Here is a 140,806-nt window from a genome sequence, read left to right on the forward strand (position 1 = left end):
GGTGTGATATGAGTTAACTGTTTTGCTGGAGGAGGAGGAGGAGGGGGTATGCGGGGGTGGGGAACCCTGAACATCTTTCATCTCTGCTTTGTACAGATGCAGAGAGACGAGTTGTACAGCACCCTGCAAAGTCACCAGAGTGAAAGATGGGCTGACTCAACAGGTCATTTTTCTTCATCTCTCTCTCTCTCTCTCTCTCTCTCTCTCTCTCTCTCTCTCTCCTTCTGCTGAACTATTAGCCTTTTAAATCATCTCGATCGCTTGCCATTTCTGAGATGGTCGTTGCTTTTTCCCCTGCCGAACGGGAGGCTGAATTTCGATGGAATACTGTATCTTCCTCTTGCTTTCTCCCAAGGAATCAGGAGACGGAGAATCTGCCCCACTGTTGAACAGTAGCTGCTGGCCACACTTCAGAAGGCATGTTTGTCTTGCAACATCTTAGCTGTGATTCGTGCATTGCTGGAGGTTCGGCTAAATGGCCCTTCTAACTGTTCTGGAGACAATGGAGTGTGCCTCCGAGGGTGAAGCCCAATTGCTGCATTTGAAGCACCAAAGTGCTTGGGGTGCAAGCCTGGGCAGTGTGTCTGGCGGTCCAGGGCTGCCCAGGTGACAAGACCCCCCTCTTGGCCTCACTGATGGGGGTCCAAAGGAAATCAGAGCAAAACAATTGGTGCCAGCTTGACTGCAGGAGTTGCTGGAAGGAGGTGTGCAAGACGCCACCCAACCGCCTTAGGGACTGCACTCCAGATTTGTGTAGCTTTACTCCAGGGGTCAGCAAACTTTTTCAGCAGGGGGCCGGTCCAATGTCCCTCAGACCTTGTAGGGGGCCAGACTATATTTTTTGGGGTGTGTGTGAACGAATTCCTATGCCACACAAATAACCCAGAGATGCATTTTAAATAAAAGGACACATTCTACTCATGTAAAAACACACTGATTCTACTCATGTAAAAACACGCTGACAAGACCCCCCTCTTGGCCTCACTGATGGGGGTCCAAAGGAAATCAGATCAAGACATTTGGCACCAGCTTGACTGCAGGAGTTGCTGGAAGGAGGCGGACAAGACGCCATCCAACCGCCTTAGGGACTGCACTCCAGATTTGTGTAGGCTTTACTCCAGGGGTCAGCAAACTTTTTCAGCAGGGGGCCGGTCCAATGTCCCTCAGAGCTTGTAGGGGGCCAGACTATATTTTTTTTGGGGGGGGGGGTGAACGAATTCCTATGCCCCACAAATAACCCAGAGATGCATTTTAAATAAAAGGACACATTCTACTCATGTAAAAACACGCTGATTCCCAGACCGTCCGTGGGCTGGATTGAGAAGGCGATTGGGCCAGATCCAGCCCCCGGGCCTTAGTTGGCCTACCCATGCTTTACTTCTTAGCCTTTTCTTCTCCCAAAGATGTCCTGCAAGGCAGCGGAAGTTTAGGGCCAGAGTTTTCCTTCATAATAATAATAATAATAATAATAATAATAATAATAATAATAATTTATTTATTTATACCCTGCCCATCTGGCTGGGCTTCCCCAACCACACTGGGCGGCTTCCAACAGAATAATAAAATACAATAATCTAGTAAACATTAAAAGCTTCCCTAAACAGGGCTGCCTTCAGATGTCTTCTAAAAGAGAGGAGATGAGTCCCATCTGCCCCTCACTTCCCTCTACAGCACAAACAGAAATCACCTTCTTGGCCACTCTTGGTCTCGTCCGCTCTGTCCACTGGAGCCTGTCTTCGCATGCAGAGAAAGCCCCTAACTCACTGAAGATTTGAGACCTATCAGCTCCCCTCACCTGGTTCAGCCGGCCAGTTAAAGCCATTCCCAAGACTGGGGCTGCTGTCACCTGCTGGCAGCTTCTAGGAGCCACAAGTGAGAGCTGGGTGCAGGTGGGAACCAAAGGTGCACAAACGACCCCAAAAGGAGCAGGCCGACAGTCCCATAATTGTATGAAATATAGAATCCTAGATTCAGGTTGAAGTGTATATGTGAAGCTTGACACCCCGCGTCACCCCGTCTCTGACCGTGCCCCCCCCCAGGGGCTGGTTCATGTTTGAATGAGTGACCTCTGCCAGGCCCCACTCGCCTGCTTTCTGGCTTACAGACAGGGAGCAGGGAGGTGCCCTTCCTGTCATCGGGGCTGGGCGAGATCTGGTTTTCAACATTGCGATGTATCAGCAGCTAAATGTCACAATATACAGTACCTTGGGTTACAGACGCTTCAGGTTACATATGCTTCAGGTTACAGACTCCGCTAACCCAGAAATATTACCTCAGGTTAAGAACTTTGCTTCAGGATGAGAACAGAAATCGTGCTCCGGTGGCACGGCAGCAGCAGGAGGCCCCGTTAGCTAAAGTGGTGCTTCAGGTTAAGAACAGTTTCAGGTTAAGAACGGACCTCTGGAACGAATTAAGTACTTAACCCGAGGTACCACTGTATTGCTCTGGGAGCCAGTGTGGTGTAGTGGTTAAGAGTGGTGGACTTATAATCTGGTGAACCGGGTTCGCGTCTCCGCTCCTCCATCTGCAGCTGCTGGCTGACCTTGGACTAGTCACACTTCTTTGAAGTCTCTCAGCCCCACTCACCTCACAGAGTGTTTGTTGTGGGGGAGGAAGGGAAAGGAGATTGTGAGCCACTTTGAGACTCCTTAAAGGTAAGGTAAAGGGACCCCTGACCATTAGGTCCAGTCGTGACCGACTCTGGGGCTGCGCCGCTCATCTCGCTTTATTGGCCAAGGGAGCCGGCATACAGCTTCCGGGTCATGTGGCCAGCAGGACTAAGCTGCTTCTGGCGAACCAGAGCAGCGCACGGAAACGCCGTTTACCTTCCCGCCTGAGCGGTACCTATTTATCTACTTGCACTTTGATGTGCTTTCAGCAACCGGAGCTCACCCCGTTGTGGGGATTTGAACCGCCGACCTTCTGATTGGCAAGTCCTAGGCTCTGTGGTTTAATCCACAGCGCCACCCCTAAGCAGCTAGTAAGCCTGATTAAAGCTGTTGCAATGGGGGGAGGGGTGCCATGTGTGCAAGCCATTATATAGACATTTTAAATTGCCCGCCCTGGAGTCCAAGACCACCCCCAGAAACATCATACATACATTACAGAAGGGGTGTGGCCCAAGACCACCCCCTTAATACATCAGAGGGTGATAACTCCTTAGGGGTGATAAAGCGGGATATCAAATCCAAACTCTTCTTCTTCTTCTTCTTCTTCTTCGTCTTTTTCTTCATCTTCTTCTTCTTCTTCATCATGATGGCTAAAACAAGGATGGAGTCAGGTAGAGGCATTGGCTGGCTCCATGGTTTCTGCCGCTCCATCGTGATTTTGCATAGCACACAAACGCACACATGGTGATATATTGCCAGGTCAAAAACTGTGAACCTGATATCATGATAAGGTCTTCAAACCGGTTTTGCATGATATATTGATATATTGCCCAGTCCTGTCATCATCTTCTTCCTCCTCCTCAGTCTCAAGTCTCCCCCCTTGTAGAAGTCAGCGGGGAGGAGAAGGAACAAAAAGAGGAGGTTGGATCCTGAGTGGTTTGGCTCTGCCCATCACTTCCTCTGGCTCTGCCCAGTTCTGGGTCTCCCCTGCCTTCTACCCCACTGGTCTCAGTTGGCAGCAGAAATGGTTGGGAACCTGTGTCCAGAGTGCATCTATTTTGATTGCCTCTCAAATTATTCTTCTACTCAGAGTAGACCCTTTGATATCAATGGGCCTAAATTAACCATGCCCCTTTTATTTCGATTAGTCTCCTCTGAGTATGACTAATAATGGATACAGTCCTTTCTAACCAGGCTGTCCTGGACAGATCGATCCTCTCCCATCGATTTTGTCTTATCCCTCCTCCTTCTAATAAGATCATTTTTAACAAGATCAAGTCTTTCTCAGTGGAGAGGAGATATATATAAAATATCAGTTGGTATCTGGATGAATTCAAAATTGTTTCTAATATGTGCAATTCTTACGTTCTACTGCAGAATACTTGGAGATGTAGGAGGAGGTTCGTAAATGAAATGGATAAAAATAAATAATGATAATTAGGAGTAATAATTGACAATTATATCTAGCTGAGCTAGGGCTTGTTTTCCACAATGAATCATTGAATTGTAGAACTGGTACCCCTGAGGGTCATCTAGTCCTACCCCCTTCAAGGCAGGAATCTCAAGGGAACCATCCACGACAGGCTCCATCTTTGGCCGGTCAGTCCTCTTGCATCCATCTTGTCTCATCCCACCTCTTAAGATTTGAGGATTCTTCCCAAGCGAAAGAAAACAGCAGCACCTCCGGATGAACGGAGCGACCATCTCTCCTCCGTCAGCAAAACTTAGCCGAGCATCTTCACTTTGCACTTTTGGGTCAGCAGCAGATGATTGACGGGGCAGAAGGAGAATAAATAGGACAGGGGAAGGAAGCTCGGGTTCTCCCCCAACATTCAATTCCTGCCGAGGGACAGCATGACTGACAGCATGAGATCTGCCAGGGAGATCTCCCGCCAGGCGTGCAAACTGGAGAGGAGCTGGCGTCTCTGCTTGGTGCTTCGCAGAGATGGAAGTGCCCCTCCCTGCCGTGTGGTCAAGGGCACAGAAATGCGGGATGCTGCCGTTCTCCTCCAATCTTTCCAGAATTGCTACTCGCCTATGGCACACTATTGTGTTATGAGAAAAAAACTGCTCCTTTTCTCTTATGGGGTACCCAAGAGCCCATATAGAGTCCTTTTGTAGGTTCTCTTTCGGTAGGAGAAAATAAGAGAGACCAACCAGAGAATATTGAGAAGCAAAGCAGTTAGTAGGCCTGATCTTTATTAAAGCTATTGCAATGGGGGGGGGGGGGACCTCGAGCCATGCGCGCAAGCCCTTATATTGTTGTTGTTGTTTAGTCGTGTCCGACTCTTTGTGACCCCCTGGACTGCTAGGTTGGCAGGAGCAGGGACCGAGTAACGGGAGCTCACCCCGTCGCGGGGATTTGAACCGCCGACCTTCTGATCGGCAAGTCCTAGGCTCTGTGGTTTAACCCACAGCGCCACCCGCGTCCCACCACATGTTAGCTACCTGTTAGTTAAAAGTTAACTCAGCAAGAGCTCAGAGTCCTTTAGGAAAACTCTTGTGGAAAACCCCTGGTGTGAGCAACACACATGGAGCCATTTTCCATTTTGAACCTTTGTTAATACATTTCTCATTTCTGTGCAAATTAAACTGTTATGCTTAACAGGCCTGAGCACACCAGTCTGTGCTGATCCTGAACTTGTACGGAAGGATAGCTCAGTGGGTTAGAGCCGGGTGCAGATAACGCCAAGGTTACAGGTTGGATCCCCAAGTGGAACAGTGGCATATTCCTGCTTTGCAGTGGGTGGGACTAGATGATCCTCAGGCTCCCTTCCAAGTCTATGATTCTATGAGTCCAGGTCAAAGGAAAAAGGAAAAGCCAGGATCCCACAAAAATTGCTGAGCTTTTTTTAGAACACCAAAAAAGTGATTTTTTTAAATTGACTTGCCTAAGATCTAGGACAAAGTGACGCCTTTTGTAAATCCCCCTGGACGTCAATTCCACCTTTGAAATCCCAGTAATGTCAGGGAAAATCCAGACATATGACAGCCCTAAAGTCAAGGGAAGCCACAATCCCACTCTTTTCTGCCTTGGTCAGACCACACCTGGAATCCTTTTTCCAATTCTGGGCACCACAATTTAAGAAGGACATTGACAAGCTGGAAGGTGTGCAGAGAAGGGCAACCAAGATGATCCAGGGTCTGGAAACCAAGCCTTATGAGGAACAGTTGAAGGAGCCGGGTAGGTTTAGCTTAGAAAAGAGGAGACTAATAGCCATCTTCAAATAGCTCAAGGGCTGACACATGAGAGAGGGAGCTAGCTTGTTTTCTCCTGCTCTGGAGGGCAGGACTCGAACCCATGACTTCAAGTTCCAGGAAAGGAGATTCCGACTAAACATCAGGAAGAGCTTTCTGACAGTGAGAGCTGTTCAGCAGTGGAATGGTCTCCTTCTGGAGGTGGTAGCCTCTCCTTCCATGGAGATTTTAAAGCGGAAGTTGGATGCACATGCACATGGATGCTTGACTTGCACTTCCTGCTTGGCAGGGGGTTGGACTAGATGACTCTTAGGGTCCCTTCCAACTCTACCATTCTACTGTGATAAGAATTTTAAAGTCTTAAATATATAATAAATTTTCATAAATGTACCAACCAAGCACGTACATTGATCAGCACAGGAAGACCGGCCTGAAACCATTTTTGATTCCCAAACTGACCAAATGTTTTCTCTGCAAGGTCAAAGGAAAATGGAAAAGCCTCCCCATCGTCTTTTCATTCACAAATCCTGTCTTAAGGGTATGTCTGTCTGTGTTTAAATAGAGTGAGCCTATGACCCGGCTCAGGAACTAAGTATTTATCATTACAAAAGACTGGCCAGGCTCCCCCAGGGTATCCAATCAAGTAAGCATTAACAGGTAACCTGTCAGACAGGAGATAAACAATGCACTCAGATTTCTGTTGTAGACCGCCCTTTCTGTGATGTAGGTATGATGTATCTGGGATGGGGGTCTTGGGTTACACCCCTTCTGTGATGTATGTATGATGTATGGAATGGTGGTCTGGAGCTTCAGGGCAGGGAATTTAAAATGTCTATATAAGGGCGAGCACACCTTGGTTCTGGGTCCTCCTCCTTTCCTGTTGCAACAGTTCAATAAAGATCAGGCTTACTAGATGCTTTGCTTCTCAATATTCTCTGGTTGGCCTCTGTTATTTTCTCCTACCAATAGGGAACCTACGTAAGGACTCTATATGGGCTCTTGGATACCCTATAAAGAGGAAAAAGGCAGATTTTTGTTTCCAAAAGTGCAGGTTGATCCAGACGGCCGACCCAAAAGGTATCTGCAGACCTTGCGCATTGGCAGCGAATCAGCCTTGGGTGACAACTTTCAGATCCCTCCCAGCTCTTAGGATTCTATGAGCACATACAACCTTGTCTGTGGGATCCTCTTGCCCCGCCGCTCCCCGCTTCCAAAAGAATTGCCGAAAGGTTTTCTGCTTATGTAAACAAATCAATGCAAGGAGCAGAAATCGACTGCCGTTTGGAGAATTAACGTGCCGGCGAGACGATGAGCTTCTTTCAATTTAGCCTTTTATCTGTAAAGTGCTCCCCAGGCGCCAAGGTGGGAATGGATGTGTCTTAGCTGGAAAGAGAGATGTGGGAGCCTGTGGCCCTCTCCGGATGTTCTCGGACTCCACTTCCAGCAGCCCTGGCCGGCCAGCAGGACCAATGGTTAGGGTTGGGAGATGGAATCGAGCAGCATCTTTAAGAGGACTTGTTCCTCATCCCTGATCAGAGGAGAAACTTTCCAGAGGTGGAGTCATGCCTCTGCTCAGAAAAGGCTTCCCTCCTGAAAGCAAAGAAGGCCTCTTCTCAGATCAGGGGATCTAGAATCATAGAATGGCAAGAGTTGGAATGGGAGACCCAAGGGTCCTCCAGTCCAACCCCCTGCAATGCTGGGATCTCAGCTAAATCATCCATGACAGATGGCCATCCAACTTCTGCTTAAAAGCCTCCAGGAAAGGAGAGCCTGTCACCTGTCAAGGGAGCCCGTTCCACTGTCAAACGACGTCTCTTACTGCCAGAAAGTTTTTTCTGAAGTTTAGTTGGAATCTCCTTTCTTGTAACTTGAAGCCATAGGTTCGAGTCCTGCCCTCCGCGGCAGGAGAAAACAAGCTTGCTCCATGTTCTACGTGACAACCCTTCAGATATTTGAATATAATAATAATAATAATAATAATAATAATAATAATAATAATAATAATAATAAAATTATTTATACCAAGCCCTCCCTAGTCAAGACCAGGCTCAGGGCTGCTAACACCAGATATAAAACAATTGATTGAAATACAACTTAAAAAACAGGATTAAAATACAACATTAAAATGCAGCTTCATTTCAGCAGAAAGTCAAAAGCTTTTTTGGGGATGAAAACGTCAAGTCTTCACCAAGGCTAACTTTCCAGACTGGTCCTACATGGGCCAGAAAAAAGCCAGGGAAGTCCCCAAAAAGGAGTTCCATCACAGAAGGAGAAAGGAAAAAGGAAGAGGGGGAGGGAATCAAACTGACTCCAAGGCAAAGGCCAGGCAGAACAACTCTGTCTTACAGGCCCTGCGGAAAGAAATCAGATCCTGCAGGGCCCTGGTCTCAGGAGACAGAGCGTTCCACCAGGCCGGGGCCATCACTGAAAAGGCCCTGGCTCTGGTTGAAGCTAATCTAACTTCCTTAGGGCCTCTAGGGTGTTGCTATTTATGGACCTTAAGGTCCTCCGTGGGGCATATGGGGAGAGGTGGTCCCATAGGAGACCTATGGCTATTGGTCTCCTCTTTTCCAGGCTAAACACCCCCAGCTCCTTCAAGCGCTCCTCATCAGACTTGGTTTCCAGACCCTTGGTCATCTTGGTCGCCCTCCTGGGCCCACACCCCAGCTTGTCAACATCCTTCTTAAAGGACTGAACCTGCAGCCTTCGGCACGATCAGCACCATGCTGTAACCAACGGAGCTACTCAAGAAGGACGAAGGACCAGCCTCTCTCTGCGAGGCTGAGAAGGCAGCAGTTTTGGCGACCGAATCCAGTGGGAGGGGAAAAGAAGAAAGATCGTCTTCTTGGAAGAATAGCACAGAGGGGGAGTTTTCCTTAACACACACAAAAAAAACCATATATTAGCAACAAGGCCAAATAAGCAATTAAGCAAATTCCCAGGATGGATAGTTTATCTGCTCAACGGCCGACAGTTAATTAACTAGATCGATGGCCAAGGCAGGTGCACGAGATACGAAGCAGGCAGGCCTGTTCCCCAAACCCCCATTCAAAAGGCTGTGGGGGGCTGTGGGGAGATGGTGTCCCAGAGGCCGGGTTTTATCTAGAATCAGAGGGGAGATGGAAGACCCAAGAGTGACCTGGCAGGAAACCCCACCGTTGGGCAAGGACCATTCCAACCCATTGCTGGCAAGCCAATATTTCAATTTCTGGTCCCCTGACAGGCTAAAGTGAGATAGATGAGGCACCTTATTCCCGAGGAGAGAAAAGGATGGAGATTGCCAGTTTGGGGTGTGGGCGGCAGCAATTCGCCAGCCACCCTGATCTAATAGTGCTGCTGCCCCCAAAATGCGCAAGCAGAGACTCTTGCTTGGGAGACAGCGTGGCACAGTGGTTAGAGTGGCTCGGGGGAGAGAACAGGGTTCAAATCCTCCCACTTGTCCAGGAGGCTCCCTAGGCGTGGCCTCGGGCCAGTCACCACCTCTTGGCATAACCGACCTCACAGGGTTGTTGTGGGGATCAAAAGAAGGAGGGAGAAGCATGTACACCATCTTGCGCTCCCTGGATAAAAGGTGGAGCATATGAACACAATAAATAAACTGTAGGAGATATTAAAATATTCAGATATTCTTCATCATCATCATCATCATCATCATCATCATCATCAAATTTTATTTATATCCCGCCCTCCCCAGCCAAAACTGTGGCTAACAACCGTAAAAATAGCAGTTTACATAAAATCACAGTCAATTACAGTGGTACCTCGGGATCGAACGGGATCCATTCCAGAGCCCTGTTTGCATCCTGAATAGAACGTAAGATGCGTCTGCGCATCTGCGCAAGCGCAGGTTGTGTTTCGCCACTTCCACGCATGCGTGTGATGTCATTTTGACCATTGCGCATGCGTGGGCAGTGAAAACCGGAAGCAACACACTCTGTTACTTCCGGGGCGCCGTGGAGCGCAACCCGAAAATACTTATCCTGAACTGTATTTATCCCGAGGTATGACTGTAATGAGGGGATGCGGGTGGCGCTGTGGGTAAAAGCCTCAGTGCCTAGGGCTTGCCAATCGAAAGGTCGACGGTTCGAATCCCCGTGCGGGGTGCGCTCCCGCTGCTCGGTCCCAGCGCCTGCCAACCTAGCAGTTCGAAAGCACCCCCGGGTGCAAGTAGATAAATAGGGACCGCTTACTAGCGGGAAGGTAAACGGCGTTTCCGTGTGCTGCGCTGGCTCGCCAGATGCAGCTTCGTCACGCTGGCCACGTGACCCGGAAGTGTCTCCGGACAGCGCTGGCCCCTGGCCTCTTGAGTGAGATGGGCGCACAACCCTAGAGTCTGTCAAGACTGGCCCGTACGGGCAGGGGTACCTTTACCTTTACCTTTACGACTGTAATTGAAATACATTCTAAAACGAGTTCAGAATCAAATTAATGGCAACCATTGGGCTAGAGTTCTATGAGGATTACCAAAGGAGGGGATCAGGCTGTGCCTTGGCCAAAGGCCTGGCGGAACAGCTCTGTCTTGCAGTCCCTGTGGAAAGATGTCAAGTCCCGCAGGGCCCTAGTCTCTTGGGACAGAGCATCCTACCAAGGCGGGGCCACAGCCAAAAAGGCCCTGGCTCTGGTTGAGGCCAGCCTAACCTCCCTGTGGCCCAGGACCTCCAAGATGTTTTTGTTTGAAGACCGTAAGGTCCTCCGTGGGACATACCAAGAGAGGCGGTCCCGTAGGTACCTACATCAGCTGTAGATACAGGGCTCAGGAGACAGCATCTGAGACCCTCCAAGTCTCCCTATTTTCCAGGTACAGACCCAGATTTTCAGAAGCCATCCTGGTTTCTGATTTGATCCCAGTAATGTCCTGCTTTCTCTTAGGACATTCCTATTTTCATCGGAGAAATGTTGGAGGGTGTGGCATTGCTGCCTCCGACCGTGGAGGCAAGAGCATCGCCGTCATGGCTAGTAGCTAAGAATAGTCTTCCCAGACACAAATTTGTCCATCAGGATGTCAGAAGTGGCTGGATCAGACCCCCAAGGGGGCCCACCCTGCACCTTGTCTTTGCAGTGGCCAAGCAGAACCTCAGTGCAACAGCATTATCTCCTTTCCTGCAATTTCCAGCAACTGCTATTTGAAAGCATCACTGCCTCCGTAGCTTGAATAGTTCGCTTGTTTTTTGTTTAAAAAATTCAGTCCGGGGTGCTCTGGGGACAGCGGAATAAACCCATCTGGCTGACGGGCCCCGTTAAAAACTCTTTAATTTGCGAGGTCGGGAACGGATCAAAATATGCATTCCTCCTGAAAACATAAAACAACCCTCAGCTCCTTGTTGGAACGAGAGGAGCAGGCATTGATTAAGCTAAAAGCACTATTATCTAAGCCTACTGGCATGCGAGATGGGCAGTCGGTCCAGTCACTCTGGGTTATTAAGCCACACTTTAAATCAAAATGGGTTCTCCCCACTTTTGGGAAGAGCCTGCTGGGTCTCCCGCTCCTGCTTTAAGAGGGGAAATGCTTTAAAAAGAGAAGAAAGAACTTAAGGAGAGCCAACAGCCCATCCTGTTCCTACAGTGGCAAAATACCAGGAAGAAGTTAGGGAGATAGACTGCCTCTGACTTGGAGGTTCCACAAGGACAGAAGAAGAACCTGATAGCTGAATCAGGCTAACAGCCCATCTAGTCCAGCATCGTCTTCTTACACTGGCCAACCAGGGGCCCCAGAGATATTCCTGCAAGCAGGATTCAAGCCCTCTCCCCTTTTCTGGTTTCCAGAAACTGGAATTCAGAAGCTGTGTGTGTGGATGAATTCAGACTCTTGCAAAAGATGCTCTTAATTTCAGGGTTGTGGGTTCGAGCCCCAAGTTGGGCAAAAGATTCCTGCATTGCAAGGGGTTGGACTAGATGACCCCCATGGCCCCTTCCGACATTACAGTTCTATAAAAAGGTAAAGGGACACCTGACCATTAGGTCCAGTCGTGACCGACTCTGGGGTTGCGGCGCTCATCTTGCTTTACTGGCCGAGGGAGCCGGGTTATGTGGCCAGCATGACTAAGCCGCTTCTGGTGAACCAGAGCAGCGCACGGAAATGCAGTTTACCTTCCCGCCGGAGCGGTGCCTATTTATCTACTTGCACTTTGACATGCTTTCAAACTGCTAGGTTGGCAGGAGCAGGGACTGAGCAACTGGAGCTCACCCCGTCCTGGGGATTCGAACCGCCGACCTGCTGATCGGCAAGTCCTAGGCTCTGTGGTTTAACCCACAGCGCCACCCGCGTCCCTACAGTTCTATAATTCTATACAATTCTATAATTCTATTTCAAACCCATCCACATTAGTGGCCCCCCCCCTGCCCCTTGTCATGGCTGTTCCTCCTTCTGGGGTAGATTGCATTGGGACATGGAGGCTCCATTAAAAACACAGTTATGGGTTATAGCAGGCAATATCATCATTATTGATTAAATTTGTATATCACCCTATACCCATAGACCTGAGGGTGGTTCACAACATAAAATCATGGTACAAAAAACAGAAAATACATAATAAAAGTAAGAGCAGAAAGGAACAAGCGACCTCCCCTTCCATAACACATTTAAATCAGCCAAAGGCCTGGCTAAAAAGGAACATTTTTGCCTGGCGTCTAAAGTTGTATAATGAAGGCCCCAGGCAAACCTCCCTGGGGGGAGAGCATTCCACAGACAGGGAGCCACTGCAGAGAAGGCCCTGCTCTTGTGTTGCCACCCTCCGGACCTCACCTGGAGGAAGCACACGAAAAAGGGCCTAAGAAGCTGATAAAACTGCTTCTGCCTCCTCCCATAGAATCATTGGAAGGGGTTTCAGGGTCATCTAGTCCAACCCCCTGCAATGCAAATCTTTTACCCCATGAACCCATGATTAAGAGCATCTTTTGCTCTTAATGTGTATCCCACATGTTAAAGTTGCCTTAAGCAAGCAGCAATCGCACCTCCTGGCAGGGAGTTCCACAGAGTAATGGTTTGCGAATAGGTCTTTTGCCTTCCCCCCCTCATTTCCTCTAGGGTTGCAAATGACGGGGCCACCACTGAATCAAGTCCGCCCCTTCCGTAGAATTAGCTTTAACTGGGTTTTGTATTATGTGTGCCATTAATCACTGATGCTTTGAATTTCATTGCGCCGTTCTCTTAGTGTGCCATGCAAACTGCGGATGCATTTTCCAGGGCAGGGAGCACGGGGGATGAGTTTATGGAACCAAGGGGGGTGGCGAAAAGTCCAGGAACAGCTGGCTTAGAGGCTGAACAGCCGGGTATAAAAATGGCAGCCTCTGCCTGGCGCCGCTGCAGAAACAACGGGGTCTTCAGGGAGGAATGACAACCAGAAAGTGATCTCTGCATCCCAAGGCGCCTATCTGCTCGAGGAAGAAGCTGCTGGTCCCACCCTGCGCTCAGAGAAGCAAAGGCCCCCCCAGGAAGCCAGGATGAGAGCACACAGCTCCAGGGTCTGAGAGACGAGATTGAATGGGACGTGCACAAGCCGCTCCCGTTGTGCAGCAGGGAAAGAAGCACCCGAGATCTGCAGATCAGCTTGCGAGGCCACATCTTCCTTGGAAGTTTCCAAGCAGAGGTTGGGTGGCCCTCTGTCATGGATGCCGTAGCTGAGATTCCAGCATTGCAGATGAGACTGCTGGGGCCCCTTTCAAACTACAATTCTAGGATTCTGTGTACTGAGCGATGCGCCCCCTGCAAAGACCCGGAGGCAAGCGGGGAAACCTCTCTGCAGAGAAATGCCAACGGCCACCAACCATGGCTGTTTGCCCTCTGCCGGAGGAGGAAGCCAATGCCTCCAAAGGCCAGTTGGGTCTGCTGGTGGGCTCCACAGAAGAGGTATCAGGGCAACAGATACATTCAGGGGTAGGCTGCCCCTGAATCTGGAGGTTCCATTTAGCTGTGATGACTAAGGGCAAGGGGAGCCTTCAGCATTCGGCTTCTTTGAATGTCATCGAGTTCTAGAGTTGTGAGGGGGAAAAACCCTTTCTCTAGTCAACTTTCTCCATGCGTAATTTTATATGCTTCTTAAGTTGCCTCTTAAGTCGCCTTCTCTCTAAACACTCCACCAAAATGCAATTTCGGAAAACAGTCCTTTATTTTAAAAAAGTACAAAGCGAAAAAACAAAACAAGAAATAAAAGGAAAAGGATTTGTCAGAGGTATTGCTTTTAAAGGAAGTAAAATGAAGAAAGACAAGGGTTGTAGGGGGAGAGAGAGGACAGGAAGGAGAAGCGGATTCACCAGAGAACAAAAAAAGCAGCTTGGGATACAGAGCTGCGTGTCCTGACCAACAAGAGGAGGGTTAAGGATACGGTCTGGCGCACCGTGCGTGACGGAGCTGCGTGAATTTTAGTGGTTCAGTTCAATGGCAGGAAGGTCTAATAAAATGTAAATAAATAAATCTCTCTCTGCATGTAAAAATGGCATGGGGGGTGCATAACCCTTGAATGGCTAGCTTTCATAAAGCAGGGAGTGCTTGGGAGATTTGTGCACGTTTTTAATGAGGCGAGAGAACCGCTGAGAAGCACAACTCACCCGGAGAGGTTTACCCAGCCCAGAATCAAATGCCTCATTTCTGCAGCCTGCGGAACGATGAAACACAGGACTCTCCCCCACTTTCAAGGGGGGGGGGGCTCTCTGTCACTCTCAAAAACACTGTGTTAAAAGGAATCAAGGTCTCTTTGCTGAAGACTTTGGACCGTTTTCCTGGACTGGCAGCCACCAGGAGATCTGCCTACCGGTTGGGGAATGCCAGAACGGCTGGTGAACCCCCAAAAGCCGCCTCCATGCCCCCTCCCCAAAGGAAGCAGGCGTACGACTGATCATCAATCCCTGGCGGCAAAGGCAGCGGTGGAGCAGCAACAGGTCGTATGGCGCAGCCCAGAATCCTTTGCAAAACGAGAGGGATGTGGAACGGGCCCGTTGGTTTGAGGAAGAGGAGCAAGAAGGGGGAACGGCCATGTCTTCTTGCAACGTCCTGTTGGAACCATCCTGACTTACACCATCTCTGCACCCCCCCCCCCTAATTTCTGGATGTGTGAAGCCTGATCCTGCCAGCGGGCAAGGGTATGAACAGCGTTCCTGCCCCTCTGACCAGGGAAGAGGTTTTGGCACCCAGGCACTGTGTGTGGCTGCCGCCAGGTTCGTGTCCCGACGGGGGAGCACTCTGCTGCCCCCAGGCTGGGCTCGGAGGAGCAGCCCCCCCCCCACTATTTGCCCTGCTTCATGATGAGCCGGCTGGAGAAGTCGAAGAGGCCTTTGTTGATCTTGCGCAAGGTGCCCACCTCTTCCTCCAGTTGCGTCACTTGGATCTTCAGCTGCTCCTGGTCGCCCATCAAGTTCTGCAAGGGAAAAAGGGGGTTGAAAACTAAATGGGGAGTGTTGAAGAAAATGTTCCATTTAACATTTGTTAAAAAACCCGAGGCATTTTTGTTGGGGATTGTAGGGAAAGACCTTCCAAAAAAGTTGAAAAACATCTTCATGTATGCGACAACGGCCGCGAGAGTTCTGGTAGCACAAGGGTGGAAGACTGAAGAATTCTCCCAACTAAAGAATCATGGCAAGAAAAACTGATGGATTATGCAGAACTGGCAAAATTGACACATAAGCTACGGGACAAGGATAACTGTGACTTTAAGGATGAATGGGAACCTTTCACAAAGTATTTGAAGACGCAACAAAGCGAACTGGACTCCTTGGCAGGTTTTGAATAAACATCCACAATTTTTTTTTACTGATAATTAGCTAAACAGTTGGAGGATCCATACAACTCTGTAACATGTAGAAAATAGCATTATTGGAGAAACCAAAGACTGGAACTGAGGGAAGTCGGGGGGTGAGGGGGTGGGTTTTGTGGGGGTGGGGGTGGGAGAGGAAAATGGGGGGGGGGGAATAAGGATATGTTTTTGGAAAATATGTTTTGTTATAACTTTGAATAAAAAAATTTTTTAAAAAAGAAAACTAAATGAGGAGTGGAACCAGGGTGGGAGGAGAAGCGGAGGAAGGATCAGAGTATTGGCTCAGGGCGCTGCATTCGCCTGTCCTGGGACCCTGAACTCAGCAGCAAAAAAGGCGGATGGCATGAGGGCCACAGCGACCTCCATCCCTGGTAAATGGTGGAGAAAACCTGTCTCCCACCAGGCAGAATTTGAGGAATGGCTCTATTCAGAAGAGGCACTCCATCCTGGGATGGCGAAACCCGCACCCATCCAGAGGGCATTGCGACTCCCGCTGCCACAAGCTTCTGCCAACACAGCTTTTGCCCATGCAAACCCTTAAGATAGCTGCATCCAATATAGAACTGGTGACTCTCTTCCCCTGCCAGAGGCTTCCCTGACCCTTTTCTCCCCTCCCGGTTTTTAAGACGAGAGAGATGAAGTCGCTTTGGAGAGTTGCGTTGGGGTCGCCACAACCAGTTTGACAGTGGAACCGTCTCCCTCGGGAGGTTGTGGCCTCTCCTTCCTTGGAGGTTTAAAGGAGAGGTTGGGTGGCCATCTGTCAGGGACACTTTAGCTGGGGGTTGGACTAGATGAACCTCAGGGGTCCCTTCCAACTCTCAAGATTCAATAGTTCCCCTCACTGCTTCCACCAGAGGCCCAATCTGATTTTTCACGGTTCTTTTTTCAAAAAGCACGTCTTGCCGCCTGGCATTAGGCTTTTATTTCTCAAGGTTTTTATTTTTCAATTTCAGCTTTTCAAGGGGAGCAAAGTGAAGGATTACCTGCCGCAGTGCACAGTGTAGGAATCACTGGCCTACTGTTAAAAAACAACGCCAAAACTTTACTGCAAAGCAAAATGCTAATGGTATTTTAGTGCGCCTTATACACCTGCCTTGTTTTTATTGTCTGTGTACGCAAATGGCACGATGGTTGACTTAACTAGCAATAAATCAGATTTGGTCAAGAAAAAATAAAGTCTGCAATGTGTCAATCAAGCCTCTCAAAACTCAAAATTCGCCTGTTGTAGGGATAGAGAGCCTCACCTTTTCTCTTGTCGCACACATCTGCGAGTACAGCCGCTCTTTCTTCTGCAGGTTGCTCTCTCCAGATCCCTGTGGGAGACAGAAGAACAGAGGGCTCAAGATACAAGCCAAGGATATTTTTGAAAATGCCATTGTGTAGAAATATTGTCAAAAGAACCAGTCTTATAGATGGTCTGAGCAGCTCAAACAGTAATTGCAACCCAATTGGAAACAGCTGACAAATCATAACATAGGGCGCTGGGCACCCACCGCTCTGGAAAATGGGAGGAAATTGTGCGTAATTTGAGATTTTGACCAGAACTCCCATGCCCTTTTTGTATGATTTGGCATTCCTTTATTACATACACAGAGAGAAGGACCATCATTTTCGAGACCCTTGGAACAAGCCTGGCAAATCTGGCATGGAATTGCAGCGTTGGAAGGGACCCTGAGGATCGACTAGTCCCACCCCCTGCAATGCAGGAATTTGCAGCTGTCCCTTGCGGGGATTGAACCTGCAACCCTGGGCCTTGTCAGCACCATGCTCCAACCAACAGAGCTACCCAGGCTGTCCCCACTAGACTTGATAACCAGGTAATGCCTATATCCTATACAGTGGACGCTCCGGTTGCGAACAAGATCCGTGCACGAGGCACGTTCGCAACCAGCAGTGTTTGCAACCCGCAGTGCTGTGTCTGTGCATGCGCAGGTTGCGATTCACGCTTCTGCGCATGTGCCGAAACCCAGAAGTAACCCATTCCGGTACTTCCGGGTTCGGCGCGGTGTGCAACCCGAAAACACACAACCTGAAGCGTCTGTAACCCGAGGTATGACTCTACTCATAGACTTCTGTTATTTCAACCAATGTGCAACTGTACCCGTTCTATGCCTATTCTATAGCTTTGTTTTCCATGTTAAAATTTTTATCTGTTGTTATGTTCTTTTTGTTATATCAAACACAAACACACTACAGCATGAAATAAAAAAACCCTTAACACCCCACCCAGAGGATACAAGAAACTGCTTTACACAAAACTAAGCATATAGCCCTCATGGTTCATACACAGCTATTTTAAATACATACGAGTCGGACTGTTAGGGCCACCTAGCTCAATATTCCCAGCATGGGCTGGCAGCAGCCCTCCAGGGAGATGCTGGGGATTGAGCCTAGGACTGAGGTGTCTCCCAGGTTTCTGCTTCGGTGGAGCTGATGCCAAAGGCAAGCTGTTGGCTTAAGAGCCACACCCTAGGAGCAAAAGCTATATTCCAGCATAATGGCGGGGAGAGAAGCCAAAGAATTTCAAGTGCTCCCTGATAAAGTTTCCGCAGCGCTTAAGGAAGAAGCTGAAGGGATAATCTCTCACAAAGAGATCCGGAGAAGCTCTGCCAGCCTTGGAATTCTTTTAAAGGATCACACCGCACCAACCGTGATAACAGGGGACAAAACGATTGCTTGAGAGGCTTCTTTTTTTGAGAAGGCATCCATCAGAGAGAGAGGGGACTGATACGATCAGCTGGCCGGCCATGAGAGAGGAGTGACAAGGCAGGCCGCTGGAGGGAGCAAGGTTTGAACATGCCTTTCGGCAGGAGAGAGCAGCAGTAAATCACACTGAGCGACTAGTAGACAAGTCTTTATTAGCAAAAACAGGATCTGCACAGGAGCGCCAGGCCCAATAAGCACAGCAAATAATCTCTGGTAGGTCTTGACCCATGATGCAGTTGCTGAGATTCAAAGTCCCTGCCTCCCCACAGCTGTCTAAGTCTCCTCCTCTCCAGGGTTTTCCCCAAGCAACCGGAGACTGGGCCTGCATGCAGCCAATCTCTCCTCCGCCCTTTTCATGCCTCTCCTGGTTCTGGGAGACCAGCGGGGAGGGGAGCTTTTTGCAGCCGGAGGGGGAGACATCTGTGACTCTCTACCAGCCAGACTTCCCCTCTGCCTCCTGGCCTCCCTCGTCTCCTGCTTCAGTTTCTGCCTCCGATTCTGGACTTCCCTCTGCCACAGATTCACCCCACTCACTAAGTCCTGTTACCTCTTCAGTTCCTGACACCTCCTCCCCCCAGGCTTCTCCCTCTGACCACTCACTCTTGTCCCACCACCACTGCCTGGGCTCTGAGCCTTCTTTCCTTGGGGTTCCCCCAGCTGGGCCCCCCTCATTCCTCTGCCTCCAACCAGTCCCAGACACCTTTGCGGTTTGAGGCAGCTTTGCCATTTGGCATGCCAAAGCTCAGCACTCTGTGCCCCGAGAGCAATTTTGGGACTCTGTGCTGCTGCACGCTGAAAGAGAAGCATCGGAATTGGGGGCAGGGACCCCTGGGTGCAGGGACCAAGGAGCGTCGCCCTCTGGCTCACAGGAGTCTCCCCAAGCAACAAAGCGCAGAAGAAATTACTAGCTACGCGAGGCCTTTCGCTACCCGGCCTGACCACACAGGGCTCCTTTCCTGACCACACCGCAACAGCCTCAGTATTGTCCACACAGACTGGCAGCGGCTTGTCAAGGTTTCAGGCCCCACCTGGCCATGACATTAGTGGGGAGCTGGACCAGGGACCTTCTGAAGGCCAAACAGGTGGTCTGTCAGAGAGCTGTGGTCCTTTCCTTCCAAATAATGCAAGATTCTGGTCCTCATGATTCCAAGCAAAGAGCTGATCTAACTAGGAAGGTGCCTTATACGGAGCTAAACCATCAAGCTGTCTAGCTCAGCCCTCTCTGGAGATTCGAACCTGGCACCTTCAGCGTGCAAGGCAGCTGCTCTGCCGCTCTGCCACCTTGCAGAAGTGCCTGAAAACCTGCCTCCCGTCACCAGTGGGAAAGGGAAAACCTCCCCCCACCACCTCGAGCCTCAGCAGCAGCTCATCGTGAACTCCAGACACGCAGCCCAAGACTCTCTGTTCTAATTTCGGAGCAGACACGCAGCCGATAATGGGAGATAGAGGAGATCTTTATCCTGCGCGCAGGACGGAGGGGATCCGCAGAGCCCGGCTCTGGCACTCTCATTCCAGCCTCCCCCCTATCATCTCTAGATTATTACTGTCTGCAAAAGGAAGACATTGTGTTATTGGGGTTTCTCTCCCTCTCTCAACGCACACAAAACACACAGCGAGAGGACCTTCACAGCAATCTCTCTATTTTATTTTATAGCAAGGGAGCAGCGTCCTTTTTCAAAGGTTACAGAAACTCTTGCTTCTCTCCCTCTGCCCCTCTAGGTCTTTCTTCACCTTCAAGGACATAATAAAGGTCAGGCCAGTGGCCCATCTAGTCACAGAATCATAGAGTTGGAAGGGACCGTGAGGGTCATCCAGCCCAACCCCCTGAAAAGCAGGAATCTCCGCTCAAGCATCCATGACAGATGGCCATCCAAGCTCTGCTTAAAAACCTCCAAGGAAGGAGAGTCCACACCTCCCGAGGGAGACCGTTCCACTGCTGAACAGCTCTTCCATCTGCCAGTCCTTTAGATATGTGATGCTGGCTCTCATATCTCCTCTGTCTCCTCTTTTCCAGACTAAACATACCTACCTCCTTCAACCATTCCTCACAAGGTCTGCTTCAGCAGCCTGTTCTCACAGCGGCCGACCAGATGACCCAATGGGAAGCCTAGTGAAAGATCCTCCTGTGGCCTGGGGGTAGGAAATTTCAGCCCCATGACCTCTGAAGTCCCCCAGACCTCAAGATGATGTAGCTATCAGTCACTCCCCGCCCCCTGCCCCAGACACCTGCCCATGTTGTCGTGAGATTTTCATTAAAGCTTTCCATACTGCAACAAGATAGGCGCTTCAAAAAATACAAATGGAATCCATAGAATGTGGAGTCCTTTCTTAAGTCCACCTGCCCAGGCTGCCTTGGACGAGGTGGGTGGCAAACATGGGAGGGTCTTTTCAGCAGTTCTCCCTACTTGTGGGTGACATGATCTCTCTCTCTCTCTCCCCTCGCCTGGTCTGACACCAATTGGTAATAGTGATTTCATTAATTACACCCCACCCATCTGGTTGGGTTGCCCCAGCCACTCTGAGCAGCTCCCAACAAAATATTAAAAACACAACAAAACACCATCTGTTTAAAACTTCCCTGCCTTCGTGTCTTTCTGATGCCAAGCAGATACGTTTCTCATTTTCCCAGGTTTTCAACCTCTGATTTATTTATTTTCTGTCAACGCTGGGTTTTGCTTTTTATTGAACTGTGCTGCTTTTTTTATTGCTGTTTTACGGTCTGTGGTAAAACCGCCCTGGAAAATGTTTCCGTCAGAGGGTGGTATTAAAAAAAAGAGCAGCTATGTTTTAAAACAAACCGGGGACAAAAACACAGCCTCAAAAACGAGCGAAAGAACCCTCAATTCAGGAGCGACAAGTGAGATGGTTCTGCACAACTGATGCCAGTGGCTTTTCAGAATGCAACCAAGGGCTCAAAAAATGCTGCATCAGAAGCAGTTAGCCCCACGAGGAGAAGCAGTGACGCTTCTGGACTCCAGCAGCTTGTGTCCTGCCTTCTGGTTTCCCATAAGCACCTGGTCGGCCACTGTGAGAACAGGATGCTGGAATTAAGGGCTCTCCTTTGGCCCCTTCACAGATGGCTCTGAAAAGAGAACTGACCAAAATTAATCCTACTAGCTACAATGGCTATGTTCTCCCTCCACTATCACACTCAGGTCCTCTTCCCAGAAGGAGGATATGGTCTGCAGTGTTAGAAACTCAAGACACACAAGCCAGGCACTAAATGACTCCTTGAACCAAGGTTGCAGTTGCCAAAACAGAACCTCTAGATGCCATTTGGGGACAAGGCGGTTCTTAAGTCTTATTTTCCAAATGAGGGACTGACTCTGATTGATTCTCAGTTAAACATCTGGCTAGTTCAGGGGACAACCTTGGGTTCCGTGGTAGAGCTAGCCATTCCGGCACCTGGAGCGGTGCACATGTCGTGCACCCGGGGGAGGCGTGATCCTTCGGCGGGGGGCCCATGGCGGTGCGGTGGCGCAACCCACCCAGGGGGGATTTTGTCACCTGCCTCTGGGATCACACCCGGGGAAGACCACCCCCACCACACACCCCTTCCTACGCCCCTGGCTGGGTTAAGAGCTTTGAGAAAGCAAAGAAGAAAAGTCACTTGATCCAGGGACAGTCTACATATGTATCGGCCCATTCCGACCTCTTTTTCTTCCTAGTGACACAGACCATTCATAACACAGGCATTCACAACTCTCAGCAGGGCAGTGGGGGGAGCGAAGACAAGTGACAACAATTCACTATAACGCTGCTCACTGCTCTTGCTCAGGCTGCACTGAAAAAGCATTTTGGCTGCTGAAATTCATCCTGATTGTGCAGATAAAATACAACAGACAGAATTCTACAGGATGGCGTGTTAGTGTGTGAAAACAGTCGAGGTCCAAGGATGCCCAGGCATGCACCTCCAGATGGTGGAGGTGTCAGGCGACACCCAGGAATCTTCACTTGGTCGCAAGTGGCCGATAGCCAGGTGCAAAATGCACCTGGAGCCGGACTAATTTCAAACACTGCTGGTTGGATACTGTGAGAAACAGAATGCTGGACTAGATGGGCCCTGACTGGCCTGACCCTGCAGGACTCTTCTTATGTGTTCTCACAAGTTTTCAGTCTCCCACCCTCCCCCAAGCAGTCATGAGGGCTAGAATCTTGTTCTGCTGTCAGGATTCTGCCAGACTCCCCAAGGGAGCTGAAGTTTCCCAAACCAATCCAACCTGAACAACCCCCTTTCCTGGTTTCCTTTTGCTGGGTGAACAAGAGACATCACACCTTGGGAGGTTTGGGGCCGCTGTCAAGGTTGCAGAGGAAAGGAGCAGGGCTGACAGCGGACGCTCCTGGGAATCTGTTACAGGAACGCTAGATGAGATACCTGGCCATAGCCTTGGGGTGGGCGGCCGGACACTCTGCCCGCCGCAGCTGAAGGAAACTCAGAAGAAGAAAAGGACAAGCTGTGTGGTGCCAGGGGAGAGGAGCAGGCACGAGGCCTCCCTTCGCAAGGAGCTAATCCATCAAAGAAGACTCGCGGGTGGAGAGAGGAAAATGACAGGCAGGAGAGATAACACATGAAAGCACCCTTTGTGTTTTGGGGGGAGAGGAGACAGGCAGGAGAGGAGAAAATGCCTCCGCAGTGAGCGATGGTTAACAGGCAAGGCGGATGAAACGCCGGCTTCCCTCATTCTCCCTCTCCTTGGAGCGGCTGCGAGAGGGCATCGGACGCAACCCCTTGCTGGGAAAATGAAATGCATTCCTGGCAAAGGGGTGCTGGCGGGTTTGAGTGGGGAGGCTGAGATTTTATGATGTTGTGGGGGACATGAGAGCAAAGCCACCTCCCGTTTCCCTGCAGTCAGATGTCCCCGGAAAGCTCACCAGCGGGTAGCGGGACCCTCTCCCTGCCCCCTGTCCACCTCTAGTGTCCCTGAAGCCACCTGGTCTCCACTCAAAGCCACCTGCATGAACCCAAGAGAAGAGTCCCAGGCAGAAAGGAGAACCTCCTGCATCGGAGCAGAGGCCCAGCTCTTGTGAAACCCAAGTCTCAAAGAGGGAAGGAGGGATGCTCAGTCGACTCTGCTCAGAGACCAGCTGCCCTTTGCTTATCCTCAGCTGTTATTCTACCAGTCGGCAGTCAAGGGGGAGAAAGGAGGCAGGGTCTTTCTGACAAGCACCAAGAGTGCCCCACTGGAAGGTCTCTGTGATCAAGGCAGGGCAGAAGGAATCGGGCAGTCCTTGAATCGGGCAGTCCTAAAAGCTGTTGACACAAGGAAGGCCCGGTTGGAAGATTCAAGACAGATAAAATAAAACCCTTCGTTAAACTGCAGAAGTCCTTCCCACAGGAAGCGGTGATGGGCAGCAACCCAGATGGCTTAAAAGTGAATTGGACAAATGAATGGTGGAGGAATGGGCTATCAAGGGGTACGAGCCGGGATGGTTACGCTCTGCCTGCACGGTCAGAGGCAGCCATGCTTCTGAATCCCAGATGCTGGAAACCACAGGAAGGAAGGGCTCTTGTGCTCAGATGGTGGGCTTCCTTTTGGCGCAACTGTTTGGCCACTGTGGGGACAGGAGGCTGAGCTGGCTGGGATCTTGCTGGCCTCCCCAACACTGGAAGTTAATTTATGCGTTACGGCCGACCTCGTCCCTCGAGATGCCAAGGTGCGGTGGAGACGTTCCAGCCTATTACTGCCTCAGTGCCCAACAACAGGATTATAATACACTCCCTCTCTCTCTCTCCTGCCAACCTGTTCCTTTCCCTGAGGGATACTTGTACCAGAACATTCAGCCCTGCCTCTGTCAGATCTGCATCGCCTCCTCCAGCAGGGAACAGCCACTTGCTCCTGCCTTCATCGGAAGGGGAAGGAGGCTTGGCACACAGGCATGCAGAGCTCAGAGGTGTGTCCCCTTCGCCCACCATGCCTGGGTCCCACTTCTGTCCCTTCTCTCTCCCCCTCTCCTGCTCTAAAACATGTCTTTATTTGGTCTGCTGTGTAATCAGAGAAAGCAATTACAAACCGCAAGGAAAAGACAAACTCAGCCCTGTAGACCTGAAGGAGCGTCTCCACCCCCATCGTTCAGCCCAGACATAGAGGTCCCAGCTCTGAGGGCAGTTCCCTCACTGCGAGAAGTGAGGTGAGAGGGAACCAGGCAGAGGTGGCACCCTCCCTGTGGAACGCCCTCCCACCAGATGTCAAGGAGATAAATAACTACACAACTTTTAGAAGACATCTGAAGGCAGCCCTGTATGTGGATGTTTTTGATGTTTGGTGTTCTATTATGTTTTTATATGTGTTGGAAGCCGCCGAGAGTGGCTGGGGCAACCTAGCCAGATGGGCTGCATATTATATTACAGTGGTACCTCGGGTTAAGTACTTAATTCATTCCAGAGGTCTGTTCTTAACATGAAACTGTTCTTAACCTGAAGCACCACCTTAGCTAATGGGGCCTCCTGCTCCCGCCGTGCCGCCGGAGCACGATTTCTGTTCTCATCCTGAAGGAAAGTTCTTAACCAGAGGTACTATTTCTGGGTTAGTGGAGTTTGTAACCTAAAGCGTATGTAACCTGAAGCGTATGTAACCCAAGGTACCACTGTATATTATTACTATTACTACTACTACTACTACTACTACTACTACTACTACTATTATTAAATGCAAGCAAGACAGAAGTCCTTTTAAGCCCCCTGCCTTGCTGGGGGTGGGGGAACAAGGCCCTCTCCATGTGCCAGTTCTCGCATAGGCTTGTGAGATCTCCCAGGACTGTCCGAGTTCCTGCGAGATCTCCTGCGATCATCTCTAGTCAAGAATCATGGGCAATCGCCATCTCTGAAGATTGAGCTGTGAGAGTGGAAGAGCAATGAATCTGCTTTTTGTTTCATCCCCCCCCCCCCTTTGTACATTCTTCTAGGGACGCGGGTGGCGCTGTGGGTAAAACCTCAGCGCCTAGGGCTTGCCGATCGCATGGTCGGCGGTTCGAATCCCCGCGGCGGGGTGAGCTCCCGTCTTTCAGTTCCAGCTCCTGCCTACCTAGCAGTTCGAAAGCACCCCTAAAGTGGAAGTAGATAAATAGGTACCGCTTTCTAGCGGGAAGGTAAACGGCGTTTCCGTGTGCTGCGCTGGTGCTGGCTCGCCAGAGCAGCTTCGTCACGCTGGCCACGTGACCTGGAAGTGTCTCCGGACAGCGCTGGCCCCCGGCCTCTTAAGTAAGATGGGCGCACAACCCTAGAGTTGGACACGACTGGCCCGTACGGGCAGGGGTACCTTTACCTTTACCTTACATTCTTCTAGTTCAGACATGTCCCGCTCTCTATTCTCCACCTGGGCAGCCAAAAGGCCATATTCTTAACTTTGACCTGTCCATCGCAGGGGATTGGACTAGACGACCCCTTGGGTCCCTTCCAACTCTTGATTCTACGACTGTGCCTTTCCAACCGAGGATCGAACACTGGGAAATAGCCTCAAATCTATTGGTCTTAGTGAGACCTTTATACCAGTGGACCTGGGGCGTTAAGCATTCCGCCATCCTTTTGCCCCCCTTCCTCAAGAGCGAAGGGGGATTTCTAGCTTGGTGGTCACTTGGCCCATGTTTGCTGGGGAAGCAGCCGAAGACCCCCCTACCTTCTGATGCATTCCCAGGCACAGCATCATCCCCTCGCTGGCAGGGCTCCCCGCGTTCTCCATGGTGTAGAGGTGGCGGCTGAACTTGGGCAGGGGGACGCGGGGCTTGCTCTCCGGGTTTAGCATGTTGGCTGGAGCCAGGGTGATGAAGGCGTTGGTGATGGGACCTGCAGGAGCAAATTGGAGGGAGGGAGAGATTTAGTGGCAAGGTATGTTTATGTCAGGGACGCAGGTGGCGCTGTGGGTTAAACCACAGAGCCTAGGGCTTGCTGATCGGAAGGTCAGCAGTTTGAATCCCCATGACGGGGTGAGCTCCTATTGCTCGGTCCCTGCTCCTGCCAACCTAGCAGTTTGAAAGCACATCAAAGAGCAAGTAGATAAATAGGTACCACTCCGGCGGGAAGGTAAACGGCGTTTCCGTGCGCTGCTCTGGTTCGCCAGAAGCGGCTTAGTCCTGCTGGCCACATGACCCGGAAGCTGTACGCCGGCTCCCTCGGCCAATAAAGCGAGATGAGCGCCGCAACCCCAGAGTCGGCCACAACTGGACCTAATGGTCAGGGGTCCCCTTTAACCTTTATGTTTATGGCAGGGAAAAGAGGCATGTGGGATGCCGTATGAGGGGCTAACTGCGGAATCATAGAAATTGGAGAGTTTGGAAGAGGCCTCTCAAGCACGGAGCTTGTGGACCCTCCCCTGAAAATGAGGCAAGATGCCAGTCCTCATGGTTCTTAATAAGTCAAAAGCAGCCTTATGCGGAGTCAGGATACCAAGCCATCCATCTCAGGACTGTGACTGCCAGCAGCTCTTTGGGCTTTCAGACGAGGAGTCAGTCCCAGCCTTTCTGCACACAGAGCATGCATCTTTCTATTTAGGAGAGAGGCCACACAGATCAGTAAGGTTTCTAGTCCTCATGAAGGAATGGGTTTCTGTGCAGTCAGTTTAAAACTGACTCAAACCCCCCTCCCCAACTCCAATAAGTGATTTAAAGGGGTACAGTGGTACCCCGCAAGACGAACGCCTCGCGAGACGAAAAACTCGCAAAACGAAAGGTTTTTTCGTTTTCGAGTTGCCTCGCAAGACGAATTTCCCTATGGGCTTGCTTCGCAAAACGAAGCTTGCCCCGGGGACAGCGGGTCTTCTCTTTTGAAGCAAGGGGCGGCGGGGAGATCGCTTCTCCCCACCGCCCCTTGCTTCAAAAGAGGTATGCCCCCGGACCTCTTTTGAAGCAAGGGGCTGCGGGGAGATCGCTTCTCCCGGTGCTCCGAAGCGGGGTGGGGGGGCGGGAACACCTGCCCCAGCCACCCCGCTTCGGAACGCTGCTCCGAAGCGGGGTGGGGGGGCGGGAACACCTGCCCCCGCCCCCGGGCTTCGTAGCGCTGCTGCGAAGCCGGGCGGGGGGCGGGAACACTTGCCCCAGCCGCCGGGCTTTGTAGCGCTGCTGCGAAGCCGGGCGGGGGGGGGGGGGCGGGAACACCTCCTGAAGGCGGGCGGGGGGCGAAAGTCTTTGTCCCCCCTGCCTGCCTTCCCAGGGGCTTTTAAATCGCCCCGGACAGCGGAGAAGTCCTCCGCTGTCCCGGGGCGATTTTAAAATGCCGCCCGCCAGCATTTTAAGATCGCCCGGACAGCGGAGAAGTCCTCCGCTGTCCCAGGGTTTTTTAAAATGCTGGGGGTGGGAAGAGCCCTTGTCCCCCCCCCCCCAGCCTTCAGAAGAGGTCCGGGGACAGTCTGTCCCCGGACCTGGTCTGAAGGCGGTTTCCCTAGGAACGCATTAATTGATTTTCAATGCATTCCTATGGGAAACCGTGCATCGCAAGACGAAAAAACCGCAAGACGAAGAGACTTGCGGAACGAATTAATTTCGTCTTGCGAGGCACCACTGTAATTCAATACACTCATAGTGATTTAAAGGGGTAATTCAACAGAGACGGAGGAAGACAGCCTTAGACGAAGCCAGACTTTGGGTTCATTTCACCCAAGATTGTCTGCAACAGTGGTTCCCAAACCTTTTCCAGCTTGGTTCATCAACTCGCCCCGTGTGCTCACTATTCTGCACCACAAAAAGCATTATTCAGAGCAGCAGCTTGCACGGCGCACTAAGGGAGATGATGACACGATAAAATTCAAAACAGCGGCAATTAATTGCCCGTTCACTCAAAGCCCAATTAAAAATTGTTCAATTAATTCAACAAAGCCGACAAACTTGATCCAGGGAGATGCCAGCTTTCCAGAGCCTGACTGTCATTTATAGGGGCTCCCTGCTGCCCCCTAGCACTTAGGTTATCGCCCCACCCAGGGGGCAGTACTATTCTCTTTGGGAACCACTGGGCTACACTGGCTGGCGGAAGTGCTCAAGGGCCTCAGGCAGGGGGTATTTTCCAAGCCCTGCCTGGGGGAATAATGGAAGGGACCCCTGGAGGTCCTCTAGTCCAACCCCTTGCAGTGCAAGCATCACAGCTGAAGCATCCAAGATGGATGGCCATCCAACCTCTGCTTGAAAACCTCTGAGGAATCACATCTCCTCTCCACCATCTTTTGGCGGTTTTGCTCTACAGAATCCAAGGCGTGTGTGTGTTTTCGTTCCTCCTTGCTGTCAGCTCCCTCGCCACCTCTCCAAGCTTCTCCTCCAATTAGCTAGGAAGGCATCTGGAGGCGACCGGAGGGAACTGTTTGGAGACCTCCCCGGGGGCGACCAGGCACAGCCCCAAGCACAGCGGCCTCTCCGTCCTCTGCCAAGCGAGCCATCCATCACCCAGGCCCCGGTGCGCTCGCAAGTTGTCTCGCGGTAATGATCTATCGCACACATCCACTCAGCGGAGTTAATGAGCGCTTTAATTACCGCATTTACCCACACGGGCTGCCGTCAGGCTCCCGACGCCTCCCTGCCACAACCTCAGCTCACCCCTCTGCACTCGCAAATTGTTGCATCCATCGCCCTGGCAAACTAAGTGGAGGAAGAAGACTTCGGAAGCAAGAGGACAGGGCCAGGAATGGCCTGCTTGGGGGGGGGGCAGGCAGGGTCCTCAGCTCATTGCTCACCAAGCCAGGCGTTAACACACACACAGTGCATCCAGCAAGTCCTTCCCCCTTCCCAACCCATCTGAGAGCAACACCCGTTGTAAACAGCAGCCGGAATAACAAAATTCGAATCCCTTGCTTGCAGCTGCCAAAGGCTCTAGGCTGGTCTTTTGACTCTTCAGATCTATTTCCAGCAGTGTCCCTGTGAGCTTTCTCTGCATCCACCCCCCCACCAAACCTGGTTCTGCCTTTGGAATTTGCATGCAAAACCAAGCGGACCTCCGCAGTGCCCGCAGCTGGAGCTCTCAGGAGCTTTTGGTTAAGTGTGCCCCCCGCCACCCCCCCATCTGCAAGGCGCTGGGGCAGAACAGGGTGCCACACCCATCCATTTCCCAGCGGCAGGGAGGCAGGTCAAAGAGGATTCGTCCATAAATAACTTTTCAAGAGCTCAGATGAGCCTCTGGTTCCATTTATTGATTGCATTTCTACCCTACCTTTCTCCAAGGAGCTGTGCGTGGTTCTCCTCCTCCCCATTTTATCCTCGCAACAGCCCTGTGAGATAGGTCAGCCTGAGAGAGGCTAGCTTCCAAGGCAACCCAAGCGAGCTTCATGGCTCAGTGGGTGGATTCGAACCCTGGCCTTTCTCCCAGGTCTTAGTCCCGATGCTCTAACCACACTGGTTCCCCCAACCGAGTGTCAGAAAGATAGTAAGTTCTGCCTCGGACTGGCCTGCGGCCCACTGGTACTGATGGAGGAGAAGGCATCGAATCATGCATTTCTTGGAGAAAGCAGAGAGCAGCTTTCCTCCTGCTGTCGTAACATTATAGCTTGCGGAAATCAAATGAAGCCGGAATCTCCAGTACAGGTAAAAGAAAATCCTTCTTCATCGAGGGAAGTAATGGTACCACTCTTTTCTGCCTTGGTCAGACCACACCTGGAGTACTGTGTCCGATTCTGGGCACCACAATTTAAGAAGGATGTTGACAAGCTGGAATGTGGGCAGAGGAGGGAGACCAAGATGATGAAGGGTCCGGAAACCAAGCCTTATGAAGAACAGTTGAAGGAGTTAGGTATGGTTCGTCTGGAGAAGAGGAGACTGAGAGAAGACAGAACCATCTTCAAATATCTCAAGGGCTGTGACATGGAAGAGGGAGCCAGCTTGTTTTCTCCTGCTCTGGAGGGCAGGACTCGAACCCATGGCTTCAAGTTACAAGAAAGGAGATTCCAACTAAACACCAGGAAGAACTTTCTGATAGTAAGAGCTGTTCGACAGTGGAATGGAATCCCTCAGGAGGTTGTGGTCTGGATGACCGAAGGGTCTGATCTGAAACAAGGCATGTGCTGATGGGAAATCTCTCTCTGCGGGGAGAGGACGGGTTGTTGTGAAAATCATATTTCACCTTGTCCGCTTCTGGCACTCCTGTTGAATCTCTGCATGAGTCACTGCCTTGGGCTTGCGCCCTAGGGAGTGGAATGGCACCTCGCACAGGAAACGGAGTGTGGGTTCATTCTCTGCCCATGTTCCCTGTGCAAATCATTACTGCACTCCCAAGGCAGCAAACCCAGGGCAACAACTCATGCAGAGGGGCAACAGGAGCCCCCTGCTTCACTACTACTACTACTACGTTTGCGTGACCAAAGAATCCTGCAGCAACCCGTGCCATTATGTGGCGGGATTAACTGGGTCCTGCCAAGGTGAGGCGGGAGCAGAGACTCATGCAGAGAAGCGGCAGGCACGCTCACGGGAAACTTTCGCTATTTCACTTGCTCATTTCTCGTGGCACAGCTCCCGGCTCAGCCATTATTGACCCAAGTGCCGCTCCTAAAGCTGGCGAATGCTTAAAACCAGCTGCAGCTCGTTACAAAACGAAGGATGGCCTCTCTCTCTCTCCTCCCGCCGCCCCGGAGCTCAGTGGAAGTGTCGGACCCGGAATGTTATTAAATTACCCGAGTTTGAGCGGCGCTCCAAAGCCTCGTTATTAGGGCTGTCTCGCCGCTTGTACCGCACAGAGGATTTACTGGCTTCTGCACCCTGAAAAGAGATCAGCTTTGAAGGGATGGAGCAGATGCGAAGAGAGGCAGGCGGCGCTGGGAAGCAGAGCAGGCAACCTGGCTCAGGGTTTAGCGGGTGGGAGGAGAGAAGCTCCGAGGCCGATGTTGAAAGGGGAGGGTTTAGAAGAAAAGAGAGACGTGTCGGGAACTGAGCTGCCAGCGGCAGCGCCTTATCAAGTGTTCTGCGCAGCTGAGATAAAGGATGTTAATGCCTCCCCCGGGGGCACCGATAACAGCAGAGAGAGTTGCCAGCGTCTGGACAGAATTCTTTTCGGAGAAGGGAGAAAAGTAATTAGACATCTGGAGGGGAGGAGGGAGGGACGAACAACGCCGTTATATAAAGGACAGGGAGAAAGGGGCTCTTTGCCCTGTTGCGAAGGGGGAAGTTCGGGGACATTCCCTGTCCTACCTGGACCTCGTGCATGCAGAGCAGGGCTAGGCCCTTCCGCTAAAAGTAAGATTCTAGTCCTCATGTTTCTGAATAATGAGCTGGTTGAATAGCAATGGAAGAAGCTGCCTTATGCAGAGCCAGGCCGTTGGGCCTATTCAACCTCAGTGTTCATAGAACTGTAGAGTTGGGAGGGACCTCCGAGGGTCATCTAGTCCAACCCCCTGCAATGCAGGAATTTCAGGCCAAGGATCCAGGACAGATGGCTATCCAAACTCTGCTTAAAAACCGCCCAGGAAGGAGACTCCACCACCTTCCGAGGGAGATTGTCAAGCAGCTCTCACTGTCAGAAAGTTTTTCCTGATGCTTAGACAGAATCTCCTTTCTTGTAACGTGAAGCCATGGGTTCGGGTCCTACCCTCCGGAGCAGGAGAAATCAAGCTTGTTCCCTCTTCCACGGGACAGCCCTTGAGGTATTTGAACATGACTATCATATCTCCTCTCAGCTCCTTCAAGCGCTCCTCACAAGGCTTAGTTTCCAGACCCTTAATCAGCCTACACACAGACTGGATAGCAGTGGCTCCTCAGGGGTTCAGGCAGGGGATGCTACCAGTTCTGCCTGCAAACTGGACCTGGAACCTTCTGCAAGCCCAGCAGAGGATTTGCCACAGAGCTATGGCCCTGGGTAGCACCCAGCTGCATCATGCCAGGCACAATCAGTAGCAGGTCTCTGAGCTCCAGGCCACTGCACTGCTCCTGAAGGAGCGTCTCCACCCCCATCGTTCTGCCCAGACACTGAGGTCCAGCACCGAGGGCCTCCTGGTGGTTCCCTCACTGCAAGAAGCCAAGTTACAGGGAACCAGGCAGAGGGCCTTCTTGGTGGTGGCACCCGCCCTGTGGAGACGATATCTGAAGGCAGCCCTGTTTAGGGAAGCTTTTAATGTTTGATGCATTAGGGTATTTTAATATTGTGTTGGAAGCCGCCCAGAGTGGCTGGGTATGTATGTATGTACAGTGGTGCCTCGCAAGACGAAATTAATTCGTTCCGCAAGTTTTTTCTTCTTGCGAGTTTTTCGTCTTGCGATGCACGGTTTCCCATAGGAATGCATTGAAAATCAATTAATGCGTTCCTAGGGAAACCACCTTCAGACCAGGTCCGGGGACAGTCTGTTCCCCGACCTCTTCTGAAGGCTGGGGGGGGGGGGGAACAAGGGCTTTTTTCCCACTGCCAGCCTTCAGAAGGCTGTTCTGAAGGCTGGCGGTGGGAAAAAAAGCCCTTCTTCCCACCTCCCGCCCCGCAAGCTCCGGGGACAGGAGGGCTTTGCTGCCGACCGCCAGCATTTTAAAAGGCCCTGCTGTCCCGGGGCGATTTTAAAATGCTGGCGGGCGGGAGCGAAGTCTCTGCTGTCCCGGGGAGATTTTAAAATGCTGGGGGGCGGGAGCGAACGCTTCGCTCCCGCCTGCCAACATTTTAAGATCGCCCGGGGCAGCAGAGACTTCTCGCCCAAAGCAAGGGGAGCTCTCCGGAGGGCTCCCCGTGCTTCGGGCGACAGGCTGCCGCCCCAAGCCTCGCGCACCCGGCGGGACCTCCTGCCGGGTGCGCGAGGCTTGCAGACACTCGCCCGAAGCAGGGGACTTCTTCTGAAGGCTGGCGGGGGGCAAAAGTCTTTGCTCCCCCCGCCTGCCTTCCCGGGACAGCGGAGACTTCTCCGCTGCCCCGGGCGATCTTAAAATGCTGGCGGGCGGGAGTGAAGGGCTCTCCGAAGGGCTCCCCGTGCTTCGGGTGACAGGCTGCCGCCCCAAGCCTCGCGCACCCGGCGGGACCTCCTGCCGGGTGCGCGAGGCTTGCAGGCACTCGCCCAAAGCAAGGGGAGCTCTCCGAAGGGCTCCCCGTGCTTCGGGCGACAGGCTGCCGCCCCAAGCCTCGCGCACCCGGCGGGACCTCCTGCCGGGTGCGCGAGGCTTGCAGACACTCGCCCGAAGCAGGGGAAGCCCTCCGAAGGGCTCCCCGTGCTTCGGGTGACAGGCTGCCGCCCCAAGCCTCGCGCACCCGGCGGGACCTCCTGCCGGGCGCGCGAGGCTTGCAGGCACTCGCCCAAAGCAAGGGGAGCTCTCCGAAGGGCTCCCCGTGCTTCGGGTGACAGGCTGCCGCCCCAAGCCTCGCGCACCCGGCGGGACCTCCTGCCGGGTGCGCGAGGCTTGCAGACACTCGCCCGAAGCAGGGGAAGCCCTCCGGAGGGCTCCCCGTGCTTCGGGTGACAGGCTGCCGCCCCAAGCCTCACGCACCCGGCGGGACCTCCTGCCGGGCGCGCGAGGCTTGCAGGCACTCGCCCGAAGCAAGGGGAGCTCTCCGAAGGGCTTCCCGTGCTTCGGGTGACAGGCTGCCGCCCCAAGCCTCGCGCACCCGGCGGGACCTCCTGCCGGGCGCGCGAGGCTTGCAGACACTCGCCCAAAGATTTTAAAATGCTGGGGGTCGGGAGCGAAGCGTTCACTCCCGCCCGCCAGCATTTTAAGATCGCCCGGGGCAGCGGAGAAGTCTCCGCTGTCCCGGGAAGGCAGGCGGGGGGAGCAAAGACTTTTGCCCCCCGCCAGCCTTCAGAAGAAGTCCAGGACCTCTTCTGAAGGCCGGCTGTGGGCGAAAGTCTTTGCTCCCGACCGCCAGCAATTTAAAACAGGTCCCCGGAGATTTCCCTATGGGCTTTCGTCTTGCGAAGCAAGCCCATAGGGAAATTCGTCTTGCGAAGCGCCTCCAAAACAGAAAACCCTTTCGTCTTGCGGGTTTTCCGTCTTGCGAGGCATTCGTCTTGCGGGGTACCACTGTATGTATGTATGAATAAATAAATAAATATTACTTCTGTGCCCAGGGAGAGACCTGGGTGGCAGAGTAAGGAGTTTTCAGGGGCATCAGGCATGTTCAGCCTGGAGAAGAGAAGGCCGAGGGATGGCATTATGGCCATCTTCAAGTACAGTCGTACCTTGGATCTCAAACCCGGAAGTGAGTGTTCCGGTTTTTGAGCTGTTCAACAGCGGAAAGGTCTCCTCGGAAGGTGTTCGGCTCTCTTTCCTCAGAGGTTTTTAAATAGGTTGGACGGTCCCCTGCCAGGGATTCTTTAGTTGTGAATCCTGTGGCAATAGGATGCTGGACTCCGTGCGCCACTGGGCTGATCCTGTGAGGTTCTTATGTTCCTTCCAGCTCTACATTTCTATGATTCCATAACTGGGACCCCGAGGGTACCCACTGGCTTAGAGGGTCAAGGGGACATGCAGCCACAGCATGGAGGAGCAGCCCTGGACACAGAGTGGCCAGCCAGATGGGCGGGGTATAAATAACAAATTATTATTATTATTATTATTATTATTACCACCACCACCTGCCCACACTGGCTGACGCATGGGCATCGGCCGGTGCCTGGAATCCTAACCACCCACGCCAGTTTTCCAAATGTTGCTGCACCACAAAAGGTCTTGCAAAACCAGGCAGTTTTATCTCCCAATACCCTTTCCTAATAAAACTTGTGCGAAAATAATTTGCCTCTCCTCTCCAGGAAGGAGTGGGTGGACAAGGGCTGCCTCCCCATTGGCCGACGCCGAACCAACACTCCCCATTGTTATATCCTGGCAGTTTTTTCTACCCAGGATTAGGGGGAAGAGGGCGCAGGCACCAAGCGCGGCTCAGCACACTGAGAAATTTACGATCCTCAAGTCAGATCGTGAGGTTTTTAAGATTCAGCCATGCAGGCTTTATGGCTCCTTTTCTCTTTGCCAGCGCAAGGCTCTGAGCATCGCTTCAAAACAAAGCAGGGCACATGCCAAACACACGCACACAGCCAGCCAGGGCTAAGAGGATTTTGCAAATTGTGTTGTGTTCTTGGGGGTGGAACAGGTTTTGCCCCTAGACAAACAGAGATAGCTAAAATGAAGATTACGTGAAGGTGACTCGATATGAGGAAATGGTGGCTCGGATAATAACACGGACACCCCTTCTCTTGTTCAGTGAGAAGAATTCCAGAGGAAAGGAACCCAAAATGGTTTGCTGAGAATGCCTAAAAACTCTGCTCTGGAGTAGAAAGTTCAGCAGCCTGGTATAAACAAAATATTTTGGGTATCTGAGCTGGGAAGGGCACCTCCCAGGAAAGGGACTCTGATCCTGAAACTCCAGGAGAGATTCTGCTAGATGCACCACGGGTCTGATTGGGCATAAGGCAAAGTCCTCCATTCCTATTTCAGCTATTTGCTCGGAAGCATAAGGACTAGCAGTGCGGCTTACTTTTATTCCCAGCATCTCCAGGCAGGGCTGGGGAAAGAAACTTGAGTTTTTAGTGTGGCCGCTGCAGCCCTCTGGAATCCCAGTTACCAGCTGAAATCAGAGCATCTTAACGTTCAGCTAAATAGCAGAAGGGGACGTGGGCGGCACTGTGGTCTAAACCACTGAGCCTCTTGTGCTTGTCAATCAGAAGGTTGGCAGTTCGAATCCCCGGGACAGGGTGAGCTCCTGTTGCTTGGTCCCAGCTCCTGCCAATCTAACAGCTCGAAAGCACGTCAAAGTGAAAGTAGATAAATAGGTACCACTCCGGCAAAGGTAAATGGCATTTCTGTGCACTGCTCTGGTTTCGCCAGAAGCGGCTTAGTCATGCTGGCCACATGACCTGGAAAAAACTGTCTGCGGACAAACGCCGGCTCCCTCGGCCAGTAAAGCGAGATGAGCACCACAACCCCAGAGTCGTTTGCAACTGAACTTAACTGTTAGGGGTCCTCTACTTTTACCTTTTTTACTCTGGGTAAAACTTGAGCTGGATGCAAGCTATTGTGCTTTGCTTAACTGAGCTTGCAATTCCCTGCCTTTTCATCTGATCTTACGTACTGCACTGGTAGCTTTTCGCAAAAGAAAGTTTGATAAACCTGCAAAACAAATATGCAGAACTGGCAAAACTAACAGGAAAATTAAGAGACTCTAACGGTGCGTGTTTTATGGAAGAATGGATGCCTTTTTTTGGATATTTAAAGAAATATTATAGCATGAACTTGTGAGCAGGATTTGAGCTATGAGCAACAGAAGGATTTGGACTATAATATTGTGGTTGTGATTCGATAGGCAGAAGAGAAGGAGAAGCAGAGGGGGAGATGCAACAATTCTGTGGAAAATGGGGTGGGAAGTCGAGAAAAACAAGAGAAAAGACAAAACTGTGTTTTGATTGTATATGTTGAAGATTGATTGTATATGTTGAAACTTAAATAATATAATTTTAAAAAACAAATGAACGAACGGACTGTAGGGAACCTGCCTCACACAGAGACTCATCTTGGTCCACTTCGCTCAGGGCTGCCTGTGCTACTTGGGAGCAAGGTCTGTCCAGGGCCCCAGGTGGGAGTTCTGCTCAAGAGATGCAGGAGAGGGTTCAAACCTGGGACCTTCTGCATGCAAGGCAGGGGCTGCGCTGCAACCCTTTGCGGAGGTGCACATAGGCACACAGCACTTGCGTACCTTTGTAATTCACCGTGCGCAGACACTGCTTGCTCTGGATGTCCCACAGCCGGACGGTTTCGTCATGCGAGCCGGACAGGAGCAGGCTTCCGTCGGTGGAGACCGAGAGACACGTCACCTGGTTCCTGGAGGGAAGACAAAGGGCCTCCAGGTTGTGTCTTGAGTGAAACTGAAGTCATCCCCGTTGATAGAGAAAGGGGCTGAGCATGTTACAGGGTGCGCCCGCAACCCAAATGTCTGGCCCCTCCCCGCCAAAGCCCCTTAGAATCTAAGGTTTATGTTGGGACGGGCAGCCCTCAGACCTGTGTGTCTCGTGTACCTTCTCCTGAGTGCTGTGGCCTGGCTGGAATTCTGCCCATCCGATAAAATGAATGAATTGTGGATTTGGAAGGGACCCAGAGGGTAATCCAATCAAACCAAAAATCACCCAAAAAAAACCCCGTCCCTGTGTTGCTGTACCCCACCTTTGCCGCAGCACTCACCGATGCCCTTTGAAGATCTTGGCAGCCTCCCTTTCTGTCTGGAAGCCCCTCTCCCTTTGCACGGGCTGAGAGAAAGAGGAGGGGGAAGTTACAAGCTATATTTTGAAGCACTGCCAGGAAAAGTGGGTAGGTGGGAACCAGGAAGCTGTCTAAGGTACTTGGGTGGGGCTGCTGGTTCACACAGCCAGGAACTCAGTTCCGGCCCCTCTCAGGTGGGCAACATGGCCATTCTAAGAGAACAAGGGAGGCGTTGGTGGTCAGTTCCAGCTCCTCTTTTTCTCAAAAAATAGCCCAGATTTATCTGCTCCAGGGGTGGCAAATCTTCTCCCCCACCCCACCATTAGTCAAGTGTTTTTTAGTGATGTTCAGTGACTGACAGATGGGCAGACCCACCCACCTGTCAATCACTGAACATCACTAAAAATCACTATGGGTGGACTCTCCGCACCCTTACTGTGGCAAAAAGACTGGTATTGATGAACTGGAAAAATAACAATGCAACTCGCTTTAATGATTGAAGGTATGTACAACTTTGCTACACATGAACAAGTTGTGTACAAACGTAGACTTGCCATGGACAAATTCAACGATATTTGGAATTCATTTTTATAAATACCTGTTAGATTAAGGTCTAGTTAACTACAGTATCAAAATTTTCCAGTCCTTTTTTTGGTAATGTACACAATATTCCCCCCCCCCTTTTGTTTTCTACATTGGTACTATTTGTTTCTTCTCTTTTTTGTGTGTCTTATCTTACTCAGTGCGCTTGTACTTTTGTACTTTTTGTTTTTCAATAAATAATATAAAACAAACAAAATCTCTTAGGCCCCGGGGTGTCTTAACCTGCCCAACACCTGACCTCCCATGTAGCTCAGTGGCACTTCAAGGTAGGGCTGGGAGAAACACCTGCCTGCCCAGGAGAGCTGCTGCCAGTCAGTGTTGACAGTATGAAGCAACACAGAACATACATACTTTGGTTCAGTATGTAAGGCAGGCGGGTTCCTTTGTTAAGTGCTACATTTCACTTTTAATTTGTATACCGCCTTTCCATATTACAGTGCACAAGGCGGTCTATAGCAACACACACACACACACACACACACACACACACAAAACCCACACCTTATATTAATCTGGTCCAATACAGAAAATAGTAATAAAACATAACTTTAAAACGGAACGACCTATTTTGAATAAAGTAACATTCAGTAATGTATTAGAGTATAATAAATAGTGCACAATAACATTAACACTCAAGACACCAGCCTATAATTATTAAACAGAAATTTGCTCTTAACAGTTACAATAAATAATTACTAAACTACGATCAATAAAAACAACTGCAAAGTCACAATGCATAAAATGCCATGTGTGGAATCGGACCTACCCAGGCGCAGAGGTCGACTTGGAAGATGGAGCCGTCCATGCCACCACAGAACATGTGGTATTCCGTGAGGTCAAGGGTCACCGACAGGATGCCCACGTCGAAGACGACGGAGAGGAGGAGGTCGCCAGAGGAGATCTCCCAAAGCTGGAAGAGAGAAGAGGAAGCATACAGATAGCTCAACTGGTACAACACGAGACCCCTTAATCTCCTTGTCGTGGGTTCGAGCCCCATGTTGGGCAAAAGACTCCCGAGTTGCAGGGGGTTGGGCTAGATGACCCTTGTGGCCCCTTCCAACTCTACAATTCTATGGATTTATTTAGGACCAAGGGTGTAGAAAGGTGGGCCAGGAATTCCTGCAGCTCAAGACGGAACGGCAGTGGAACATGGCAGAGGGGCTTGGGAATGGATGGGCAAACTCTTGCAATTGAGCATGAGATAAAACCAGGGGAGGGGGTAACATTTGTTGTCCCATCCTTCCTGACCCTTTGACAGATGGCGGGAAGCCTTTATCTAGAAGAGGCATTCCCTCCTGAGAGATCAGATCAGGGATGGAGAAGATCTGTGGCCCCCGCAAAAGTTGCTGGGCTCCAACTCCCATCTTTCTGAGAAGGAGGGGCAGGTGGCAGGCAGGAGGGGAAGCTGCAGGGGTCCCCCGCAGGATCCCGTGCTCCCCAGTATGTTTAATTTTAAAGGAATCTGTTATTTATTTGCTGCAATTCGGTCCCTCCTCTCTTTCCAAGGACCCCAAGGTGGCGTGCCTGGTTCTCCCGTTCCCCATATAATCCCCACAACAAACCACTGAGGCTGAGAGGCTGTGGCTGTCACAGGGCCACTGACGGCCGACGCCATGAACTTTTGGGCTGACTTGGCTGAATAATGTTCAGGCCACAAGAGATGTGTAGCAAAGAATGATGTTGCCGGTAAATGAATTATTATAGCTGATGCAGGCAAAACGCACAAGAGGGAGGTGTCAGCAGTCCTGGAGGAAGCCCTAATCTTCGAAGACATATAGACACACAAGCGCACACACAAATCTTTATAGAAAAAACTCCCTGAAAATGGAAGAATACCAAGCGCTCCATACTACATTTTCTTGCTGCTCCCGTTTGCATCTGTACAAAATGTCGCCGTGTGTATGTTTGTGTGTGTGTGTGTGTGTGTGTGTATGAGGCTGTGTACAGCACCCCACAACCTGAGAACCACCTGCCCCACAGCCTGCCCTGAATCAATTTGGAGGTGGGAGTTTAATGCCCAATTAGAGAGTCAGTAGTGTTCTCGAAGCCACAAACATGAGTCTGACCAAACTGCGGGAGGCAGTGGAAGACAGGAGTGCCTGGCGTGCTCTGGTCCGTGGGGTCACGAAGAGTCGGTCACGACTAAACAACTAAAACAACAATAAGTGGTTAAGGGTGTTGGATTAGGACCTGGAAGATCAGGGTTCAAATCCCCACTCAGTCATGGAGCTCGCTGGATGACCCTGTGAGTCAGTCACAGCCTCTTAACCTACCCCACAGGGTTGTTGTAGGGGTTAACTGAGAAGGGGTGGTGGTGAACAATGGACTCCTTGGATAAAAAAGGGGGGGGGGGATGAATGCAATAAATAAGCTCTTCTGCTGACTTGCTGGAGAAAGCTGGAGGGGCCAGCCAGGGACAGATGTCAGTTGCCAAACTGGCATCCAGGGATCTCCGTGTGGTTGCAATTGGACCCATGCAAGTCACAAAACGCACCTGGCTAATTTCTAACATTGGGGCTTCCCATTGGGCCATCTGGCTGGCCACTGGGGTTAAGACGCTGGACTAGAGGGGCTTGATCCAGCTGCCGCAGGGCTTCCTTGTGACAATTCTGCCCTGCTGTCAGGGCTGGAGTCAGATGCAGGTGAGCATGAAAGGCGTAGGGCTCCATGGTCAGTGAATTTAACGTATTATTCAAGGAAACGGCATACAACTTAGCAACTCTTCCCAGGTGGTCTTGCCCCTATGGAGCTGTTGCCAGGACTGAAGGTCCCTGCCTCCCACCTTAAGGCTCCTCCTCTCCCAGATGTTTCCCAAGCAGTCTCAAGCTGTGTCTGCACACCTCTAGCCTCTGTTTTGCCTTCCGTGTTATTCTGCGTGTTCTTGGAGAGAGCTTGTTGCAGCCAGAGAGGGAGACTCCTGGTTCTTCTGCAGCTTCTTGACTCCCCTCCTCTGCTGCAGCTGGGAGTCTGAACTGCTCCCTGTCACAGACTCCTCCTGCTCACGAAACCCTGTTGCCTTTTCAGTATCCAACACCACGTCCTAATCTTCCCCCTCCTCGGTGTCCCACCAGCATTCCCTGAGCTTTCCTCCTCCAGGATTTCCCTTGGGGGTTCCCTGGCTGGCACCTCCCACCACTCCTCCCTGTGCAACCAGTCCCTGTTACCTAAGGAGCAGCACTCCGCTCCCCTGGCCTGCTGGCCGCCCTTACCTTGGCCGTCTGATCTAGGGAGGCTGTGGCGGCACGGGCCATGGGGCCGCCCATGCCGCAGCAGAGGTCCGTGATGGGAAGGCTGTGTCTCGACCACACATGGCGGGGCTCCGGGCTCTGGGCGTTCTCGGCCTGCAGCACGCTGGGGAAAGGGGGGAAGGAAGAGGCCTCAGCATACAGCAAGCGGGGCAAAGAAAGTGGGGGGCCCAGGAAACGCGCATGGTGGGTGTGAGGGAACGTGGCTCAGTTCCAGATGCATTTGTCCAAATAAAAGCAATGGGGTGTCTGGAGTTGGCTCTCCTCAAGCTTTTCATGGGAGACAGTATTGATTTTCTTATAATCTGGACTCCCTGATGTTTCTATATCTAATGTATCTCTTTGTTGGAGATGTAATACGGACAATGCTTCTTTGAAACACATGCTTCTGCTATGTCGCACACTTACTAAGTTTTGGGAGAAAGTGCTGGACTATATAAACAATACTGTCAGGGAACTGACATCGGAGCTAGAGGCGAAGAGAAGGCTCTCAGATGATGCTGGAGAAGGGCCCAGCAGGGAGAGAGGCAGCTCAGTAGAGGGGGAAGCAAATCAGCACAACACCAGGGATAAAGGGGGGCAGATGGGGGAATCGGCGAGAGGGCTCCAGGACTCTTCACTGGACACCAGCGGGGAGAGCACAGGTCCTCCGCTACCCACGCCCTATCTGCGCAGAAGACTTCCGTGCAGTGAGAGGAGGAGGAGACTGGGCGTCAAACAACTTTTGTGTTGGAAGAGGTTTAAGAAACGCCCACTGACGGATTCTGCCAGCGACTGAGGCAGCCACGGAGAGAAGGGCTGTCCAGTCAGAAAGGTTTAACAAGGCAATTTAGCCTGGAGAGGCGGCAGTTTACGCACAAGCAACCCCATAAGTATTACAAATACACTACGGAAAAACTCAAGATTTTCAGAGGTGAATATGCTCTTGAATCCATTGTATGGAAACTGACAACAGGACAGCGAAAACAGATTCTACGCGCCCTAATGTTGGCCAAGGGATTGATACTGATGAATTGGAATAATGGAGGTATGATTCCCCCTAATCAATGGCTTGACAACATAAGAACAGCTTATAGACGCAGACTTTCTTTGCATAAATACAATGATATTTGGAAGTAGCTTGCACAGAATCTATTAGGTTATTGACAATTAAACGTGCATTAGGATAATAAGAATATACACAGCTGTATATTAAGGTATGGCAATGTATATTTTTCCTTTTTCATTCACATCCACTTTTTCTTTCTTTCTTTTCGCCGCTGCCCCACCCACTTTCGCCTCCGGCCCCCAGAGTGCTGCCTGGAAGACAACGCGGCCCCTTCCCCAACATGATGATGTTTTGTAGCTCCTGAAACTGAAGAGGTTAAGGGCTGTGAGATCGGGGGGGGGGGGGACTGCTGTCCTCAGAGCACCCTCTGCCATTGGATGACAGTCGACAAACAGTGGAGAGCAAAGGAGGCTAGGAACAGCGGCTGCAGGATCCAACCATGGGAGCCTCCCCTCCGGCTGGCTGTCCTTGCGGCCTCAATGGCCAAAGCAATTAAGGAAGAGATGCCGCCTGTCAAAAGCTCTGCTGGCCCAGGGGGTCAGGGATGTGCTGCCATCTCCATGCCAACTGCTGCTTTGGTGGGGAGGGAGCCAGCAAACAACACTGGCACAGTGTGCAAAGTTTTTTTTTGGGGGGGGAGGCGAGGCAGAGGCTTCCATCGTGCCATTATTTCTGTCAAAGGGAGCCCAAAGCAGCCTGGTTAATGGGAATTGTGTGCCTGCTTGCAATGGGAGGCAAACAGAAGGCGGCTTGGCTTCCTGGCAGCTCCTGTGCTACAAAACCTAAATTGTTTCAGGAGGAGGAGGCTGCCCACAGGGTCCCTGCACGAGTTGCTGTTCCACCCTTGCCTCCTTTTGATCAACTACTTGTCTGTGCAACGGGCTCGACCGCCATCATCCCACAACCCTGCCCCAGAAACTGCCTGCCGTGCCTCTGCAAGAGCTGCACCTCTGGGGCTGCGTCAAAGCCAGCCATGGTGGGAAGCTTCGGAAAACGAGCCTCCGTTTTAAGAAGAGACTCAGCCAGAGACAGACACGAGTGAGCCAAAAGGTTGCGGAATAGGAAACCTCTGCAAACGGAACAAGCAAGGTTGTCAAAGACTTTTGCCTCTTAAGAATCACCGAGCGGGGAGGGAGCCCAAGGGTCAAGTAGTCGAACCTCTAGGTTAGAAGGGATATAAAAGGAGAAGGAAAGCAACCTTGGAGAGCTGCTGCCAGTTTGTGTATGCAACACTGAACTTAATAATAATAATAATAATAATAATAATAATAATAATAATAATAATAATAATTTTATACCCTGCCCATCTGGCTGGGTTTCCCCATCCACTCTGGGCAGCTTCCAACAAAACACTAAAATACAATAACAAGATGGATCATAGAATCGTAGAGTTGGAAGATGGCTATTGTATCAGATCCCCACAGCCTTAGGAGGAACGGTTGAAGGAGCTGGGAATGCTGAGCCTCGAAAAGAGGGGACTGAGAGCAATATCTCAAGCAAAGGCTGTCCCGTGGAAGAGGGAACAAGCTTGTTTTCTCCTGCTCTGGAAGGTAGGACTCGAACCCATGGCTTCAGGTTACAAGAAAGGAAATTCTGACTCAACATCAGGAATAACTTTATGACACTAAGAGCTGTTCGACAGTGGAACAGTCTCCCTCGGGAGGTTGTGGACTCTCCTTCCTTGGAAGTTTTAAAGCAAAGGTTGGAGGGCCATCTGTCATGGATGTTTGAGCTGAGATTCCTGCATTGCAGGGGGTTGGACTAGATGACCCTTGGGGTTCCTTCCAACTCCACCATTCTATGGTCTCTCACTTGCCTCCTTCCCAGGCTAAACATACCAAGCTCCTTCAACAGTTCCTCATCAGGCTTTGCTTCCAGACTCAGGATCATCTCAGTCGCCCTCCTCGGCACACCTTCCAGCTTGTCCATCTCTTACCTGTACAGGTTCCACACTATCACAAGGCTGTCCTTCGCTCCGGAGAGGAAGTGGCTGCTGTCGTCTGTGAAGGCCACGCAGGAAAGATCCTGGTAGTGCCGGTTCAGAATGGCAAGCAGGTTCCCACTAGACACCTGCGGGAGCGACCCCAACGTATTTGGGAGGTGGGGAAGAGAAGAGAAAATCAGGAGAGATTAGGAATCAAATGACACCCTGGACCTGATTTACCAAGGGAGACTGTAAATGAAATATCAGAGTTCAACACCTAATAGCCACTTCTGACACCAGATAGATATTGTACCCCAATATTTCCCTAGCAAGACCACCTGCAAGCTCAGGACTAGCAGAGTTTCCCAAAGCTGGGTTTCCAGCTGTTTTTTTGACTATAATTTCCATCATCCCTCACCACTGGTCCTGCTAGCTCGGGATGATGGGAGTTGTAGTCCAAAAACAGCTTGAGACCAGAGTTTGGGAAACCCTGATCTACAGTGATTCAAAATGCCTCTCCAGGGGTGCAGGTGGGGGATATTCCAGCTCTGCCTGGATACAGCACTGAGGATTAAGCCTGGGACTTTCTGAATGGGAAGAGCAGGTACTCTGCTGCCGAGCTATGCCCCTTCCTCTAAAAAGAAAGCAAGCCTGTGTGAAGGCTCATTTCATAGGAACGCAGGAAACGGGCTTTTTAGAGAATCAGATGCTGGTTCACCTAGCTGGCAGTGTCAGCACTGGCTGGCAGCGGTTCTCCAGGGTTTCAGACTCAGGGGTCTTTCACAGCCCAGCAGGGAAAGACCCTGGGACCTTCTGCATGCAAAGCAGTCACACCTCTGCTGACTTAAAGTCCTTCCCCTAAACCCTAGAAATTAATAAATGGTAGGGTTTTTATTATTTGGGATGTGGAGGGAGAAATACAAGCTGCAGAGGAATTCCTGGACTAGCCTACGCAAAAGGACCTGGCCAAGCTGGGGCCACGTAGGAACAACAGAAGGCCATTGAAGATAACTGTCCTGCCTCCTTGCCCTGAGACTGGGGGTCTGGAAGGCTGCAGGGTAACTGGGTGTGAAGTGGCAGGAAAAGAGAGGGGTTTTAAGCAAGGTGTGCTGGGAAGAAGAAAGGGAGAGAAGGATGGGATCCATCTTGGGCAGGCTGGCTGCAGGCTGGCTGGGAGAGATGCCTTGGGACACCAGGGTTGCACAAGCCCCTCTTGAAATGACCATGTTGTAAGATCGGGACTCCCTCCAGGCAGACTGAAGCTGTAAATAGGGGACTAAACCATATTTCTTAAAGCTATGTCAGTCTCCGCCATGCCTCAATTCTCCAAAGGACCACAGACCCTGGGTGGGTGCCTGGAACTCCCAGAGTCTTACAGCGGGTGGGGGTGGCACCTGACTTTTGAAACAATAGGATTCTGGTCCTCATTGTTCTGATTTAGATAGGAACCCACGAAGCTATACCAAATTACCATATTTTTTGCTCCATAAGGCACACTGGACCATAAGGCGCACCTAGTTTTTAGAGGGGGAAATCAAGAAAAAAAATCTTGCTCTCCCGGCTTCAGCAAAAGGAACCCAAAGCCTGCGGAGCGCAGCAGGAACTCGTGCTGCGCTCTGAAGGCTTCAGGTGGCTATCCCTGAAGCCTGGTCGGTGTGCACTCTTGCAACGCGAAGCCTCCGGAGCGGGGAGGGAGCGCTCCCTCTGCGCTTCGCAGGCTTCGCGTTGCTATCGCTGAAGCCAAGGAGCCTGCATTCGCTCCACAGGACGCACACACATTTCCCCTTAATTTTTGGAGGGGAAAAAGTGCGTCCGATAGAGCGAAAAATACGGTACATCGTCAGACCTTCATGCTTAGGACGTCTACAATGAATCTCTGGGGTTTCAGGCTGGGGCTTGTGTGTATGATATTCCAAGCCCTACCTGGAGATGCTCAACAGCTAACCTAGGCACAAAGGCAGGAAGCAACAAAATGTTAAATGATTCTAGTCCTCATGACTAGACTGACATTCAAAGGACTGATTTAAACAGGAACCTAGGAATGCTGAGTCACGCTGCTGGCCCAGATCATAACAAAGGCGTTTCCAGATGAAGGACTGCAAGGGAAGAGAGACTTTGTGTCGGCCACCAGGCAATGGCTTTTCCACCTGCCTTGACCCACCCTTCAGCCCTGGGAGCCTTTCCCAGAACATGACTTTGAGAACAGTAGAAGCAGCCGGGAAGAGAGGAGCTCCTATATTTAAACCAATTTTATACGTTGTGTGTCCTTGTTTTCCAATTTGATCCTTTTACATGGCTTTGTATGTTTTGTTTTGTTTTATGCATTGTGACTTGCCATTATTTACCGGTATATTGATTATAGTTGAGTAATTCTTTACTGCAAACTCCTTAAAGCCTAGATAGCTCAATTGGTTATGATAACGCCAAGGTCGCAGTTTCAATCCCTGTATGGGACAGCTGCGTATTTCTGCATTGCAGGGGGTTGGACTAATGAGGAGTCCCTACGATGCTATGATTATTTGCTATTTAATTTTACTGCTTACTATTATATTCTACAAGGGACGCGGGTGGCACTGTGGGTAAAAGCCTCAGCGCCTAGGGCTTGCCGATCGAAAGGTCGGCGGTTCGAATCCCCGCGGCGGGGTGCGCTCCCGTTGCTCGGTCCCAGCGCCTGCCAACCTAGCAGTTCGAAAGCACCTTCGGGTGCAAGTAGATAAATAGGGACCGCTTACTGGCGGGAAGGTAAACGGCGTTCTGTGTGCTGCGCTGGCTCGCCAGATGCAGCTTCGTCACGCTGGCCACGTGACCCGGAAGTGTCTCCGGACAGCACTGGCCCCCGGCCTCTTGAGTGAGATGGGCGCACAACCCCAGAGTCTGTCAAGACTGGCCCGTACGGGCAGGGGTACCTTTACCTTTACCTTTATTATATTCTAATGGATTACTGAAATTTGCTTTATTTGATAGAAGTTGTTTATTATGACTTCTTTTTCTCTTGGATCAGGTTCTTATTAGAATCTGTGTGATCTTTGCTGTCTATTTTGTTGTCCCTTCAGCTCATAAACCGCCCCGTGTACAGAAAAGCGGTATACAAAAAGTGAAATGAAACCGTCCATCTAGCTTAATATTGGAGGCTCTGCAGGTCTTCAGGCAGGGAGTCTTCTGCAGCGCTACCTGGAGATGCCCCATGAGAACGAACCTGGGTCTTTCTGCATGCAAGGCAAGTGCCCCGCATGTTATTCCCAGGCACGCGTATTCAAGGCTGCAGCCCAATTGTCTACCTCTATATCCTCCTGTCTGATGACACAGTGACAAGGCAGGAGGCGTCAAGACCAAGACAGAGACAGGAGCCTCGTAGCCTCGGGGCTGCTGCTTGGGTGAACCTGTAAGGAAGTCACAAGCCACAGCCGCCTGGCGTATTATTAGCCGCATCGCGGAATGATTTGCATTACAATAAGCGGAGTTATCAGCCCTCTGGGAGTATCGCTTGAGCTGCTGATCTGGTTGGAGCGATGCCAAGGCCGCTCTCCTCTTCCAGAACCAGCACCCAAGGGATACCTGTCTGACCCCCTTCCACTGGCAGCTTCTCAAAATCAGGGCTGGAGAAAGTCATTTATCTCCAGCTGCCTTTAACTAAGAGGCCGAACTTTTAAGCTCTGTATTGTTACTGGGTTCAAATCCTCGGTTTTTGATTCCTTGCAATGCGGTTAAGTTAAACACAGATGTGATGCTGGCCTCTTGGCTGCCGTTTCCACTTGCTTTGATTTTTAAAAATTTGAATCCTGGTCTGTGTCTTAAAGGAAGCTACCCTGTGGAGGGTTTGAGTTTAAAGGCACACCAGAAATCTTTAAAAGAAATGTATTTTGCTGGACATGGCGTAGGGTTGCTGGACATGGCGTAGGGTTTCTGGTGTGCCATGGGGAGGGCGACTTGTTTGCCCTGAACTTTTCTGCACCCCTGTTTGAATTCAAAGCCAGATAGACAGCATAATAACTATAAGGCTGGAAAATAAGGTTACAGAAAAACAGAAACACAAGATTTGATTCCTGGGAGTTCAAGGAAGGAGTTCTGTATAGAGCTTGTGAGCACTTCATCTCAGGAACCAAGAGGAGGGCCTGAGAGATCTATGTTCTATATGTGCTGGAAGCTGCCTAGAGTAGATGGGGTGTAAGTAATGAAATTATTAATTATTCCTCCCTCCAGCTGCCCAATTGGTCACCTGCATAGACACTGCTGCTCGCCCTAGGCTACCAGGGTGCAAATCCTTCCACACTCAGCCTTGAAGCTCACTGGGTGTGACCTTGCAAGCCAGTTGCCGTTCCTCAGACTAAGCCAGGAGTGTGACAAGGAAGAAATGGCAGGAGGCAGAGTACCAGGTATGCTCCCTTGAGCTCCTCAGGAAGAAAGCCTCGTGCCATTGCCTATCCTCTCAATGGTCACCTGGGGGGAAGTCGTTCCACCTGACTACTTCAGAGGGAGAGAGATAGGAAGCACCAGGCACTTCCTGCCCCTGAATTGTGCTGGCTGATCGTTACAGGAACCAGTGCCTGAGTTTGGATTTTCCTCTTCCCTCCCCATTCCTTTCCCCTTGTGTGCTGTGCCATTGTAGACTGTAAGCCTGCAAGCACCAGGGGCTGTACTGTATGAAAGCCACTCTGGGAGCATTTTGGGGTGCAAACGCTCAAAACAAAATAAATAAATGTTAAATATATATATATAAAATAAACAGCCGTCAGTCCTAGCCAGGCTGATTATCAGCATCTCCCGATATTGACGCACCAAGCAGACGAGTCAGTTGATGCCAGGCTGTTCTGGGAGGGGCTCACTGGCAGATGGTCTTAGCCAGGCTGGAGAAGCCAGGGGGCGTTTGGATGTCTTGCCAGCCAGGTGGGAAGGCTCTGCTGACGGAGGCAGAGGTGGGAAGGAGGAGCTGATCCAGACTTGTTACAACTCTGTAAGAGGAGGGGGCTGCCTTGCTAACCTGCTCTGGTGCAGCCTGGTGGAAGTGCTGCTGACGGAGGCGGTTCTGAGGAACGCGGCAGATTTCGGAGCCGGTAGGCCGCAGATCATGGTTGCCGGGGTGCCGGCAGCAGGTGAAGGGTCACTGGCTGCCCCTGGGCCCTGCTTGCACAGAAGCACCTAGCTGGCCACGGAGGAAAAAGGGAATGCAGTAGCAGGTTGGGGGTGTGGAAGGAGGAAGGCAGGCAGGCTCCTTGCGTCCACACCCCCACCAGCAAAGTTTGCCTAAAGATAAAAGAAACGACTTCTTCACGCAGCACAGAGTATGGAACCCCCTCCCACGGAAAGCAGTGCTGACCACCAACTTGGGACGAGGGCAGGGCAATATATCGATATATCGCCCAAAGCAGTTTTGAAGTCCATATCATGATACCAATTTCATAGTTTTTGACCAGGCAATACATCAGGAATCATGATGTGTTAGGGCTGGGCAATATATCGTCCAAAACCATTTTGAAGTCCATATCATGATACTGGTTTCATAATTTTTGACCTGGCAATTTATGGCAAATCATAGTGTGTGTGTGTGTGTGTGTGTGTGTGTTTAAGAGAGAGATACAAAAATCTCAATGAAGGGAAAACTATGAAGCCAGCCAGTGCCTCTGCATAGCTACATCCTTATTTCAGACACTGTGATATATTGCTATATCGTCATATTAAAAAGGTAAAGGGACCCCTAGCCATTAGGTAAAGTCATGCACAACTCTGGGGTTGCAGCGCTCATCTTGCTTTACTGGCCGAGGGAGCCGGCGTCCAGCTTCCGGGTCATGTGGCCAGCAATGACTAAGCTGCTTCTGGCGAACCAGAGCAGCGCAACCCCAGAGTTTACCTTCCCGCCGTTTACCTTCCCGCCAGAGCGGTACCTATTTATCTACTTGCACTCTGACGTGCTTTCGAACTGCTAGGTTGGCAGGAGCAGGGACCGAGCAACGAGAGCTCACCCTGTCCCGGGGATTCGAACTGCCGACCTTCTGATCGGCAAGTCCGGGGAGTCTGTGGTTTAACCCACAGCGCCACCCGCGTCCCTTATCGTGATATTATCTGGTTATAAATAGCGATGCTCAAAAGCAGGTATCGCCCAACCTATAACTTGAACTTGGCAAATTTAAGGTGGAGGGGAAGGCTATCAGCGGCTACTAGCCATGATGGTTCTGCCTTCGCAGTTGGAGGCAGCAATGCATCTGAATCCCAGCTGCTGGAAACCTCAGGAGGGGAAAGGGCTCTTGCACCTGCATCCAGCTTACAGGTTTCCCCACTGAGGTCTCTGTTTGCCGCTGTGAGAACAGGATCTTGGTCTAGACGTGACACTGGTCTGATCCAGCAAGCAAGCTCTACTTATGTATTTGAAGTCACCAAAAAAGGAAACTCAAATTTGATTCCATTGCGGCTTTAAACTGTCCAAGACGGATCTAATTATTTTACAGCGCTGCCAATATTGCTGTTAAGCCACCCACCACTTTCCCTCCTTGCCGCCACCAAATGACATAAATGTGACACCTTCTGGGCTTGATGGCTGGGTGTCCTTTCGCTTCCTTCACCCCGGGGTGAAGGGTTGCTGCAGGCAAGCATCTTGGGCTGCTGCTGTGGACAACTTCAAAAGGAGAAAGTTTTAAGGGGGAAAAGAGACGCCGTCAGCAGTTCCACAAGGCTCATCTTTTGCAATATTCATCCTGCTCCTCACCACCTTGCTCAAACGTGCAGAAGAAAATGGGGCAGGGACAGGATACTGGGTTGTGAGGCAAGGAAGGAGAAGAATCTGCAGCTAAGTGGAACATAAGGACCCGAAGGTTGTATTTTTGGGAGCAGCGCTGGAGGGCAGCCAGGAGAACAGGGTATGCTGCCAGATACCTGCTCAGGCTATATGTGCTCTACCTAGTGCAGCTACTTGCCGCTTCTTCTTCCTCTCTCGTAATGCTAGAACTCGGGGCCATAGGATGCAGCTGAATGTTGGAAGCACAGCTCCCTCCATTGGCTCTGCTGCGACAGGCCAGCTCCATCCGGCCCCCTCTCCATATCCCCTCAGCCTTCTTCTTCTTCTTCTTCTTCTTCTTCTTCTTATTATTATTATTATTATCATCATTTTGAATTCACACACATTTTTTATTCCGTTGATATTAAATGGCTCAGAAACAGTAGTCTGCAAAACAGGCTTGAAAGTAGTTTTTGAGATAAAACAAACAGGTATTTTGAATGAGTGAATAGGCTTTTAAAAATAAGTCAGTTAAAAAACCATGCATGTTTCTTTCTTTCTTTAGAACAGGCATAAGAGACTGGGGAAGCCAGTATAAGTTGCAATTTCAGCTGAATTTAGGGAAACCACTCGAAGCATCCGTTGTGCTGAGCTATTTAAATTGCTTTTGTTTGATGTGTAAAGTCTGTAAATTTTGATAATACAGTGGTACCTCTGGATGCGAACAGGATCCATTCTGGAGCCCCGTTCGCATCCAGAAGCAAACGCAACCCACGTCTGCACGTGCTGCGATTTGCTGCTTCTGCACATGATGTCATTTTGACGGTCTGCGCATGCGCGAGTGGCGAAACCCGGAAGTAACATGCTCCATTACTTCCGGGTCGCCGCAGCGCGCAACCCGAAAATACTTATCCAGAAGCTACTTCAACCCGAGGTATGACTGTAAACCTGATTTGCAATGGGGGTTGAATAATTTCAATGGCAATTGTAGGACGCAGAGCTCCCTCCATCAGATCTGCTGCGACAGGCCAGCTCCATTGGGTCTCCTCTCCCCTCAACCTTCATCTGGGGGCAGCCTCAGTGGGAAAGATAGGAAGCAGGGGTCCCTCCATCAGGCACCTCCTGCCCCTGAACTGTGCCAGCTGATCGTTACAGGAAAAACTCTTTAGAAACTGGTGCCTGAGTTTCTGTTTTCCTCTTCCCTCCCAGTCCCTTTTCCTTTGTGTGTCGTGTCTTCTTTAAGATTGTAAATCTGTAGGGAAGGACTGTTTCATTCTGACTGTATGCAAGCTGCTCTGGGAGAATTTTGGTTGAAGAGCAGCGTAAAGCTGCTCTAATAAAACAATTAATTACACAGGGAGCTTCAGGCAAAAGGAAGGACTTCTTGGCATGGTGCATTTTTAAACTGTGGAGTTCGCTCCCGTAAGAGGGTGTGACGGCCATCGATTCAACGACTGCTTTAGAAGGGGATTAGACAAACTCACAGAGGTGGCTATCATTGGCCACTTGCCACAACAGCCGAGACCTGCAGGTATAGATCGGTATACTAATTTATTTATTCTTCTTTTTCTTCTTCTTCTTCATCATCATCATCTAGGTCTGCTGTTAGAGGCAGTAAATGCCTCTGAACGCCAGTTTCTTGGAATTGCAGGGGGGAAGAGATCCTGCTGCATTCAAGACCTGCTTGTGGGCTTCCCTTTGGGGCATCTTTTTGGCACTGGACTTGGGGGGGGGGGGCTCCCTTGGACTGACCCAGCCCAAGGGCCCTCCTGATGGTCTCTTCTTGCATAACACCTGGCTGGAGATCTTTAAAATGGCAGCAGGAAAAGGAACAAAGCTAACTAATTTGGGCCAGATTGAAGAACTCACTTTCCCAGCCTCGCTCCTTGCCTAGGAAACAGAATTAGCATCATGGACTAATGATGAGGTGAGGAGACAGAGTCAGCTCCTGCCCCCTTGTGGCAAGGTCTCATTCTTCACATCAATAACGCTTCCAAATATCTTTTCTTTCAGGTATGGTGGCAAAACCTGAACAGCTTATAATATTAATTTTATTATTTGCACTCCACCCATTGGATTGGGATGCCGCAGCCACTCTAGGTGGCGTCCAACGTATATAAAAACATAATAAAATACTACACGTTAAAAAGTTTCCCGATACAGGGCTGCCTTCAGATGTCTTCTAAAGGTTATCTAGTTACTCCTCTCCTTGACATCTGATGGGAGGTCATTCCACAGGGTGGGTGCCACTACCAAGAAGGCCCTCTGCCTGCACCTAGTTTGCTGTGTGGATTGAGGGGGGGGAATACAGCAGCCCATCTCCCACTGCTGCGTTCTGCCTCTTTGCTAGTGGCTCTGTATCTATAAAGTGACCTCCCTACTGGAGGTTTTTAAGCAGAGGTAGGATGGCCATCTGTCATGGATGCTTGAGCTGAGGTTCCTGCACTGTGGGGGGTTGGACTAGATGACCCTTGGGGTCCCTTCCAACTCTACCATTCTATGATTCTTTACTGAAGTGGCTTCTACAAGGGCTGAAGCATTAAGGACCAAGCGTGCAGAAGGTCCCAGGATCAATCCCTGACATCCCCAGGTAGGGTTGGGAAAAACTCATTACTTAAAACCCAAAATAAGCCAGGCATCAGGCACATTTTGCACCTGGATGTCGACCACTTGCGACCAAGTGAAGATGCATGGGTGCCAGGATGGCACCTGACGTCTCCACCATCTGGAGGCGTTTGCCTGGAGATCCTTGGATCTGGACTGTTTTCACACACTAACACCCCATCCTGTAGAATTCTATCCACTGTATTTTGTCTGCACAATCAGAATGAATTTCAGGAACCAACATGCTTTTTCTGTGCAGTCTGAGCAGGAGTGGTGAACAGCGTTATAGTGAATTGTTGTTGCTTGCCTTCGCTCCTCCCCCCACTCCTACCTTATGAATGGTCTGAGTCACCATTAAGAAAATGAGTTTGGAATCGGCCAGTATATATGCGGACTGTCCCTGGATCAAGTGACTTTCCTTCTTTTATGTTCTCAAAGCTCTTAACCTGGCTCAAGGTTGCCATCTGAACTAATCTGAACTAATGTTTAACTAAGGGGAGAGTGCTTTTGTGACCTGGTTCTGCTTGTGGGTTTTCCTGATGCAGGACTAGATGGACCATTGGCCTGATTCCACAGGCTCTCCTTGTGTTCTTATGAGGTTCTCCAATCCTGCTGAAGGCCATCAGTTCCTCCCACCCACCCACCCCCGAGTGGCCAAGAGAGATCACCCACCCACTTTTGCCACCTTCCTTACCTCCCAGAGGTAGATGCTTTCGGCGATACCTGCCAGGATGTAGAGACCGTTGGGAGCTGCAGCCAGGCAAGACACCAAGCCTGGGCAGATTATCTTCTGCTGGAGCTGATCCTGGGGACAAACAGGGGCAGAGGAGGGAAAGAGTATTATTCATTTGTCACTTATTAAAATGTTTCTGTACTGCCCCACACATCAATCTCTGGGCAGTGTACCACAATAAAACACACACACACCCTAATACCACAATAAAAACATGGGAAGATTCAGGACAGATAAGAGAAAGTACTTCTTCAATGCAGCACATAATTAAACTGTGGAACTCACTCCCACAAGAGGGTGGGGCAGCCACCAACTTGGTTGGTTTTAAGGGACAAATAAACAAATTCTTGGTGGAGAGGTCTATCAATGGCTATTCACTGTGACGATATGCTCTGCCTCCACAGTCTGGGGCAGCAATGGTTCTGAATAGCAGTTGCTGGAAACCACAGGAGGGGAGAGGGCTGTTGTGCTCAAGTCCTACTTCATAAGATCACAGGACTGTAGAGTTGGAAGGGACCCCAAGGATCCTCTAGTCCAACCCCAGGCAATGCAAGAATATGCAGCCGCCCCATTGAACCTGCAACCTTGGCATTATCAGCACCATGCTTTAATCAACTGAGCTATCCAGGTGGATGTTCTTGTTTTCCACAGGCATCTCCTTGGATAGAGTGAGAATGCTGGATGCTGGACAAATTGGGTCATTGGCCTGATTCACCAGGCTTCTTATGTCAGTGAGTAGATTAATCATTAAAAAATTAAAAAACCCATGTTGGAATGGAAAGCTGATCAGATGCTGAAAATGGATGCACCAAAAGAGTACAGTGGTACCTCAGGTTACAGATGCTTCAGGTTACAGACTCTGCTAACCCAGAAATAGTACCTCAGGTTAAGAACTTTGCTTCAGGATGAGAACAGAAATCCTGTAGTGGCGGTGCAACAGCAGCAGGAGGCCCCATTAGCTAAAGTGGTACCTCAGGGTAAGAACAATTTCAGGTTAAGACCGGACCTCTGGAACGAATTAAGTTCTTAACCCGAGTTACCACTGTATCCACTTGTGGATAGCTCAGTCAGTAGAGCATGAGGCTCTTAATCTCAGGGTCGTGGCTTTGAGCTCCATGTTGGGCAAGAGATTCCTGCATTGCAGTGGGTTGGACTAGGTCAGGGGTCTGCAACCTTTAAGACAAAAAGAGCCACTTGGACCCGTTTCCGAAGAAAAAATCAACTGGGAGCCGCAAAACCATTGCGACATTTAAAGCATGATCTGACAGCGGGTGGGAAGGTGACGTCGGGACGGTGCGTGACTAATGCACGCACCGCCCCCATGCGACGTCACAGCCAGTACAGCGCCCGCCACAGTGGGGAGTGTCGGGGCGCACGATGTGCCTCCTCCCCTCGCTAGTATCCGCCCCGGAGCCGCGGCAGAGGTGTAAAAGAGCCACATGCGGCTCCGGAGCCGCGGGTTGCAGACCCCTGGACTAGGTGATCCTCGTGGTCCCTTCCAACTTTACTTATCTAGGATTCTATCCTACATAGTAGAGCAGGGGCCTGCAAAATGTGGTCTGCAAGCTTCATTTGAAGGGTCTGCAGCGTTTCTGTGAAGACTTGATCTGGTGGAAGTCTCTTGTGTGACTGGGAGAGATACTTCTCCCTGCCTGCTCCCCAGTGTGGGGCTGCATACACGTTACAGTTTACTACAGAGCAGGTGCCACTCTTAAAACAACCTGAGTTTGATTTCTGAAATAAGATGCCTTTGTGTGCAAGTTTAAGCTACTGGGAGATGTGGCTGAACACTTCTTTTTTTAAAAGTGAGTTGGGATTTCCGTTCTAATCCATTACAGTATTTGGGAAAATGCTTAAAAACTCTGGCAGAGCACAGCTGAGAGGGGAGGAGGCTTAAGATGATAAGAGGGCTGGGAAGAAAGCAAATGAACTGTCTTGTAGCAGAGAGGGATATCAAGCTATCCAGGACAGAAGGGCTCGAGAGGAACTGCAACCCAGACAGGCATAATAGGCTTGGCTTTTATCTTTCAGCTGGAGTGACATAATGCAAGTGGAAAGACAGTTGGAAATTCTGCAGCAGCTAGAGTGAAAGATTACCCGGTTCTGAGCGTCTAACGGTTTAAAGCCCTGGCACACAGCAGAAACCACAGCCAAGCTATGCTCTGTGATACTTCTTCATGCAGATTGCAATTAACTTGGGTGGCTTTCAATGAAGACTGGGCAAACTGGCACCAGCCAGAATGGCCAATCTCTGCTTCCCTGGTCGGAGGCAGTAATGTTTCTGAATACCAGCTGCTGTAAACCACAGGAGGGGAGAGCCGCTGCTCTTGCACTGGGGTCCAGCTTTCAGGCTTCCCATTGGGGCATCTGGTTGGCCACTGTGAGACCAGAATGATGGACTAGCTGGACCCCCCTCTGGCCTGATCTGGCAGGCTCTTCTTACATTCTCTCTCAGCTCCCCTCCATCTGCAATGCTGGGTTAACAGTACAGGGCTACCTTGCAGGGCTGTTGTAAGCCTTATAATGCAATGCATGCAAAGCCCAAGATAAACTGTATCATTATCAAAAGTTTTCTCTCCTGGTCTATTTATTATGAGGAGGGGGTGATGTTTTTGAAGGGTGCTGGTCTCCCACAGCTTTTCAGGCTGTTGTGGAGGAGAGCCTTGTCTCCCCACCCAGAATGTATTGGAGTACAACTCCCAGCATCCCTGAACATGGGCCATGCTGGATACTGGAGCAGGTGAGAGCTGGAGGTCCGAAAAGCAGCTGGCTTGAAGATGTCTGGGGGCCATGATGGTGCTGGACATCTCCTCCATCAGGGGATCGTTGCATGTTTTCACACACTAATACCCCATCCTGTCAAATTCTATCCGCTATATTTTATCTGCACAATAAGGGTGAATTTCTGGAATCAAAATGTGTTGTCAGTGCCGCCTGAGCAGTAGCAGTGAACATCGTTATAGTGAATGGTTGTCACTTGTCTTTGCTTCCCCCACTGCCCTGCTCAGAGTTGGGAAGAATATTCCTACATTATGAATGGTCCATGTCACTATGAAGAAAAAGAGGTCAGAATAAGTCAAAATATACATAGACTGACCCTGGGTCAAGTGACTTTCCTTATTTTATGTTCTCAAAGCTCTTAACCTGGCTCAAGGTTGTCCTCTGAACTAGCCAGATGTTTAACTGAGAATCCATCACAGTCAGTCCATCCTTTGGAAAACAAGACTCAGTCTAGAGCAGGGGTGCCCATACTTTTTTCAGAGAGGGCCAGTTTTGATGAAGTGAACATGCGTGGGGGCCGACCATAGTTGTTGAGATTTCTTTTTACAATTTTACCCCAAAGTTGTTGGACTTTCTTTAGGATTGAAGCTGATGAGCTTACTTTAGGACATATACAGTGGTACCTCGGGTTAAGTACTTAATTCGTTCCGGAGATCCGTACTTAACCTGAAACTGTTCTTAACCTGAAGCACCACTTTAACTAATGGGGGCCTCCTTCTGCTGCTGCCGTGCCGCCGGAGCACGATTTCTGTTCTCATCCTGAAGCAAAGTTCTTAACCTGAAGCACTATTTCTGGGTTAGCGGCGTCTGTAACCTGAAGCGTATGCAACCTGAAGCGTCTGTAACTCGAGGTACCACTGTACTGCTACGTGGGGGGGGGGGGATTAGGCCCCCGAAACAGACTTTAGACATGCCTGGTCTAGAGGGAATCTGGGGGGGGGGGGGGTTCATGCCTAGAGTTGGGGTTTCCATGGGAACCCCATGGAGGGGGGGGTCACTCCCAGGGGCGGGGCTTCTTCAGGATGCGCACGCACGCGCAGCCCCCTCCCCCCCCCCCGTGGTCCTACCTTCCTCTGGAGCTCCCAGGCGCCCACACAGGCCTTGCCCAGCTGCGCCCCGAGCAGGTGCTCCCCGCCCAGCAGCGCCATCCCTCGAGCCGCGCAGCTGAACCCGCGGTATCCGGCCACCGACGCCCCGGAGCCCACTTCCCACACCGAGCAGCCGCCTCCGGACGACGAGGCCGCCTCGGCCGCCGACACCAGCGCCACCTCCACGGGGCCGCCGGCAGCCGCCATCTTGGGCCGTCACGCCTCCTCCCTGCGCGCATGCGCGGCCGCAGGAGGGAGGCGAGGGAATCTTCGCCTACTAAAGACACGCCTCCTCCGGCTCCAGGCGCCGCCCCTTGGTTGCCGGAAGTGACGAACAAAACAATAGAGGCGGAGAACCATAGAGTTTGCCCTTAGGACTACAGTTCCCAGAAGCCCTCAGCCCCCAATGGTCAGGGATAGGAGCTGTACAGCGTTTCCCAACCTTGGACCCAAAGCTCTTTTTTTTTGGACTACAACTCCCCTCATTCCTAGCTACCAAGGGGTCATGGGAATTGTGGTCTGGAAGCAGGTGGAGACCCCTGGGTGGGTCTCTGGAACTCCCTGCCTCTTGAGATCCAGCAGGCGCCTTCACAAAATCATAAATTTTGAACAGACCTCCCACATTATTCTGGCTGAGTTGTTATTAATAAAAATGCTATCATCGTTTTGATTATGGCAGTATCGTTGTATTTTGTATTAAGCATATGAATATGCGTACTATTGTTTTTGAAGCATCAAGTGGCACTTCCCACAAGCTTGTTCTAGTTTTCGGAAGGATGCCATTAATTCCTAAAAGGCGGGTTGGGAAGATGTTGGCTGAACTCCCAGCTCAGCTCCAGCAGCCAGCATGGTCAGTGGTCAGATACGATGATTTCTGGAAGCCCGGTATCATCTGAAAGACCACACGTCTCCCATCCTTGCTCTAAGGATTCCCTGTGAGAGATTGAGGGATGCCTCTATTCGAGATGAGGAATGGTGAAAGCCGCTATTCCTCCAGATATCATCGAAGGAATGCCTCTGTTTTCTCAGGAGGGAATGCCTCTCTCTTCTCAGACCAGGGATGGGGAACTTGCAGCCCATTCCAAATATTGTTGGAAATCAAATTCCCACAAGCAACAGCCAGCACAGCCAGGTGGTCACAAATCCTTCATCCCTGTGCTAAAACTATATTATTGTGGCGATCTTGTAGTTGTCTGTCCCAAGAGGCAATGGAGTGTGCCTCTGGGGGCAAAGTCAAATCGCTGCGTGAGTAGCACCAAAATGACCTCCCTGGCTGAAAAAGCTTCCGTGCCCCATGAAAGCCAATCAATAAAACCAACAAATAACAGCTCACAAACACCAGATCTATCAATTAATGCAACTCTTTTATTGGTTATTACCTCATTAATCTCTGTAAACTTGTAGCAGTACAAAAATATTATTCTTTGAATTACAATGCATTTCAGGAATTTTTTATTATTATTTACGGTGGAGAAAGGAAGCAGCTTGCCCAAACCTTTACTCAACAAATCTAGCCATTACCCGAGTTCCGGCGAAGGGAACCATAATACAGACCGTTGTGTGGGATGGGCGCTTAAAAACTGAACACTAGAGACACAGACACTTGTCAGTAAAACAGTAACTGAAGGTGTCATGGAAGGGGGGCAGGGATCAGGGTTAAACCCAACAAAATTCTACTCAGGAGTAGACCCACTGAAATCAATGGATGTGACTACCGATTTCAGTGGGTCAGTGCTGAGTAGGTTGAATATTGAGCACAATCCAGTACTGGGATGCAACTGAACACTTAGGGTAGCTCAACAGCTTTTAACTTTTCTGCCCTCTTCTAAATTTGTTTTTGGGGTTTCCCCCAACCCACTCGATTTGGGGGGCAGGCAGGCAAATAGAGGAGTTGGGGAAGTTTCACTGGACAGGTAAAAGCTGTTGTGCTGGCGTTAACTGTTTATACACTGGATACCTCTAGGAAAAAGTACCTAACAGGATGATTATACCAGATGTTAAGAAGGGGGTGGAAGCAGTGGGCAACCTCTGCTTAAGACGGGCAGCACATAGTGGGCTAGGAGAGCTGAAACTAATGCCAATATATTTTGTACGTGGCAACCAGCACGCCCCTTGGGCTTCGGATGGAACATGGGTAGACAAGTCTGAAAACCCCTGGACGCAAATTTCCATACCCTCTAGCAGCCGTGGTGACTCATTTACCAGAAGAAATGTAATCAGAGTCAACTCTGGAAGTGTATGCTCAATTCTGACCAAACTAAGAGTCCTGTTGTATATTTTGCTCCAGGAGTCTACAGGAGTCAGAATCGAGCCTACACTTCTAGAGTTAATGCTAAAGACATTACTTCTGGTCAATGAGCCACCATAGCAGTTATAAATCTGAAACCCAAGGGGCGCTTTGGTTGCCAGGAACAAAAAAAATTCCAGCTCTTCTTCGCCACTAACAAGGCAAGCACATACACTCTCTTGTGTCAGATATAAGGTGCATCATTGGACGATGGGAAAAGTAGCGCAGGACATACTTTTAAAGGAGAGTTAAGAGGAATCCGCGATGGAGGCTGCTGTGTGCTCCAACCCTCACTGAGTCAGCAAGAAAACCAGGAGAGGGGAGCAGATCTGCACTTCTTTGGAGCGGCACAATGCAGCTAACACCACAGGCCCATGCATGAACAGAGTGCGGGCAGGAAAACACGGCTCAAGGAACAAGGAGCGCCCCAAGTGGTGGAGGAACTGAGCTCCGCTATCGACACTCGTGCCCGGCAAAATGGAATCGGGGATGAACCCCAAATTGTTTCTTCTCACTAGGAACGCTACCACCACCACTGTAAAAAATGTCCTTGTGTGGATTCAGGGTATATAGCCAGTGCAGAGGGCTGCGTTGAAGAAAGCTCCTCTTGGGGCAGACCCCTTGAAATTCATGGCCCCACGTTCATGTTGATTCATTTCAAGCAGTTCTCCGAAGAAGTTTGGATAGAACCGAGTGCTTCTTGCATGTTATTCTGTTTACAGGGTAGCAAATGAACCAGCTGGCAGCCGTTGCAGGGACGCACAGCTGACACACGGTTGGCCAATTCCCCGAAATCTGCACATTTGGGGCTGATAGCATCCCTGTTAGAGAACAATCTTTTGAGCACATGCAAGTTCATCTGTGTCTTAAGCATGGTTATACTGTTGGCGGGGAGGCTGGAGGTAGCCCTCAGTGAACACACCCAATCGTGCAATTGGGCAGACCCCCCCCCGGTGCAGTGTGTTCCCCACCTCCCCACACAAATGTGAACTAGCTGCTCACCGTTTTGCATATTTGGCATAAAAATCACAGATCAGCACCGCAGGGGAAGACGGCGGTTCATGCAAGAAAAGCCACTTTTGCCCAGGCTCGCCCCTCTCTCCCCGACGCAAAGAAACAGCTGGCCAAGACAACACAGAAAATACAGGTTGGTTGGTATTTTGTTTTGTTTTGTTTTTTTAAAAAAAGAAGGGGGTCGCCAGTTTGCAAGTCCAGAAGCAAGCAGGGGACGAGACGGCGCATCAGTTCGCCGCACGCGAGAGCTTCACTGCAGAGACTAGTCCGTCTCGTTGTCGTCGTCTGTGATGCTCTGCCCATTCACCGCCGGCGAGTCGTACGGCCCCTGGGAAAGGTCCTCAAAGTCGTGGCTGGTGGCAGGGGAGATGATGTCCGGGCTGGTGTCACAGGACTCCGTGCTCTGCTCCGAGGTAGCAATGGTGGTGGCGGTGCTTTTGGGGATCGGGTCGAAGTCGTCGTCTTCCAGGATGGGAGATTCGTGGATATCTGGGGATCAGAACGGTAATGAGGCAGACCGACAGACGGGACAGGTAAGAGAGGGTGGCTAGAAAGCACATGCCGCCTTCGCCAACGAAGCATTAGGCATGTGGAAGGCATAAAGGTGGTCTAGGCTATGGGACCACTGTGAAGACTATTACAGTTAATGCAGGTGAAAAGGGTTTTGAGTGCACAGGAAAAGAATCGGCGCTGGGCTTGGGGGTTTTGAAACATGTGCAAAGTGAACTTTTAGGAGAGGCTTACAGGAGTTCTAAAGACAATAAAACAGGCTGTGTCCAGTTCTGGGCACCACAATTTAACAAGGATATTTACAAGCTGGAAGATGTGCAGAGGAGGGCAACCAAGATGATCAGGGGTCTGGAAACCAAGTCTTAGGAGGAATGGTTGAAGGAGCTAGGGATGTTTAGCCTGGAAGAGATGATAACCATCTTCAAATATCTTAAGGGCGGTTGTCAGGGAACTGCCATCAGCTCAGAGGCGAGAGGTGGAAGGGCAGTTGTGTTATAGGGAACCTCTGAAAATCTTGCGAAGCAGTTCCTCCTCCGGCGAGGAGGAAACCCCCACCTCCGGTGGGGAGGGGGTGCAGGGACCAGGAGATGCTAGGGAGAGCCTCAACACCGAGCCTGAGCAAACTGGAGACGAGGGAAGTACCCCTTTGCCAGCACCCATACTGCACAGTAGGTTTCGGCGCAGGGAGGGGAGAAGGTTGGGGGTTACACGAATATTATGCTGGGGGAGGTACAAAGACCAACCACTCCCAGAATCTGCTAGCGATTGAGCCAGACATGAACTTACGACGCTCTTCACTGTAAATAGTTTGCACTAAGAATAAAGCCTGAAAAAGACAGGTTGGAGTCTTGCCCGTTTGCTCTCGAGCAACCACACCAGCACCTGACAGTGGTCACATGGAAGATGGAGGAAGCTTGTTTTCTCCTGCTCCGGAGGGTAGGACTCGAACCCATGGCTTCAAGTTACAACAAAGGAGATTCTGACTAAACATCAGAACAAAACTTTCTGATAGTAAGAACCGTTCGACGGTGGAATGGTTTCCCTCAGCAGGTTGTGGACTCTCCTTGGAGGTTTTGTAAGCAGAGGCTGGGTGGCCATGGATGCTTTGGCTGAGATTCCTGCATTGGACTAGATGACCCCTGGGGGTCCCTACCAACTCTACAATTCTATGATTCTATATGTCTACCTTACACTTGTTTACACAGCATTGCATTTGATGTTTTACTGCTCATTCACACAGCCTGGAGAGCGAAATGTATTTCCTAGGAAATATTACTGGTTGGTTTTTTTTAAGGAAATGGCTTTTAAAAAGTGCTGTGCTACTTTTACAATATGTATTTTAAAAGGTCTATTTCTATAGTGTTTATAGTTTAATTTCTATGCTTTTTTAACCTTCTGCATTCGTGTCACTGGTGTAAGCTGCCTTGTCTCACTCTGGGGAATAGGTGGGATATAAACATAATGATAATTAATAATAATACTCACTACTAAATGCCTCTGGATACTGTTTCGCGAGCTTCCCTTTCAGCGTCCTGTGTGAGACACAAACATGGTAATCTGTCAGGTATTATTTAGCTAGGATTCCTCTATTGTTTGGGGTTGGACTAGATGATTGGGTACCTTCCAACTCCACAATTCTATGGTTCTTTGAACTAAAGCATATCATTAATGCCACAAAAGTAGAATAAAAAATGAGCAGCCGAAAACACAAGGGTGTGTTTGTGTATGAGAATAATTTCCAGACCTTCCCCCTCTCTGTTTTATCCCCCAAAAACCTGTGAGGAAGGCTCAGCTGAAAAACAGGCTGCCCAGTGAGCCTTGTGGCCGAGGCAGGATCTGAACCCTGATCTCCCACATCTTACAGTCTGACACCAAGGGTGGCTAACCTGTAAAATTGCAGGTGTTACTGAGCCACACCTCCAATCACCCATTGGTGCTGTAGCCAATAGCAAGGAATGATGGGAGTTGTCCTTTAAATCAGAACCAGTGAAGGCGGTGAAGGTCCTGTGTGAGTGCCTGGAGGCGGTTGGAGGATGGATGGCGGCTAACAGATTGAGGTTGAATCCTGACAAGACAGAAGTACTGTTTTTGGGGGACAGGGAGCGGGTTGGTGTGGGGGATTCCCTGGTCTTGAATGGGGTAACTGTGCCCCTGAAGGACCAGGTGCGCAGCCTGGGAGTCATTTTGGACTCACAGCTGTCCATGGAGGCACAGGTTAACTCTGTGTCCAGGGCAGCTGTCTACCAGCTCCACCTGGTATGCAGGCTAAGACCCTACCTGCCCACGAACTGTCTCACCAGAGTGGTGCATGCTCTAGTTATCTCACGCTTGGACTACTGCGCTCTACGTGGGGCTACCTTTGAAGGTGACCCGGAAACTGCAATTAATCCAGAATGCGGCAGCTAGACTGGTGACTGGGAGTGGCCACCGGGACCACATAACACCGGTTCTGAGAGATCTGCATTGGCTCCCAGTACGTTTCCGAGCACAATTCTAAGTGTTGGTGCTGACCTTTAAAGCCCTAAACGGCCTCGGTCCAGTATACCTGAAGGAGCGTCTCCACCCCCATCGTTCAGCCCGGACACTGAGATCCATCGCCGAGGGCCTTCTGGCGGTTCCCTCACTACGAGAAGTGAGGCTACAGGGAACCAGACAGAGGGCCTTCTCAGTAGTGGCGCCCGCCCTGTGGAACGCCCTCCCATCAGATGTCAAAGAGATAAATAATTACCTGACATTCAGAAGACATCTTAAGGCAGCCCTGTTCAGGGAAGTTTTTAATATGTAACGCTGTACTGTTTTTAACACTGATTGGGAACCGCCCAGATTCTAAACAACAGCATTACCTGCCCCGTGGACAAGATGGGAAGAATGCCCTAGTCGTCAGCGAGCCTCACCTGATTCTCCGGAAGATGCTGTCCAGATCTTTTTTCATCTCCACTAAGGTCCGGGTGTGGTGCAGGAACTGCTCGCTCATCTGTTGCATGCGGACGCCAGACAGGTTATTGAAGTTGAGCAGCATCTCGTTGGTTTTCTCAAATCGGTCCAGCCTGAGCAACAAAGATAAGCTGTTGGCTCAAGAGGCAGGTTTAAGATTACCAGGATTAAGGAATGTTTTGGGAGCTGCAGGCAACCACGAAGTACATGCAGTGTTCTAGACTTACCAAGTTTTGGGAGAAAGTGCTGGATCGTATAACTGACTGCAGAAAAAGTTAAATTTTTCAGCAGAGAATATTCTTTTGAATTATGTACCTATTGTATGGAAAGGGGATTCTACACACCCTAATGGTGCCCAAGAGACTGATACTGATGAGCTGGAAGGATAAAGATATGATAACCTTTAATCAATGGACTGACAATATGACAACACTCGCTACTTACGAACGGACTGCTTACGGACTTTGTTTGCATAAAATGACAACATTTGGAATGAGTTGGAACAGAATGTAGCAGGCTATTAACATCTATACAGTGGTACCTCGGATTAAGTACTTAATTCGTTCCGGAGTTCCGTTCTTAACCTGAAACTGTTCTTAACCTGAAGCACCACTTTAGCTAAAAAATTGTGCTGCCGGAGCACAATTTCTGTTCTCATCCTGAAGCAAAGTTCTTAACCCGAGGTACTATTTCTGGGTTAGCGGAGTCTGTAACCTGAAGCGTATGTAACCTGAGGTACCACTGTATAGGTATTAGGATGATAACACTATATCAATTTATGTATGGGAGTACATTACTTTGCATTTTCTTTCTTTATTATATGAATCTTTGTTTCCCCCCTCGCTTATCCTCCTTCAGTTTGGACCAGTCCTCTTAATAAATAATAATAATAATAAAATTTATTTATACCCCGCCCTCCCCAGCCAAGACTGGGCTCAGGGTGGCTAACACCAGGTATAAAAACAATTGATTAAAATACAACTTAAAAACAAGATCAAAATACAACATTAAAATGCAGCCTCGTTTCAGTAGAAGCTCAAATCAAAAACTTTTTTGGGGATGAAAACATCAAATCTTCACCAAGACCAACTATCCAGACGTCCTATGTGGGTGGGCCAGGGAAGTCCCCAAATAGGAGTTCCATCACAGAAGGAGAAAGGAAAAAGGAAGAGGGGGAGGGGATCAAGTTGATTCCAAGCCAAAGGCCAAGCTGAATAAGTCTGTCTTACAGGCTCTGCGGGAAGAAATCAGATCCCTCAGGGCCCTGGTCTCATGAGGCAAAGCATTCCACCAGCGCGGAGCCCGTGTTGAAAAGGCCCTGGCCCTGGTTGAGGCTAATCTGACTTCCTTGGGGCCAGGGACCTCTAGGGTGTTGCTATTTATGGACCTTGAGGTCCTCTGTGGAGCCTTCCAAATAGGTGACCACCACTGCCTGGTGCGGGAGTGACTTTCAAAATTCAGTGCTCCTCTCCAGTGAATGCAGAGAGCCATGGAAGGGTAAGGCAAGAAGATGGAGACATGGAGCAGGAATTTTGAAGGAGAGCATGTTTTTAGCTTAAAAAGGGAGGAAGAAGGTGAACAAAGTGAAAGAAATGGGAATGTTTAGCCTGGAAAAGAGGAGACTGAGAGGAAATACAGCAGCCACCTCCAAGTATCTGAAGGGTTGTCACATGGAAGATGGAGCAAGCTTTTATTCTACTGCTCAAGAGGGTGAGGAACAAACTCCCTTGTTGGTGGTGAACTCTCCTTCCTTGGAGGTTTTCAAACAGAGGTTCCTGTCCAGGCTTCTGTGATCCCTGCATTCCAGGGGGTTAGATCAGATGACCTTTGGGAGCCCCTTCCAACTCTACAATTCCATGATTCTATGAAGAGAAAGAAAAGCTACCAAGGTGGGTAAGTCCAGTGCCGCGAAATAAAATCGGGGGCCACTCACATGTTCTTTTGAGCCAGGATGATGGCGTTCACATCCTCCGAGTTGACCATGCCAAGGACCCGGCTGCAGAAGACGGCTGAGGCCGTGGGCTCCATCTTAACGTGGGGCTTGTACCTGAGGAGGAGAAGAAGGAAGAGGTCAGGGTGGAAAGAAGGAAAAGGGAGAACACTGAGGAAGTGATTCAGGGAAGCCATGGGGATCTAGCAGGGAAGGCGCAGATCAGAAGAGCACCTGCACAAGAGGTAAGGTAAAGGGTGCTCATTTCGCTTTATTGGCTGAGGGAGCCGGCGTACAGCTTCCGGGTCATGTGGCCAGCATGACTAAGTCGCTTCTGGCGAACCAGAGCAGCGCACGGAAACGCCGTTTACCTTCCCGCTGGAGCGGTACCTATTTATCTACTTGCACTTTGACATGCTTTCAAACTGCTAGGTTGGCAGGAGCAGGGACCGAGCAACGGGAGCTCACCCTGTCGCGGGGATTCGAACCGCCGACCTTCTGATCGGCAAGCCCTAGGCGCTGTGGTTTAACCTACAGTGCCACCCGCGCGAGAGGAGACAGGCGCTAATCTACAAGGAATGGGGATGTTATCTCAAGTAAGTGAGCCAAGCTGCGAGCAGCAGCAGAAGAGACCAAGCAGCCCTGACCTTCCTGGGTGGCAAGATCAGAAAAGGAAGTGTAAACTGTCTTTTTTCTTGTTGAAAAGTAAGCAAGCCCCTTCCCCAGAAATCAAAGTCCCTTGTTATCTGAGAAGCACTTTTGCCACGCCAGGCAAAGCCCCTTCCCCATAACAGGAGCCAAGGAAGCTTCCCAACTGACCTCCTCCTCCTTCAGAGCCACTGCAGCAAGCCCCTCCCCAATAACAGACAAGCCCCGCCCACTCCAAGCAGAAGCGCCACCCACAACAAGCCCCTCCCATGCAAAACCACGCCCATCCATGCAATAAGGCCCCGCCCACGAGCTCCCAACAGCAAAGCCCCGCCGACCAAAGACCCCGCCCACAAACTCCTCCCCAATAAGCCCCGCCCACAACAAACCTCCAAGAGCAGAGAAGGCCCCGCCCACCAAGGCAAAGGCTCCACCCACAAGGCCCTCCCCAGCTTAATCCTCCCCCCGCACAAGAACAGCTCCTGCCCCCGGGAAGGGAAGGCGCCCCCCCTCCCCGGAGGCCCCGCCCCCGGCCTACCTGAGGGGCCTCGCCAGTTCCGGGCTCACCGTGGCTGGGGCTGGGGAAGCCTTGCGGGCCCGTCGAGGCGCCGGAGGTGAGGGCGGCGGCCCCTCGCTCCGCGCCGCCGCCGCTGCCCCCGCCGAGGGCCGCCTCCTGCCCCGGACAGGCGCGCGCACGGAGCCCAGCTTGCTCGCCCGCTCGCTCACTTCCGGGTTGGGGCGTGGCCCCACGCACGGCGCGACCTCGGCGTCCCCTTGCGCGGCGTGCGTGCATGCGTGCGTGCGTGCGTATGGACCCCGGCCCGTTTCCTTGGCAACGCGGGGCCTGCTTCCGCGCTTAGCCCAGCGCGGCTCGTCCTCCGCCTCGATTGGGGAACTCCGCTGGCCACGCCCCCTTGCCCGCCCCAGGCCACGCCCCCAAGCGTCTGGCTAGGAGCGCGGAGGAGACGCCGAGCGGGTGCCCCTGAGCATGTGCAGAGTGCATCTCCACAAACAGCAAAGTAGGCTCTAGATTTACGATATATAATGAAGTAAATGTAGCAAATTATAATTTAAGGGAGGGGCAGAACCGCGGGGTTCTGGGCATGTGCAGAGTTTATCTCTGATTAATAAAATATAAATAAAAAATTGACATCTGGCTGGGTTCCACCAGCCACTCTGGGCAACTTCCAACACATATATTAACAACATGGAAAACGAATTAGGGAAAGTTTGACACCCTTCTCCGAGTTTCTGAGCACGTGCAGAGTGCGTTACTCCCTACACAGCAAGATGGGTATATGCTGGCCCCCAGGGTTTCGGGGTATGTGCAGAGGGCATCCCTGGACAACCGGTTAGTTACAATCTGCTCTCAGTTGGGTTTCTGGGCATGTACAGAGGTTTCATTTCTCCTTAAACAAGATGGTCGGTCGCACCTTCCCCCTGGGTTTTCTGGCCACATGGAGAGGGTGTTACTCCAGAGGCAGCAAGGTAGGCATATGTTGGCTCACCAGGGTTTCTGGGCACGTGCAGAGCGTAGATCTTGATAGACTACAAGCTAGGCACAGGGTGGCTTAGCCTACCTGGCAGTGGCGCGTGGCCTGAGGCTGAAATGTGCTTTTGGGGTGCAGTTTTCATTCTACTGCCTGTTTCACGCTGCCTTGTGGCTGCATCATAGATTTGTAGAACAGCAGCTTTATTCTCAATTTATTTCCTAAAGATCCCTAGCATGGAATTTCCCTCTTTCATATCTGCCACATACTGGGTTTAACATCTTCATTTGAGCGAACTGCTATGAACCCAGTGTTACATTCCTGGTCAGTTATTGCCAGTTAAGACCCAAGGAGCATATATGTAAAATTCAAATTTTTTTGGCTCCAACATGCATCCCTTTACATTTGCATTGCAACCCCTAACAATTTAGTTTCATCTGCAAACTTGGCCACATCAGAGCTCATTCTGTGACTGCGAAACTTGGCAAAAGCTGATTTATTGCACACTTGATGCAATTAAATGCCAGCTATTGCAATTCCCCCTCTCCTTGGCTCTTTTATTTTTGAGAAATACTTGCGTGGGACAAATACTTGGCTGAGAGACAAATGGTTAATACATAACCTGACTCTTGTGTTAGGCAATCCAGTCTGCACTCTGCTTTTAAGGACACTGGAAGTTCATCCTCTTGCCCATCCAGCATTTCCCCACAAGGTGTGGGAAGTTGAGAGAGTTGCCTCCTGAGGTTTACTCTGCAGGCAGGTAGACTGCAGCTGGATGTGGAGCTTCTGTTGAGTGTGGAGGGGATCTAAAACAAGGTTTTCCTCGCTTATAAGCTGGTTTGAGCCAGTTAAATGTTTTCAGGCAGCTCCTGTACCTGGGACAAGTACCTGCCTGCTGTTTATCCCACATCCGGTAGTCAGAGATAGACTTCCTCTGTATAGGGAGGTTCCGTCTCTCTCTCATGGCTAATAGGTGTCAATGAAACGGTTGCGGAACCTTGTTGCTGGATTCTGGACCCCCATCATTGGTGATGGCAAAGACATGGCATTGCAGGGGCTGGACTAGATGACGCTTAGGGTACCCTCTGATGACATTTCCATGAATTTGGAGGACCTCAGTTTCCTCATCCCCTGACAAACACCTCAATTCTTAAACATTCCTATGAGTATTAAATTATTAAACATTCCTATGAGTTGCTAAGGACGTGGGTGGCGCTGTGGTCTAAACCACTAAGCCTAGGGCTTGCTGATCGGAAGGTCGCAGGTTTGAATCCCCGCGACCTCCCGTTGCTCGGTCCCTGCTCCTGCCAACCTAGCCGTTCGAAAGCACATCAAAGTGCAAGTACAGTCATATGCTTCAGGTTGCACACCACATCAAACCTGGAAGTAACGGAACTGGTTACTTCCGGGTTTCTGCGCTTGCGCAGAAGCACTAAATCGCGCTTTGCACATGTGCAGAAACGCCGAATTGCGACCCGCACGTGTGCACACACGGCTTTGCGGGTTGTGAACTCTACGGGTTGCAAATGTGCTTCTGGCACGGATCACGGATCACGTTTGCAACCCGAGCGTTCACTGTAGATAAATAGTCCGGCGGGAAGGTAAATAGTGTTTCCGTGCGCTGCTCTGGTTCACCAGAAGCAGCTTAGTCCTGCTGGCCACATGACCCGGAAGCTGTACGCCGGCTCCCTCGGCCAATAAAGTGAGATGAGCACCGCAACCCCAGAGTTGGCCACGACTGGCAGTGGCGTAGCGTGGGTTGTCAGCACCCGGGGCAAGGCAAGTAATTTGCGCCCCCTAACCCGTGGATTTGCGCCCCCTAACCCTTGGATTTGCCCTAACCCCAGATGTTGCGCCCGGTGCGGCCGGCCCCCCCTGCACCCCCCACGCTACGCCACTGACGACTGGACCTAATGGTCAGGGGTCTCTTTACCTTTACCTTTTTATGAGTTGCTGGACTGTATATCTATAACACATTTAACAGGGAGAGAAGAATAATGAATAGTGTCCTATTTTAATAGCTAAATGTTGGGACAGATCTTATTCTTAATATGCCCTGCCCCCCCCCCCCCAGGGCTTGGACCCTGTGCCTATTGGCCAGCTGCTGGTTACACAGGAGCAAGCTGAATTATGGCTGTGATCCTTACCTGGGAGTAAGTTCTATTGGATGCAATAGGACTTATTTATTATCTTCACAATGTCCCTATGAGGTACGTTGGGCTGAGAGGCAATGACTGGCTCCAGGTCACACAATGACCTTCATGGCCAAGTGGGGGGTTCAACCCTGGCCTCCCAATGCTCCAATCACTAAACCACATTACCCGTCAGAAGAGCCCATGTAGCCTATTAGTCCAGGATCCTGTTCTCACAGCGGCCAGCCAATGGGAAGCCCACAAGCAGGACTCACAGATTCACAGAACTGTAGAGTTGGAAGGGACCACGAGGGTCAATCCAGTCCAACTCCCTGCAGGAATCTTTTTGCCCAACGTGGGGCTCGAACCCACAACCCTGGGATTAAGAGCCTCATGCTCTACCAACTGAGCTATCCCAGGTTCCAAGAGGAATCCAAGCACAAAAGCTTCCAGCAAGCAGCATTCAGAAGCATTGCTGCCATGAGGACTAGAAACCTGAGTAAACATACACAGAATTACTCAGACAGTTGAATGTGCTTGCTGGACTGCTATAGGTGGCTATAGCAGTGTAATTTGAAATGAAAGCCAATGCCTTTATTTTGCTATTAATCTGTACCCACTGTCCTTAAATTCATTCATTTATTTATGCTCTTTGCATCCTATTCCTCATTTTATTATCACACTTCAATAGTCTGCCCTCTCTTCAGAAGCAGCCCAAGGGGGCATGCAGACTTCTCTCCCTCCCTCTTTCCCCCCTAACAACGACCCTGTGAGGTTGGGTTCTGGACACCCATTTGTTAGGGAGCAAGCCCTGTACAAAAACATGGAAAAGGATCAAACCGAGAAACAAGGACACACAACTTCTAAAATTAGTTTTTAAAATAATTTCATTTTTTTAAAAAAATGAAATAATGCAATAATACAATAAAATTTAAAAATAATTTTAGGGTCAGGCTGAATTTTAGGAAGCAAAATAAATCAGATCTGCGTGGGAAATATTTTTCCTCCCTTTCCCTTTAAGAGGGAGGGGGCAGGCTTTGACTGGCAGCCCCATTAGCCAGTAGCGTTGACTTCCTGTTGTCAGCTGAGCCAGTGGTGGGGGAATTGAGGTGGGGGTTGGTGGGAGAGGAATCATTCCTGGACCAGGTGAGTGCCTTGCAAGCAATACCTTTGGGGGGGGGGAGAAGAGGGGAGGGCAGGAATGTGGGGGGGAGTTCTTAACAGTGGGGAAGGCAGAGATTGCACCCATGCAATGGGGAGAGGGGGTGGTGGAGGTTCAGAGAAGGCAGCTGCCTGGACTTTGCAACCTGGGGGGGGGGTTGTGGTTTGTTTGTGTGTTTGCAATCCTTTCTGCATTAGCTGCCTTCCTCTATCCCCCCACCCCCATAAAATTTTATCTTGTTTTGCAGGTCGTGCATGTGGCGCCTTTCGAATCCGGGACTCGAGGGCTCGAACTCCACGCAGCTCTTGGGAAACCCGTAGCGGTAAGCCCAGGATCCCAGATTTGCCATTTGCTCCTCTGCCTGGCTGCCAAGTTTTAGGCAGGGTGGGGGAGGGATTGGAGGAAGCGCCTGGGGATTAAGGCCTCAACCTTGGAGCCTGGCCAAGGGGCGCCTGGGCCCATGGAGGGGTGGCGTTTCAGAGGCTAGGCCACATCACGTAACCCTGCTTTGAAATCCAACACAAATCTTCTCTCCGTTTCCCCGTGTTGCTGTGATAAGCTTCCTAGTCCTCAAGATCTCCTGTGTTGGGTGTTGGGTGTGTGCCCTCGACTCACTTTTGTGGCCTAGAAATACACATTATTATTATTTTCATTATTATTATTTTCATTTACCCCGGCCTTGCCAGCCCTTGCCTCCTCTCTGCGTGTGGGTTGAGGTGAGGCACGGAAATATGTCCTGGGTTGCAGGCGTCTTTGCCTGCCTGCCAGCCAGCCTGCTTGGATGTGTTGGGGTAGAACCTGGTTTTTTGATCGGGCTGCTGGGTCTGAGCTTTGCTGTCCTTTCGTGCCTGCCTGTGTCAGAATGCTTTAATTTTAATTATAATCCTGAGATGGCATGCTAAAATGGAATTGTGGTTATTATTATTATTATTATTATTAGATAGATAATTTATTACGGTCAAAGACCAGCTCGCATAACACAATAAAAACAGTGTTCATAAAGAGAAAATATACAATCAGAGCAGATTGCAGCAATAGCTCATGAGTTAAAATTGAGATATATACAGACACCCGTACAACTGAGATTTGGGCTACCATAAAAATTGACCCTGAGGCTCCCCAAAGGGCGACTTCAGCATTTCCCTAGTAAGCTATTTTATTCTGGAGGATGACCTGTGCCTACAAATCTGGGTGCAGAATCTGGCTACCAGGCAGGTCTTAATATTATTATTATTATTATTATTATTATTATTATATTTGCCCGAATGGTCAGATCAGAGCACAAGTAATTACAGCAACCCTGCGAAGTGTTGCAGCAGGTGGGGCCCAGGGAAGGGTGCCAGGGTTAGGCTCAGAAAGAAACAGAGGGCGTCTTGGATAAGGATATCTACTTAGGGAGTTCAGCGGAGGCGAGATCCGAACCCGCCCTGGCTTCCTGCTTTTCCCCTTGCATGCACATAGAATCATAGGGTTGGAAGGGATCGCTAGGGTAACCTACTCCAACTCACTGCAATGCAGGGATCTTTTGCCCAAGATGGGTCTCGAACCCACGACCCTAATATCAAGGGTCTCGTGCATAATATTACTCTGATATTGTTCCGTACCATCTCTTGAGCCACGAGCATTCCTTCTGCAAAGGGCAAAATTGCAGGCAGACTTGCTTGAAGGTTTTATCTTCTTAAAAACCTTTTAGCAAAGGAATGCAGAAAGCTGCCTCAAAACTGTGTCCCTCGAACTCAGCATTGCCTGCACTGACTGGCAGTGGCTCTCCAGGGCTTCTGGCGGGGCACATTCCCAGATCTTCCTGGGGATCCCATTAGGGACTGAGCCTTTTGCATGTGACGCAGGCGTTTCGCAACCGAGCCCTTCCCTCGGGGAGTTCCACAGGTTAATGACATGTTGCGCAGGCACCGGCTTCCTGTTGTTTGTGCTGGGAATCTGCTGACCGTGAGTTGCTTGTTCCCTTCCCTGTCCTGGTGGAGCCTGAGAAAGGGGTCAGCTTGGGGTGCCCCGGGGTCTGTCTGCTGGGGAGAGGATGGGTGCTTGTGAGTGTAGAAGGCGTGTGAATTTCTGAAGGTGCAGGGAGACTTAGCCTCCAAAATAGGCTCCTCTAGGAACAGAACCGACAAATAAATAAATTTATTACTGTATCATCATTACTTAGATTCAGAAGACATCTAGATTTTATGTTTTTGCGTATGTTGGAAGCCACCCCGAGTGCCTGGGGCAACCTAGTCAAATTGGCGGGGTACAAATAATGAAATTATTCCTGTTATTATCATTATTAGGAAGGCATGTGAATTTCTGAAGGTTTGGGGAGTTTTGTCCATGAAAAGCTTCCTCCAGCAACAGTCTATGAATAAGCAAATTTACTTATTGTTCTTTATTGTTGTGGTTATGGGAAAGTGGGATTGATTGATTTGTTTGTTATTTATTTGTTTGTTTATTTCTCTGAGGAGCTCAGGGTATTGTATGTGGCCCTCCTGTTCCTCATTTCATCAACACAACAGCCCTACAAAGTAGGTTGGCTTGAGAGACAGTGACTGCACCCCCCCCCCCAGGTCACCCAAGGTTCATAGCTGAGTTGGGGGATTTGAACCCAGGCCCCAGTCCGGCACTCTATCCGCTACGCTTCTAAGTGTTAGTATTAATATTATTTCTTTTCTGCAGGAAACAATTTCCAAATTCACACACACACATACACACACACACACAGAGAGAGAGGAAATAATAATAGAAAAGTGAATATAGCGCTATATTATATAATATATGTCTCCAGCTAAGGGAGCTATTCAAGCCTATTGGTCTAGGTTAGTCATACCCAGCAACTTCAATGGGTTTATGCCGATTGCTATGACTAACATTGAATACAGCTCACCATCATTGTTTTAAAAAAGGACATTTCCAATGTAGGTCATATTCTGAGCAGATCCATTATTGAGATCCATGGGTCCGTTAATTTCCAAGGGGTCTACTCCTGAAAAACTCGGCTGGGAATGACCCATTATGTTTATTCTTAAGGTAATGTTTTCTGACCCTGCAGAGAGGCAAGTGCCGTATTGGCTGTGATTGATCCCTGCATTGCTGGGGGTTGGGATACATGACCCTTGGCGTCCCTTCCAGCCCTGCAGTTCTGTGATGAAACCGCAGTAAAAATTTGGCAGCTGTCTGCCTGCAAACCCGCAGCTTGGTCCCCAAACTGGCTTAGGGGACCTTCGCCCTGGTGGGTTTCTCTCTTGTGGCCTAGACTACCACGCAGGGATCGGCGCAAGAATGAAAATTATGATGATTCTGATGATGAATTATGGGCATGAGGATGGGATTATTGGTTTTTTCTTGTTTTTGTAACATAAACGGCCTCGGTCCAGTATACCTGAAGGAGCGTCTCCACCCCCATCGTTCTACCTGGACACTGAGGTCCAGCGCCGAGGGCCTTCTAGCGGTTCCCTCCCTGCGAGAAGCGAGGTTACAGGGAACCAGGCAGAGGGCCTTCTCAGTGGTGGCGCCTGCCCTGTGGAACGCCCTCCCACCAGATGTCAAAGAGAAAAACAACTACCAGACTTTTAGAAGACATCTGAAGGCAGCCCTCTTTAGGGAAGCTTTTAATGTTTAAGAGGTTATTGTATTTTAATATTCCGTTGGAAGCCGACCAGCGTGGCTGGAGAAACCCAGCCAGATGGGTGGGGTAAAAATAATAAAAAAATATTATTATTATTATTATTATTATTATTAATTTTGTGTTTTTATGTTGTGATTTTATGTTGTGAGCCACCCTAATACCCATGGGTATAAGATGGCATGCAGATTTAGTAAGTAAGGAAGTAAATAAATACAAATAAAGTAAATAAATAAAAACAAATAAAACATTTGCATACTGTCCGTCAATCTGTAGATCTCAGGGCGGTTCACTACATAGAAAAAACTAGAGGGACTCTGGATAGCTCAGTCGGCAGAGCACGAGACTCTTAATCTCAGGGTTGTGGTTTTAAGCCCCACATTGGGGAAAATCTACCTGCATCGCCAGGGTTGGACTAGATGACCCTTGGGTTCCCTTCCAAATCTACAGATTTTATGATTCTATGATTCTTCCTTCCTCCCTGCCCACCCATCTCTTGAACTTTCTGGCAGAATGGGGTAGGATTAAAATCTCAATCGTGTGGTTTTTTTTAAAAAAAGTTATCAGCATCTGCAATCTCTCTGGGTGGCTAAGACCCTGGAGATGTCTTGACCTGTCCGTAGGGTCATTTCCTCACCCCTAAACCTTGGGGGATGGCGATTTCTCCAATATGCATGCTTGGGGTTCTGTTAAGGACAAAGAGGAGATTCGCACCAATCTCGTCCTAACAGCTGGGAGGTGGTCTTGTCAAAATAGGAGCTGAATTGTAAGCTAGGAAGTCCCCAGTTATCATGGCTGCCTTCTGACGTGGGCTAGAACCTGCTAGAGAGTGCAGGGTTCGAATCGTTGCTGAGACAAGAAGTGTGAGCTTGGGGGCCGGTCTCCTCTTTCCGCCAGACCTGCCTTGCAAGGTTGCTGTTGTTGGAGCTTAAAATTAAGAATTGGGATAGCCAAGTATGCCACATTGAGCTCCTTGCACAGAGGAGGAGGGTGGCTGATATGGAAACAGAACCTTATTAGGGCTGTTTGGCCTGGAAAAAAGCAGACTGAGAGGGGATAAGATAATAGAAAGGTCCCCCAAAGGTCATCTAATCCAACCCCCCCCCCCCCCCGCAATGCAGGGAATGGCCATCTTCCAATATCTCAAGGGCTGTCAAATGGAAGCGGGAACAAGCTTGTTTTCTCCTGTTTGGGGAGGGCAGAACTCGAACCCGTGGCTTCAAGCTGCAAGAAAGGAGATTCCGACTAAATATCAGAAAGAACTTTCTGGGGGTAAGAACTGTTCGACACGGAGATGTGGTGGCCTCTCCTTCCTTGGAGGTTTTCAAGCGGAGGTTGGTTGGCCATCTGTCCTGGATCCTTGAGCTGAGATTCCTGTATTGCAGGGGGGGTTGGTCTGGATGACCCTCGGGGACCCCCTTCCAGCTCTTCAGTTTCTGTGATTCTATGATCCTTGGAGGGATACAGGGAGAATGGTGGGCTAAGACGTGTGGGTATAGGGTGGTGTACAAAGTTAATGCCGTACCCGAAAAAATAAGAGACCCAAGCGCCCCAACCTTTCTTCATAGGGGTTTCACACCATTTCCTTCCCTTGATTCCCTCTCCCCATTTTATTTTTTAGAAATAATTTTTATAAAATGTATGTTTTACATTTTAATAATAAATTTTATTTATACCCCGCCCTCCCTGGCCAGAGCCGGGCTCAGGGCGGCTAACACCAATAAAATTACAGTAAAATCATAATAGGGAAAAAACAACCCCAATTTAAAATACAGGTTAAAATGCAATTTAAAATGCAACCTCGTTTTAAAAGTAATCCATAGATCAAGACCGTAAGGGGAGGGAAACACAGGGGTCAGACTGAGTCTAAACCAAAGGCCAGGCGGAACAGCTCTGCCTTGCAGGCCCTGCGGAAAGATGTCAAGTCCCGCAGGGCCCTAGTCTCTTGTGACAGAGCGTTCCACCAAGTCGGGGCCAGTACTGAAAAGGCCCTGGCCCTAGTTGAGACCAATCTAATCACCTTGCGACTTGGGACCTCCATTGTTGCCATTTGTGGACATTAAGGTCCTCCGCGGGGCATACCAGGAGAGGCGGTCCCGTAGGTACGTGGGTCCTAATATTCACTTAACCATCCTTAAAATATCAGTAACTTCCCTTCCTCTCTTTCCATGGTTCATTTTGCACAACATAAATACCTGCATATTTTATATAAACTAAACCATTCAGTATTCCATTATTACATCCATCAAAACTTACTTACACTGTTGAGTTTATCTTAATGCTGCCCATGTTTTCAAACAAACACAATTTCCCTCCATATATTCAATAAACATTCCCCGATCTTCTTTAAACGTATGTTCTTCTTCCCTCCCCTTTTTCCTTTTCCAGCTGCCCTGATCCGCCGCCGCCATGGCTTCCGGGGGAGAAGGCCTGGACGACATTTCTCCGGACTGGGCGGGGGCCAGCCTGGTGGACCTGACCTCTCCCGAGCTGGCAAAATCCAACACCTCCACGCTGGACAGCGGGGAGGATTTCGAAGTCCTGGATAACGACGAGGAGGAAGGGCGAGACGAGGACCTGAGCGGCCTGCCTCCGCTGGAGGATGTGCCCAGAAACGACGGCCGAGAGACGGCCACCTCGCAGCCCCCTGCTCCGGAAGACGCGGAGGAGACCCCCGAGTGGGTGGATGTGTTAGGTGAGGGCACCCTGCCTTTGGACGGCGCCTTCAGCAAAAGCTGTGGCAGGCAGAAGTTCCGCCGGTGCAGCTGGGATTGGCTTCCCCTCAGGCCCATCTCTGTTTCTCCCTTCTGGAGAAATTCTACGATTCTGTGATTCTCCCACTTCCCCTTTCACTTCTACTTTTTCCTCGTTGTCCCCTTCCCCCATGTCAAAATTCATTGCAAAGGATGCAGGTGTCAGGACAGTTCAAAAGATAAAACACAAAAATAAAAACAGGAACAACTCAAAAATCCCCCTCTCTGCCTTTATGTGTGTGGATAAATGACACAATATATGACAGAAGTGTGATAAAGGGTCTTTTTAGTTACTTTTCCTCTGCTCTTTTTCCTCTCTTTTGTAAGGATCGTATTTTGTTTTATAGTTTATTTTTCTTTATTATGCTTCTCTCTTAATACATTGATTTTTATTATAAATGAGTTTGGATTTTAGGGCTTCATATGTTAAAAATCTTCCATAAAGTTGTTGGAAAAAAATCAGGAAGAGCAAAACTTGCTTCTCTGATTAAAAAAATTACAGATTTCTGGTATCTATCTGTTTCACATTCAGTTATACATCTGCAAAAAATATACACAGAAAGTCCCATCTATTGCCATTTCCCCTCATTCATAAACCCAACGCCTTGTTGCTGGCCCAGTGAGGAACACCAAATATCATCCCAATTAATTAAAGTGGATACAAACATCTTTTTGCTCTCCTTCATGTTTCTCTTGGTTCCTCCCCGCAGGGAGCGGTTTGCTGAAAAAGAAAGTCATCGTCGCAGGTCAGGGACCGGAGACCCGGCCGGTTAAGAGCCAGGATGTCACCGTCCGCCTTAAGACCATGCTGCAGGGCGGCACGGTGGTCGAGGAGAACCCCAGCCTCACCTTCACGCTGGGTGACTGCGATGTCATCCAGGTGCGTAAAACTCTCTTTTGGGTTGTGAATACCAGTTGTGAGGGAACCAGCTTCTGAAGACCAGTTGTGAGGAAGCTGCACCTGGTTGGTCTCGGCTTGATCCAGTTTGGTTCCAGAGCAGGAGAAAAGAAGCTTTCTCCCTCTTCCATGGGACAGCCCTTGAGATGTTGGAAGATGGATCTCGTATCTCCTCACTCTCCCCTTCTCCAGGCTAAACATACCCAGCTCCTTCAACCGTTCCTCATCAGGCTCGGTTTCCAGACCCTTGGTCATCTCATTCTCCCTCCTCTGCACATATTCAGGCATCTCAATATCCTCCTTAAATTGTGGCTCCCAGAACTGGGCACGGTGTTCCAGGTGGGGTCTGACCAAGGTAGAACAGACCGGGATTGTGCCTTCCCTTGACCTAGACCCTGGACTTCTGTGGATGCAGCCTAGAATAACATTAGACTTTTTTTGGTGCTGCATCACATGGTTGACTCATGTTACACTAGGGGTCTACTTAGGGCCCTTGTATTTACGGGACCGCCTCTCCTGGTCTGCCCCGCAGAGGACCTTAAGGTCCATGAGTAATCATAGCTTAGAGGTCCCAGGTCCTAAGGAAGTCAGACTATCCTCCACCAGGGCCAGGGCCTTCTCAGTGATGGCTCCAACCTGATGGAATGCTCTGTCCCAGGAGACCAGGGCCCTGCGGGATTTAACCTCCTTCCATCGGGCCTGTAAGACAGAGCTCTTCCACCTGGCCTTCAATTTGAACTTAGCCTGATCTTTTATTCCCCTTCCTTCCCTCCCTCTCCCCTTTTTATGAAGATTACCCGCTCTGGGATCCCACAGCTAATTCTCCCCTGGTCTCCTCGCTGGCCCAAACAGGACTAATTTAGCCAGCTAGCCCTGGTGATCATCTAATGTTTATTGGATGGATTTCCCCCCTAAATTAATTTTTGAATTCTGAATTTATTGTTATTCACGGTTTATACTGTATTTTATGCTGTTTTTTGTTGCATTAATTAAGTGTTTAAAATTTGTTTTTAGCCGCCTTGAGCCCGGTTTTTTGAACTGGGAAGGGCGGGGTATAAATAAAAAATTATTATTATTACTTCTTATTGATCTTTTTCACATGTACTACTTACTGACAAGCCAGGTGTGCCCAATCTTGTGTTGGTGCAGTTATAAGATGTTCTCACAACTCTTCTTATGACCATCATCATCAATCTTTATTACGGTCCAGAGACCCAACAAATCGTTACAAAGCAATACACAAGTCATACTGCCTACCTCCAGTTTAAACAAGCATATTGTTCAGAATATAGGGATCATTGGTTCTTGCAACCACCGATAAAAACTTTGCCACTGCTAACGTTCTAGCATTTGTCCGGTCTTCCAATAGGAACCTGACATAGTGAACCTCTGATTTTCCCGGGAAAGGTACCAGCAAGGGTAGTATCAGATCAGCCCTGGCCTGCTCATATTTTGCACAGTGCAGCAAAATATGTTTTATGGAATCGATGTCTTGAGCACACGAGCAAAGTCTGTCCTGGTAGGGAACTCCTCTCAACACTGCAGAAGGAAAGACGTTTAGTCTGGCTTTGGTGAAAAGCCTTCGATAGTTTGGTACTGTCTTATGACAGCTGAATGGAGCCCCTACCTCCGGGTGACAGATCCCGGGGAGCCACCGGCAGAGAGGGCTATTGCCCTCCGATCCTGTCCTCAGGCTGCCTTGAAGAGCTATCCTCTTGGCCACTGTGAGAACCAGATATTGGACTAGATGAGCTCCCCCCTTTCCCTGCTAGCTGAAATGGCTGTGTTCTCCCTCAGAGTACCAGCTGCCAAGAATCTTACTTCTGGCCTGGGAGGGCTCTCTTTCCGTCCCAACAGTTGCTGGAGTCATTTTCTCCCTCTGCAGGCCCTGGACCTCTGCATACAGCTAATGGAGATGGGGGAGACGGCGCTCATCATCTCAGACGCAAAGTACTGCTTCGGCCGGCAAGGGAGGTAGGTGAGGAGGAGGAGAGAGGAATCCCTTCCCCTGAGGGGTTGACGGGAGATTCAGTCCCCGAGGAAAGAGGATCCGCTGAATCCAACAAAATCTTTTTGCTTGACCAGAATCTCCCACTCCTCCCCTTCCTAGGATGACCCTGTAGGATTCAAGTGTCATGAGTAATAATAATAATAATAATAATTTATTGTTTATACCCCGTCCATCTGGCTGGGTTTGCCTAGCTGCTCTGGGCGGCTTCCAACAAAACACTAAAATACAGTGGTGCCTCACAAGACGAAATTAATCCGTTCCGCGAGTCTCTTCGTCTTGCGGTTTTTTCGTCTTGCGAAGCACGGCTATTAGCGGCTTAGCGGCTATTAACGGCTTAGCGGCTTTAAGAAAAAGGAAACAAACTCGCAAGAACTCGCAAGACGTTTCGTCTTGCGAAGCAAGCCCATAGGGAAATTCATCTTGCGGAACGACTCAAAAAACGGAAAACCCTTTCGTCTAGCGAGTTTTTCGTCTTGCGAGGCAAGACGGTCCCTCGTAGCTGGACCTCAGTGTCTGGGCTGGACGATGGGGGTGGAGACGCTCCTTCAGGATATTTGGGGTGCCTCACCTGCAGTCTTGCTGTCCTCTGTCGGAGTCAGGGTCCTGGGCTGGGTGGGCTTTGGCTCTGATCCCGTAGGACAGCGGTTCTCAACCTGTGGGTCCCCAGATGTTGTTGGACTACAACTCCCATCATCCCTAGGGGTGATGGGAGTTGTAGTTCAACAACATCTGGGGACTCACAGGTTGAGAAAGGCTGCCGTAGGGCAATGCCCATGCTTTTTATGAATGGGGTGTTTTTTCCTCGGCCTTTCCAACCAGGAGTCCGGACATCCCCCCTGACTCATCTCTGGAACTTGAAGTGGAGCTTCTATCGGCCCAGGATGCCCCCGACCTGGAACTCCTAAGTGGGAAGGAGAAGATTGAGCTGGCGAACCGGAAGAGAGAGCGTGGCAACTTCCACTACCAGCGGGCAGACTACGTTCTGGCTATCAACTCCTACGACATTGCGCTGAAGATTATCGGCTCCAGTTCAAAAGGTGCCTGGTCCCCCATGGCGGGAGGGGTTGGGGTGGGGCTAACAGGCACTCTTGCTAAATATAGGAGGGCTAGCAGCTTTGAGCCTCAGTTTTCAAAAGAGTTTAACTTCTTGAGCTGCCTTGTACCCTGAAAGTTCAGTATCAAAAGCAACAACAACTTGATAAAAGATATCTCCCTATACACATAAAAACACAAGGCTGTCGTCACGCAGCACTATGGCAGGATTTGTAGTGACTCATCACAGTCCTGGACTTGCGTGGAGGCAGGGTGCACTCGGGGAGCATCATTCAGCCAAGACACAGAGATCCAGCTCCAAGGGCCTGTGGAGCGCCCTCCCGTCAGATGTCATGGCGGTTGCACATGCGCAGAAGTGCTGAATCCACGCATGCGCAGAAGCACCGCAGCAGTTTGCGGACGTGCATCCCACACAGATCACGTATGCAACCCGAGTGTCTGCTGTACACGACTTTAAGAAGACCTCTGAAGGCAGCCCTGTATCAGGAAGTTTTTAATGTTTGATGTTTGATTGTGTTTTAATTTGTTGGAAGACGCCAGTCAGATGGGCTGCATATAAATAATAATAAGAATAATAATACAGTCATACCTTGGGTTAAATATGCTTCAGGTTGAGCGTTTTCAGGTTGCGCTCCACGGCGACCCGGAAGTAACGGAATGGGTTACTTCCAGGTTTCGCCGCTCGCGCATGCACAGACGGTCAAAATGACGTCACGTGCATGCGCGGAAGCGGCAAATCGCGACCTGCACAGACGCGGGTTGCGTTCTACTCAGGATGCGAATGGGGCTCCGGAATGGATCCCGTTCGCATCCAGAGGTACCACTGTAATAATACTAATACTAATAATAATAATAATAAATAAGGAATGGGGAGACATAGAGACAGTGGAAAGTGAGGAGGGGCAGCAGACCCTACACTACTTATTCCTTCTTCTGCTCTCTTCCTAGACACTTTGGATGAGTTGGGTTTTATTTTTTACATTTACAGCTGGGACGGCAGAGAGGGAAATTTAGGTTGCGGGGGGTCTGCATTCCCTTGCAAGACAGAAGCAGGGGAGTGTTGCTTAATGGCAGAATGAGCTCCCTTGAGAGGTGGCGGTCTCCCCGTCCTAGGAGGTTTTTCCGCAGAGGTTGGAGGGCCACCTGCCAGGGGGTTGAGCTGGGTGACCCTCAAGGTCTCTACAGATTCTTTGGAGGTCCACAGGGAGCTGGGCATGTTTAGCCTGGAGAAGAGGAGGTTAAGGGGTGATATAATAGCCATGTTCAAATATATAAAAGGATGTCATATAGAGGAGGGAGAAAGGTTGTTTTCTGCTGCTCCAGAGAAGCGGACACGGAGCAATGGATCCAAACTACAAGAAAGAAGATTCCACCTAAACATGAGGAAGAACTTCCTGACAGTAAGAGCTGTTTGACAGTGGAATTTGCTGCCAAGGAGTGTGGTGGAGTCTCCTTCTTTGGAGGTCTTTAAGCAGAGGCTTGACAACCATATGTCAGGAGTGCTCTGATGGTGTTTCCTGCTTGGCAGGGGGTTGGACTCGATGGCCCTTGTGGTCTCTTCCAACTCTACGATTCTATGATTCTAGGTCTCCCATTCCTAGGAAGAGCCCTCGTTTTGCCATTTCGAACCCGCACCCCTGTCCAAGCCGCAACCCCGCCGCCTTTCTAGTAACCCCGCCCTTCTCCCCCCCCCTGCAGTGGACTTTACCCAGGAGGAGGAGGAGGCATTAGTGGACGTCAAGATGAAGTGCCTGAACAATTTAGCCGCCTCTCAGCTCAAGTTGGACCACTACGATGCGGCCCTGCGATCGTGCAACCAAGTCCTGGAACAGCAGCCGGACAACATCAAAGCCCTTTTTCGGAAGGGGAAGGTAGGCGTTGTCTTTCAGGGGGTGGGGGAAGGGGAAGGGCAGAGGGTCCAGGTGGCTGCAAGCACCCCCTCCTTGTTTCACCCTCGCAACAGCCCTAGGTGTGGCCGAGAGGCAAGGAGTGGTCCAAGGGCACCCAGTGGACTTGCATAGGTATGGTTGGATTTGAACCCAGGTCTCCAGAAAGGACATGGATGCCCCCCCCCCCCGGATGCTGACAGTGTGGTGCAGTGGTTAGAGTGTCTGGAAGCCTGGGTTTCAAATCCTCCACTCGGCCACGGAAGGGTTGCAGCGTATGGGACCTTTTTCTTCAGCTGTTTTTGGACTACAACTCCCATCTTTCATAGCTAGCAGGGCCAGTGGTCAGGAGTGATGGGAATTGTAGTCCAAAACAGCTGGCTTTTCTTATGTCCTTGAAAATGGCAGAGTTTGGAAACCTGCAAAATGATCCACTGTAAACACGGGTTTCTTCTATGCTCTCCTAGGTCCTGGCACAGCAAGGCGAATACAGGGAGGCCATTCCCATCTTGAAAGCCGCCTTGAAGCTGGAGCCATCGAATAAGGTAAGGCTCAGGGCCTCGTAGGTCTGGAAGGGACCAGAGGGTCATCTAGCCCAACCCCCTGCAATGCAGAAGTCGGTCAGACTCTGACCCGCTGCAGGATCCTGAACCGGGCGATTGTCAACGGCTGGTAGCCAGAGGCATCTGTCGCCGCTGCTCCCAGATGTGGCTTTCTTCTGGCTTAGATGGCTGATAGAATCCTGGTACCCTTTGAGGGCATCCAGTCCAACCCAGCGCCTGAAGCTGGTTGCCCAGATCCCTGCCCAGCAAGGGATAGAGTCCACCAGCCCGTTAGGTCATTGCAAACACTCTGTTGCCCTGCATTAAATTAAGCCGAGAGCCAGGTATGGTGGGGTTGAGGGCCACAGGTTCCCCCAGGAAGCGTGGCAAAGCCCAACCGGGGTGTAGGCTCAGGTGAGGAAACTCTGAGGTTCCTCTAGCAAAGGGCAGGTGGCAGGTGAGCCTTTATATATAATAGATGCAACAGGTGTAACCCAAGTTTTAGGACTCACCTCTCCTGCAAGTCTGAGTCCAGCAATCTCCTTCCATAGCAGAGGCTCAGGCATTTGCGATGCTCTATTACGTTCTATCATGTTCTTATAATTTCTTGCACAGTTTCCAGCTGTTTTTGGACTACAGTGCCCATCATCCCTGAGCACTGGTCCTGGTAGCTATGGATGATGGGGGAAAAAGCTGGAATATCCATGGCAGGAAAAAAAGCTGGAATATCCATGGCAGAAAAAAAGCTGGAATATCCATGGCTAGTAAAACATTCCTCTTCAACCAGGCCTTGGGCTGATTAACATCCTTTACCCTTTTAAATGTTTGTGGTGGGGGGGAATTAATGGGTTTTCTCCCCTTGTTCTTATTTTTATTATGCATTTTGCGTTTTTATCTGGCGTTTTTACGCTGTGAATTGCCCTGAGATCTATGGATGAAGGGCGGGATACGAACTTAATAAATAAAAATTTGTGCTTCTCTTCTACACAAAAAAGGTGCCGGAATTGCATACCTTTGTGTACCCACAGAAAAAAACCCAACATTGTTAATAATAGTAAATATTTTCTGTTTTGGGCGGGTCGCGTTACTTTTTAAAATCAGTTTTCAATGTTTTATTGATATTCTTCAAATGAATTTTTTTTGGGTGTAGATTGGTCTATGTATTTTAGTCATTTTCCCCCAAAAAACACATAATTGAACTGCTCAACTTTTTTTTTAAAAAAAATCAAGTGTGGTATAGTTTTTCTATAAGCCAAACATTGGCCAAGGCATCTGAATGGAGCCTCCACATTCCGCAGCAGTCTATCCCTTGAAACGACAAACAAACCCAGAGAGGCACATCGAGGGGCCCATTTGGTCTGATCCAGGAAGGCTCCCTCTCCTGCTTCCTCTAAAATACGTCTTCCTTCTTTCCCTGCGCCCCCCGCCAGACCATCCACACGGAGCTCTCGAAGCTGGCGAAGAAGCACGCCGACCAGAAGTGCGTGGAGACGGAGATGTACCGCAAGATGCTGGGCAACCCCAGCGGACCCACCGCCAAGTGCAAAGACAAGTCATCGCGGGTAGGTCACACGACCGCTGAGCCGGAAGGGGTCCCATGGGTCATCTATTGTCCAACCCCCTGCAAATGCAGGAATCCGTGTGCGTGTGCAGGCTGGCATCTGTCTGTCTCGGGAGACAACAGAGAGGTGCGCCTTTGGGGGTGAGGTCAAGCCGCTGGACGGTTGAGGTCCAGCTCCGAGGGCCTTCTGGTGGTTCCCTCACTGCGAGAAGCCAAGTTACAGGGAACCAGGCAGAGGGCCTTCTCGGTAGTGGCGCCCGCCGTGTGGAACGCCCTCCCATCAGATATCAAAGCGATAAACATCTACCTGACATTCAGAAGACATCTGAAGGCAGCCCTGTTTAGGGAAGCTTTTAATGTTTAATAGGTTATTGTATGTTAATATTCCATCGAAAGCCGCCCAGAGTGGCTGGAGAAACCCAGGCAGATGGGCAGGGTATAAATAATAAATTATTATTATTATTATTATTATTATTATTATTATTATTATTATTACTACTACTACTACTATGCTGCAGCCGCAGAGACCCAGGTGGGAGAGACGTGTTTTCTTGCAGGCAGGGCAGAGGAAGGCGCACAGTTGTGCAGCTGTAGATGCAGCAGGGAGTTCCTTCTCTCTTCGCTCCTCCCAGCGGTCATTCCTCCTCTGGTCAGGAGAAAACTCTGTTGGCAAGAGCTGTTCAACAGAGGAAGAGTCTCCCTCTGGAACTTGCGAACTCTCCTTCCTTGGAGGTTTTTAAGCAGAGCTGCCAGAGAGGCTTTAGCTGCGTGACACTCCAGCAATGCCAGGGGTTGGATCTGGTCTTCATTTTAGAATTGCTAACACCTTACCTTGGTGGCATTTTTTGTTTTGTTTACCATTTTAACATAATTCTTTGATATTTCTCATTTTTAACATTGCTTTTAACTTCATGTTGAACAGTATGCTTTTCTTCTTCTCTACTAGTCATTGACTGAAATATTTATATAAGAAATACCATATAATAATAGCAGTAATAATAACAGTAATAACAATTAATATTAATAGAATAATAGTACAGTGGACGCTCGGGTTGTGAACGTGATCTGTGCGGGAGGTACGTTCGCAACCCGCAGTGTTCGCAACCCGCAGCGCCACGTCTGCGCATGTGCATGTTGCAATTCTGCGCTTCTGCGCATGTGCAAAGCGCAATTTAGTGCTTCTGCGCGTGCGCAAGCTCCGAAACCTGGAAGTAACCTCTTCCAGTACTTCTGGGTTTGGCACAGTGCGCAACCTGAAAACCCGCAAACCGAAGCGTCTGTAACCTGAGGTATGACTGTATAATAATAGTAATAATAATAGCAATAATAACGATCAGTATTAATATGATAATTGTAATGCAATAACAGTAATTGTAACGACAATACAATCTCTCTTTCCCAGTCAATTCCGTGGAAGTGGCTCTTTGGTGCAACAGCCGTGGCGCTGGGGGGCGTGGCCTTGTCGGTTGTCATCGCAGCCAGGAACTAGCGCCATCTGCTGGCAGGGACGGCGAGGAGCCCAAGCGGAAAACCAGCCCCTCTTTCCTCCATCCCTTCACCCCCATCCCACCCCCACTCCGGCTCTCCTCGACAGACGCACACGCCGCTCTGGACTGTAGGGTGGCAGCTGGGGTGGGGGGCGGGGCTTAGCCCCTCCCCTCCCAGAGGCTCCGCCCACCCTCCTCTTAGTTGCGAGATGCAACAGACCCCTTTGCAGTGGGGCTGGCGGGGGAACCGGAGAGATCCGTGGGGCAGTGTGGTGGTGGGGAGGTTCGGCGCCATCTCTCTCTCACTGCAGAGACTGGAATTCGCAGGATCTCAAAGGGACCCGGACTTGTGGGTATCTTTTTGCGGTGGGGGGGGGGAACGGGACTTGGATTTCACTGGAAGTTCTGATCAATCCTTTTTTGAGGGCCCCTTTTGGCGGTTCCTGGTTTCTGTCGGGAGGCGCATGGCGGGCAGAGCTTGTGCAGCCAAGTGTGTGGGGGGTCTCTTAGGGTCCTGTGGAGAAGAGGGGGAGCCGGTGGGTTGCTGCGGAGGACGGGGGGGTACAGAAATGGACCTCCGCAGCGAGACAGGGGCAGGTGGGTTGTCTCTTCGCTTTGGTCCGGCCGCGTGGAACCGTGGGGGTTCTAGCTGTACTGATTCCGACCCATAAAGTGAGCACCATGGAAACTCAGCACACTTTTGGGGGGCATGCAGTGGGTTGAGTGGGGAGAAGAGAGTGGAGGTGAGGACGGGTGGGTGTTTCCCCCCAAATCCCCCCCTGTGGAGGCCGAACGAAGGGGCAGAGAGGCCCCCTTTTGAATCCCCCCTTCTGAATTCCCCCCATGACTCCTTCGCCCCCATACCAGATCCTTTCTGGCACCAGCCTTATGGCGGCATTCTTGGGTCCCCCACCCCACCCCACCCCAGCACCCACTGGTCTGGCCTTCCCCAGGACATGTCCCGCCCGTGGCCCAGGCAGGACACTCTCGTTTATTAATTATTATCATTATTTCGACCGCTGACAGGTTTTAAACTGTGAACGCCACCACTGCCCCACAAATTCTCTAATAAAGAAAATCTGTCAGCAGCGGACCACAAGATTCTGATGCAGTTTTTATTTTATTTTTTTGAGGGGAGGGCATTATGGAAAAGCTTTGGGTTAGCGAAGAATAAATATGGAGCCTGATGGAGGAGGGCAGCTGTGTATTAAAACTGGGGGAGCACAACCTGCTGGGAAAGTGGCCCCCGAGGACTGTCTGTGTGGCCCCCAGAAACCTTCCCCGGTAATGCCTACATTTTGTTTCTGGATGTGTCGCCTCTGTAACAAAGGCTGCTGCACCAATAGGCAAGCATTGACGTGCTTTCAAATAGTTCAGTTTAAGGGTGCTGCCGTGGCTTGAAAATTCTGAGTTCTAGCTGTTCAGATAGACTGCTCCTGGCTCCTGCTCTTTGCTGTAAATCAGCTCAGAAGCTCTTTTAAAAAACCCATTTTTAAAGCAACACACACACATCATTGTTCAGATCTGTTGCTGACAATTCCTAAGTGCATGCAACGTATTAGTGCAACCATCTAAAAAAAGAAAGTCCTTTTTGGGAAAATTTGGGGGCTCCCAGAGGTCTGTTTACTCCAGCTTTCACCCTCCCACTAGGGCTGCCCAGATGCCGCTGTGGCTGCCCCAGGCCTGTTTGCCTCCCAACAATCTGGCATTTGTAGATAGACTGCTGTTAAAGATGGAGGTTCTCCTTCATGATAGCTAATGGCCATCTCTAGGCCTGTTTTGCGTCCTGGTTCCCACTGTGATGATGAATATATACAGTATATATATATATTATTTGTCCCCAGCCACTCTGGGCAGCTTAAAAATACATTAAAACATCAGTCATTAAAAACTTCCCTAATTAGGGCTGCCTTCAGATGTCTTCTGAACATCAGATAGTTGTTTTTTGTTAAATGATTATTCACAATTCTGTAATCAAACAATTGCACATATTCTTTACACACACACAACTACCTATGATTCTAAGCAACTGATTCTCTGAAACATTTTAACATTAAGCCCTCCATCTAATGTTTGGGCTCCTACTGCAAGGCCAGAGTGATTTTACAGACAGGATCTATTCTGTAAAACTACAAGTAGAAGGTGCAGGGCTTGACTTTCTCTTTGGAAAGTAAAACTAGGCTGTTTAATGATGATCCAGTAATCCCACAAATAAGATTGTTCCCTTCTGTCCTAAAAAATTGGCAGGAGGCTCAACCACACATGGTCGTAAATCCGTCTCATCCAACCATGAAACGACGTTTGTTAGCTAAATGTGCTTGGCTGTGGTTGGCTGCTACTGCAGAACCACTGAACCACTGCAGGGGGCACTCCAAAATTTGCCTGGCCATCTGCCCTTACTAAGCCTCCCAGCAAACCAATAATTTGGGTTTCCATCTTGAAATCCTGCCAAATTGAATCCTGCCTTCAGGAGGAGGAGGAGCATGCCATTGGAAGAGTTGTGCCTCCTACATTAGTCATGCTCAAAGCAAACCCACCAAATAGCTGTTGGTAGAGCACAAAAACTCTTAGTCTCAGGGTCTTGGGTTCGAGTCCCACATTGGGCAAAATATTCATTCATTGCAGGGGGTTGGACTAGATGACCCTCATGCTCCCTTCCAACTCTACAATTCTATGAAAGCAAGCAAAAACACAACCAATGTGCAAAAATAAAACACCGTTTTTATTGTGGATAAGGAACAGAAGCGTAAATCAGTTTGGCGATTAACGTGGAAAAATAAGACACACAATTTTTAATTGCACACAAGGAAAAGAAGCGTACATCGCTTTCGAAGGCGATTAATAAATTGGAAATATTAGTCAAGGCAGTCAAAAGGTCAGCTGGAATCCCGGCAGACGCTCGTTTGAATGGGGAGCAGAACTAAGATGGCGCACTAATTCCCGCAGCAGCCGGTGTGCGCCCAAAACGTCCAGACTTCTCAAGCCTCCTGCGGCTTCTCCGGGTCCTTCTCTGCGCTGGTTCCCGGAACCTGCTGGTCGGCCGCCTTCACGTCGATGGGGATGGCTTTTGCCGCAGCCAGGCGGGGGGCCTCGATGCACAGCTGCCCGTCGGATGCCAGGGAGCACGTCACGGCCTGGAGGTCCACGTCGGCGGGGAGAAGAGTCTCGCGGTGCACCTCGTGGTGTTCCCTCACGCAGCCGCCCTCCTCGCTTGTCTTCTCATGCAGCCGCTTGGCGGTCACCGTCAGCTTCCTGCCGTCCAGCTGCACAGCCACGTCCTCCGGCGCGAAGCCGGCCACGTCACCGAGAGGCGAAACTTTCTGCCCGCCTCGCCGTCCCGAGCCACGCTCTCCTCCGGCGACGCTTCCCGCAGGAACTTCTGCAGCGGCGAGGCCTGGAAGAAGGCCCTGCTCATCGCCTCCATTTCCACGAACTGCCTCTCCACGTCGGCCGCGACCCGGTCGACGAAGCTTTGCCCGGCTGCCGGCCAGAGGGCCTCGCCAGCCGATTGTGGCCCACTGAGCCAGACGGGGCCAAAGCCCTGCAGCGGCCAGCGGCGCACGGGCAGCATGCGGAGCAGGTAGCGGGAATAGCTTGCCATGGTGGTGCCGCAGTCAAACAGCCAGGGAAGAGATGATCTAGCAAGCAGAACTCCTTCGGCTGTAAATCCTTTCCGTCTGGCCGAAGAACCGGGGAAGAGATGATCTAGCGAGCAGAGCTCCTTCGTCTGTGGTTCCTTTCCGTCTGGCTGACTCCAAGTGCGCTCAGGCTTTTTATCTGCCGGCCAGCTCCTTGGCACGAGCCCAGAGACTGACGCAACGTGTTGTAAGAGGCCGTTCCAGGCGGGCCTGGAATAGAGGAGGCCCTTCCAGAGACGTCGAGAGACGCAGCCGAGGGGAAGGCCTTGGCAGAAGTCCAGAAATGACGCCACAGTTTGCAAGAGGATTTGCTAGCCGGTGTTGTGCCGAGAAGCCCCAGGGAAGGCACAGAACTGGCAAAATTAGCAGCAAAATTCAGAGAATCTTAACAAGTGTTTTTATGGAAGAATGGATGCCTTTTTCAAACCGTTTAAAGAAATATCACCATACGATGAACAATGAGCAACAGGAATTGGATTGTAATATTGTGGTTGTTAGAGGGTCTGCAGGAGGGGAGAAGCAACAACTCAGCGGAAAACAGGGTGGGAGAACAAGTCGAGAAAAAGGAGAGAAATTGTGTTTTGACTGTATATGTTTTAAAATGTTGAAAGTTAATAAAATATAATTGAAAGAGAGAGAGAAAGGTGCAGGGCTCAGCTAGGCTCCCCCAACCTGCAAAGAAAGTGCCCTGGGGTGTTGGAAGGGCGGCAGAGGCACCCCCCCCCCCCCAAAGCTGCTGCATGGAAAACAGGAAATCAACAGATCCTTCTGGAAGACTCTAGACTCTAGTAGAGAAATTCCTCCCCCCTTTTTGCAGTCACAGTAATCTGCGAAGAAAAGGCTGCCTGTTCTTGTGAAGGCGGGTGCCAGGCTGGGCTGCTGGGCCGACAAGGCTACTGCTGGCAAGACCTGCTTTCCAAACCTGAGCTCTGCCTTTGTCCTAGAATCGTGGCCTGGGAAGGGACCCTGCGGGTCATCTAGTCCAACCCCCTGCAATGCAGGAATAGGCAGGGGTCACAAACAGCCCCCTCCCAGGTGCCAGCCACGTTTTCTTCCTACCAGCCCTGCGAGGGAGGCCAGGCAGAGAAACAGCACCGAGTTAAGTTCTCTCACCTAGATTCATCCATCCCTCCTTTACTGTCTCCTGAAGGAACAGCTCAGTCCTGCTTTGGCTAGGCAAAGGGAAGTTCTGGGACAGCTAAGAAAGGGAATTTATATTTAAAAAAAAAAAGCTCATCCACTTCCTCACTTTCTGCCTCAACCCCCTTCTGCTTCAAGTCTCACAATTTGGGTGAAAGGTCTTGAGAGAGGGACGGCACCATCAGTTTCTTGCAACTCCTTGCATCAGCTCCCAGTCCAGACCCAAGGCAGAAAGAGGAAGAAGCAAGGATATTTTTTTCTGCCACTCAAAATTTCCCCAATTGTTGGCGCTCCTAAAACATTTCAAGCCCGTGAAAACCGGGGAATCGAATTTAACACACACACTTCAAATTGCTAAGGGGCAGGGTTGATGTGGGTATATCTTGAATTTCTACCTCTCACAAGTCAGACCCTGGGACACTGACCAGTCCAGACAGACCCAAATCTACAGCTGAACCACCTCAGAATAATAACAGTAATTATTATTATTATTATTATTATTATTATTATTATTATTATTATTATTATTAGACTGGGTTGCCCAGCCATTCTGGGTGGCTTTCAACACTTATAAAAACATAATCAAACATTAAAAACTTCCCAGATGTCTTCTAAAAGTAAAATAGTTGTTTATCTCCTTGACATCTGATGGGAGGAAGGGCGCCACCACCGAGAAGGCCCTCGGCATAAAAGCATAATACCAAATTCTGCATTTGTAAGAAATGGATCTTTTCACTCCCTGCCTCTTGACAATGGGCAGGTGCCATCACAGTATTATTTCCGGCGACTGCTGAAAACATTTTTGTTTAGGGCAAAGCCTGTCTAGACACAAAGAATGTGGACCCGGGCCTTACGACGGTCAATTGTAATCGTATTTCCGATGATTTTAAATAAGCACCCCATAATGCATAAATAGTATTGTGTATAAATATTTTTTATTATTATTACTGAATAGGACATCTCTATTTTCATCGGAGAAATGTTGGAGGGTATGAGATCCCTGGGCAGTTCACAACATAAAATACAGCATCAAAACACGAGATATGAACAAGGACAAAAAAAACCCTCTACCCTGACCTGCAGGCTTCTCCTTTCGTTCATAGAGACGCCTGTTTTCCAGCGTTATATCTGCAAATTGACTGACCACCACAAAGGGAAAGGTTATAGTGAAAAACATTCATGGGCAGAAAAGCCCTGCTCCAGAGTCCCAAGTCCACCCAGAGTCTCTGCTGCGCCTCGCTTTCCCCTCAGCCTTTGGTCCGGCGGTCGTCCGTGGCGGAGGCGGCTTCCTGGCCACTGCCCGGCGCTCGGCCGACCTCGATGGGCACTGTCCTGGCGGGCGGCCCAGCGGCCTCGATGCGCAGCTGGCCCTCTCGGGAGATGGAGCAGCTGAGCTGCTGGCGGTCCACGCTGCCCGGGACGTCCCACTCGCGGCGGAAGAGCTCGTAGCGAAAAGGTCCTCCGGGGGTCTGCGTGGCCTTCCTGCCGGTCAGCACCAGCTTCTGGCCCACCAGCTTGACCACCAGCTCCCGGGGGTCAAAGCCGGCCATGTCTTGGGTCACCGCAAACGGGGCCTCTTCCGGTCCCCGGGACGCTTCCTCGTGGCCCCGGAGCGGCCAGTTGCTGCAGTTGCCCAGCAGCTCCCACAGCGAATCCATCTCCCGTTCCAGGTCCTCAAAGAGCGAGCGGGTGGGGGGCCACAGAGCCCGGCTGAGCAGGGGGCTCCGGGGGGCCGCCAGGTGAAGTCGGCAGAGCATCTTCGCCTCAGGGATGCTTCAAGGGTCTTCTTGCTTGTGGGCTGTGGTTCTCCAGAAGCGGCTCTGTTCTGCTCTCTCTTCGGCAACTGGAGACCTTTTATTGGGGTCCCAGGCGTCCGGCGCTCTCCTCGCCCCCAAAAAGGACTTGGTGCAAAGGGAGGGGGCTGTTAGTCAGACCCCCAAAAGGGCTCAGTGATGCAAGGGACCCGCTGCTGTCATCCCTCCGCTCTCAGTGCTGAGGAGAGTTTATAATTAGGGAGCAGCTTCCATGCGCAGCCAGGCCAAAATAGAAATCGACACCCATCTGAGTCACTGGGAAGACAGCTGTGAGTTAAACCCTGAAGGACACGTCAGTCAAGATCCGAGGCTTGGAAACCCCCCCACATTCAGATAGATGCTTTGTGGATGTGTGCATGCTTAATCCGTACCCTCCAACATCTCTCCAATGAAAATACGGATGTCCCATTCCATCACAATAATAATTTTATTATTTATACCCCACCCATCTGACTGGGTTGCTGGAAGTCTGTCAGTTTTGATAATAAACCTGATTTGCAATGGGGGTTGAATAATTTTGATTGCATCCGTATAAAACCTTAATAAAACATGAAAGATTAAAAAATAAATTCCCTATTCAGGGCTGGCTTCAGATGTCTTCTAAAGGTTGTATATAGTCACTTATCTCCTCGGCTTGGGGGTTGCATAACTCCAGACCATAGCTATCAATGTTTCCCTTTTTTAAAGGGAAATTCCCTTATTCCGAATAGGATTCCTCGCAAGAAAAGTTGACAGCTTTGCCCCAGACCCTCCGACATTTCTCCAGTGAAAATAAGGATGTCCTAAGGAAAAGCAGGACATTCCGGGATCAAATCAGAAACTGCTCTGCTCTATTCCTCTCCCCGCATTGCTGAAGTACCACATAGAATCAGAATTGTTGAGTTGGAGGGGGCTCCGAGGGTCATCTAGCCCAACCCCAAATGAGGGGCTCGAACCCACAACCCTGACATTCAAGGCTCCCATGCTCTACCGACTGAGCCGTCTTAGACATGTTATGCCACGCTAGAGCGTCAGACCAGGACCAGGGTGACCCAAGTTCAAGTCCTGCGGTCAGTCGCTGCCTCCCAGCCTGGTCTACCTCACAGGCTTGTTCTGAGGGTCACCACAAATGGCGAGTGCTGCTGGAGTTAGCAAAACTAACGGATTTAATAAGGTATAAGTCAAAAATTTTAATTCAGAAACAATGGAAATGTTTAAATGATTATTTATACAAGCAGGGCTCAAATACGAAAGTTTGGTTGTGTCTAGACTAACCTTGTGAAGAGTTCAGAGAACATAAAGATTTGATGGATTATGAAAGAATCTAAGGAAGGGAAATGATTGAAGAACAGATGTAAATGCGAGTATGACAACTAAGAGACGTGTGGCGAATACGGTGGAAGTCTTTTATAATTTTTTAACTATATTGCAGTATTTGAAGCAAGAATTTGGTAATATTCCAGTTTATGAAAAGTATTTTTCCTTTTCTTTTTACTTTATATCTTTTATTTTTCCTTTTCTTTCTTTTTATTTCTATTAGTTTTCATTTTGGAAAACATGTATATAAGTGTGTTTACAGAGTTATGTATTGTTCTTTGTTTTTCTTTCTTTAATTTCAATTTTTTGAAAAATTTAATAATTTTTTTAAAAATTAAAAATGGCGGGTGCTGCCAAATTGCAACGATGAACCGAGACGTGACGATGGACCTGTGACCTGGAAGCAGAGCTATGGGAACACACTGCTCACATAGTTTATCCCGTTAGGAGGTTTCTATTTATATGCATCCGTAGTAAACATCGCAAGGATGCCAAGCCCCCAGGCCTCTAGAAATAGACACTGACCCCTCGTGAGTCACCCAGATTCCTCCTTTCCACCCACCAACTAGCAATAAATAGTTCCTGCAGCAGCTGTCAGGTTCATTCCTTCCCCATCATATGAAAACATCACTTTAAAAATCCCGAACAGGCCAGAACGTTGCAGAAGCTGAGAAAAGTCCGGCTGCAGGATGAAGTCAAAGGGGGCCCATCTAGGAGATCCATTCCTTATTTATTTACATTATTCTTCTCCTTCCACAGGTTCAGAACAGGGCAGCCCAAAATGACCAAGGGGTGGAGAGGCTCCCTTACAAGGAAAAGTTGCAGAACTAGCAGGTTTTTTTTAGTTTAGAGAGAAGGAGAGGAAGAGGCCACACAATCAGAGTTTATAAAAATTATGCCTAGGTTGGAGAACGTGGAGGGCGAGAAGTCTCTCTCATAACACTAGAATGTTGGGAGAGTAAGGGCAGAAAAAAGAAAGTACCTTTCTGGCTAAACTTTGGAACTCCCTGCCACAGAAGGCAGTGATCTAGGCATAGCTGTCAACTGTCCCTTATTTGGCGGGAAAGTTCCTTATCCCAGCGCTGTGTCCCACTGCTGTCCCTTATGGATGATGTCCCTTAAATTTCCTGGGTTTCAAAGGAAGCAGCTCCTCTCCCTCCCTCCCTCCCTGCCGGCCAGGGAGGAGGGAGGCTCCAACTGTGTTGCTTGGCTGCGTTGCTCACCCAATAAGGAGTCAAAGAATGACTGGGGGGTGGAGCTTGCATGCCTTGTGCTGATCAAATCGGCCGCGTTGCCTGGGGACTCGCCTTTGCTCAGCGCTTCCCAGCGGAGAGGTGACTGTGGTTTTCCTTGCTGCATCCCCTTTGCTGGGTTGCTGCGCTGTGGGAACCACCGCTTGAGGCTTCGTTTGGCTGCTGGCTGGGCTTTCTGCCTTTGGCTCGGAGGGGCTCAGAAGTTGAACATACCTGTGGTAGGAAAATCCCTTATTTTGGCTGCTGATCCCTTATTTCCGAGGCTGCTGGTCCCTTATTTTCAAATCTGTAAGTTGACTTTAAAAGGAGATGTCAAGTAACTATATAACCTATAGAAGACATCTGAAAGCAGTCCTGTATAGGGAAGTGGTTTTTTTAAAAACATGTAATGTTTTAATGTTTATATATGTGTTGGAAGTTCCTGCAGCCAATCAGAAGTCGCGCCTTGGTTTTTGAATGGTTTTGGGAGTTGGACAGACTCCCAGAACAGATTAAATTCGAGAACCAAGGTACTACTGTACTTGGATTCAAAAGAAAGTACAGTGGTGCCTCGCAAGACGAAATTAATTTGTTCCGCGAGTTTTGTCGTCTTGCGATTTTTTTTCGTCTTGCGAAGCACAGTGTTGGGAAAGTTTTGGAAAAGCTTCAAAAATCACCAAAGTCTTTAGAAACCTCAAAAAAGGCTACCACACCGCGTTCTATGAGTTGCTCCTCGAAGTCAAGTCGCAAGTGTATTAACGGTGTTAAGAAAAAGGAAACAAACTTGCAAGACGTTTCCGTCTTGAGAAGCAAGCCCCTAGGGAAAATCGTCTTGCAAAGCAGCTCAAAAAACAAAAAACCCTTTCGTCTAGCGGGTTTTTCGTCTTGCGAGGCACCACTGTAAGTTAAAACAGCTGCTAAAATCTGCTGGACGGAGCCAGACAGGGGAGGAGGACAGGTGAGACCAAAATAAAATGCTGGCTCTGCCCAGGCCTTGAAAGCATGGAGGACAGGTAAGCGTGGAGAAGCCCCTGAGAAGGTCCTGTGTTGGATGTCCAACGGCATGTCCAGGCAGGGATGGGAGAGCCCCTCCCTGAAAGGCTGGAGTGCTGCTGCCAGCCAGTGTAGACAGTATTGAACTCTGTAGAAGGCATCTTCCTCTGTTCCAGAAAGTGGTGGTGGGGGATGAGTGTTCAGACCCTTGGGCTCTCACTTGTCGGGTGCCTCAGGGTTCTGTCCTCTCCCCCATGCTTTTTAATATCTATATGAAGCCGCTGGGAGAGATCATCAGGGGGTTTGGGCTGGGTGTTCATCAATATGCAGATGACACCCAGCTCTTTCTCTCCTTTAAATCAGAACCAGTGAAGGCGGTGAAGGTCCTGTGTGAGTGCCTGGAGGCGGTTGGAGGATGGATGGCGGCTAACAGATTGAGGTTGAATCCTGACAAGACAGAAGTACTGTTTTGGGGGGACAGGGGACGGGCGGGTATGGGGGACTCCCTGGTCCTGAATGGGGTAACTGTGCCCCTGAAGGACCAGATGCGCAGCCTGGGAGTCATTTTGGACTCACTGCTGTCCATGGAGGCACAGGTCAATTCTGTGTCCAGGGCAGCTGTTTTACCAGCTCCATCGGGTACGCAGGATGAGACCCTCCCTGCCCACAGACTGTCTCGCCGGAGTGGTGCATGCTCTGGTTATCTCCCGCTTGGACTACTGTAATGCGCTCTACGTGGGGCTGCCTTGGAAGGTGACCCGGAAACTACAACTAATCCAGAATGCGGCAGCTAGACTGGTGACTGGGAGCGGCCGCCAAGACCACATAACACTGGTCTTGAAAGACCTACATTGGCTCCCAGTACGTTTCCGAGCACAATTCAAAGTGCTGGTGTTGACCTTTAAAGCCCTAAACGGCCTCGGCCCAGTAGACCTGAAGGAGCGTCTCCACCCCCATCGTTCTGCCTGGACACTGAGGTCCAGCGCCGAGCGCCTTCTGGTGTTTCCCTCACTGTGAGAAGCAAAGCTACAGGGAACCAGGCAGAGGGCCTTCTCAGTGGTGGCGCCCGCCCTGTGGAACGCCCTCCCAACAGATGTCAAAGAGATAAACAACTACCTGACATTTAGAAGACATCTGAAGGCAGCCCTGTTCGGGGAAGTTTTTAATGTGTGACATTTTGATGTATTTTTAATCCTTGTTGGAAGCTGCCCAGAGTGGCTGGGGAAACCCAGCCAGATGAGCAGGGTACAAATTATTATTTTTTATTATTATTATTATTATTATTATTATTATTATTATTATTATTATTCCTACAGAAAGACAGAGTCGGTCAGACAGGAGCCGTCAAACACTTCAGTGTGAAAAAGTAAGGCTTTATTGCAAATTCCAAAAAGAGAGAAGACGTTTCCGTATCAAAAAGAGGGCATCTGGTTGCTAGAAGGCGGCAGACCGTCGGAAAGTTTCACCTCGCTATGTTGCAGTGCCAATCTCAGCCAGGAGAGGAGACAGTTGCTGTTATTCTAGGGAAGGGGAACATAAGTAAATTCTCAATTCCGGTGTGTGTGTGTGTGTGTGTGTGTGTGTGTGTGTGTGTGGAATTAGTTGTCAATCCAGGGGGAAAATTAATCAACAGTGAGCACTGCACACACCCAAGGAAAACAATTTGCATTATTCCAAATTTTTAAAAGGCGTTTCGGTTGCTCAGCGATAGGGCACGCAGAATTAAATTTATATGCCTCCTTTCTTCCAAAGATCACATGGGTGTTTTACAACATAAACCACAAAAAAAAATACATAATGTAGTAATAAATGAAACCGTACCAACACCCCCCTCCCCAGTTAAAAAGGTCATGGATTGTTAAACGAGCCAAAAGTTCAACCCCTGGCATCTGCAGAAGGGAAGGAAATATCCCCTGCCAGAACCCCCCCCCCCAAAGAGAGTATGCCAGTCAGTGTTGACAACACTTACCGTATTTTTCTGTTTATAAGACAAGGTTTTTTTTATTATAAATTACTGTTAAAAATTGGGGGTCGTCTTATACACGGATAGTGCAGGGGGGACGTGTGATTGGCAGCAGTCGTGAGCAGGAGATTGTAATTGGTGATTGGGCGGGTGATTGGCGGCTGCTGCTGGCGAGTGGGCAGGCGATGGGTGGCTTTCTTGAGGCGTGTGATTGTCAGCGGCGGTCAGGCGGGTGAGCGATTATCGGCAACCCTCCCCCCAAAAAGCTCCGCAACTCTGGCCAATCTCCCCCCATTTCCTAAATTTGGAGTCCCCAAAAATAGGGGTCGTCTTATACACGGGGGCATGTTATACACGCAAAAATACGGTAGCTAGATAGATCAATGGACCAGCTCTGTATAAAGGCAGCTTCCGATGTTTCCTATTGAAATCAGCCAGAACCATGAGGACTGGCACCTTCTACATTTTTTACATTTTTATGAGTGATTTGTCGTTTCATTGTTAAGATGAGAGGGATGTAACAAACCTGATTCAATTTCTTTTTATGCTTTTTGACTCTTCTTTCCTCTTTAAAAATCCTTTTTAAATTCTCATTTTCTCCTCATTTTTTCTCACCCCCCCTATTTTTTCCCGGTAGCCAATCAGATGTCCCAAACGGGGAATGTTGTCCCACAAGCAGGATGTGGAGAGCAGTAGCCCCTCCCACTCTTGTTCTCCATTCTAAGGTAGACTAGCTTTGTCCATGGAGGTTCCATAGAGGGGATATAAGGAACCAAGAGGAGCCTTGCTGCAGGATCCAACTCAGAGGGGGCCCATCTCGTCCAGTATCCTGTCTTTGCATATATATTTTTTTGGGGGGGGGACAGGGAGGGGATTGTGATGATGGTGATATCACACACAAACTTCTGATGCGCCAACTTTCTAGATCAGGGTTTCCCAAACTTGAGTCTCCAGCTGTTTTTGGACTACAGTTCCCATCATCCCCACCACTGGATCCTGCTAGAAAGGGTTGTAGTCCAAAACAGCTGCTTTCCCTTTTCTTTTTTAAGGGCAAAGTTGAAAAGTCAACCTTTGGAATATTTCAAATACCAGTTATTATAACTTTAAAAAACCCCTAATTATTTTGTTTCTGCAAACAGCTCGGAAGGTTCTCTTGCAATGCAGTGGGGTATAAATTTGGTCCAATGAACGGCACCCCTGCTGTGCACCCATGACATTCCTCCAGAATGCGACCTCTCTCCCCCCACACCCAAGAAAACGTGCAAGATCACCTCCAGGTCAGCAAGTTGTAGTATTGCTGTTCTGCCACTAGAGGGAGCGCCTGGACCACCACAATTCCATTTGCGGATTCTTTGCTTCCCGGAGACTCAGCCTGTCGAGTTCATTGAGTCCCTAGCATAACCCATTTTTATTATTAAATATCCTTACTAATAAGAAGAGTAGCAGCTGCAAGACTAGTATTATTAATTATTATTAGTTTCTATATAAGTGCAGGCCTTTTGCCCTAAGGTTCCAGGACAGGCTACAACAATGAAAAAGTATTTTAAAAACAACTTGCAAATCATGGAAATTCCTAGGCAGAATGTTGGATCAGGACCTCTGCAGGAGCCCCCTAGAAAGGAAATTCCAACTAAACTTTCTGACTAAGTGAATGGATTCTCCATGGCCTTACTCGTATTTAAGGGACCACCTCTCCTGGTCTGCCCAGCAGAGGACCTTAAGGTCCATGAATAACCATGGTTTAGAGGTCACAGGCCCTAAGGAAGTCAGACTATCCTCCACCAGGGCCAGGGCCTTCTCAGTGGTGGCTCCGACCTGGTGGAATGCTCTGTCCCAGGAGATCAGGGCCCTGCGGGATTTAACTTCCTTCCGTCGGGCCTGTAAGACAGAGCTATTCCGCCTGGCCTTTAATTTGAATTCAGCCTGATCTTTTATTTCCCTTCTCTTCCCTCCCCCTCCCCTTTTTATGAAGATTCCCCGCTCTGAGACCCCACAGCTAATTCTCCCCTGGCCTCCTCACTGGCCCAAACAGGACTAATTTAGCCAGCTAGCCCTGGTGATGATCTAATGTTTATTGGATGGATTTCCCCCCTAAATTAATTTTTGAATTCTGAATTTATTGTTATTCACGTTTTATACTGTATTTTATGCTGTTTTTTGTTGCATCAATTAAGTGTTTTAAATTTGTTGTTAGCCGGCCTGAGCCCGGTTTTCTGAACCGGGAAGGGCAGGGTATAAATAAAAAATTATTGCTGACCTTGCTGCATTGGAACGTCAAATGTATTTATTTCACTCCAATGGACTGAAATCCCGACTGAACTTGCCGCCTCTAAGCGGATTTGCTGATAGACGCAGACAAGTCTAACGGAAGTTGGACCTCATTTATACAAAGCGCAGCAGGTGAAAAAACAACAGTTATGCAACTGTGTTAGAAATAAATATTTGGAAAATATCTAATATTATCCAAACAGATGTAGAGTTATGGAATTGGATTTGCCAGCTGTTCTAGTGATGCCCTGTGCCCTCAAATAAATAAGAGCTTTCTGATCTTAAGAGCTGTCCGCTCAAATACAACCATAACACATGGCAAATAAGTATGGCAAATGTATTATTATTAGTAGTAGTTAGAATATAATCCAAAATTTACAAATCATGTTGGCCAAATGGTGTCAAAGAAGGATAGAACTTTCTTTATGTATGCAGTAACAGCAGCAAGAATACTCATCTCAAAACATTGGAAGACACAAGATCTACCCACCCTGGAAGAATGGCAGATGAAGGTGATGGACTATATGGAACTGGCAGAAATGACTGGCAGAATCCGAGACCTGGGAGAAGAGCTAGTGGAAGAGGACTGGAAGAAATTTAAAGACTACTTGCAAAAGCATTGTAAATTGTATGAATGTTGGAATGATGCAGGATATAAAGATAATATGGCATTAGTGACATAGCTGAAAGGAGTATGCAAAAACTGGTTTATAAGAACAAAGGTGAAGTTAGAATAATGTTATGTCAAACTCAAATAACTGATAATAAAGGGAAAAATTGGAGACATAATAGTTGAAATGTATAATACAAAATAAGATTTAAAAGAAGGTGAAGTATTGCTGAATAAGATTCTGTAAAAGGGAACACAGAAAAGGGAGATGTGAGGGAGTCTGGAAGGAGGGTTATGAAAATAATATCTAAGAAATTGGTTTTTTATGTTTTTTTAATGTCTTTTTTCTTCTATTTTGTATGGGGTTTTTTTACTGCACTTTTCTTCTTCTTTGGCTTTGTTGATTGATTGTGATGGTGTTTTTTCTTTTTGGTTGTGAATGTGAACTTTGTTTTATTGCCTAAAATCTTAATAATTTTTTTTAAAAAAACAAAAAAAAACAAAATTTACAAATCATAAACATCTATAATGTATGTATAAGTCCATAAACAAGAAATAATTCTGCCTGCGTTGTGGTGTTCCCTGACAGCAATTTATTACGTTAACTATTTCTTGTTTATGGACTTATACATACATTATAGATGATGCTTATGATTTGTGAATTTTGGATTATATTCTAACTACTACTAATAATACAGGTGAAACTCGGAAAATTAGAATATCATGGAAAAGTTCATTTATTTCAGTAATTCAACTTAAAAGGTGAAACTAATATATGAGATAGACTCATGACATTCAAAGCGAGATATGTCAAGCCTTTACTTGTTATAATTGTGATGATCATGGCGTACAGCTGATGAAAACCCCACATTAATCTCAGAAAATTAGCATATTGTGAAAAGGTGCCGTGGCTATTCAATCCGTAACACCTGCAATGGGTTCCTGAGCCTTTAAATGGCCTCTCAGTCTGGTTCAGTAGGAAGCACAATCATGGAGAAGTTGAATTACTGAAATAAACGAATTTTTCCACGATATTCTAATTTTTCGAGTCTCACCTGTACATTTGCCATACTTATTAGCCATGTGTTGCGGCTGCATTGGAGCAGATTATTCTGTATTGCAACACAGGGGTAAGAGCTGTCTGACAGCGGAGCCTCCCCTTCCTTGGAGGTTTCGAAACAGAGGTTGGGTGGCCCTCTGTTAGCCGCCATTCCTGCACTGCAGTGGGTTGGACTAGATGACCCTCAAGGGTCCCTTCCCTCTCTGCAATCCTGTGATTCTGTGACGCTTACCGCCGCTCACATTCACCCATTGGTCCTGGGAGTTGTCACTGGAGGTCATCTCAGCACTGGGGTTGCGGGACGGCAGGAGCAGTGTGCTCTCCGGTGGAGCAGGGCTGGTGGGATTCGCACCCGGGTTGTCCCCGCCATCGTCAGGCACCTCCTCGTCTGGCTGCTCACTCCCGTCCCCGGAGCAGCGGGGGTCCAGGGCCTCCTCCCCAGCCCCAATTTCCTTCTTTGGGTCCTCCTACAAACACAGCGAGAGAGAGAGAGAAGGTGGACTGTGAAGGAAGCTACGCTCTGCAAGCAGGATTCGAACTCCAAGCAACAGAAGGAATTAGAGATCATTGTATGATGGTTAAGATAGGAGAGAGAGAGAGAAGACAGGGTGCAGCAAGGGGGAGAAATTTAAAAACACCGTGGAAAATGGAGTGGGAAGCCAGGAAAACAAACAAAAAAATCTGTTATGTATTGGAATAAAGCCTTAAGCAAACTTAGCAGGACATCTTGAGGCAGTGAGTTCCACATGTTAACGCTGTGCTGTGTGACAGCCTCCTTGGCTCATCCAGAAAAGCAGAATGCGGCCCCCACCCATCTTTAAGTCTAAGCCAGTAAGAAGAAACATGTCCTCTTTCGGCATTGGCAAGATGTCAAGAGCACCTCTGAGGACGTGAAGAGGGCCCTTTGTTTTCCCCTCACTGCCTCCTCCGGGGCAAATCATCTTTCGTAACCTGCTGAGCTGGGTCTTCCTTCAGCATCAAGAATCCATCTTTCTCCTCCACCTCCAAATTGACATCGGTGTCGTTCTGAGATTTGTATTCTTCGCTGTCCGTCTCAGAGACGGTAAACTGGGAAGGAGACACAGAGAAGGGGCTGATCAGTGGCTGTTCAGTCAATCAATCCATCACTCTTCGCGCCAAACTCTGGGACCTGTAGGCCCATTTTAAGTCCCATTTAAAAAACAATAATTTTATAGATTTGTTTCTCAGTTTGACCCTTTTACAACGTTTTGTATGCGTGGTGGGAGTTTAGGCATTGGGGCCTGCGGTTTTTTTATTGTTCCTCGTTTAGTTTTTAATTCTTTTACCAATTTAGTGTGTGTGTTTTTTGTAATTGTTAAGAGTGAATTTCCATTTAATTATTGTTTGCTTAATTGTGTACCATTACACGATGATGGAGTGTTGCTTTATTTGAATTAAGTTGTTTATTTTAAAGTTATGTTTTTATTACGACTTTTGTTTTGTTTCGGATCAGATTATTATAAGGCTTGTGTGATCTTTGTTGTTTCTTCAGCTTGTAAACTACTTGTGTATAGTAATACCGAAAGACAGTATGCAAATTAAAATTTGAATTGAATTGTAGCTCTGTGAGGGGAATGGGATCCCCCTAACAACTCTCAACACCCTTAAACTACAACTCCCACAATTATTTGTGAGGGGGAACCTCAGCTGGTATCACAGAACTCAAAGAACTTGTAAAATCAAGGGGTTGGAATTATGCAGCTGTCCCTCACGGGCATCGAACCAGAAACTGAGGTGTAAACAGAACCACACTCAAACCGTGTTAATCAGGATTCATATGGTGTGAGCATGGCCTTAATTGGATGCTTTTTAACATCTACATGCAGCCGCTGGGAGAGATCATCCGGGGGTTTGGGTTGGGTGTCCATCAATATGCAGATGATACCCAGCTCTACCTCTCTTTCAAATCAGAACCAGTGAAGGCGGTGAAGGTCCTGTGTGAGTGCCTGGAGGCGGTTGGAGGATGGATGGCGGCTAACAGATTGAGGTTGAATCCTGACAAGACAGAAGTACTGTTTTGGGGGGACAGGGGGCGGGCGGGTGTGGAGGATTCCCTGGTCCTGAATGGGGTAACTGTGCCCCTGAAGGACCAGGTGCGCAGCCTGGGAGTCTTTTTGGACTCACAGCTGTCCATGGAGGTGCAGGTCAATTCTGTGTCCAGGGCAGCTGTCAACCAGCTCCATCTGGTACGCAGGATGAGACCCTACATGCTTGCAGACTGTCTCGCCAGAGTGGTGGATGCTCTGGTTATCTCCCTCTTGGACTACTGCCATGTGCTCTGTGTGGGGCTACCTTTGAAGGACCCAGAAACTACAACTAATCCAGAATGCGGCAGCTAGACTGGTGACTGGGAGCGGCTGCCAAGACCACATTACACCGGTCTTGAAAGACCTACACTGGCTCCCAGTACGTTTCCGAGCACAATTCAAAGTGTTGGTGCTGACCTTTGAAATCCCTAAATGGCCTCGGTCCAGTATATCTGAAGGAGCGTCTCCACCCCCATCATTCTGCTCGGACACGTCTCCCCAGTAAGGGGAGATCTGGATGAAATTCAAAATAAGTCAAGGGCCGACATTTGGATGGCTGTGTCAAGCGGTTGTGGGGAAAACAACTTGCTTGCGTTAACAATGTGCTCCCGAGTCTCAGAGTCACCTCATAAGTCGGGTCCTCGGGATCATCTTCATCCGGTAATTCTTTCTGGAGAAGCTCAGCCCAGCAGAGCTCCTCCTCTAGAGTAACATCGTCCTTTTTCCTTTTGTTCCCTTTGCCCGATGGGTGGACAGGGGCGTCCAATGTCTCTGCAGGAGGAGGAGCAAGATTAAAAATAGACAAAAACAAAACAACCTGCAGAGGTCTTGGCAAGGTTGCAGGTTCGGTCCCCAGGTGGGGCAGCTGCCTCTTCCTGCATTGCAGGGGGTCGGACCACCAGGTAATCCACAGGGTCCCTTCCAACTCTATGATTCTGAACAGTAAGAGGAGATCCAGAAAAACAGGCATGAGCTGGGGTGGTGCCCTGGTTTGAGTTCTGGCCCTGGTAGACCAGGGTTCAAAGTAATAGTGCCACTGTATTCTGCTCTGGTCAGACCTCACCTGGAGTACTGTGTCCAGTTCTGGGCACCACAGTTCAAGAAGGACACTGACAAACTGGAACGTGTCCAGAGGAGGGCAACCAAAATGGTCAAAGGCCTGGAAACGATGCCTTATGAGGAACGGCTAAGGGAGCTGGGCATGTTTAGCCTGGAGAAGAGGAGGTTAAGGGGTGATATGATAGCCATGTTCAAATATATAAAAGGATGTCACATAGAGGAGGGAGAAAGGTTGTTTTCTGCTGCTCCAGAGAAGCGGACACGGAGCAATGGATCCAAACTCCAAGAAAGAAGATTCCACCTAAACATTAGGAAGAACTTCCTGACAGTAAGAGCTGTTGGACAGTGGAATTTGCTGCCAAGGAGTGTGGTGGAGTCTCCTTCTTTGGAGGTCTTCAAGCAGAGGCTTGACAACCATATGTCAGGAGTGCTCTGATGGTGTTTCCTGCTTGGCAGGGGGTTGGACTCGATGGCCCTTGGGGTCTCTTCCAACTCTATGATTCTATGAAATCCTCCCACTCGGCTTTGAAGCTCACTGGAACTGGGTGACCACTCAGCATAACCTACCTCACAGGTTTGTTGTGGGTATTAAATGGGGGGGGGGCTGCTTGAAGAAAAGGTGGGAGAGAAATGCAACAAAATGGGGGGGGGGGTTGGAGAATGTGTACAAAAATGCACATGAATAATAATAATAATAATAATAATAATAATAATAAATTATACCCCGCCCTTCCCGGTTCAAAAACCGGGCTCAGGGCAGCTAACAACAAATTTAAAAGCAGCATAAAATACAGTATAAAAACATGAATAGCAATAAAAATCAAAAATCAATCAGATAACCCCCAGGGCTAGCTGGCTGAATTGGTCCTACTTGGGCCAGCGAGGAGCCCAGGGGAGAATGAGCGGTGGGGTCTCAGAGCGGGGAATCTTCATAAAAAGGGGAGGGGGAGGGAAGAGAAGGGAAATAGAAGATCAGGCTGAATTCAAATTAAAGGCCAGCTGGAATAGCTCTGTCTTACAGGCCCGACGGAAGGAGGTTAAATCCTGCAGGGCCCTGGTCTCATGGGACAGAGCATTCCACCAGGTCGGAGCCATCACTGAAAAGGCCCTGGTGGAGGATAGTCTGACTTCCTTAGGGCCTGGGACCTCTAAACTATGGTTGTTCATGGACCTTAAGGTCCTCTGTGGGGCGGACCAGGAGAGGCGGTCCCGTAAATATACGCCCTACGTAGCGACGCCTGCCCCTTTCCTTTGCCCCTGCCCCCGGGTCTCACCTTTGGGGACCAAATCCCGTTCCATGATGGTCAGATATCCGAAAGCACGCTGGAACCTCAGAGGGGCAAAGGCAAGGATGACGTGCGCTACGGTTCCCAGCCGCTTCTTGGGGCGGCGCACGGGTCGGTCCGGAGACTGTGCCAGGGATGCTTTGCCCGTGGGGGTCCGCACAGGGATGGCGAGGCGAGCCCAGGGGAAGAACTTGCGAAGGAACTGGAACTGAGCAGCCAAGAGCAAAGGAAAGCGATTTAGAGACATTCACCAGTCGCAGGCTTTCGTAGCCGACACAGACATGTAGAATGGGATATATAGGGAGAATAAAACAAATCTGAATCTTCACAGCAGATCCCAAGAGGGTAAAGGAATAAACACTGGGAGATTAGGCTGTTGAGGTTTCACCAGTGCTGCGTGTTATTATTATTTCCATTTCTATACCACTTTACATTTTAAAGAACAAATCTCAAAGCAGTTTATTATTTTTTTAACAGATATTTATTAGAGTTTTACAAAATGAGAAAAGAAAAAGGAAAATACAAAATAAAAACAATTCCATCATTCCATCACTTTCTTTCATTTGCTTATTTCCCGGACCTCCTCACACCTCCCTTTTTGTATTCCAGTTCAATTTGTTAGTTCAGCAAATCCTTCAAATCTCAAAGCAGTTTAAAAGGTAAAGGTAAAGGTACCCCTGCCCGTATGGGCCAGTCTTGACAGACTCTGGGGTTGTGCGCCCATCTCACTCAAGAGGCCGGGGGCCAGCGCTGTCCGGAGACACTTCCGGGTCACGTAGCCAGCGTGACAAAGCTGCATCTGGCGAGCCAGCGCAGCACACGGAACGCCGTTTACCTTCCCGCCAGTAAGCGGTCCCTATTTATCTACTTGCACCCGGGGGTGCTTTCAAACTGCTAGGTTGGCAGGCGCTGGGACTGAGCAGCGGGAGCGCACCCCGCCGCGGGGATTCGAACCGCCGACCTTTCGATCGGCAAGCCCTAGGCACTGAGGCTTTTACCCACAGCGCCATCCGGGTCCCCAAAGCAGTTTACAACACATTAAAACATCAAATAAGACAACCCAGAATAAAAACAAATTCAAGCTTAAAGGGATATATTTCAGATCTATCAAGCCACCTTTGGGATGCCTCTGGGAAGCCTACAGAAAAGTCCTTCGCGTCCCCCTTCACATTCAGCAGGTAGACTGCCCCTGACTAGGCAGGTTCTATTCCCTAAGCAAGCTTAGAGGACTATTTCAAGGCCTCCTCTCCAACTTATGTCAGGCAGTCTACTAGCACCCCAGAAGCTAAAGTGGCTCCCACCTCCTGGAAAAGCTTGTCATCTAGGGCTGGCGAACCAAAGATGTAAAGACTCTGTGAAAAACAACTTGCCATGTCCTGGTGCGGCAAGAGAACGAGTGAAAAAGTTCCCTTTCCGCACCTCTCCAATTCATTTTGCCAATTTGTAATTCCTAAAAGATGCTCTCTTTTATTCTGTCCCAATTTGACAAATTCCTAACCGCCTCAAACCCTGCAAAGTAATATTATGAGCATCTCAATAGTTTTTCATCTTCTAGCCTAGCATCCTGCCTCCAACAGGGGACAGCCAGGTAAAGCCAGGAAGCAGCCCTTCCCTGCTGCTGGGTTCCTCGCCACCCCCAGGGACCAGATTCGGGGAGACTGGCAAGCACCCCGACACCCTAAAAACGCCCAATCCACAAACCCACCCCGACTGTGACTTACCAGATACGTCAGCAGACGACAAGGGCTTCTTACAAACCAGAATGTCCGTGGCACGGAAGTCTATAGGAAGAGAGCCCAATTTGCCAAGTTAGTAGGAGGGAGGGGGAGCGCATATTGTCCCACAAGATTTTAAACAGGGTGCAAGAAACCCGATGCCCTTTCAAAATGTGTTGGGGAGGATTATTGGGTTGTTTCTGTTTTATGATTTTGTTTTGTTTTTATATTGTGTTTTTATCCTGTGAAGCGCCCTGAGACCTGCAGGTATAGGGTGGTATACAAATTTTAATCATCATTGTCATCAGCTCCTGCACCAGTCCTTGTTGCATCAGTGAATACACAACTATTAAAGAAAAAAGAAAGCTTCTTTTGCACCTCACAGGTGTGTTGCTGAAGTCTCTAAGGCTAAGCCCTGAAGCCCTTACTTCCAGGAAACTTTGCTTCCAGGGAAACAGGATGGGGGAAAGAGGCTGTTGGAAATGCCCTCTGTGCCAACCCACCAAAATTTCCCCATAGAGACATGCAGGTTAGCATGCGCAGATATCGGCCACAGGACTTCAGTCCCTCCAAAATAAAACCCTTTGAAGTAACCTGCTGTATAACTCCTGGTTGCAGTACCCAAGTAGTGCTCTGCCAACAAAAAACTATTTTTTTTTTAAAAAAACTATTTTTTATTTTAACCAACAACCAAAACACAATGAAACCCCCCAGGCGGCTGGTACATTGGGTATACATAATCAATAACAACATATTCAAATCAACCATATGTACAATTCTATATACATTAACACTCCTCCCCCCCACAAGGTTTATTTAACTTTTAACATTTTAATTGCCCCTAATTGTTCAAACCTACCCAAATAATTCAATATCTTCTCAAACCAATCCTCCTTCTTCTCACTGACCTTAAACCCTTTCATTTTGTGTATCTTCACAGTTAAATTATAATATTTTTCAGTTTCTTCCTCCATTGGTTCACCCCTAGCTCTTCTGCATTTTTCCAGTTACTCGCTATAACCCGTCTGCCTGCAATTACCATCAATCTTACCCATTTACATTCCTCTTCTGTTTCTAACTCGGTGCTACTCAGGCTGATAAGAGCCATTAATTTAGAGCTACAAAAAACTAGATCAAAACACAAAGGTTCACGGTTCGTGTGTCAGGCCGGGACCTGGGTTCAAATCCACTCTGCCACAAAGCTCACTGGGTGACCTTGGATCAATCATGGCCTCTCGCTCTCTTTTTCTCTCTCTGCCTCGCCTTCCTCACAGGGTTATTAGGGCCGGGATATACGCTTCCTCACTATATCCTCACACTGAGCTTTTCTCAGGTGCACAGGTGAGAACAGTAACAGATTACCTCCCAGGTTTGCTGCAAGGATGCAATAATGTAGGCTTCCTCCACCTCGGCCCTCCAGATGTTTTGAGACTACAATTCCCAGCATCCCTGACCACTGGTCCTGCTAGCTAGGGATCATGGGAGTTGTAGGCCAAAAGCACCTGGAGGGCTGCAGGTTGAGGAAGCCAATGCAAAACGCACGATTCAAGCAATTTACAGGAACCACAGAAAAACAGGCATAAAGTTGGAAGGGACCCCAAAGGTCAGTGAACGCCATCTTTTGCCCAACTTGGGGCTCAAACCCACAGCCATGAGATTAAGAGTCTTGTGTTCCACTGACTGAGCCATCTTGGTTCTCCGGAGAAAGCGGCGAATGGCTTGCAGAAGGATACAACCATTCTCCCAAGGAGGTCTTTGAAAGGAAAGTCAAAAAAGCCCCCCCCCCCAACCAATGCAGTACAAAATAAATGTAAGTATAAATTAAAATAAATGCTAAATAAATGGAGGAACTTCCCCCCCCACCCGCTGCTGCTCCAAGCCTTCCCCCTGGAAGCCAAAAACCGATGAATTCAGAAAGTCTTAAGAGCTGAACAATTTCCCTTCCTTACTGGAACACGCAGTTTGATGCAGGTAGACCTACCTGTGCCGGACTCCTTGATTCCTTCTGCTCCATTGCATGGAAAGCAATGGGGACAAACTCGGATTCAATTAAGCAGCACACCCCACCCCACCCTTTAAATAGACCCTGACTCAGCTGACCCCCCCCCCAGCAGATGCTGCCGTAGGTCCCGATCCTCAAATCACTTAGCCAGGGATTGACCTGAGACACGTTTGACCACATATCCAACTCAAATTGCACTGGAAGGGAGAGCTCAGCCGGTAGAGGAAGAGACTCTTAATCCCAGGGTTGTGGGTTCAAAGCCCATATTGGGCAAAAGAGTCCAACATTGCAGGGGGTTGGGCTAGATGACCCTCGGGGTCCCTTCCAACTCTATGATTTGGTTTAATTCAGACCCTGTGATTTCCTCTAGATTAGAGGCTGCATACAACTCCAGCTGCCTTTACATCGAGTCGGACCATACGCCCATTTGGCTTAGGAATGCCTACACTGTCTGGCAACATCTCACTTTTAGAATTCCTGCTCCGTGATTGCAGTCATGGGATTGTTGTCTATCACATGACAGTACAGTGGTACCTCGGGTTAAGAACTTAATTCGTTCTGGAGGTCCGTTCTTAACCTGAAACTGTTCTTAACCTGAAGCACCACTTTAGCTAATGGGGCCTCCTGCTGCCGCTGCGCCGCCAGAGCACGATTTCTGTTCTCATCCTGAAGCAAAGTTCTTAACCCGAGGTACTATTTCTGGGTTAGCAGAGTCTGTAACCTGAAGCGTATGCAACCTGAAGCGTCTGTAACCCAAGGTACCACTGTATATGTTATGTATATGTTATGATAGCCATGTTCAAATATATAAAAGGATGTCACATAGAGGAGGGAGAAAGGTTGTTTTATGCTGCTCCAGAGAAGCGGACACGGAGCAATGGATCCAAACTACAAGAAAGAAGATTCCACCTAAACATTAGGAAGAACTTCCTGACAGTAAGAGCTGTTTGACAGTGGAATTTGCTGCCAAGGAGTGTGGTGGAGTCTCCTTCTTTGGAGGTCTTTAAGCAGAGGCTTGACAACCATATGTCAGGAGTGCTCTGATGGTGTTTCCTGCTTGGCAGGGGGTTGGACTCGATGGCCCTTGTGGTCTCTTCCAACTCTATGATTCTATGATTCTATATTTCTAGCAAAAAGGGTGCCGGAAATCACCATGAACACCTCCCTCTGAGAATGGCAATGGTACCCGCCTGAGAGGTACCAGAACTGAGTTTGAGTGAGTCCCGACCCCCTAGTAAAAAAGCCCTAGGTATCAACAGTAAAATTTTCATTATGGAATGGTATGTCCCTATTTTCATCAGAGAAATGTTGGGCGGTCTGCTACTATTACTAATACTAATAGTAATTATGATATGTTGCAGGTCTATCCCCAGTCAAGATCAGCATCTGTGTGGAGTGCAGTTTGCAAAAAGGGGAAGGAAATACCTGCCACGGCTGTAGCCTTTGGGGTCCCCATTGCTCTCCTTCCTCCACCATCAGCCTCCTCTGGGATCTCGAGGAAAGCGAAGCATGCAAGGCCTGAGCCACAGCTTGAACATGGATGTAAGTGCCATAGCTGTCTAGAGACAGGGCTCTCTCATGCACCCCTTGGGATAATGGCTCCAGTTTCTCCTCCTCTTTGCATCTTATCCTGCCTTTCACGGACAACAAATGCTTTGAATATGAACACTGAAATGCTTGATTGAAATAATCCCTAAGATTGAACTGCAATTTGTCACCTTTGCTGCTCCTTATTCCGGTCTGAATTGCAAAGGACAGAGAACCATGGAGGTGCTGGAATAAATTTGGAGGGATGTAAAAGCCATTTCTGATTTCTAGCAAAGATGTTGTGATCCAGACTTTTGCCCCTATTTCCTTCTCATATACCATGTTTATTGACAGGAGTATTATGATACCTAGTGCATTGGTTATATAGGAAACAAATACCCCAACTTGTCTCCATAGGAAAAAAGGTTCCCCAGGCCTGATAAATTGACCTGGATCATTTTCTGGTACTCTTTTTGATAAAGCAATGCAGATCCCTTTGCTGAGCAGCAGAGGTTTCACAGCGCTCACAAATCTTTCTCCACTGTCATTGTCTGGAGTGAAGAGGCCAATCCACGTCCATCCAAAATGCAGGAGCAATTCAACAATCCCCTGGTACTGACTTTCCTCTTTGGGAGTCATCCGGTAGACAAAAGGGAACAGGGTTTTACCTTCGAGAACCTGGGAAGTGAAGCCATAACTGATCTAGCAAGGAAAGCAAAAGATCAGCAATTTATTTTACTTTCAGCATAATGGGTATTTAATCATCTGAAATGCCTGATATCTAAATCTCTGCTGGCTGAGGCTGATGGGAGTTTTAGTCGGAAACATCTGGAGGTGTCAAGTTGGTAAAGGCTCAGTTTTGAAAAAGGGATGTTGAATCCATAGCTCAGGATTTTCCCATTTTGAAAAATATCCTCACTTGACCCCTCCCAAGAGAAAATAGAATTTTACACAGTTGGAATTCTCTGTGCTTCCATGCTCTCCCACTACTTACCTGTGGGATTTTGTAGATGCCTGACAAGGCTGAAATCACTCTTGAGATGAAAGTGTTGCTTCTTTCAAGAACAGCCAGCAGCTGATTCTGTTCTCCACAGTGATAATTGGGAATATTGCATCCACTGCCTGCAAGCAGCTCTAGCATGGCGTCCGAAGTCATCCTTGCATCAAAATAGTTCTCATAGATGTTGTAGCCCAGGGTGATGTTGGGTAAGAGCCTGAGATCCTGGTTGATCTCTTGAATGGTGAACAGGAAAGACAACATGTGCCAGTAGAACCTAGGTGCCTCCCTGCAATAAATGAACCCTTTAAACAGAGTGCAACTGGCATTCGTATGAAGGGGGGTGGGGATATTATATGATCCACAAAGATTAATATTTGTTTGTTTCTTTGTTTATTCATCCTTTTGCATTGACATCAAACCTTTTCCTGTCTAGCATAGAGGAAGAATTTGGAAATCTCTGCTCCATTACAGCACCTTTGAAGCACACAGAGCTGTTCAACAGTGGAACGGACTCCCTCCGAAGGTGACCACGTGTCATGGATGCTTCAGGTGAGATTCCTCCGGGTCCCTTCCATCTCTACCACTCTATGATTCTATTCTACTGTGGTTTTATGAGTAAGAAATGAAGGCGCCCCTCAAAAATTGTGATATACTGGGAAGTTGCTGCAAAGGCTGCTTTTCTTGCAGTGGTCTTTGGCTTCTTCCAAGGGGCTAGACTATAGGTAGGTAAGAGACCATTTTATTGACGGAAGAGAAGCACCAAATACCTCAGTCCCCTTTTAGTTACATATGGGGCCTGGTGGCTTGCAGGTTTGAGTGTGTGGTAAAATTATAATTTTGTCCATATTCTGGATCAGAAACTACACGAATGAGCACACCTCCCTTTACTAGAATCTTTTACTAGACACCCCTCCCCAGCTCCCAGCTCCTCCAACAGCAAGCCCAATGGTCAGGGCAGGGTAGTCCTGCAACACCAGCCCTTGGCTCCCCAGCCCTGAGAAAGGGGCTATTTCCTTGATAAATAGGAACCTGGTTGATCTCTTGGATGGTGAACAGGAAAGACAACATGTGCCAGTAGAACCTAGCTGCCTCCCTGCAATAAATGAATTCTTTAAAAAGAGTGAAACTGGCATTCATATGAATGGGGGTGGGGACATTATATGATCCACAAAGATTAATATTTGTTTGTTTCTTTGTTTTTCCATCCTTCTGCATTGACATCAAACCTTTTCCTGTCTAGCATAGAAGAAAAATTTGGAAATCTCTGCTCCATGACCGGAGCTTTGATGCAAACAGCAGACAGAGCTGTTCAACAGTGGAAGAGACTCCCTCCGAAGGTGACCATGTGTCATGGATGCTTCAGGTGAGATTCCTCCGGGTTCCTTCCATCTCTACAGCTCTATGATTCTATTCTACTATGGTTTTATGAGTAAGAAATGAAGGCGCCCCTCAAAATGTGTGATATACTGGGAAGTTGCTGCAAGGGCTGCTTTTTTTGCAGTAATCTTTGGCTTCTTCCAAGGGGCTAGACTATAGGTAGGTAAGAGACAATTTTATTGAAGGAGGGGAAGCACCAAATACCTCAGTCCCCTTTGAGTTACATATGAGGCCTGGTGGCTTGCAGGTTTGAGTGTGTGGTAAAATTATAATTTTGTCCATATTCTGGATCAGAGACTACACCAATGAGGACACCCCCTGCTGTATAATTCCTTTTCGCATGTTACCGATATTACTCCACGAAGAAGGAAGTCTCCTTACTCAAATTACCATATTTTTTGCACCATAACACTCACTTTTTTCCTCCTAGAAAGTAAGGGGAAATGTCAGTGCGTGTTATGGAGCGAATGCCTGTGGGTGGCGGGGGGGGGGGGTCTGCTGCAGTCGCGAGCAGAGGATCCATGGTTCCCCTTCCTTCCCTCCTCCGTGGCTCGCTTTGGGAGAAGAGCCGCTGAGTGGGGAGGAGAGAGGGGCAGAGAGCCTGCTTGCTTTAAAGGAGCAAAGCTCCTTCTTTAAAGGTGTAAGCGGCTCCTGTCCGGTTGGTTCCTTTAAAGCAAGCAGGCTCTCTGCCCCTCTCTCCCACCCACTCAGCTCGCTACATAGCAGCAAAGCTTTTCAGCTCGCTAAGCCAGGGATGAGCGGGGAGGAGGGAGAAAAGCAGAGCCTGCTTGCTTTAAAGGAGCAAAGGGGAGAGGAGAAGAGCCTTCTCCCTCTTCTTCATTATTAGCAGCATCCTTCTCCACCCACCCCACACGTGCTCCTTGTCCCTTGAGTGCTTTTCCTTCCCTCCCCACTTAAAACGTGGTTACAAAGCATGGATCCACATGCATCCTCAGGATTTTTGCACTGGGTCACCCCAAATTCACCATCAGATCACATAGCATGTCCATGGCTACATCTTGCACCCCAAAAATCACGCACCCACTGTTGCCTGGGGCCGCAGTGGTGCAAAAATGTGGTTACAAAGCATGTCTCCACATGGATCCTTAGGATTTTTGCATTGGGCTACTCCAAACTCACTGTCAGATCACAGATCTGTGGCCACAGGATGAACCACAAAAATCATACATCCACTGTTTTGTTTAGAATATTTTTTTTCTTGTTTTCCTCCTCTAAAAACTATGTGCGTGTTATGGTCGGGTGCGTGTTATAGAGCGAAAAATACGGCATTTCATTTATCATTTCAATTAAAGTACATCTTTTCTGCTCTTCAGCCATCAAACATCACCCAAAGGATCTTAATTTCCATTTGTAAAACTGTAGCATTCCTTAACAGCAGAGTATGAATTGTCCAAATGGAATAATATTGAATAAAACCCTTGAGCCTTGGGAATTGCCTGAGTTTCATGGCATCCTGCAGGTGGGGAAATTCAGTGCATCCTTTTGATGCCTGACCAGATTCATTGGCATCCTTGCATTCTTCCAAAAGCAACACAGAATCAAAGGTTGGAGAGTGTTTTATTAAGGAAGACCCAGGGAACATGGAAATAGGAGAGGGTTGGGTGGAATCTTTTACTAGACACCCCTCCCCAGCTCCCAGCTCCTCCAACAGCAAGCCCAATGGTCAGGGCAGGGTAGTCCTGCAACACCAGCCCTTGGCTCCCCAGCCCTGAGAAAGGGGCTATTTCCTTGATAAATAGGAACCACTAGAAGGATTGGAGGACCATGAAACCATCTGCATATAAGTACATACACTTCAGTCCTGGCGAAGGGTGTCTGAGAAAAGTTGTATGACGTTTCCTCAACAAAGCGTTTTGGAGAGATGATCCCAGTGATGAGAAAGTGTCCAGGCCGGTAGTAATTGCGAGCATCCGTTTGATCCCTGACCAGATTCAAGGGGCATTTCGCCTTGTGGTTCCCGCAGACTCCAAAGGGCATCATGAGCAGCAGAAGCTGCAACAGAAGGAGCAGGGATCTCATTCTGGCTCTGCCTCCTCCTCCTCTTACCTGCCAAGGAGGCAAAGGAGAAGAACCCAAAGACTCTTGCAAGACCAGACTGGGTGGGCTTTCCCAATCTGGGTGGTTTTCATCTATATCTTCTGAGCTAGGAAGCACAAGGCAGGCACCTCCCTCTTTCGCCAGCTCTGCATCTTGACTCAGTCTGTCTCCAACACAGGAAATATTCTCTGCACCAACTTTTCCCCCCCAGACACAGTGCAATTAATATTGTCATGCTGCTGTTGCTTTCCGAGGCTCATGCAATCTACAGAAATATCTCCTGAGCTTTCAGAAGATGAGAAGACTATAATTTTGATTATTCCAAGTGGAATAAGTTTTATCACAATAACTTTCTGGAGTCTTGACTGGCTCAAGCGGCAGGTGCAGAGCTGGAGGAAAACATGGTGCACAGAAGTCAAGGGGTGTGTTTGGAAGTTGGAAGTTTGGCCTGAACTTTGCTCCCAAGGACCAAGGAAGGAGCTGGATCCGACCATGGACTCTCCTTCCTTGGAGGTTTTGAAGCAGAGTTTGGATGGCTATCTGTTGGTATTCTTTAGCTGAGATTCCTGCATCGCAGAGGGTTGGACTAGAGGACCTTGGGGTCCCTTTCCAAGTCTCCCATTCTATGATTCATTGGAGGTGGGAGAGTCAGGGATGGACAACAGCCAGATGTGGGAGTCCCAGCCTTGTATCCCAGGCATCCTAAGCCCTTTTAAAATGTGGGGGGGGTTTTGGGAGGGCAGAGGCTGTTATTGGGTTGTTGTTTTTATTTTGATTATATATATTGTGGTTTTATATTTTGATTTTGCTCTCTGAACCGCCCTGCGACCTCCAGGCATAGGGCTTTATATAGAGTCAATAAGTAAATTTAAAAAAATAAAAAAAATGGAGAATGCAGAGAAATGCCATCCTCAGTACTGTGAACGGGATACATGGCGGTGGGATTTTGTTTCCTGGCGGCTTCTAGAAACAGAGACTGGTGGAGCCTGCGATGGGGAGGGTTTTCTCAAGCCCACCCTCTGGCCACTTTGGGTGGGTCTGGGCTGCTTGATTCCTGCCACTCTCTTCTCGTTCTCCCCCTGAAGGGAAGTAGCACCTTGGTGGCTTCAGAGCCACTTCAAGTGAATTTCCACCCCATCTTTGAAAGGCTTCTCCAACAGAGGGAAGCTCTCTGGGGTTGGTGGAGGGGAGAAAGGTTGCTCTGAGCCTTAAACCTTTTGCCCTTTGACATGTTTTGGGGAAGGTGAGCTTCTGTTGCACATGGAACCAACTTGCTCCCCGTCTTTGAGCAGAAACTTCTCTACTCAAATTGTCTGTGCACAAGCCAGGCTAGCATTCTAGCAGTTTTATTATTCTTTATCAATATTTGTTTGTTTGTTTGTTTGTTTGTTTGATCCGTTTCATAAAATCCATGCCCCACTTGATTGGGCAAATAAGCCGGGCGGGGAGGAGCCAAAGAAGATGGCGGCTGTAACAACTTCTCCTTCGTGAACCCTCCGGATTACAAACCTTTTATTGCCTTTTATAGCCTTTTACAGCCGTCTTTATAGCTGTTTTTATTAGACTTTTAAATTATTTTACCTCTGTCGGAAGTTTTTAATCGTTTTACTTCTATGGTTGGCCTGTCGAGGCCATATACGTATCAACAAGGATATTCAAACCCCCTGCTGAGAAAGCCTGCTGCTGATTAGTAACACCGCCTTGAAGACTGGGTTATGTTGAGCAGTGGACGAGGAGTAGCAGAGGAGTTGCGTCCATAAAGATAAGTTCTCTTTTATCTTTTATCTCCGTTTACCTCTACTTTGAACCTCCGTAGTTAGTGAGACAGCGACAAATGGGTCATGGCAAGCGACCAAGATCTGCTGAGAAAGGTTGTTCACCTCCAAGAGTAAAGCAGTCAAAGCTTGAATCTCCCCCACCATCTACTAACAATAACAGCAAAACGGAGCAAGTAAATGTTTCTGCGGTCGAAACATACAACCGCTTTTGGCCTCTGCATGATCAAGGAGAGTTGGAAAAACTAGCTGATCCAGCGGGGGATGGAAGCCATAGGGAAACCCTCCTCCCTGACACCTTAATTACACCTCCGTCACTGAAACGGGAAGCATTAGGGCAAACTGCCCATGAATTAGTACCTGATCAAATACAACTGGTAATCAGGACTTTAAGCTTCATCTTCAAGGAATTGGAGGGGATTTCTTTGTCATTGAATAAACTTACACGGGCCTTTCTAGCCCATCTACCTTCCTCAACTGAGCTATCTAATTTGCATCAATCTCCTGTGCAGCTTGTGAGTACCTTAAAGAGACAACTTGACCAGAAATCTCTCCTTAAGGGCTCAAGATGCAGGCTACCACTGCCCCAAAGGAATAAGCAATCCTTGATTTTTCAACCTAATAAAATATGTCTATCCATTTTTTCCCGTGACGCCCCCAGACTTAGGTGGAATAACCTGATGTTGGCCAAACGGTACCTACGTGATTTGTTAAATATTCCTTTTTCCCGGATAGATCTTATATCTGTAGTACCCCTAAATGCCACGCCCTGGCCAAGGAAATTTATGCTCTCCTTCCAGTCTGCAAGGATCCCACATCTTCTTGCAAGACAAAAAGATCGGCTGGCACCCTGGGAGATTGTAACAACAAGAGTCTTTAAGGACACGAGTGTTAAACCTCTTTTTCCCAACATTTTAACCGGCAATGAATGCCCGTTTCCTTCCTCTGTCCCTATAATAAAGGGAAAAACACCTAGCCGGGTACCCCCTATTCCACCTGCGATCCCAAGTGCCCATCTAGTTACGCAGAGGAATGATCCAATTGCGAGCGGAGATTGGAATATCCCTGAAGAGAGAAATCTTATCTCCTCTTATGGAAAACTCCCTTCAGAAGAACAGCAGGCTATTCTCGATAGATTGGATCTACTCAAACAAAGACTCTTATCACAAGGGGACCCCTCTATGCCAATGAGAGAGGAGAGCAGGCGCTCCACGTCCCACAAGGCGTCTCCATCAAATACCTTGATAATCTCTCAACCTGTTACTTTGTTACCCCCTACTGATCTGAATCAACAGTCACCTGTTGACCAACAGCACCATTCTACCGTGGAGGAAGTCGATAAACTCAATACTCCCATTTCAGACCTTATGTCCAATCAAAATATGGAAGTTGATGATTCCTTTGCCTCAATGCCTGAGCTAGAATCTACCCTGCCTGAAGATCACCAGGAAATGACTACGCAGGCACCATCCCCACGTTCACGTCCTTCTATACAACTGCGTGATAATTCTTCCCCATCTGCGCAGCAACTACAAGTGATGGCTGGAACACCGCTTAGCGCTACCCTGGCTAAGACTGACAACTCTGACGGATCTACTAGTATAGCCCATCAAAGACTTGCTACTACTCACCTCAATGAACAGCATCCGACCTCACCAACTTTGCCTAATTCTTCCTCCCTGGCAAAACCCTTCCTGCCTGTTAATGTTACCAAATCATGGATTCAATCAGCACAGAAGAAGACCTTATCCGCACAAACTAAAATTACCGATTTTCTTATGGGTCCTCGTTCTACCTCCAAGAACCCATTAAACAACTCAAAGTGACAATTACCGAGACAGCACAAGGACCCGACATTATCAATACTTAGCTGGAACATCGCTGGTTGGAGAACCAAAAAATCAGACCCCGAATTTAGGAAGTACATAAACTCATTTAATATCATTCTATTCCAAGAAACGTGGGATGAGGAAGAGATTATCATAGACGGCTTCGATCTTCTAACACTTCCGGCCTCCCCTTCCTTGAAAGGAGGTCGCCCCAAAGGGGGTCTTTTGATTGGGATCTCACTCCAACTTCGCGCCAAATTCACTCTGGTACGGGCTTCCCCGCCTTTTGCTCTATCTGGACTGATGACAGAAGGGAAGTCCTCATTACTAATTACTAATGTTTATCTCCCCCCCGAAGGCTCAGCACCTGATCTTGATTGGAGATGGGAATCATTTGAAAATCACCTATTGTCATGTCATACCAAATGCCCTAACTCGTATTCCTTAATTGGGGGAGACTTTAATGCTCGTATTGCCACTAACTGGGACCTACTAACCAAGTCCAAATGGTGGACTCCCCCATGTTTGGACAACTTTGACTTGGAATATACCAGAATTAGAACTTCAAAGGACAACAGAGTAAACAAAGCAGGAGTGACCCTTTACCAAATGGCCATTCGCTTGAATCTAGTATTCTTGAACGGCACCTTCCCCCCCGATATACCGGGGGAGTTCACTCACCTGGGACCAACATCTAACAGTGTTATTGATTACTTCTTGATCTCCGCAAATTTGGCCGTTAATGTACTTTCCTTCGAAGTTGAAAACCAACATTTCAGTGATCACCTCCCAATAGTGACCACTTTGTCATTGTTCCGGAGCCAGAAGGACTATAAACACTCGGTCCTTCTGGAAACCTCATCATCGGTCCAAATAAGAGGGATCAAATGGTCGGAGGCTGTGGCCCAAAAATACCAGGATTTTTTCCATAGGGAAATCACCGCCTATCTACCTCAAATAACTACTGATTTACAAGATTCCAATTCGGTTTTGAAACTTTTTAACCTTCTTACAATAAACCTTACCTCTTTTTTTACATCACCTCCTCAAAAGGCGAAAGTGGCGCATTGCAGTGCTGGGACCCCTTGGTTTAACATCTCTTGCAAACAAGCAAGATCCCTTCTTCGTTCCATCTATAATGAATACAAAGATTCTAATGCCCAAGCTCTACCATCCTCCTATTTACAAGCCAAAAGAGCATACAAACAGACTTTAAAGCTGGCCAAACGTGAGTGGCATCAAAAGCGTTGGCGAGCCTTGATTGCGGCCTCTAGATCCCGCAGACCACAGGAATTTTGGGCTCTGATAAACATAAGAGGAAGGAAGTACCCACTGACGATTATCCCTGCACCCACATGGGAAAAATTCTTGAGTAAATATTTCTCCTTGGCAGAGGAATCCAACTCATCCACGGAATTCCGAGCCGACCATCTACCTTTGTGGCCCTCTACCGACCCAGACCTGATAATGGACTTGATATTAGATCTGAAAACGGGCAAAGCCCCCGGGCCGGATCTAGTCCCTGCTGAGGCTATTGTTGCGCAACCGAGGTGGTGGGCTGAAATTCTGGCCAAAGTCTTTGACGCAATTAATTCTACGGGGCTTATCCCTAGGTCATGGAAGGAGGCCGTGATCGTGCCAGTCCATAAAAAGGGTCCCCCTGCTGACCCGGAGAACTATCGGAACATCAGCCTTTTGTCTATCATCGGGAAAATCTATGCAAAATTTTTGCTGTCTAAGCTGTCCCATTGGGCAAACGACTCAAATTTGATTGGCCATGAGCAAGCGGGCTTTAGGAACAATTATTCGACCTCTGACCATATGGTAATTATGTATCATCTTGCCAGAAAATATTCTGCCCCGAGGCGGGGGCGCCTATGTGTCGCTTTCATAGACCTAAAGGCCGCCTTCGACAGTATCCCAAGAAACTGTCTATGGAAGAAACTAGAGAGATGGGGCATAGATAGAAGACTGTTATGGCTCATAACCCAATTACACCACGGGTCGTCGGCTAGAGTGAGACTCACACCTGCGGGAAACCTATCCAACGAGGTCCCAATAAATAGAGGTGTGCGCCAAGGCTGCATTTTGGCCCCACTCCTCTTCAACCTGTTTATTAGCGATATGAAGCTCTTTCTGAATGAGTCTCAAGCCAACATTCATGCCCCCCGCCTAGCCGATTTTCGCTGCCCTTTGCTCCTATATGCCGATGATGCAGCGATCCTTTCCTACTCTAGAGTCGGTTTATGCAGAGCTCTAAAGATTTTTGCGGCTTATTGCAAACTCAACCATCTGACAATTAATCATGGGAAATCTAAAGTCCTGGTCTTTACCAGGTCTCGGAAAACTTACAGCTGGAAGTTAGATGGAGTCCAATTAGAACAGGTTTTCAAATTTAAATACCTGGGAGTCTTTTTTCACTACAACCTAAGCTGGAAGCCACAGATACAGTATTTACTAAACAAAGGGAAAGCAATACTTTATGCTCTACTCCAATTTTTTGCAGCTGACGGAGCCTCCCACATCCCCTCTGCATTGAAGGTATACCACGCAAAAGTGGTTTCCACCCTCTGCTATGCTGCCCCGCTCTGGGCCCCTGGGTCCAATTTAACATCGCTGGAGACATTGCAGAATCAGTTTCTCCGTCGCCTCCTGAAACTCCCCATGTGTGTGAGCAATGCAGCCATACGTCTGGAGTTAAGGATTGCAACATTGGAGACTGTCATCTGGAAGCGAGTCTTTGGCTATTGGCTGTCCAGCTGGCATAGGCTCCCCGACCATTACCTTTTTCAGTGCCTCTGGCGGGACGAATTTGTTAATCCGTGGGTAGGAAAAATCCATGCCAAACTTCTGAGCATCGGAATTTCCCCAGCGGACTTGCCTTATTGAGCAAAGATTAGCAGACATTGAAAATCAACACAACCTTGCCAGAGGTGGGGGTGTCTGCTCCCCCAGGTATCACGGAATAACCCCACCACTTGACCTTCCATCATACATGTCATCTCTTTCATCAGTACCACACCGACTTGCATTTATTCGTGCAAGGTTCAATGTCCTTCCATCGAACCTGCTGAGCCACAGATTTTCCAAGGGTTTGGTGTCTCCGCTATGCGTGTGTGACGGGAAAACTGTTGAATCTCTTCCACATATAATGTTCAACTGTCCCTTACATAGCATAGCCAGGACTAAATTCCTGGGCCCTGCTTTACTGCGCTTGGTTGGCAGGCCTGTTGAGTCACACGCCGCACTGCTTTTGCAGGATACAGATCCTTCTGTTACTCTGCTGGTGGCGAGATTCCTGAATGCGGTTATCTCACACGCAAAAACCACCAAAAAACAACAACAACATCAAAATCTAATCGGACAGTTATGATGAGAGTGCATGTCGGATCTCGTCTTCAGTTTTCCTTTTTCTGTGAACCGTCCCTTGGAGCTCTCCGGGCCCCATCCTGTTATTTGGCTCTGCCCAATGACCCACCCTTGCATCGCAGTGTTCACCTTCTGTTGTCAGATATTTCGGTTTTTAAGCCTTTGTGCTTTTTTATGTTTGTACATATCTTATGGGCTAATAGCCGTAAATAAATGAATGAAAATGAATGAAAATGAAATTGGGCAAATAACTCCCATCTCTAACCATGTAACTCCATTTAAGTCTCCCATTAGTATACAGTGCTACCTTTGGATGCGAACGGGATCCGTTCCGGAGCCCCCTTTGCATCCTGAAGCGAACGCAACCCACGTCTGCACGTGTGCTGGTCGCGATTTGCTGCTTCCACGCATGTGCGTGACATCATTTTGAGCGTTTGCGCATGCGCGAATGGCAAAACCCGGAAATAATGCGTTTTGTTACTTCCAGGTTGCCACGGAGCGCAACCTAAAAACTCTCAGTTTCCTTCTTATTGTAATTTCTTTGACCCCCAGAAGGTCTCACTGTCTCTTTTCTCAGTTCTTTCTTTAGCTGTCCCTTCTTGCTCGCTTGCTCTCCTCCTTTCCTTCCTCCTCCTCCTTTGGGCGTGGGCAGCGTGAGCTAGCAGTTTTCCTACGCCATATTGTGGTTTGAGGGCCCGACCCCCACGAAGTGAAATGAAGACACAAGGACACGTGATATAAGGTTAATGGGCTAGAAAAGGCCACAACTTTATTGATTACAGCAATGAAAAGGTATTGGCTTAGGCATTGGATCGAAACAAGTGGGTTTATTCACCAGGCGTTCATCACCTGTTGATGCTAATCCAACTATAGGCTCACCCCTGCTGTCACCGCGGGTCGTGCCATGGCCTCCCGCCAAGCAGGCATCGGACAGAATACACGACCGCCAGATTCCTTTAACGGAATACCCCTAAAAATTGAAGGCATAGGCGATGGCCACACCTAGCACTTCGACACACCACAACACATTATTCCAATGCCTAACCTACCCACCAATACCACAAAAGTTGTGACGATTGCTACGAGGTAGGCGAAAAAACCAAAAAGCCTATTGCCAAATGGAAAAACTCCTACCAGGCCCCCCAGGCAACCAGGGCGACCAACCTAAGGTCCATAGCAAGGCCAATGACCTAAGCCCTAACTAAAAGGGAGTGGAGGGTGAGTGACTCGTGACGGGACGACGATGAGGAATGAGGCCAGGGAAAGGCTGGCACTGCAGCAAAAGGCTGCTGAACACGCCCCCACCACGGCACCTGGTTGGGTGGCCACCGGGGGGGGGGGGCGTGAGTGCCAGCCAGGTGAGTGGGAGGCAGGGGGCAACGCCCCCTGCTGGGCGGTGCTCGGGCTCCCGCCCACAACCACTCCCCTCTCTTTCAGGGAGGAGAGTCTTTGCCCTTTCTTTTCAAGCCACCTTCCAGGATCGTTCCCCTCTCAGTCCTGTCTTCTCCTTCTCCTCCGCCACCGTAGACGCTGTCGTTCTCTCGCACTTCTCCTTCGCCGTCCACCCTTTGCCCGCTGTCTTCTCCGTTCTGCTCCGCGATCTCAAAAGGTGTCGGGCTTTAGGACTGGGGCTGGCCGTGTGGGACGCCAGCGTAGGGCCACATGGGGTTGGGTTTCTCGCCCCGCTTGCCTCCGCGCTCAGATCTTTTATTCCTCCTCTCCAGTTTGGACCACAAGGATTAAGACCTGTGCAAGGACAACAAAAAGGAAATGTCCCTTAGGGACTTGGGCGCCTCCAGGTGCTACTTCCCCTGCCACCACTGGCGGAGGAAGGTGGGGTGTGTGTGGGGGTATCGCCCCGAGTGCCATCCCAGGGGGGGTGGCAAAATCCCCCTGGGCGGATCGGTGCAAGCCTCCCAACTCCTCCTCATCTGGGTTCAGGGTGGACACAGCTGCGATGCTGCCGCATCCAGCGCCTGAGCCACGTGCAGAGTGGCCTCCTTTCCCCCTGCGCCCCACTGCTGCCTCTTGTACTGGGTTGCTCTGGTGGCACTGGTGGTGCTGGCGGCAGCGCTCTTCTGAAGATCTTGCGAATCCGGGAGATGATGGAGCCCAGGCAAGTGGGGGTCTTCGGGGGCCTCTCTTCCTCGCAGTCCTGTGAGAAAAGTAAACAATTCACCTCCAGATTCTGGGAAAATGCCGCAATCATTAATCAATCAATCAAACAATTGATTGATTAAATCCGTATGCCGTCCTTCATCTGAAGCTGTCAGGGCGGCTTACAGCATAAAAATACAAAATAAGTGAAGTTATTGCGATAAGTGAAGTTACAGGGAACCAGGCAGAGGGCCTTCTCGGTGGTGGCACCCGCCCAGTGGAACGCCCTCCCGCCAGGTGTCAAAGAAATAAACAACTATTTGACTTTTAGAAGACATGTGAAGACAGCCCTGTTCAGGGAAGCTTTTCAAATGTCATAAATGAATGTGTGTTTCGTCTGACCTCGATTATGCTTGCCTCCAGGTGTTCTCCAGGTGGGGGGCACGGCGAATAAAGGGCCTCCTTGTCCTCCTTGTCCTCCCCGTCCTCCTCTGGGGGGCTCTCTGGTACTTCCTGTTTCTCTTCCTCCTTGATAGCCACTTCAGAGGCTGCCTGCCAGCACAGACAGGACCCCAGAGGTGGTGGCATTGGTGGTGGGGAGAGGGGAGAAAGAGAGCAGCCCAGAATGAGACAGGAACCCACATTGAGTCGCTAGCCAGGGAAGCCCTACAGCCCTGGCGCCATGGGGGGCTGGTCCATCAGGACAAGTAGGGCAGCAAGCATACCCTTAGCAGCCCCCTGCCTGCCTGCCTGCCTGCCTGCCTGCCCCCTTGCTCACGACCAGTCCAGAAGGTGGCCTGACCGGCCAGCCGGCTTCCTCCTCCTCCTCCTCCTCCTCCCCCCCCCCAGCCTCAGGGTTCTCCAGCTCAGCAGGGCTTCCCTCCTGCTCTGTCTGCTACGTACCTCATTGAGGGAGTCCCAAAGGGAATCCAGGGAGGACAGGGAGGAAACACTGGAAAATGGTGACATACTTGGAACCTGCAAGGAAAAGATGCAAAAAACGAACAATTAAAAAACGCAACCAAACGTTAAAACTCAAGGCACCCATAACTGAAACAACAGTCTCATCCTACAATTGATATGCCCCCCTCCCCTTCTGCCAATCACCACTTAGGCCACGGCCACCTACCCAGTCAGGGCTGAGGAGATCCAGCCGTCTTGCGGTCGTCTCCTCCTCGCCTTTTCCTTCGTCCTCCTTGACATTGGGAATGTCCTCCTCGGTGGCTGACTGCTAGCAGAGACAGGACCCCAGAGTTGACGGTGGGGAGAGAGGAGAAAGAGAGCATCCCAAAATGAGAGAGGAACCCAGAAGGGAAACTCTCTTGCCTACATTGAGTCGCTAGCCAGGGACATGGGGGGCTGGTCCATCAGGAGGAGTGGGGCAGCAAGCATGGTCTGCCCTTAGCAGCCCCCTGCCTGTTTGCCCCCTTGCTCTCAACCATCCAGAAGGTGGCCTGGCCGGTCAGCCAGCCAGCATCCTCCTCTTCCTCCTCCTCCCCAGCCTCAGGGTTGCCCATGTGCAGCTCAGCAGGGCTTCCCTCCTGCTCTGTCTGCTACGTACCTCATTGAGGGAGTCCCAAAGGGAATCCAGGGAGGACAGGGAGGAAACACTGGAAAATGGTGACATGCTTGGAACCTGCAAGGAAAAGATGCAAAAAACGAGCAATTAAAAAACGCAACCAAACGTTAAAACTCAAGGCACCCATAACTGAAACAACAGTCTCATCCTACAATTGATATGCCCCCCTCCCCTTCTGCCAATCACCACTTAGGCCACGGCCACCTACCCAGTCAGGGCTGAGGAGATCCAGCCGTCTTGCAGTCGTCTCCTCCTCGCCTTTGTCCTCCTTGACATTGGGAATGTCCTCCTCGGTGGCTGACTGCTAGCAGAGACAGGACCCCAGAGTTGACGGTGGGGAGAGAGGAGAAAGAGAGCATCCCAAAATGAGACAGGAACCCAGAAGGCAAACTCTCCTGCCCACATTGAGTCGCTAGCCAGGGACATGGGGGGCTGGTCCATCAGGACGAGTGGGGCAGCAAGCACAGCACATTCACTCTCAAGGCACCCATAATTCAAACAACAGAACAGCGGTATAGCCAGCTGCTTGGGTGCCCGGTTCAACGCGGGGGTCCTGTGGGCTTTCTGGAGCCTATCCTCTGCCTCCCCCCCAGCTGTAGGGCGGTTGAGGGAGAGGCAGGGGGCAGACGCGAGCCCCACGCTTCTGTTTCAGGCAGCGTCCAGCCTGCATGGGCCCAAGCCACCAAGTCACCCCCAGGAGAGATGCGTGGATCAGGCCCTCTGCACCCCCCCCCGGTAAGTGCTAGGCCCCGCGGTGTGGCGCCCAGTGCCAGCCGCGTTTTTTGACTCAACTAAAAGGTTTGGTGAGCCCAATTTTTATTTTTATTTTAAACACGGCTTTCTGTCCTTTTGCCACCCCCCTCAGTGATGACACCTGGGGCGGACCCCAACCCCCCACCCCCACCCTCCTTTCTCTGCAACTGCAACAGAATAAAAGGACTCAAAACTCCCTTAGCAGTTTCCTGCTGGTCCCCTCACCATTTCCCCAGACGTCAGTCTTCAGGCTTTGCTTTCTCGGTGTCCAATAAGAGTTTTTTCTGATTCACTTGCAGAGAAACCACCCAAAGGCTGTTGGCCTCAACTGCAAAGTGAGGCTGGGATTCTGAGCCGATGTCACAGCCAGGTTCCGATCAGTCCATTTCCTCCAAGGGGGGGGGGGACACCTGTTTCCCCTGAGGGTGACCGCTGAACACACCACCCAAGGGAAAAAGAAGGAGAAAAGCAGAGAAATCTTTTAATTCTGTAGCAAGAAAGAATGAGTGCCAGGAGTTTTCTTTTCCCTGCACTCCTCCATTGCCACACCTTTTCATTACTATTATTATGCTAGATCAGGGGTCGGCAACCCGCGGCTCCGGAGCCGCATGCGGCTCTTTAACGCCTTTGCCGCGGCTCCGGGGCGGAGGCGAGGGGAGGAGGCGCATGTTCCGCAAAGCCATTTCCGAGCTAGAGAGGAGAGGGGGTTGCGAGCTAACCCCTCCCACACTCCATTCGCGGGGGCTGGCCTTTTGCCCCCGCGAGAACAGGGGAATCCCCGGGCGTGCCTGCAACCCTGCCCGCCAATCGGACCGCCCTCTTTGCCCCGTTCCAGCTCGCACCCTCTCCCTTCCTTCCCCTCGCGGTGTGTGGGATTCCACTCCCGGCAGTCCTTCTCTGCCGTCCTCGCTGCTTTCCTCCCCCCCGCCCCCCGCTTTTCTCCCTCTCCAGCCTCCTCTAGGCGTGGGTTGAAGCTGCGGCGGCCATTTCTTTAAAGGGCACCGATAAGGGGAAACCGTCGGCGCCATCTTTGTGGGCGCACGTGGGAGTCGCGGGAGCGGCCATTTTGGTTGAGGGCTGTAAGCAGGCTGCATTGAAAGGGGGCATGTAAGCTGGTCACTGTTTTGAAGGGGAGTGAAGAACACACACTCAAAAAAAGGTAACTTGTTAATTTAACCTTTATTTCTATGAGGAGGAGTAATTCTGAGGGGTCAAACAAAAAAATAATAAAAAAGTGTCAAAAAAGTTATTTTAAAATGACGAGGATGACATTGGGCCCTCATTATTAATTATTATTTACATCAGGCACTGATTAGGATTTATGGTACACTGGGGCCCTGATTAATTTTCTATGGCATTTTGGGGCATTGATTATTGGGCATAGCAAATTTTGCTATGGGGCCCTCTGATTTCTAGTTGCGTCCCTCTTTTGGACCCCCGGTAGGCCAGCCATGGATAAAGGCAAGAAAAGAAAAATTTCTGAAGAAAACAGAATGTCTAATGATACATGGACAGAATCATTTGCCTTCTCTACTGACAAGACTGGTTTACCAGTATGCTTCATATGTGGTGAGAAATTTGCAAACAACAAAAAGTCAAATATTGCAAGACATTTCCAGAATAAACACACAGCCTTTGCTGAAAAATATCCAGATGGAGATGAGAGACGAAAAGCCATTGCAGAACTTATGAGGAAGGTTGATAGGAGCAAAAATAATTTCAAGAATTGGGTGAAGTCTGCAAATTCCACAACATATGCTAGTTTTGTAGCCGCTCAGGAAATAGTCAAGCACGGTAAGCCGTTCACAGTGTTATATTTGTTTTAAATGTCGCAATGGTTTTGCGGCTCCCAGTTGTTGTTTTTTCTTCGGAAACGGGTCCAAGTGGCTCTTTTTGTCTTAAAGGTTGCAGACCCCTGTGCTAGATTTAATGAACACTCATATCAGAGTGCTCTGTAAATTGGTGGCCATAGTCTTTATATACTAACCTTTTATGCTCTTCCACATCTGTTTAATGCTCCAAAACCCTTCTTTTAGCGTCTTTTAGACTTTTATATATACTTTGTGTTAAATACTTTTTCGCTTTCCGAAACGTTTTACAGACTGAAAATGATTGTACCCCACTCTACTGATGCTGGTCTACTACTGTAATAAAGATTTGATTGATTGATTGATTGAAATGAAGTATCCTATAGAAATGCAATGACTGGACACTAATGTAATGTATTCCCCTCCCCCCAAATTCATACTTTATTACTTATTAATATTAGTAAGAATAATGAAATAAGTCAAGCCAGAGGCTGCTCCCAGCTTAAATTTATATAGCACCCTTCATTGGAATGCTACAAGTTGAATCGTAATAAGAATGAGAGTTTCCACCAATTTGAAGTGATGAAAGTTTAGGTAGGATGCAATCTTGACTAATTAATATAAATGCTTTGTCAGTGGCTGATCTGTAAATTATTTTTACTTGCCCTTTTGATCTTGGCTTTGCTCTATAATGGGGACGTGAATGGGAGGAACCTGAGTTGGAGGAGGATGCTAGCAGACGTCTCTCTCCTTATATTCCCAATAACGACACAAGACTTATTGGGAGAGATCACCCAGTTCACAATATCAAAGTCCGCTGGCAGCTCCCAGTTCTCATCCAAGCACAGCCTGCCTCTGGAAGTATTCAGACACCGAATTTCTCTCAAGAAAGGGTGAAGCTGGAATGACAGGGGAAAGCACCAGCACTGAGAAACCTGGAAGCCAAGATGGATATCTCAGTCCTACTCACTTCAATCTCTTCTGATTTGGGACCTGGGTGTATCTCATGTAGACTGGAATTCCTATTCAGCCATTTTTATTACTACAGACCCTGCAAGTGCCCCAATTTTCCAGGGATGTCCCTGGATTAGAGTCAGTTTTTCATTTGTCCCACTTTTCCTTTTCTTCATTGGAGAAAAGTTGGCAGATGTGGAGTTATCCAACCCGCAAGCCGTCCAATCCTGTATCGGGAATTTTAATATGTTTTATATTTTAGTATGAATTTCTTTATTTTGGGAGCTGCCCAGAGTGCTGAGGCAAGCCAAAAAGATGTGTGGGGTATAAACAGTGATAGGATGTAGGAGTCTTGGTTGACCACAAACTTGACATGAGCCAACAGTGTGACGCGGCAGCTAAAAAAGCCAATGCAATTCTGGGCTGCATCAATAGGAGTATAGCATCTAGATCAAGGGAAGTAATAGTGCCACTGTATTCTGCTCTGGTCAGACCTCACCTGGAGTACTGTGTCCAGTTCTGGGCACCACAGTTCAAGAAGGACACTGACAAACTGGAACGTGTCCAGAGGAGGGCAACCAAAATGGTCAAAGGTCTGGAAACGATGCCTTATGAGGAACGGCTAAGGGAGCTGGGCATGTTTAGCCTGGAGAAGAGGAGGTTAAGGGGTGATATGATAGCCATGTTCAAATATATAAAAGGATGTCACATAGAGGAGGGAGAAAGGTTGTTTTCTGCTGCTCCAGAGAAGCGGACACGGAGCAATGGATCCAAACTACAAGAAAGAAGATTCCACCTAAACATTAGGAAGAACTTCCTGACAGTAAGAGCTGTTTGACAGTGGAATTTGCTGCCAAGGAGTGTGGTGGAGTCTCCTTCTTTGGAGGTCTTTAAGCAGAGGCTTGACAACCATATGTCAGGAGTGCTCTGATGGTGTTTCCTGCTTGGCAGGGGGTTGGACTCAATGGCCCTTGTGCTCTCTTCCAACTCTATGATTCTATGATTCTATATTTCTAGCAAAAAGGGTGCCGGAAATCACCATGAACACCTCCCTCTGAGAATGGCAATGGTACCCGCCTGAGAGGTACCAGAACTGAGTTTGTGTGAGTCTCGACCCCCTAGTAAAAAAGCCCTAGGTATCAACAGTAAAATTTTCATTATGGAATGGTATGTCCCTATTTTCATCAGAGAAATGTTGGGCGGTCTGCTACTATTACTAATACTAATAGTAATTATGATATGTTGCAGGTCTATCCCCAGTCAAGATCAGCATCTGTGTGGACTGCAGTTTGCAAAAAGGGGAAGGAAATACCTGCCACGGCTGTAGCCTTTGGGGTCCCCATTGCTCTCCTTCCTCCACCATCAGCAAAGCATGCAAGGCCTGAGCCACAGCTTGAACATGGATGTAAGTGCCATAGCTGTCTAGAGACAGGGCTCTCTCATGCACCCCTTGGGATAATGGCTCCAGTTTCTCCTCCTCTTTGCATCTTATCCTGCCTTTCACGGACAACAAATGCTTTGAATATGAACACTGAAATGCTTGATTGAAATAATCCCTAAGATTGAACTGCAATTTGTCACCTTTGCTGCTCCTTATTCCGGTCTGAATTGCAAAGGACAGAGAACCATGGAGGTGCTGGAATAAATTTGGAGGGATGTAAAAGCCATTTCTGATTTCTAGCAAAGATGTTGTGATCCAGACTTTTGCCCCTATTTCCTTCTCATATACCATGTTTATTGACAGGAGTATTATGATACCTAGTGCATTGGTTATATAGGAAACAAATACCCCAACTTGTCTCCGTAGGAAAAAAGGTTCCCCAGGCCTGATAAATTGACCTGGATCATTTTCTGGTACTCTTTTTGATAAAGCAATGCAGATCCCTTTGCTGAGCAGCAGAGGTTTCACAGCGCTCACAAATCTTTCTCCACTGTCATTGTCTGGAGTGAAGAGGCCAATCCACGTCCATCCAAAATGCAGGAGCAATTCAACAATCCCCTGGTACTGACTTTCCTCTTTGGGAGTCATCCAGTAGACAAAAGGGAACAGGGTTTTACCTTCGAGAACCTGGGAAGTGAAGCCATAACTGATCTAGCAAGGAAAGCAAAAGATCAGCAATTTATTTTACTTTCATCATAATGGGTATTTAATCATCTGAATTGCCTGATATCTAAATCTCTGCTGGCTGAGGCTGATGGGAGTTTTAGTCGGAAACATCTGGAGGTGTCAAGTTGGTGAAGGCTCAGTTTTGAAAAAGGGATGTTGAATCCATAGCTCAGGATTTTCCTATTTTTAAAAATATCCCCACTTGACCCCTCCCAAGAGAAGATAGAATTTTACGCAGTTGAAATCCTCTGTGCTTCCATGCTCTCCCACTACTTACCTGTGGGATTTTGTAGATGCCTGACAAGGCTGAAATCACTCTTGAGATGAAAGTGTTGCTTCTTTCAAGAACAGCCAGCAGCTGATTCTGTTCTCCACAGTGATAATTGGGAATATTGCATCCACTGCCTGCAAGCAGCTCTAGCATGGCGTCCGAAGTCATCCTTGCATCAAAATAGTTCTCATAGATGTTGTAGCCCAGGGTGATGTTGGGTAAGAGCCTGAGATCCTGGTTGATCTCTTGAATGGTGAACAGGAAAGACAACATGTGCCAGTAGAACCTAGCTGCCTCCCTGCAATAAATGAACCCTTTAAACAGAGTGCAACTGGCATTCGTATGAAGGGGGGTGGGGATATTATATGATCCACAAAGATTAATATTTGTTTGTTTCTTTGTTTTTCCATCCTTCTGCATTGACATCAAATCTTTTCCTGTCTAGCATAGAGGAAGAATTTGGAAATCTCTGCTCCATTACAGCACCTTTGAAGCACACAGAGCTGTTCAACAGTGGAACGGACTCCCTCCGAAGGTGACCATGTGTCATGGATGCTTCAGGTGAGATTCCTCCGGGTCCCTTCCATCTCTACCACTCTATGATTCTATTCTACTGTGGTTTTATGAGTAAGAAATGAAGGCGCCCCTCAAAAATTGTGATATACTGGGAAGTTGCTGCAAAGGCTGCTTTTCTTGCAGTGGTCTTTGGCTTCTTCCAAGGGGCTAGACTATAGGTAGGTAAGAGACCATTTTATTGACAGAAGAGAAGCACCAAATACCTCAGTCCCCTTTTACTTACATATGGGGCCTGGTGGCTTGCAGGTTTGACTGTGTGGTAAAATTATAATTTTGTCCATATTCTGGATCAGAAACTACACGAATGAGCACACCTCCCTTTACTAGAATCTTTTACTAGACACCCCTCCCCAGCTCCCAGCTCCTCCAACAGCAAGCCCAATGGTCAGGGCAGGGTAGTCCTGCAACACCAGCCCTTGGCTCCCCAGCCCTGAGAAAGGGGCTATTTCCTTGATAAACAGGAACCATTATAAGGAGTGGAGGACCATGAAACCATCTGCATATAAGTGCATACACTTCAGTCCTGGCGAAGGGTGTCTGAGAAAAGTTGTATGGCGTTTCCTCAACAAAGCGTTTTGGAGAGATGATCCCACTGATGAAAAAGTGTCCAGGCCGGTAGTAATTGCGAGCATCCGTTTGATCCCTGACCAGATTCAAGGGGCATTTCGCCTTGTGGTTCTTGCAGACTCCAAAGGACATCATGAGCAGCAGAAGCAGCAACAGAAGGAGCAGGGATCTCATTCTGGCTCTGCCTCCTCCTCCTCTTACCTGCCAAGGAGGCAAAGCAGAAGAACCCAAAGACTCTTGCAAGGCCAGACTGCCTGGGCTTTCCCAATCTGGGTGGTTTTCAACTCTACCTTCTGAGCTTGGAAGCACAAGGCAGGCACCTCCCTCTTTCTCCAGCTCTGCATCTTCACTCGGTCTGTCTCCATCACAGGAAATATTCTCTGCACCAACTTTTTCCCCCCAGACACAGTGCAATTAATATTGTCATGTTGCTTTCCGAGGCTCATGCAATCTACAGAAATATCTCCTGAGCTTTCAGAAGATGAGAAGAGTATAATTTTGATTATTCCAAGTGGAATAAGTTTCGTCACAAAAACTTTCTGGAGTCTTGAATGGCTCAAGCAGCAGGTGCAGAGCTGGAGAAAAACATGGTGCACAGAAGTCAAGGGGTGTGTTTGGGAGTTGGAAGTTTGGCCTGAACTTTGCTCCCAAGGACCAAAGAAGGAGCTGGATCTGACCATGGACTCTCCTTCCTTGGAGGTTTTGAAGCAGAGTTTGGATGGCCATCTGTTAGGGATGATTTAGCATTGCAGAGGGTTGGACTAGAGGACCTTGGGGTCCCTTTCCAAGTCTCCCATTCTATGATTCATTGGAGGTTTTTAAGAAGAGGTGGGAAGGTCAGGGATGGACAACAGCCAGATGAAGGAGTCCCAGCCTTGAATCCCGGGCATCCTAAGCCCTTTTAAAATGTGGGGGTTCGGGGGGGACATTATTGGGGTGTTGTTTTTATTTTGATTATATATGTTGTGGTTTTATATTTTGATTTTGTTCTGTGAACCGCCCTGAGACCTCCAGGGAGAGAGCGGTATATAGATTCAGTACATCAATAAATAAAGGAATAAATATGAATAAATAAAAATGAATAAATGAAGAATGCTGAGAAATGCCATCCTCAGTACTGTGAACGGGATACATGGTGGTGGGATCTTGTTTCCTGGAGGCTGCTAGAGACAGAGACTGGTGGAGCCTGCGATGGGGAGGGTTTTCTCAAGCCCACCGTCTGGCCACTTTGGGTGGGTCTGGGCTGCTTGATTCCTGCCGCTCTCTTCTGGTTCTCCCCTGGAAGGGAAGTAGCACCTTGGTGGCTTTGAAGCCATTTCAAGTGAATTTCCACCCCATCTTTGAAAGGCTTCTCCAACAGAGGGAAGCTCTCTGGGGTTGGTGGAGGGGAGAAAGGTTGCTCTGAACTTTTGACTCTCCCTTCCCCTTCGACATGTTCTGCGGAAGGAGAGCTTCTGTTGCACATGGAGCCAACTTGCTCCTTGACTTTGAGCAGAAACTTCTCTACTTGTAAACAATTGCATGTGCAGAAGCCAGGTGTGACGGAAAAGTTGGTTCCATAAGTATTTCTTTTTTACTTTTATCTCCTGCCAGGAAATGGTGAAAGAACGGCAGCCTCTGATTGGCTGAGGTTCCTGGAGGGAGAGTTTAAAAAGAGAGACGTTGGAGTGAGACAGGGAGTTGGGCTGTTGAGGGTGGTGTGGTTGGTTGAGTTGAGCTGGTTGAGGAAGGAGGTTGGGAGTTAGGTAGGGAGATAGGATAGGAGTGAGGTTGAAATACAACGAGGGTTGAGGAGGCAGAGTTGGTTCTGGAGAAAAGGTCCACTCCACTGTACAGTGAAGGACTGAGTGTAGTGTCTGAGTGTAGTGTCCTGCGGGAGTAATAGGACCAGATCTTGCTGGGAGACTGAGGCTGAGACAGAAGTAGGAGCTGAGGTCTACTTAGGTCTCAAACTCGCCTGGAGGGGAGAGACTCTTCTGAGGAAAGAAGAGACTTCCAAAACCCAGTGAAGGAAGGGTGCGTGTGGTGAACCCTTAAGACTGTTACTGAAAGTCCCTCAGGAGCTGGATTTGTTAAAGGGGTGGGTAACTGAAGGAAAAGAGGGACGCGGGTGGTGCTGTGGTCTAAACCACAGAGCCTAGGGCTTGCCCAGGTCGGTGGTTCGAATCCCCACGACGGGGTGAGCTCCCGCTGCTCGGTCCCTGCTCCTGCCAACCTAGCAGTTTGAAAGAACATCAGAGTGCAAGTAGATAAATAGGTACCACTCCGGTGGGAAGGTAAACGGCGTTTCCGTGCGCTGCTCTGGTTCGCCAGAAGCAGCTTAGTCATGCTGGCCACATGACCCAGACATGCTGGCCACATGATCTGCGGACAAATGCTGGTTCCCTCGGCCAAGCGAGATGAGCGCCGCAACCCCAGAGTCGTCCGCGACTGGACATAACTGTTAGGGGTCCCTTTATCTTTAACTGAAGGAAAGTACCGCCTTAGAAAGGACCAAACTATCAAGCTGAAACCTGTGAAAATGAATTGAACTAGCGTATTATTATTGAAGTAACCTAAGTTTCTCCACTTGTATTATACTACCTTGTTTTAAAATAAATCTTTATTGTTATTTGAAAAACATCTGCTTGAGACTCCAGCTCACTGGTTATCCCCCACACCCAGGTCCCCTACAGAATACTCTGGGATAGTTAGCATTGGTTTTAAGGGTGGTTCAGTGAGGTGGGGGCAATATATGTAAGAAAGAGCAGGCACATTGAGGCGCCAAGCCCGTGGCACCAGGCTAGCATTCTAGCAGTTTTATTATTCTTTATCCATTTATTTATTAATATTTACTTCTTTCTTACTTACTCATTTCATCTCTTGCATAAAATCCACGTACCACAGGGTTAGGCCAATAACTCCCAAAGCGCTTTATGTAACAATCATAAAAAGTTTACAAACTTACTTCAGAACATACAAAAAGTTAAAATAATAAAACAGACTCAAATTACCTCAACTTCCTAAGAATCTGGGTGGATCCTTAACGAAAATATATTTTTTATAACAATAAATTTAATAAAGTCTCCATAGATATTCCAAAACACCTTTCTTCTTATACAACTGGTAAAAATAAATACATAATTTCTTCTTGACTCCCCACCTCTCCTTTCTCGATGTTTGTTTTTATTACTCCTTTTTATCAGATGTTTTAAAATATATATGCTTTTATTATGTAAGCCCCGATGTCGTCTTTCAATAATCCTCTGCCTTTGACTTCATGTATGGATGATGGTTTGACAGATAATATATCCCTGATCTCCATTCTTCCTTAAACAATCCATCATTTTGGATGGTCATTTTGGATGGTAATTTTAGCAGGTAATTTCACCATTTCAGCATATTCCCCCAGTTTCATATGCCATTCCTCCTTGGTGGGGAACTCTTTCCATTTCTGTGCATATAAAGTTCTAGCTGCTGTGGTTGCATACATACATAAACTAGTCAGCTTTCTTAGGACCTTTACTAATTAATTTTATATTGCACCCTTCATTGGAATTCTACAGGTTGAATTGCTATAAGACTGAGAACTTAGTAAGCTTTCCACCAATTTGAAGTGTTGAAAGTTTAAGTAGGGTGCAATCTTGGCTAATTAACCTATTCTAAATGCTTCATTAGTGGCTGTTCTGCCAATTATTTTCACTTCCCATCTGATCTTGGTTTTGCTCTATAAATGGGGCCTGAATGGGAGGAACCTGAGGAGGAGGAGGAGGAGGACCTGAATGGGAGGAACCTGAGTAGGAGGAGGAGGACCTGAATGGGAGGAACCTGAGTAGGAGGAGGAGGACCTGAATGGGAGGAACCTGAGTTGGAGGAGGAGGACCTGAATGGGAGGAACCTGAGTAGGAGGAGGAGGACCTGAATGGGAGGAACCTGAGTTGGAGGAGGAGGACCTGAATGGGAGGAACCTGAGTTGGAGGAGGAGGACCTGAATGGGAGGAACCTGAGTTGGAGGAGGAGGACCTGAATGGGAGGAACCTGAGTAGGAGGAGGAGGACCTGAATGGGAGGAACCTGAGTTGGAGGAGGAGGAGGACCTGAATGGGAGGAACCTGAGTAGGAGGAGGAGGACCTGAATGGGAGGAACCTGAGTAGGAGGAGGAGGACCTGAATGGGAGGAACCTGAGTTGGAGGAGGAGGACCTGAATGGGAGGAACCTGAGTTGGAGGAGGAGGACCTGAATGGGAGGAACCTGAGTTGGAGGAGGAGGACCTGAATGGGAGGAACCTGAGTAGGAGGAGGAGGACCTGAATGGGAGGAACCTGAGTTGGAGGAGGAGGACCTGAATGGGAGGAACCTGAGTAGGAGGAGGAGGACCTGAATGGGAGGAACCTGAGTTGGAGGAGGAGGAGGACCTGAATGGGAGGAACCTGAGTAGGAGGAGGAGGACCTGAATGGGAGGAACCTGAGTAGGAGGAGGAGGACCTGAATGGGAGGAACCTGAGTTGGAGGAGGAGGACCTGAATGGGAGGAACCTGAGTTGGAGGAGGAGGACCTGAATGGGAGGAACCTGAGTTGGAGGAGGAGGACCTGAATGGGAGGAACCTGAGTAGTAGGAGGAGGACCTGAATGGGAGGAAACTGAGTTGGAGGAGGAGGCCTTCCCAAAGTTAAAATAATAAAACAGAATCAAATTACCTCAACTTACTAAGAATCTGGGTGAATGCTTTCTTTACTACATTAAAAAAATATATATTATTAAGTCTCCACAGATATTCCAATCACTTGTCTTCGCATACAGTTTAAAACAAAACCCCCCACACAATTTCTTCTTGACTCCCCACCCCCCATTCTCTATGTTTGTTTTTATTACTTCTTTTTATCAGATGTTTTAAAAAACATGTTTTTATTATCAAAGCCCCAATGTCGTATTTCAGTCATCCGCTGCTTATATTTCAAATCCTGCCTTTGACTTCATGTATGGATGATAGTTTGACAAATAAGATATCAATGGTCTCCATTCTTCCTGAAAAGATTCATCCTCATGTCCTCTTAGTTTAGCAGGTAATTTCACCATTTCAGCAGATTCCCCCAGTTTCATAA

General features: G+C 49.1%; 6 protein-coding genes across 7 annotated transcripts; 1 reads left to right on the top strand and 5 right to left on the bottom strand.

Annotated features, from left to right (window-relative positions):
• Positions 1-14,196: 14,196 nt before the first annotated feature.
• WDR18 (WD repeat domain 18) lies at positions 14,197-58,275 on the bottom strand. The gene is made up of 10 exons (XM_077922081.1): positions 58,021-58,275; positions 54,134-54,244; positions 44,142-44,275; positions 41,122-41,263; positions 38,679-38,822; positions 37,292-37,356; positions 36,810-36,934; positions 25,873-26,039; positions 16,798-16,866; positions 14,197-15,157 (listed from the first exon to the last, which is right to left on the bottom strand). Exons 1-10 carry the CDS (start codon positions 58,246-58,248, stop codon positions 15,026-15,028), a joined length of 1,317 nt encoding a protein of 438 aa, XP_077778207.1. The 5' UTR covers positions 58,249-58,275; the 3' UTR covers positions 14,197-15,025.
• A 1,111-nt stretch (positions 58,276-59,386) lies between these two features.
• KXD1 (KxDL motif containing 1) lies at positions 59,387-68,105 on the bottom strand. The gene is made up of 5 exons (XM_028713270.2): positions 67,903-68,105; positions 66,720-66,833; positions 64,747-64,899; positions 63,338-63,384; positions 59,387-61,831 (listed from the first exon to the last, which is right to left on the bottom strand). The coding sequence occupies exons 2-5, from the start codon at positions 66,812-66,814 to the stop codon at positions 61,605-61,607; spliced, it is 522 nt and encodes a 173-aa protein (XP_028569103.1). The 5' UTR covers positions 66,815-66,833; positions 67,903-68,105; the 3' UTR covers positions 59,387-61,604.
• A 167-nt stretch (positions 68,106-68,272) lies between these two features.
• FKBP8 (FKBP prolyl isomerase 8) lies at positions 68,273-89,048 on the top strand. 2 transcript variants are annotated; one of them, XM_028713464.2, is made up of 10 exons: positions 68,273-68,383; positions 72,396-72,470; positions 78,153-78,459; positions 79,228-79,397; positions 81,301-81,389; positions 82,246-82,463; positions 84,178-84,350; positions 84,833-84,910; positions 86,338-86,469; positions 87,871-89,048. In XM_028713464.2, the coding sequence occupies exons 3-10, from the start codon at positions 78,174-78,176 to the stop codon at positions 87,955-87,957; spliced, it is 1,233 nt and encodes a 410-aa protein (XP_028569297.2). In that variant the 5' UTR covers positions 68,273-68,383; positions 72,396-72,470; positions 78,153-78,173; the 3' UTR covers positions 87,958-89,048. The 2 variants fall into 2 exon arrangements, with proteins under 2 accessions (XP_028569297.2, XP_028569296.2); XM_028713463.2 differs by lacking the exon at positions 68,273-68,383 and adding an exon at positions 72,057-72,132.
• Positions 89,049-90,656: 1,608 nt separating this feature from the next.
• Positions 90,657-91,706, bottom strand: LOC114588554 (heat shock protein Hsp-16.1/Hsp-16.11-like). The gene is given in 2 exon segments (XM_077922082.1): positions 90,657-91,259; positions 91,262-91,706. Coding segments are annotated over 2 exon segments (621 nt in total). The 5' UTR covers positions 91,557-91,706; the 3' UTR covers positions 90,657-90,933.
• Positions 91,707-93,646: 1,940 nt separating this feature from the next.
• On the bottom strand, positions 93,647-94,736 carry LOC114588584 (heat shock protein beta-11-like). Its single transcript, XM_028713985.2, has one exon. The coding sequence runs from the start codon at positions 94,488-94,490 to the stop codon at positions 93,981-93,983; it is 510 nt and encodes a 169-aa protein (XP_028569818.2). The 5' UTR covers positions 94,491-94,736; the 3' UTR covers positions 93,647-93,980.
• Positions 94,737-104,016: 9,280 nt separating this feature from the next.
• On the bottom strand, positions 104,017-111,185 carry LOC114588641 (uncharacterized). The gene is made up of 7 exons (XM_077922023.1): positions 111,129-111,185; positions 110,084-110,143; positions 108,351-108,570; positions 106,643-106,788; positions 104,921-105,037; positions 104,202-104,436; positions 104,017-104,021 (listed from the first exon to the last, which is right to left on the bottom strand). The coding sequence occupies exons 1-7, from the start codon at positions 111,183-111,185 to the stop codon at positions 104,017-104,019; spliced, it is 840 nt and encodes a 279-aa protein (XP_077778149.1).
• Between the last annotated feature and the right edge of the window lie 29,621 nt (positions 111,186-140,806).

The sequence above is a fragment of the Podarcis muralis genome, chromosome 18 (assembly GCF_964188315.1).
Source record: "Podarcis muralis chromosome 18, rPodMur119.hap1.1, whole genome shotgun sequence".
Classification (NCBI taxonomy): Eukaryota; Metazoa; Chordata; class Lepidosauria; order Squamata; family Lacertidae; genus Podarcis; species Podarcis muralis.

What these genes read in the sequence shown, in the direction of transcription:
- KXD1 (XM_028713270.2), bottom strand. Translation starts at nt 66,814, where the DNA reads ATGGAGCCCACGGCCTCAGCCGTCTTCTGCAGCCGGGTCCTTGGCATG. An exon ending in ATCCTGGCTCAAAAGAACAT is followed by an intron (nt 64,900 to 66,719) that starts GTGAGTGGCCCC and finishes TTTGTTGCTCAG; the next exon opens with GCTGGACCGATTTGAGAAAA. An exon ending in AGCATCTTCCGGAGAATCAG is followed by an intron (nt 63,385 to 64,746) that starts GTGAGGCTCGCT and finishes TGTCTCACACAG; the next exon opens with GACGCTGAAAGGGAAGCTCG.
- WDR18 (XM_077922081.1), bottom strand. Translation starts at nt 58,248, where the DNA reads ATGGCGGCTGCCGGCGGCCCCGTGGAGGTGGCGCTGGTGTCGGCGGCC. An exon ending in AAGATCTTCAAAGGGCATCG is followed by an intron (nt 36,935 to 37,291) that starts GTGAGTGCTGCG and finishes TCTTCCCTCCAG; the next exon opens with GAACCAGGTGACGTGTCTCT. An exon ending in TGTGTGCGACAAGAGAAAAG is followed by an intron (nt 15,158 to 16,797) that starts GTGAGGCTCTCT and finishes TTTCCCTTGCAG; the next exon opens with AACTTGATGGGCGACCAGGA.
- LOC114588584 (XM_028713985.2), bottom strand. Translation starts at nt 94,490, where the DNA reads ATGCTCTGCCGACTTCACCTGGCGGCCCCCCGGAGCCCCCTGCTCAGC.
- FKBP8 (XM_028713464.2), top strand. Translation starts at nt 78,174, where the DNA reads ATGGCTTCCGGGGGAGAAGGCCTGGACGACATTTCTCCGGACTGGGCG. An exon ending in GTGACTGCGATGTCATCCAG is followed by an intron (nt 79,398 to 81,300) that starts GTGCGTAAAACT and finishes CTCCCTCTGCAG; the next exon opens with GCCCTGGACCTCTGCATACA. An exon ending in AGCTGGAGCCATCGAATAAG is followed by an intron (nt 84,911 to 86,337) that starts GTAAGGCTCAGG and finishes GCCCCCCGCCAG; the next exon opens with ACCATCCACACGGAGCTCTC.
- LOC114588641 (XM_077922023.1), bottom strand. Translation starts at nt 111,185, where the DNA reads ATGGCTCTTATCAGCCTGAGTAGCACCGAGTTAGAAACAGAAGAGGAA. An exon ending in CAGAAGAGGAATGTAAATGG is followed by an intron (nt 110,144 to 111,128) that starts GTAAGATTGATG and finishes CTCTTCCTATAG; the next exon opens with ACTTCCGTGCCACGGACATT. An exon ending in ACGGGATTTGGTCCCCAAAG is followed by an intron (nt 106,789 to 108,350) that starts GTGAGACCCGGG and finishes CTCCTCCTGCAG; the next exon opens with AGACATTGGACGCCCCTGTC.